Consider the following 121,896-nt stretch of genomic DNA (forward strand, 5'->3'; position numbering starts at 1 on the left):
AGCCATACAGTCCACTAATAAAACACTCATATCGCTCATTCTGCCTCAGTGAACTGATAAACAAGGATAACAAGGTAAATAATCTATAAAACACATGGAAAGGCAGCTCTTTTGCTGAGCCACACAATGTTTCACTGCAGTCAAACGTGTGTGCTAGTGACCTGTGCACTCAAAGTCATGGTGCCCTAACAGAAAGACAAAACACAGATAATAAAAGCCAGCCCACTTCCATAGATCTTAGCAGGGGCCTTGGTAAGAAAGTGAGGGAGGGAAACACATTGCAGGCAGAGAGCAGAGGCTGAGACGCCAAAGAAGAGAGAGAGAGATAGGAAACACTCTCATCTGACCCTGATCTCACTCATCGCACTCAGTCCCCACGTCAACAGGCGTCTCCTCACACGCCGACATAAATTCAGCTCAGTCACGCACTGATGTACCTCGTACAGCGCACACATCCATGTGCAGGTGACAAGCAGGTGCTATCTGTTTGTTTAGACAAAGGATATTCTTCATAATGGAGCCATTCATCAGCTACTTTTAAGTTGGGGCGTTGTCTGGTCAGCCTTTAAAACAAATGCCAGTTGAATCTTGTCAAACAATATTAGCGTATTTGTACATCCTGTAGTTCAAAACAGAAAAATAACCTTGCTATTAATTCAGTTGTCAAATTTTATATTGTGAGAATCTTATAATGTTGAATTTTTTGGCACCATAGTTGCATTACAGTACATGTCTTTAGGAGTAATAAAGAAAACTGCTTCCTCGAAGTAATTCTGATTAGTTTATGATGTTGCTGTTAGAGAATCGCTTTGGGGAAGTCCTTTTTTTTATCTAAAGCTAGCCTCGGTCTGTTTTATGACTGTGTCCTGGTTCCTTCATGCCACCTGCATAGTGACCTACACACACACCTCTTAATCTCCCAATTGTTATCCCGTTATCTGTGTGTGTCATACCTTGGCGGAGACCTGCAGAGATATGGTCTAGTTCGTTTGTTGTTCAAACTGAGTGGGTGTGTGGATTTTCTTTCATTTGGTTATAATGCACTACACTCCATTTTACATATGTTTGTGGTCACAGTTAATGGTCGCAGTGTGCTGGCTTGACAAGACGGGTGTGCAGGTATGTGTGTGTGTGTGTATGTGTGTGCCAATATACTAATAATTATACTTAATAATGACATATTGACCATTGAAAATGTAAATTTCCAGCCTGTGCAGTCACTGCTAGTTCTCATTATACAACAAGAAAGCAACTTTGTTCACAGTGTCTTTTATGCCCAAATGTGGATAAAGCAATGAAGGCCCGACAGTACTTTGTAAGCCACTTTCACACATGCTCGAACGTGCAGCACTTTCTTCTGAAATGTGGTTTTTTTATGGTATTTTGGGGTGTGCTCAAATGTTGCAACATACAATACAGCATTTGACATTTGTTTTGCCATAAATTCATGCTTTTGCTTTGGTTTTGTGGCAAATCGAGACATTTTACTGCTTTCTACACCGTCCATTAAGAGGTTTCCTCTGTGTCCTCATCAGATGCCACAATATGGTGAGGCCTCTCTCAATAATCAATATTTTTAATCAATATTTTGCATTAAGGAAACTCTGCGGTTACAGTAGGAAGATGGACTTCTTAAGGGATCGCTTTCAACTCATATGAGGGACTAATGGGAACCATGAAGTGCTGAGCCAGATAGCAACATATTTTATGACCTCAGGCCTGCCAGTACTTATGGCTCGTGTTGTTTTCTCATTTTTGCATGGAGTCCATGGACAGACTTGGAACTAATGGCCATGATCCAAAGATCACTCCACAGTTGAAAACTGTTTGCTTCTCAATAAATCAACCAAATTGACCTCAACCTGAGTTGTGTCAAAAATTCTCAATAACAAAAGAAAAATAAAGCAATAGTTCTAGAAACCGCATGCAAAGTTATTCAGTGCCCTTTAAAATCCTATACAAATTACACGCTGCTTTGTAACAGTCAATCTCTATGCTTTACAACTACATTAAAACAGTTTTCACAACAGGACACAAAAACACTCCAGAGACCCTCACATCATCTGTCAGGCAGCTGTGAACAGACCTCTGCACCTGGCCAAGACATGCTCAAAAGAGAGGCAGGCCAGGAAAGCCTGCGAGGGGACCCAGAAGGAGGCGGAGGAGTGGGTCGGCTCACACAACCAGGCCAAAATGTGCTGCTCGCTGGGCCTGACACTCAAAGCAGGAATGCTTTCAAACAGTCAAAAGGGATAGAAAGAAAGGAGGGTGGGTGGGAGAAGAGAGAGAGGGAGGGAGGGAGGAAGGAGAAGAGGAGGAATGAGAGCAGAGGGGATATGTGCCTCACTCTGAGAAACTCTTCTGGTTCTAATTTACACATCTATGACTGCAGCCCAGAATGAGCTCACTGTGAGAGGAGAACAACAACAACCAAAAGCAAGAAATTAAAAAAGAAAAACCTATGGAGAAAGTGATTAAAGGCAGAGCACAAAGAAAGAGGACAGATGGTAGCTATTGATCGACATGCTTTACAGTCATGTTGCTAAATATCTGCTGATCAATACAGCGTCAAACTGAAAACTGGGATAAAATGCATAGCCAGGAGGCTAGAAAATTGACAAATGGGGGTGAGGGCAGTAATGCTGGGGTGAGAGAAAACTGGAGGGATGGAGCCAAGAGAGATGCGGCAAGGGTTTCTCTGCAAAGAACAGCAGACGGAGGCGATTAGTGGTGGTTCTGGAATGTGAGGGTCAGAGATCTGGGCTCTGCTGGGACCCGCTCTGTAAACACGACCCCACCTCAACCAGCAGAATACCCCCAACACACATACAGACTCAACACACTCACATGCACATAAAAACCACACTGGGATGCAAACAAACCAAAGCCACAGCCATACAGACCAACATATAACCAAACAAACCAGCAAAAAAACCACCAGCACCTGGAAGGAAAACTAACCAACCAAATAAACCACGGCAGAGCCAAATAATCCTGACGGCACGCATTTAGGCAAACAGCCTGTCGCAGACCTAAGTGAAGTCCTGTGCTGCTGCTGTCGGACAAACAGCTTGTGTATGCTCGTAGATTAGCATGATACTCTGAAGCCTGAAGCTAAGCTAAGCCACAATAATGACAATCTGCTTCATAACGCACATTAATGTTTGCCTGTACGGGCCTCATTCTATGTTTGCCCTTTGACAGAACTGGAGGACAAACAATTAGTGACCTGTCAACACAGGTCCATCTGGCCTGCAGTTCAGGACTGGGCTGGGCCTGGCCTGCAGCCCAGTGTGCTACCGCACCCTTCAGGGGTGGTCCACCCTCGCTGGGCCTCTCACCAGCTTGCATGTGCCAGTGTTTCCCAAGTAAATTTTAAGCTGCTTGTTTACCTTCAAGTCAACCTTGCAAAAAAAATAATAAGCTAGTGAACTGAACTGTCGTAATTTGAATCTTTGCAAGCATGATAATCTCTGGTAACAACATTACTAGAAGCAGTGTGACGGCCTCGCTAACACACTCATAAACAGCAGTGTGCAGTTGGGCTGGGTGGGTTTGTATAATTATTTGTGCAGTAATGACTTTAACTGCACAAAGCTGTCTCCATACGCTAGCCTCGGTCTGTTCTTTCATCTAATCACTATTCAGTTTAAGTGAGGTACTTTCAGGACAAAGCCAAGCCTTTTATGTTTCACCTGATATAAAAAAGGCTTTGTTTGAAGAGGCGGTCCAGGAAGACAGCGTATGCACCATCGCACAGGCTCGGGCACACAAAGGCGCACATACACACACACACACACACACACACACACACACACACACACACACACACAGACTGTTGTAAGGCAAGTAATATTTAAACATAAGGTGAAGTCATTCGCACCAAGGCTGTGATTAAGATTGGCAACCATGAACTGCCACAAACCCAATTAAAGTGCTGTGCGTGTATGTCCGTGTGTGAGACTCCTAGAAGGTGGTTCTTCCTGTTCATCCTTGGTGGCCCAATCCAGGTAGTGGAGAGGTGGGATGAGGCTGAGTGGTGGCCGCCTGGCCTGATACACACCCATTTCTTTTTCCACTATTGGTGGGATTATTCTGAGAGACTGTTCTGTTTTGTCTGCCCTGATGGCAGCACAAAGACAGTAATCAGTGAAGAACAAAGGGCTGAGGAGCCACAACAGTCCTGGAACTTTGTCAAACATCTGCCCCCCCAGGCCCCTTCTTGCCTTTCAACATCCAGGTAAAATCAGAGATTGATTGAGTGACTCAAACAGGGCATACAAAAAGGCCCAGAGAGAATAAAGTGAGACAGCTGAAAGTACCTTGCGAGTCAAAAATGCAAAATACTGAAGCTTTGATGTGCAACATCAGCAAACTCACAAATGAAAGTGTGTGTGATCTGAAATACAATATTTCTTGTGAGCAAGGTGGTTTCAAGTTCCTGCTTTACCTTCCACCAGCACACCAGGGGAGCTCTTGCTTGCCCCCTCCACTGTTACTGTTACCGCTGGCCAGTGGAGACATGCTTCCCACAGCTGCTTCTGTTCTCTCCACACTTCACTGACCTGCTTCCTGGAGCCCGGCTCTGGAGTTCAGGGCATGAGTGGTGAGGTCTGAGGTGGGCTGTCTGTCTGCCTGTCTGATTCAGCAGGAACATAAAGGACCCGCCACTCCGGTATGTACCCTGGAAACTTTAAAGGAGTGCTCTGGTGGTTTTTGCGGTGTGAAGGTAAGGGTGTGCGCAGCGAGGTGAGGGCTTACAGTCTGCAATGTGAGAATGATGTTGGGTTACGGTTGAGACTCCAGAGGAGATATCTGGCACGCTGCAGCCTAATTGTGGTAACGCTGTCTGTGCAGTGTAGCAAGAGTCGAGGGCTGCAGGGCTGTTTTGTCAGAGAGTTTTGGTTTGCAGGGAAAATGCAGTTGGAACAACTTCAGAGGGGAGCTTGAGAGGATGAAGGGGGGAGGGGGGGGGGACTCCAGCAGGTGAGATGCGACACAATGATAAAATGGTCCCAATGATGGGTAACCATGCTATGGCGCCAAGGGGGGCTGTCTAAGTCTCCTTATGGGGGAACAGACAGAAGAGGACGAGTCATTAGTCCTGACAGACGCAAAGGCGGGGCTAAAGGCTGAATTTGGATTCAGGTAGATACTTTGATGGTAAGCCTCTCCAAACCCATTGTAGCTAATGAGCATTGAGGTTTAGAGAACTACACACATCTTTATTCACTCATTACGGCTAATACCTATGGACCACCGTGGGCACTTACGGAACCACCATCGAGGAGAAGATTGCAGCTGCCTCATTAAAAGCACATTTGAAGCTATTTGCTGTCTGAACAGTTCCTATCCTTCTCAGCACTACTTCCTTACTAGGACATGAACAGACAGCTGTGGATAAGATCCCTTAGGCGCCCCTGGGTCTGACCTCTGACCCCTACTGTAGATCCTAAACCCCTTCTCTCTTTCCATGGCCCACTCTCCTCTCCCACCCCAGGGCTCTTCACTCACTCGGGCTCTCACTTGCCCCTCAGCCTTCAGGCAACTGAGACATTTCTAAGACCTGAGCTGGCTCTGTTGTGCTAATGGCTGGAGGAAGATGTATTGACAGCAAAATACATGTGCCCACGGAGACTGTCTGAGGACGAGTGCAACTAATGGATTCCTGAACATCCGCAGTGCTGTCAAATGGGAAGGAGATGCATTAATACACTAACGAGAGAGAGTAAGCAAAATCACTTCTTCCACCAGCTAATGATCTGCCTGAGCCATTTTTAATGGCTCTCCATCTGTCAGCCGCAGAGTGACGCCAGTGTGTTCCATAACTTCGACGTGTGTTTGATCAGGGCCTAAAACATGCAGCAAAACACGACCGGCAAATTTGTCAACAAACAGCACGCACATGGCAGCTGTAGTAGGGTGTCCGCATCAGCAGCCGCGATGACACATACACAAAAACACCCACACCCACACTTTTACTTCTAAGCACGCACACACACATACACACACACACACACACAGAGGAGACAATTTAATATTCCTGGCCCTATACACACAGACATGCTGTGACGTGTCGGCCTCTCGCTGTCTCACTCACTTGGCAGCTTTCTCTGCCAAAAGAACACAACCAGGAATCCTCTGTGATAAACCCGCCACCCGCCCAAGACACACCAGCAAACATACGACACACACACGCTCACACACCTCGCGACATTGCTGGAACACCTTCAGTCCTAAAATAGAGTTTGTCTGAAGAAAGAGGAGGAAAAAAGGGGTCAAAGGCAGAGATAAGCTGGAAAGAGGGAGCCCTTTTAGAATCCAGATCCCTGAGGTAGATACTGGTCCTCTCGTCCCGGCATGCTGCTTCACGTCCAGGACAAAAACGCACACTCACACACAGCAGACTGATTCAAGCTTTCGCTTTTAATAGTGTACAAAACCTAGTTATGTTTGTACCACTGAAATTTATCTAGAATGTGAATCTTTTTTGTTTTGTTTTTTTTGCACTATTCAAACCCAGACTGACATCTTGTGCATTTCAAGCATGGAACTATTGCTCAATTAACCTCTACAAGAAGGTCAAGCCTAGTGATAATCATAATGTCCCTCTAAGCTATATAAGCTAATAGCAGGCTTTCAAGTGTCACTTCCAATCATTTCCCAATTACTCTTAAGAGAGTCAATAACTGTCTTTATTGGGGTGATGACAGAGTAAGGACCACCTGTGCAGAGGGGAAACAGCAGTGCAGGCTGGGAGGCCTGTCCCTGCATGCTCAGCAGATATGACAAACACCCGACGCCTCATGACCTCTGGGTGGCTGGACACCAGATCATAGATGCAGCCACGGGGCGCAGATTCTGGCGGCTTTCTCCAGGTCAGAATCCCCTACCAGCCCCACCAGGAATGCATGCACACACTTAGACACACAAGCAAACACTTGCAGTCTGCAGCTTACATGGAACTTACTGACACTGAGCTGAACCAGAACAATCCATCTCCGTGAAGCATCCCTCATGTGCGTGTTAGAACAGCCCCATTACCAACACTGCCTTGTGTCTGGAGCACAACAATGTTAGACAAGCCCGGTGTTGAGTAAGAGTCTGATCAGGTAACGAGAGTCATAAACCTCGTGTTAATTTCCTCAGTATCCACACATTCCACTGGCAGATTAAAGCTCATTCATAATACCACCTCACACTACCTTTATGTCGCCTCTTTAAATGTGAAGTAAATGCTAAAGCACACGGAGAGGCTGTGAAAACGTCAGGTCATTGTGGAATCCCTCTTCAGCTGATAACATAATTAGGATGGGATGCTTCAGGGTAAAATTCCATAGTTAGAGCAGTGAATGAGCCCCTTTACGGGATGAACAATGCCAGAGGGTCAACTGTCTGAGGGGATCTGATGATGGCATTTTTAAGGGAAAATTGGGTTAGTCAGAGATAAGAGGGTCGAGCTAAAAGAAGGGCCTGATTCATTTTGCCTAAGTTATGGCATTCACTGCCAAATGCCCACAGATGAGTCAAGGCCAGGCCTCCGCTGATAACTGACTTGATAGTTAACAGGGAAGAGACAGGCAGGATGTAGTCAGACAGATGGGAATCTGGAAGTCATCTAATGAGCTCTATCAGTAACAAGAATGGGTGTAGCAATACATTATATTGTATTATATCATTAAATTTTGCTCTTATTTCAGAAAACATTGTGTTGTTGGGGTTATTGATCTACACGTCAGCACGCCTGGTTTTGCACCTAATGGGTCGGGAAGACCACGTTTTTCATGTCAAACTTTAAAACCTTACACTTCTTTAATGTTTAAAAATCATAAATTGAAAACACAATCAGCCCATTAAACCAAATCAGGACTTCTGCGATTGTTCCATCCACAGCGAGAAGGTGAATTTGTTTTACTTACTACAAAAGAGTCACAAGACTAACTGACTCTAAATCCTCTCTGCTGTGTCTAGCTTGAGGCTCAGTGACTCAGTCTCAGTGTTGTAATCTACTCAGAGGGGGATAAGAGGGGTCAGGGCACGCAATTTTGTGAGAAAGCAAGTGGCGTGCTCAGTGTGTGTCTTAGGAGGAGAACTGAGAGAGACCATTTCCTCCCTTGTGCTGACTGATGCTGGGTCACTCGCCACTTCCTAAGCACGAAAACAAAGCTGCTGAGTAGCGTGCAGAATGAGCAGCTAATAGCATACCTGCAGGGGTTAAGAATAACACGGCAATGAAACTAACTGCCTCACACTGTCGTCTTGTCTGCCGGGTCACTTCCGATGCTTTAACTGCCAACGAGACTGAGACCTGTCAATCTGCCTAGACGGGTTCTGCCTCTCGTGTTTGCTGCTGGTCCGAATAATCACTCATGCAGCATCGATGTTCCCGTCCCTATCATAGTCATGTGAGATGACGACATGAAACTTATGACACTATATTTTCTCTCGCTCTTCGCTAAATATCACAGAGTCCAGCAGCAGGTGGCAAACTGAAACTGGCTTTCGGGTGATTTCATACAACTCCCCAGCAGAATGAAGAGAGGTGGAAAGTAATAACATAATTTTACTCATGTCCTGAAAGAGTCCAGTATAGTTCTCAGGTACTGGAATCTCCAAAACACCTGTTTGGAATATTCCACAGGTAAACAGGTTCACTGGTAACAGGTGATAGTGTCACTGGGTTTGAAAGGAGCATCCTCGAAAGGCTCAGTCGTTAACAAGCAAGGATGGAGCAAGGTTCATCACTTTGTGTACACATGATTATATATGTATTTACTCTTTACACAGTGTCCCACCTTTTCTGAAATCGGGAGCTGTACATACCTAAAGGACCGAAAGGAGACTTTTTCTGCCAAGTTTAATCTTACTATTACCATAATTCATGAACTGTGTGGGTGCAGTGAGAGAAACTGTGATCACATAAAGTCTTAACTTATAAAACTGAGCCTGCCTAACGTAATGACACTGATGGTGCTCCATATTGAACCAACTCACAATTTGACCAGATCTTATCATAGAGGTCTCTGATATCATACATATGTTCCCATGATGGATAGCGCTAATTGTGATGAAAGTGACAATTTTCATGATCTACTTTTAAAGTGAAAATACATAATATTTGCAGTCTTGCTTTTCCTCTGTTGTTCTCCTCGCACTCCTCTGTGTTGATGCTGTCTTTCCCCAATTCTACATCATAAACTCACTTTGTTTAGCACTACTGTTATCAGTGCTAACATATGTTGCATAGTTCTCTCAACTGTGCAATAACACAATTTATTATCCATATTGGCACCAGTATTTTTAGTTTAGTTTCAATACAACATATGACATTAGTAGTTTTTCTCATAAGAATATTGGCAACAGTACTTTGTATGGCAGCAGTTTTTATGGCATTTATTTTTAGAATCTGTACATATTGTACATGTACAAAGTTGTTTTTCAATTCTGTATCCTGTGCATTTTTTTATCTTGACCCTTTAGTGCCACTGTTTCTGCTTTTTGTAATACTTGCTGGCTGTAATGACTTAATTTCCCCTGTGTGGGATCAATAAAGTCCTATCTTATCTAGTAACTTTAAAACCTTTTGGGTTTTGATTTCAGCAAAAAGTGTTCTCACTCTGATAGTAAGTAGTCTTTAAAACTGTACAATAAGATGAAAAAACAAAAGACCAGCAGATTACTTCTCCAGACAAACAATCATTCCCTGTTCACTGTCAAATGGAACCTGTTGGTAATTTCTACGTAATTATAGAGAAAGTCTCTTTAACCACTCCTTTATTCTGTCAGAGGCCCCTGAGTTGTTGCCCATGTGTTGTTACTGATGTTTCTCATTGTCCTTGTGAAAACTGCTGGTTAATGTTATTGAATTATAAACCTGTACAACCTTCCAGCTGAGCGCTGTTAATCATCTGGCCGACATTGAGTAACCCTGCAGTGAGCGCGGCTGCAGCGCGCAGTGAACGGGGGTAATGTTCGGCACGAGAACACAGGCGCGGGGCATGTTTTCATCCCCAATTCCCACGTTCTTCTCCCGGGAACTTTGGGGGTTACCATGGGAACAGATGAATTCCCGGGACAACTGTGCTCCTGCCAGCTGAGCCCCCCCGCCACCGCCACCGCCCTCCCTCCTGCTCCCACGTGCACCGAGGGGGAACGGGCTGAAAGTTTTCTGCCTGTTTGAACAGTTTCCATTTGACTTCTGGAAAAATGCTTTGCAGCTTCGTTAACTTTAACAAATCCCCCTCCGATGTGTGTTTTTTTCCAAGCGAAAAGCAGCTTCGTTTAACCTCCTTCTAACCTCTGAAAGGTTTAAGGCTGGTGTTGACATGTGCGTGCCGTCACAGGGCGAGCTGACAGATATGTGTGGGTCCTTTAAAAATATTAAAAGTTATTGTAGATTCAAGGCTCTCAAATAGTGTGTTTACATTGTACTTGCTCAACTGCAGTCCTCCCATAATAACACACAGTAAGTGTTTGTCTAAGGTCAAAACAATAAAATAAAAATAGGCCTATTCTTACCGACACAAAGACATATTACATCCAAACCGACAAGCATCTTCCTCTTGGTGCAAAACGAGCTTTCCTCAGGTTGGGCGAGGAAATGCTTCCCGGCGCCGTTCTCCTTCCCTTCTCCGGCGCCTCCGCTGTCAGCTAGCCGCAGCTGGAGCTCCGCGTCCCGGGGCAGCGTGTTGCTGTTGGTACCGGTGGAATTGAACTTCTGCATGTCTTTAGCTAAACCGGTTAATGGCAACTTGTTTAAAAAGGACTTGCAATGAGTCTGTTTTGTCGTAGCTGGTCGGTGAATGATGGAAATTCCCAAACTTTTCAGTCCATCCGTCGTCTCTGCAACAAATCCATGTCAACCAAAGTTTGACAGCAGCGGACCCCGGTCAACTAACCGCCTGTTGAGGTAGGCTAACGTTAGGCGTTTGTCATCAAAACGCAAAAGAAAGATGGAAGCTAATTGGAAAAGTGAGGGACCACAAACATCCGAGTCAACTTCAAGTCAGTTCAACCTTTCAGCAAACTTCTTGTGAGTGGGAGCGTGTTGTACTCTGCTCTCAAACGTTCCGAGCAGAGCAGCGGTCACATTTATGTAAAAGCAACGTCAATGAAAAACGGAAATGGTAGTTGAAACTTTCAAAATAAAGCTCTCTTTAATGACCGTGAGTCACACCGTCGGTCGAGTAACACCGAGACATTAATTTTGTTTGGGAAAATCGTGTGATTTCCGGTGTTACTCATTTGACTTAACGGAGCTGCAGTTTTAAAAAAAAAAAAAAAAAAAAAAACACGAACAAAATCAATGTGTAAAAGCTGAGGCTGGACATCAAAACATGTTCGATCCACATGTCCTGACAGCTGTATCGTGACTGGTCCTCTTCACTGTGATGTGTCCTGTCCCATTAAACTGTCCCACCCATGTGAGCACACGTCCCACGTCCCTACCCTTCCCCAAAATAATAACGCAGATTCAGTAAGATTGTGTTTACGTTTGCGCCAACTCTGAAGGAACAACAACAACAACAACAACAACAACAACAACAACAACACTTTCCACATCGCTATTTGACTAATAATGAAATAATTCACACAGCCTTCTCAGTTGTGAATTCAGCCTGGCTTAGCTGGACAAAAAATGTGATCAATTATCCTCTAGATAATACAATCATATTTATTGCACCATCTGTGTCCTCAGACATGCAAGACTGCCTGGCAGTTTGATTTTTCCACACTATTGACTGCTGCTGTCTGACTGTCTGCCAATAGAAATTTACACAGGCAGACAAAACTCGATCTATACACGTGATATAATTCTCTCAGGAAGCTTATGAAAAGTTTATGAAATGCATGTTGCCACACAGTTTATTTCTTGATGAATCATTTAGCGGCATATGCCATTTGATTCATCAGCGCTGATCTACTGTGATATTATTAATGCCTTGCTCACTGTGTGTAGAGAGAGTTTTCCTGCCACCTGGTGTAAAGACAGAAGCACAGCTGCTTCATCTCCTCTCAAAGGTTTCTCTGCATTTTCACACTGTTGTGGCTTTGGTTGCTCTTGTTTGTTGCACATGAATATAATTAGGGCTGCAACTAATGAGTAATTTCATTGTTGATTAATTTGACAATTATTTGCTCAATTAATCAATGAATTGCTTGGTTTATGAAATGGCAGAGGATAGGAAAACATGCCCGCTATGATTTCTCAGAACCCAAGGTGACATATTTATAATTTATGTATCATAAGAGACCTAAAACCAGCCAATGGTCTCATTTGAGAAACTGGGACATAATAACTTTGGACGTGTTAACTATTTTTTGCTTTAAAGGTGACTTCAACAATTTAATCCGTTATCAAAATATTGCTGGTTGATTTTCTATTGACTCATCAATTAACGGACTAATCATTTAAGCTCTAAATATAATTTTCCCATGTCGTATATTTGCAGTTACATTTAAACTGCTTTTTGTGCATAGCTTACGGGCATGTACGGTCCTTGATTTCACCTGAAATGGAAAATAGATGATTTCTCTCCCACAATAGGGATGATTGGGCGACTATTAAATGAATGAAATGAAATCAAAAACTGCAAATGACCTGGAAAATATAAAATTGCTTTTTTCCTTCCCCTTAATTTCCTTTTTTCCACTTGTATGCTTCTTTCATTTTTATTTTATGAGCTGTATGTCAATGAGAGGGTGTAGCCCTCCTCCCATAAGGCCAAGCTTTCTTCAAAGCAATAAAGTTCATTGATTGTCAGTCTTAAATTCTTGGATTTACAGTTCATCTAATAAATCTAAGCCTCTCAGCTCACTTGTCCTTTTCCAAAACTGTAAACTCCATTCTTTCCTGGCATAACTCCCACTGCAATTGCTAATGTGCAAGCAAAACACACCACAGCTGGTGTACAGCTGCTAAAATGTGTATCGATGCTTCCGCAAATCCCAAATAAGAAAAACAATGTAACAGAGAAAAGATAAAGGAGGAAGGGGAATTGCTTTTTTTGCTTGTTTTTTTGTTTGTTTGTTTGTTTAAAAAAAGGGAATTTTTTTTTTATGTTTCTTTTGGTCACTAAAGATGAATTTACACTGTCATTTCTAAAAGTGATAAGATGACAGAGGGGTCCAAATATTCATCTGTAATGCAAAATCATCCTTTTTTCATTTTTTCTATCATTATTACTATTATTTTTAGTACTATTATCTCTGTTTTTCATGTATTTATAAGCATCTGTGTGAACATGTGTCTTTACAACAGCAGTATTTTTACCTGTGGCTCATCTTTGGAGAATCCCTCGCTGATGTAATGAAAACTGACAGTGAACGCAACATGTGCTTTAGAATCACATGTGATACGGTTGTTTATTAACTGTAGTCCAAGGGTGACAGAGCATCAAGCATACTGTAATGAGTTTTATAGCATAGCATTTTCTTTTCTTCTTTAATATCAGGTCTTGTGCATTATTGATTTACATCCACTAGATGGCTGTAAATCTTCATTTAGTGGGCAGAAAATCAGAGGGAGTAAACATATTGTGTATCAACAGCAGATGCTGACAAGTGGTTTTAAAATGGCCTGTCTCATATGGTGTGATAACACTTTGAAAATCTCCACTATCTCTGTGTTTTGTTTTGTATTGCGGTTGCTGCCAGTCTATTCATTTACATGTCGGGTGTCATCACCCTCAGACAATTCTGATTTTCCGTCCGTCTTTGATGTTATGTGCCACCGTTTCACAGGTATCCATCCTCACCCACTCCAGTGATATTGGATCAAAGGTATTATGAGTGAGTTATAGCACCAGGCCTCTGACATGAAACTATGATTCACTCAGTGTTATGCTATTGGCCTTCTCTCTCTCTCTTTGTTTTTTTAGGAAAGTATTACATCCCCTGAAAATGTAGAACTAAGCTACAAACATCGCCGCAACGATTTAATTTTCCTCTGTATTTCCATCATGTTTGTCATCACAGGCAAAGAGACATGAGGGATTTCTGACAGTGTTTTAAATATGCACGTAAATGCATACTGCTGACTCTGAAAAACTACACTTCCCCTTTTCAATTCAATTCAAATCATATGTTGTGTTGCCCATTATTTAGCTAAAATAATATCCTGCTGATCTGCAGTCAACCAACAAGTCTTCAGCCACTGCGGATTAAAGTCAGCACACAAGTCTGGGCATGTTGTTTGTTTCTTATGTTTGCTTATGTGTTACTTGACCACTGCCTGTCAGAAAAGTAGCCTACTACAGGTGTTGTCATGTCTTTGAGTCATTTATTCAGGGTGATGACACATACCTGAACCAAAGCCCATCCTGTTTTGCTGCCATGAAACTTTCCCCAGGCAAAGTACAAACGGAGAAAGTGAAACCACATTTAGTGACCTCAACCAGAATTTAGATGCAAGTGGGAATTTTCAAGAAGTGCAAATAGTAAACAACATTTGTAGTTCCACTTCCTCATCTCTGATCAGATGAAGGTAATCATGTTTAAGTGTTGATTGTTTGATTTAATCTAAATGCATTATTAACTGGATATTCTTGATTGAACAGTTGGATTGAGTTGAGTACATGTTTGTACTCTGTGGAATTATGTAACAGTACTGAAACTGATTAGCTTTTACACACTAGGGAAGTAGAATAATTCCTCCTGGCATGTAATGGGTTGTCAAATGTTAATGCTCATGAACGTCACCCTTTTGTATACTGCATACTTTATTCATTTTTCCATATATTTCCTGGTCTTATTAGCCTGCAAAATGCAACATTCCAAGTTAAAACCTTCAGTAATTTAACGATGAATAAATAAATAGATTCTTGTTGAAGTATTCTACTAAATCCGTACTCACACTGTGTACTTTATCCTGCTCCAGACTAGTTTCGTGTTATGTAATTTTATTCTACAATGTTTGATTTAAAGACATAGAAAAAAAGGGGAACTGGGAAAAAAAACAGCAAGACAGCGGTTTTCAGTTTAACAAGGATAACACCTACACCACCACCACCCAAACATTCTTCGTAAAGTCAAAGTTGTTCGCTCCTTTATTGTCTCCCTGATAATGATTTTTGTTCCTCTTTTTTGTGCGAATTGTGGTGAGTAGGAGCAGAGGGCCAGCCCCAAGATGCAGATACAATCTGGGCTTGCTGTGTTTGCCTGTAGTCACATTCAGGGGAAAGTACCCACTGGATTACTCTTTGTTCTATAGATACTCCGGGCACGGCAGAACAGAGACAGACATCAAGACGTCCTCATCACATGCACACACTGAGCTCAGGAAGCGAACGAACGCACTGCTTGGGTGCATAGCAGAGGAAACTCAGGACCTGTACAGTCCTCAGCTCTTAACAACGGTCTTCTTGCGCTCCCCAGGCTCAGGCTGCTCTGAGCACTGCCTCTGGACTAACGATGCCACAGCCTACCCAGCAGTCCCTAATCCATGTCCTCCTGCTGTGGACCACCATTCTTTCCATTATCCAGGCTGTGTTCATCACCCTCTTCTTCACATCTGGACATCGCGGCCTGGTGAGACTTCTTAAAATATCCTCAGATTTACAGATGGCTACGACATCTCAGGTTCATGACTGATGAGTTACAAACTTTACTTTGTAAACTTGTACAACAGTTTTAGTCTTCCCCCATCACATTTGAATGAATAGGATCAATGTCAGTACCGGTACATTATAACACCTATGCAGTGCATCTGGCCTTTCTTGTGGTTTTGGTAGTAGCTGGTGCTCACAGCTGGTGAGAAAGACACCCCTGCCTGTGGTCTACAGCTGGTTACAGAGTCAAGACTCCCAAACAGTGAAAGTTTCTTTAGCAGTTATCTGATGTTCACATAGAAAAGTTTCAATCCATATGCCATCAGTAATACAAAGCAACACAACAAATACAGAGGTGAAGCATCACTGCTATCATAGGAAAAATAAATATAACATTGTAGTTGACTGCTAATGACATGTTTTTACTGTTTAATTAAATATTTTACAGGAGAACGCTTTTGATGGACCATGCGCTCCATCCAAAATATGGATTTATCACCAAATTCAGCAATGCCTTTTAGAGAACTCGAATGGCGTTACTACACCTACACCCTTCATTCACCGGCACTTTTGTTCTTCAAACCCCTCTTGTAAAATTTATTATGAGCATATTTTTTGCTTCTGTTTCTTTCTCCAGTCTCAGAACAGTAGCCCTGAAGCACCAGAGCGCACAATGCAATCCCAAGCAAACAGTACACCTTCGGTAAGATAACCACAGCTTCCAAGTTTGTGCTTCTCCTGTTCTCCTGCTGTGTTGTGTTAAATATTCTCTGAACACGCATGTTCTTGTTAATTAAGATGTCTGGTTATTGTAATCAGGTTTGGCAGTCCCTATATTCCAGACGCTGAAATCTTGCAGACCAGGCAGATCTATTTCAAAGCACTTTTCTTCTGAGTTACTCATGTCATACTGTCTAACCGCTCTCCTCACGCCTTGGAGGAAGCACAGTGACGTCATTGCCACATTCGGGGAAATGCCACTAAACTAAAGCGTTGTCTCTTCATTTTCCTTCAGAAGATAGTGATTGATTTATTCTACTCTCACTTTAAGATGGAGGTGCTAATTTCTCCACCATGTTTAAAAAGCAAACATCTATGTAGCGGGTCTGTGCGTCACTGTGGAAACCATGCAGGCACCGCACTTAATGTTAGATTTCTCTATATTTTGAGATTAATTGATCTCTTCCTCTTTCAGTCTCCCCCCTCTGACGACGGGCTCCTCTTGGGCAAAGGCCAAATGATCACCTATAGGGCTACTGCAGGTAAAGCTGTCCTATTTTAAGTATTTCGTTTCTCAGAATGTATGACAAAGACTGTACCAATGTTTACACGATGAGTCAGGTCAACGCTCACAAGCTGTTGGAAGTACAGATAATGTCCTGCTCACGTAGTTTCAGCACACTGTTAGGTGATGCATGTTTGCACCATGTGAGATTAACACTCAGCACAAATTATTCAGAATACAGCTCTAAGAAACAAAACTCTAATAGCAGCTTTCTCTGTCGCCCACAGTCAATGGTAAATTCAAATGGCAAGCAAGGAATCCAAGTACCGACCTGGTCTCAGAAGACGGAAAGGATCTACAAATAAAGAAAGATGGATATTACTTCCTAAGTCTTCAGGTGACACTGAAGTCATGTAACTGTCCGTGTAATGAAACAGGGGAATTGAAGTGCCTGGTCAGTCTGACATGGAATGGCCACACCGTCCTGCAGGGTAGGATTCACACAAACACATGCAGCACAGGCCTCCTTGGAAAGGCAGAGGTGCTGTCTGGTGGAGGGAAACTGGTGTTCAATGTGACAACCGCTGAAATTAATGAAGATGAACATCTTACCCATCTGGATATCATCTACATGCAAAAGCCTTAGATGAAGGTCTGATACATCACATATCTAAATTTTAAATCTTTGGCACGCTCCAGTGCACTTGTCCAGCTCTGGAACCCCCTCTGCAGCAAACCTGCTCAGATGCATAGATGATAGAGTGTACTTGTTGTTCTCTTCTTACCAAACAGATCTCTTTCTTTGCCTTTGGATCACCAGATCAACAAATCACTTAACTGTCTTCCTACAGTCAAAGTTGACTGAGCCGCAGAGAAAGGATGAAAGGGCTGGACTGAACAGACTGTCTTTTACCCACAGGCTGGGTAAAAACCTCTCCCTGTTACATTCTGGTCTACTTGAAAGGAAAATCCACCCTGAAACAGAATTTGCATGATTCAATTATTTTGGCCAGTAAAGGAAATATACTATATAGCAGCTGAGGATTGGTCTAAGGTTGATGTCATGACTACAGGTCTCTTTCTCTGCAGTGGTGCTTAAGAAAGACTTTTTCCAAACTCAAGATGTGTAATTGTACACGGCTACAATATGAAAAGTTGGATTATTCACATGTTTTTAGTCAGTGAAGCAAGTTTTCACAATGAACCAATCTCACCGGATTGTTTAGATTGTATTTCCTCATTGAGGTTTCTTACATTTAAAATGTGTAGTAGTTGACTGCAAGAATGTATTATTCTGAAGTGCCACATCTATTGGCACAACTGTGTTATTTGCACGGCTCTCCTATTATGCTACTTGATTTATTTCTGGTTTTGAACTGTATGAACTATATATTTATGTTGCATTTATTTATTTCTTGGGCCTAAAATATGTTAAGTATAAAGGTATCTAATGTATTTAACAAAATTCCATGGACAGGTCAGTGAAAAACCAATAAATATATGTCACTGTGTGACAATGAATATCATTTTGTGGCATACATATATATTTTTAGACAGTCACTGGAATGTATTTACAATTTTCTGTATTGATTATTGCAATAATATGTAGCTAGAATTGTACAAAAATGACAATGTAATTTTGTAAGTGTTTAAGAAAAAAGTACAAAAATGTAAATATAACATTTGTTTACACATGGCATTGTACAATTATTAAATCTTTTCACAATCTGTAATAATTTAAATAAGAATCACTCAAAATCACGTGAGTATTCTTTTTCCACAATCTAAATTAAAAATGGAAAGTGAAATGACTTCACAGAACTAACCTCCAAATCTCCTTCACTACTTGGATTACGCATTATGATATGTGAAATCACAACTCAAGGTGGTTTATGCGGAGAGTTTCATGTGTTAAGAGATGTTGAGAGAAATATATGGTTTTGTTGATGATTTTCAGTTGTTTTTAACGCAACGAAGAACACGCCTGATGATTTGCGTACAGAGTCAATATCATAATAATAACTTTATTTGTATAGCACGATTCTAAAAATAATGTTACAAAGTGCTTTACATACAATAAAACCTAAAACAAGAATACAAAAGAGTTAAAAATAAAAGGCAATATTTGAGGTAAACAGACACAACTGAAAATATGTCAATAAAGATACGATAAAGAAATGGTCAAAACTTTACTAACGTGTGTGCCGAAATTTATAACATAGGTGTAAAGAGTAATACAAGAGAAAGACTTGTCAGTGATTCCAAACTCCCCAGCAGCAGTGCAGAGGGAGCGAGTCATAATAAAGTGTGCTTTTAGATGGGAGTAAGAGGATGACACTGATTTTGTTAGCATAATTTCCTCAGGCAGGTTGTTCCAAAGTACAGACACCTTAGGTCTTAGGCCTGGACTGTGGAACAACCAAAAGTGGCCTTCCCTGAGAATCTAAAGCTCTTTTTTGACTCACAGAGAGTTAAAAGGTGGGCATAATCACAGGGGCTAGGCCTTTCTGTGCTTTAAGAGTAATTAGTAAATCTTATAATCAATTCTAAATCTAAGACTGGGGTGATATGGTCTCCATGTTTAGTGTCACTTAACATTGTAGCAGCAGCCTTTCGAAAAAGACATGAGATTGACTTTTGACTGAGGCAGGTATAGAGAGTCGCAATAGTCTAGACAAGATGAAATAAAAGCATCTAATGTATTACCATCTCTAAATCAGCACGAGAAATAAATATCTTGATGTTTGACACATTTCTGAGTTGAGGGAAACTCTCCATACTTGTTCCTCAAAAGTCCGGTCAGGTGTCAAAAATCACTCCTAATTTTCTGGAACATCATTTCTGGATGTAGATGATCTCAAATAGGACTATTTCAGCCTTGCTTTCATTTAACTGGAGTTTTGTGACATCTGGCATTTAATGTCTTTGAGACAGTTTCTGAGAGTATTAAATCAGTTGGGATCATTGTTTCTTAAGTGTAAATAAAATTGTGTGTCATCAGCATAGGTGACATTATGCTTATGACTAGTAGAAGCATGTACAGGGAAAAGAGGATGGGGTCAAGGATTCAGCCCACAAGTAATGTCTGCTGTACAATCAAACCAACTCAGGGCAAAGAAATAGGCCTAAAATTTGTAAGAACAGATGTATCAAGGCTGGACTTTTTATAAGAGGCTGGACGACTGTATGCTTAAAAGTAGAAGGAAAGGTCCCTGTGACCAGAGGAATTTTGTGTCACAAACCTAGCTCTAGGCCATGACGAACGATAGAGAGACAGCGGCAGGCAAGAAGCTGGGCCTTTTATATCCTGCGGAGCACTGAGCCCGGGTGCTCCCAGTAACCACAATCAGGTCCTCCAAGTCACCACTGCAATCAGCTCCCACCTCAGAAACAACACAGTTAGTCACACCACACAGACAAACAGAGGCCGTCACAGATGACAATAGACAGAATGTTCGGACCTGCTGCTTCAAAGACATCTTTGAAAAATTAGCAAGTAGATGACCTTGTCTGAGAGAAAATATCCTTTAAAAACACTAAAGAAATTGGTTGAAAACCATTCAAGCACCATATGGAGCTAAACAGAGTTAATGAAATGATGATGAATTAGCACTGTGAGTCACTTTTGAGACCCTGAAGTGAAAGTGAGAGTTCATAAGTTAACAGTGAGACCCTGCGGATAATGAGTCACTAATAGAAAGATGCAGAGGGGCCCTCCCTGTCATATGCTTTTGAAGAATATTCCCTCTTATAGATTCTGACAAAGCAAGTTAAAAATTGTGCATCTCACACAAACATCCAACATCATATGTACTGACCTAAATCACAATGGAGCTACAACACCCAAAAGGCCACTGGAACATGATTAGTCATTACAGGCAAGACACATATTTTCCAAGGTACTGAGGTTTCATCTGAAAGTTTTTATTTCCAAACCTCAGCCACAGAGTGCAATATCAATCACCACTCATTGTATTAGCTGCTGCCACCACAGCTTTCGATTGCACTGAGGAAAGGTCCGAGATGTTTAATCCAAATGCAGATATACCCAGTTAACACCCACTCTGTCTCATTCATTAGAAGCATCTGCATGGTTTGGCTTGTTCCCTCCCTTGCTTTCCGCTGCCTAATGTCAAGGCAGAGATGTGCATCCACCTTAAGAAATGTGGCAGCTTCTGTGAAAACCCTCATCACCTCTTTCCATTGTTTCCACCCAAATGTCACTGTGACATGTTGTCAACGTTCAATCTTTGAAAAACACACTCTGCTGTTATTTTTCAGAGACTGCCAGTATCTGCCAGTAAATAATCAACACATTATATTGAATGAGTTCCCAGATATGTGACATGATTTTTTCTAAAGAATAACTTTAGAACTGCGGCCAATGGACTTATACCTTGATTAAAAACCACTGTCAAATATGTGCAAGCTTAAGATATGAATTTCCTGGATATTTTCAGGAAACTGCTACTCTACCTCATTTAAGGACCAACACAAGGGGACAGCATTTAGCTGTGGACTATGTGCTGTGTATAGCGAACACCAAAATGTCCCTCCGGGCATCAAACATGTCTTCATTGTTCTTCATGCCGACATTGCTGACAGTATCTTGACACATCGGTATCTGACGACACAGGCCGGCTTTTGCAACGGAAGCTGTTGGTTTCATGTAAGTGTGAATAATTAATTTGAGATTGCAGCCAGTGATAGAGTACTCTCATCCCACTCAGATTCTCTGTAAAAGTCATGTCTAGACAAAAAGTAAAATTGTGAGAGAAAAACCAGCATCATGAATCCCAACCACACAGATGTTACAGCTCCCCCTCCTTCGCTACTATTGTCTCTCACACCTCACAGGTCAGCCAGCGCTGGAAGATAGTGACTCACACATGCATTGAGACACATTCATGAAATTACAAGGAGACTGTATAATCGCCTGAGCCATGGTCACCAATGACTTGACTGACAGTATGTTTACTTATCCATCGAGACTATATATAGCCAAACTCTGAAGTGTTATTAGTTTCAGTTCAGGGTGTTAAACCGTTTTGAACAAAACTCATGAAAGCATGCTTGAGGGAAAATGAATTTGAGTTTCACTTAACCTACACACCCACCTTCACTCACACACATGCACACAAGGACCTGCTACGGTACAGTCTTGCTCTCCAGATCTGGGGTTGGAAAGTGAGTCAGGCAATCTGCTGACACCCCCTCCCTCCCAGCGGCCCCCACTACCACTTCCTCCGTAGTTTACTAATATACAACTCTGTGGGTGTTTTCAAGAGCGGCTTCTTCGAACAGACAGAGCTGAAGGGAAAGCGTAAGAATGACTACATGAGAGATACAAAGGAGGAATAAAAAAAGACTTCATAGCGTGATGAGGCTGAATTTCGGTTTGCACATGCATACTTGTCACCATGGTGACGAAATATAGATGACCTTGTGTAACATTACATATAGAAAACAAGTCAGCTGATTTGAAAACGTAGAATACACAAATTGTCATACAAGTTACACAGCTGTACTGTAAAACTAGTATTACAGCAAAAATAGACTGTAGTTAAAGGTGGTTGTCATGTCAGCTCTTAAAAGTTCTGGGCCGCTGTGGTATTAAAAAAAAACCCGTCTACACTATGTGTCGTGTGGTTGGATTGAGCGGGTGACACATTTGCTGCTGCTGAGACCACTCTGCAAAGGCTCCAGAGCAGCCTCACCAGGAAGTGAACACAGCTGCTCACTTCAGCTGCAAGACGGCCTGTGGGAAAGGCCAGAGAAAACCAACACACAAGACTTTAAATCAATATCTCTTGATTTCATTGTTTATTTACATTGCATAAATACAGTAGAAGTAAAGCAGTTCTATCATTCATTCTACCATGGGAGGAACAAATAAATAGTGTGCATGCAGTGTGTGTCACAGCAAGAATAAAAAGAAATATGTAAGGTTATAGTTTGCGTGCTTTTAATTTTAGCATTAACATGACATATATGTTTAAAGTCTGTTTTTTAAGGTTGTGACGAAACATTTTGTAACATTCAGAAGATTAAGTTGAAAGTAAGTGCATGTAAGAATATAAAAAGTCCCTGATGTGAAAAGGAGTTTTGTCACCACAGTCCTGACCTTTTGCTGTACAAAGAGAATCATTAATCCCCGAAAAGATTCTCTAACATTTTGCATCCGCTTTTATTGACTCTTATCCGAAACTTTCAGTTTCACAGTGAAATATCAATGTGATATTTATATCATATATGCGCCAAAAATGTTCTCAAAGGATTTGTATCGCCTAACTTTTGAGCTATTGCTCACTTTCACAAAAAGGGCATCATCTTTGTGGAGGTGAAACACTCCACCCAGATAGCTGTTGGATCGCATTTTGTTTGATATTTTATCGGAGTATTTTCTGGACATCAGAAGGGGAATACTTTTCCCCACGTACAGTTTAGTTTTCAGTTCAACAGAGTGGTAAAATACGTCGGTGTCCGAGAAGGAAACCTTGGAATAGACATAGTAAAAACCTTCCTTCTGGATTAAAAGACTTCCATTTTTGTAGTCCATCTCATAGAGGAGAGGGTCTGCGTCCATGCTCCACGCCATGATGTGTTTTTCATGAACGACATTTTGTCCATCTGAAAAAGAGCAACAATGTGAAGTCCAATTATTTCAATTGTAAATTATTTTATTTTAGCACAGGGTTTACAAAGAGGAATGTACTACAAAGAAGCATTTTGCTCAAACCACATGATTACCCACCACACACTTTTACTAACAATAGACATGGCTATGTATGTAATTTATGTTCTGCCTTGGTAATTAAGGGACATCAACACTACTCTCACCTGTCAGATGTGCAACTGGTTTGGAAGGAAGAATGATGACACTGGGCCTGGTTGTTGGAGGATTGTCATCTTCACCTGTGTGAGGACCAGATATAAAGTCTCTGATGTGGATTAAGTAATTGAAGATATTCATGAATGGTGTAAAAAGTGCTGACATACCTGCAATGACCTTAGAGGATGATGCTGAGTTGCCCTGCAATGGAAATAAAATGATTTACCTTTCAGTTGTATTTGTATATTTGTGTTGGTGAGAGTGCACGTGTGCAACAACAGATGTGCAACAGATGCAGTCACCATTGGTGGATATGCGACCAAGTTGTGAGAATAAGATGTAAAAAACTACAATCTTGTTACATGAAGTAAATCTTTACGAAATTCTCCACATCAGAAAATCAGAACACTTTTTTGTTTGTTCCTTTGTTTCCGTGATGTTATATCTTTCTGCAGAACAAGTAAGGCTTTCTGGTAATGATCAAAAGGTAGATCACGATCATGCAACAGGAAATAGACCACTTCCTTTTCTACACTGTCCCTTGTTTTGTCTGTACTCTTGTTTGCCAAACAGTGTCATATCAAGAAGCCATGCCCCCCCCCCCCCCCCCCCCCCAAAAAAAAAAAAAAAAAAAAACCCGTGACTGCTGCCCTCACACAAAGCATCAGATGCTGACAGGAAACTGAGTCACATTGATGCAGAGGAAAAAAGTGACCATCCACCATCACGGAACACCAACTCTGCGTGCCCCTGGCCCCCGGGAACGTCAACATAGTTCCCCGTAAATGGGCCGGACTTTAATGTACTTCTCCATCTCTACTCCACTCTCTTCCCCATAAAAATTAAATAATTTTACTGTCAGCAGTTTTTGGAGAGAAAAAAAAATCCTTTGACCAATTGGAGTAAATGTCGGCCTTGTTTCTACTGTGAGAGTCTGATGCCTTGGTTTCACTGTATGACGGCAAAGCAGGCAGAAACCCAAATGTTGCATGAGACTCTGTGAAATGCAATGTATATTTATTTAATAAAACTCACAATGTTGAAATTTTCTAGTTCTTATGTCACTTTCTCAAAATCAGCTCATGAAGCGTGCTGTTTTCATGATGTACCTCCATAGTACAAACACTTGCACATAAAAACATAAACATAAAAGTATAAATATGTATGACTCATTTGTTTAAAGAAAATCAAGATGCTGCTGAGAAAACCAAAATAAATCCCATTATGAATGAAAAAGTTAAAATGAAAATTAACTGGTCTTATGGACAAAAACACAACACGAGAACTTTGGGTTGAGATTGACAGAAAACAAGCTAGAGTAACCTGAAAGTGAGAGAGGAAAAGTGTTAAAACTGAGCGAGCACGCATGACGAAAGTGAGATTCAGCGTGGTTCAAAAGGAAATTTAAGGAAAGAAAAAAGAAGTGCAGTGACTCTCTCTTGACAAGAAATTGTGAAAGGTATTGTAGGTAGTTGCAGACTCAGAGATGGGGTTGATACTCACAGATTCATGTTGGTAGAGACGGTAGATGAAGCAGGCTTCTATGGCCATGCCGCACAATGCCACGCTCACCAGCAGGAAGAGCAGGGTCTGAGCTGCCCCGGCACGCCGTCGCACCTTGCTCAGCCTGGGCGGCACCGGAGGCCAAGGTGTACCGCTGTCCACCGTATACACAGGGGGATATCCACCTTCGGCCATACCTACAGTGCTCTCTCTGTAACTGAAGAAAGATTCAGTGTGGTACTATCCACCAGAAGTTGTCAGAGGTTATTGCCTCAGTGTCACCGAGACAAGAGACAGAGACGTGTGAGATGTGCAGAATGGGTGGGCTCACTCGTGGTTGGTTGGAGTGGAGATGGCTCACGAGTAGTCAGTCAAAGAACAGACTGAGACAGAAATCTTAAGACGTGTCACAGTGCATATTACAAGGGTTTCAGAGATGCACCTGTCTGCGTTCAGTAACTGTAAACATCAAAATGAAAGTGTCATTCACGTGAATGTTTTCAGTGCAGCTGCAGAGCCTGAAGCCTGAAGGTAGAAGACGACATCACTGAGCCGGAGACCAAGCACAGTGCATTTTAATCTCCCCTTCACACCCTCCCACTTCACTGGTATAGCAATGTTGAAATATCTCCATTCACACTTCCTCTCTTGCATACACTGTCTGTGTGGCTTATAGTCTGACAGAAGCATTTCTTGACCCAAGTAGAGCTTTTTATCCAAATCTCAACCATTTATCATTTGTTATCCATAAAAGTGATCCCTGGATTTGTTGTAGCAATGTGCATGGCCTTTGTTCATACTGTTTCTCACATGGACTCCTCTGACATTTATTAGATAAGCAAGTAGCATACCTTTAGTTGACATGAAAAGGTCCAACTTCCAGATTTATATGACGTATTTTAATATTGTGGGACCAGAAAAGAAACAGGAGGACGCAAGTCCAAATAAACTGAATGATAAACGTGACATTAATATAAATGACAGAGCCATTTCACCCCTTAAAAGGTTATGTTATGTCTTGTAAAGCATACCATTACATTTACATGCTAACACGATCCAATGATGAAACGTAATATTCATATTTATGTTTTCATTACTGTATGATCACTTGAAAATAAGGATTGTTGTATTGTTATAAGGTTTATTATTGTTATTATTCAGTTTTTCCAGTCATATACAGTGTGCCATATTTTTAACCTGGATATCAATATTTGTCAGTTGAACTGCAGCAGCCAACTCACTATTCATTTTTTGTGTGTGTCCACACACACACAAATGAATGCACGCGCACACGCACACACACACACACACACACACACACACACACACACACACATAGTCACCTCTGGGGATATTAGATACACTTACATTCATTTCTTGGAGACTTATCTTAACCATAAACATAACCACTACTTGCCTCACCCTAAACTTAACTTAAACCTAACCTAAGTCTAATCTTAACTTAAACTTAACCTTAGTCTAACCATAACCTAATCTTCACCCTAAAATCTAAACACTTACATTGTAGAGATTTGCATTTTGTTCCAATGTGGTCGACCAGTCCCCACAATGTGACCATGAGAAAAGATTTACGTCACCACAACATTAGTAATAAATGACTACACACACACGCATGCACGCACGCACGCACGCACGCACACACACAGTAAGCATTTCCTTCTTTCGATTCAACTTCCCAGCTTCCAGTGTAGTCTCTGAGGTTCCAGATATAAGCCAGTGACAGTGATGTGGGCCTTTCCAGTGATTTATGTTGTGCTAAAAATGCTACATATTTTAATCTCTTACAGTCCCTGTGATGGTGCTGAAGAAATACTTTGAAATAGATATAAACGTGTACACTGTATATTCAATTTCAATGCATTTAACCTGACGAATAGAGTGAATGGTAAAGACATTCATCTTCATATAGATTTTAACACTGATTCAATCACTACTATTTCATCTAACTGACAATGTTGATACCCAGGTAAATGAAATTCTCCCACATAGGGAGTGGGAGTTGGGATTTCTCTGTCTTTTTCAGTCAATAACATACACATTTGTTAAGTTTTAAAAGTTGGTATTGAAATATCCAAGTAAAACAAAATAAAACAAGGTAACACAGAGACAGAGATGATCCTTGGGGTACGCCCACACGGTCTTAAATGATTCAGAAACCAGGAAATTAGTCAGAACTGCTAATGCAATAACATAATTGAATTATAAACAACTTTTCCAACAAAAAATAAGAGATTACATTGAAAAGATAGGGCGCCTCGAACCTATCAGAGGCCTCCTGCACATCAAGTGAGACAGGGGCTGCGTCTGGTTGTTTCTTTTGATTGCGGAAAATATTTAATACCTTTCCTACATCATGAAATCCTTGTCTCCCTCTTATGAATTTATTTCAATATTTTCCAACCAAGCAGGGTGATACAACCTCCAGCCTCTTTGCCAGAATTGTACTTCCGAAGCATCCGTCTCCTCAATCCTAATAAGTCTGTTTAAGCCTGATCAAATTTGCAGCGAGATTGTTTCATTGGGTTCATTCCTTGACAATTTCTTATCTATTATGCCCTTTTTGAAAATCACCTCTGTCAACCTTTTTAATTTTAGACTCAAAAATGTTCATTTTTAGCTGTTCATGCTTACATTTGTACTAATTTGACTTTGAAACCTACTTATATGAAATTTAATAGGTGCATGATCTATATCTAATCTGCACCTGTACAATATGAGAATGTGGTTCTAACACATACAATACCCTAATGAAAGACTATATCATGAATCTCACACTTAAAGAATAAAAACATGTTGCTGTGTACAGTCTCTAGTATTGTTAGTATTTTATTACAGTGTAAACTATCTTATGCTGCCCAACTTCACTGACTGGCACCTGATGTTTTTGGTTTTAGTGCACTTTTCCATTCTGTGTTACACTCCACTTTTTTCAACAACAGTAAAAAACATAATAATGAAATAAAATAAAACGCACGTTCCACTACTAGTGTTTGTAAAAAGACATTTATAAGGACAATTGACCCCTGATTTGTGTGAAGTAACTGTGAGTGATCAATCATGAATTGACAGCATCTCATAATGACTTCTTCATTTCTACATAAGCAACAGGAATCTGTGATCAAGTCTACATCAATTCATTTATTAAATCATGGATTATTTATGCATCAGTTAAGCATGTGTACAGTAGGGTAGTAGGGTACTACTGTACCCTGTTTATGTTCCACTTACCCATATCAGGTTCTTCACATTCATGACATGCAGGCTGTATGGCCTGCTTTTTTCTGCTTTTAACCCATAGCTCCCCCTACAGAATCAAAGAGGACATGACAAGTTCAACATTTGTTAGTCGGAATTAATAATGTAGAAAAGTGAATGTAAAAGTCTGTATAAAGAGTCTAAAATGGGATAATTATCTTTTAAATCTAAATTTACCTTCAGTATCTGTACAGGGCTTCAAACTCCAGGTATCATTAGGCTTCATCAGGTAATACATGATAAGCATAGTGCACCTTGTCACAGGTTTGCATGTGGCTGCAGTCCAGACTGCAGAGCGCTATTGGTCGACACAGACGATGGCTCCACTCGTTCAGCTTTGATCAAGGAACCTTTAACTGTCAGGCAGAGTATGAGAGTAAGCAAGTACAGATATATAGTGGAATTGCTTTATTGTACACGTATGAGAAGGTTGCTCCAAGTTAGTGAAAGTGGACTACATGGACTATAAACTGTGAGCAGAGGATGATGAAAGTGTCTGTAGAGCTGTGTTTGCTGGCATGTTTAAGTCTGACTGTAAGCTTGACTTTGGGTTTGGGGTCAAACCAAAACATAGAATTTACATTTCTATTACCTGCTGGCAGCACAGAGTGTTTTCACCAAACCACTGCAAGGAGCGACAGCATGGAAGTTGAATATCAGGTAAATTGAATTTCCTCTCTACCTTTCTCTCGTGTCTGTCTGTGTCAGACTGGTACAATGACAGTGTAATCTTGTGTTTGCTTTGAATAGCTTCATTAAAGTTTGTGTTAATGTCTAGCTGAAAAACAAGTGAACAGGCTTTGGACTTTGGTCTTGCATGCAGAGAGATAACAAAACCACTAAAGACACCTGAGACAGGCCAAAGAGGGTGAAAAACTCAGAGTAATACCCCTAATAAAAGCCTCTTAAAACACATTGGAAAAACACTTAACATGCATCCTGTACAAACATGACCATGCCTTTATATAATGATGACATTGCAAATAAATCTAAAATATATAGCTAGCATGATTAATTTCAAATGAATGACACACACGAATACATATTTTCACCAGGGTTTTCAAACGTAGCATTAAACACAGCAAGCTTCAAATTCAAAAGCACATTGTTCTCAAGCCTCTTATTCTCTCTCTATCTCTTATTGACGTTATGATTTTATGGCCGTGACCTTTGCATTGCTTCACCTCGTTCCATCACACCACAGTTTTCATGCTACTGCTTGCACCCTCCTGCAGCTGCAGCGAGTGTAAAGTCACAGTCTTGGCTGCCTGCCTGTAACAAACTCTGTGCTTTCTGATCATGGAGTTTTTGTCACTGGAGCTGTTGGCACACAATGTTCCCAGAAACCTGTAGCGTCTCAAATATTCACTTAACAGGCAGTCCCAACTATGCCTACAGTGGCCTTTAAGGTTGAAGGCTGCTTCATATGTGGAACTGTACTGTCTGACTCAACGCTTTGAGATAATTGAAGCCAAAGATCATGCACACATTAACAGACTGTGAGTCATTTGTGTATTTTTCAAAGAATGAGAAATTCTTTAATCAAACCTCTCAGGCTGATGTGATTAAAAAAAAAAAAACCTAACACCTTGAGAAAGTCACTGAATCCCTCTCAGCACTGTTGAAGTGTGTCTGACAATGAGGTCTCCTTTCACTAGAGAGAGGGGACATTAGTGGGTGGTGAAATAGAGGATTTCCCTACACAGATAGCCAAACTGTCCAATTATTATCACTATGGAATATAATGTGAGCTCAGCTGTTGCTCAGTGTACTATCAGGGTTTAATTTGAATTTCAGACAGCCATTGCCCAGATAGTCCAATTAAAGCTTGAGCTGTGAGCTGCAGAGCGAAACAGTGAAGATTAACAGTGGAAATGTGACTGAGTTCTGGGTAACAATGACTTGTAGGTTGTATGTCCTGCATAACTAACCTCAATCCATTTGTTTCTTTTGCAGGTGCTGGCTGGGTCGGGTCTGGATGTCGGCTTTACCCTCATCTCACCCAGCGGGTACAGGCTGGTCTCTGACTTTAGGAGATCTGATGGCATTCACACGTGGGTCACCTAAATGCTCTCCAACAACCACCTTCTGTTTCATGTGATGCTCAGTTCCTGTAGTACTTCTAATGTAAAATCTTGAAATCAGTTAATCATAAGCAAGCATCAGGGCAGGAGTCAGGAGTTAATTCCCCAAAACACATGAAAACCTGCAAAAAAAAAAAAAAAAATCTTGATTTCAGATCAGCTCCTACCCTCCTCCTTTAAAGAGCTACTTTGTCCTGTAAATGCAGTGCAGCAAAAAGTGATCAAACTATTATTTTGCTGTGTCATTCTAGTGAGCAGTTTCAACCATGATAAAATTGAAGGCAAAGTCCACCTGTTTCCAAAAATTGATATCTTGTTGTTTCCTGCAGGGTGGATGCCACAGAGGGTGGAGACTACCGTTTCTGTTTCGATAACAGCTTTAGTAAACTGTCAGAGAAGATGGTGTTCTTTGAGGTGATCATTAATGGTCAGAGCGGCGCAGGTGGGGGCCAAGATGAGTGGGCAGACGTGACTGTGACGGAGAGCATGGTGGAGTACACACTGCAGGACATCAGGGTGAGAGAAGAACAACAAAGACTGCACTTCAATTATCTGATGTCATTTCTTTTTGATGTGTACACATCCCAGCACTGACTCTCCTCTCCTCTTCCTCCTCCAGGCCAAGATGGACTCTGTGCACAGGCATCTGGAGAGGAGCCGCCAGGTCCAGACTGTGCTGCGGGCGTTTGAGGCGAGGGACCGCTACCTTCTGGAGGACAACCTGTGGAGGGTGTCCTTCTGGTCCTGCCTCAACCTGCTTGTCATGCTCACCGTCGCAGTCACTCAAATTTACACACTGCGACGGCTCTTTGACGACACCAAGCGGTTCCGCTCGTAGCCACAGCCAAACTGCTCCATGAAACGCCAGCCCAGAGAGTGCAGCACCGACCTGTATGCTTGAACCAAAAGCCTTAACTGCCATGTGCCTTGTGAGCTGATTTTAAAGGGGTAGTTCACACTTTTGGGAAACTTTTGGGAAAGACTGCACTGGGACCTTTTTTATTGCAGCCGAAAGTGCTGGCTATGATGTTTTGTGAAAATGTGAACTCCACATAACACCTGGAAATCACATTTACAGTACTGTAATACACACACACACACATAGTGTATTAAGTATTCATGAATACACACACATGAAATACTGATATTTTTTAATAATGTCATTGGGGAAGGTAAAAGCCACAACTGTTCTCACTGGAATGTTGTTTTATTGAATTTCAGATACATGTCCCATCAACTTCTATAACCCTAAGCTATGTTTTATCAAACCAGTAGCCAACACAAACCAAGAAAGTATCAGAAACCTCACCTCCTGAGAATGTACTCTAAAAAAACATTTTTTTTAAACTAAGCCTCAAGCTTAGTATACAAAGAACCCCACATCTTGAGTCTTTATTGGGATAAAACGACATGTATTCACGCAGTCTTTAAAGTTATCTCCATGATCAGTTTCTCCTTCTGGAGGTTAAATAGGCACAAAACTGTGAAGTCTTTTGGCTGAAACATTCACTTTTTTTGCCATTAGATGGACTCATTGCAGTCATTTGTTTCATGCAATTTCACTTACAAAAACATACAGCAGGCAAAACCTATTGTGCATTTCAACCGCTACCACAATGTTTTCTCACACTGTGTTGAAATTTTCTGCCACGGCTCAGCTTCCTGAGCCCTCATTAACATTTTCTGTTGTAGATCATATTCCGTGGTCACGCTCCACCGCTTGAAAGGCATTTTTCTTTGTCATCACTGTGCAGACATGCTACAATAATAATAATAATAATAATAATAATAATAATCATAATAAACATTCTCATGCTGAATTGTCTTTATGATGGCACTATATGTGGTAATTCATTCCATAGAGTTCAATTATACTGTCGCTCAAATTATTGTTTTGTTCACATAAATACTTGACAGTCTTCTGGGAGATTGTAGGCGACAGAAAATATCTGCATTCAATTTATGTCTCACGTTAGATTTTACACAACTTGGTTCTGACCATCTGTGGAAATATCAAAATGTGCTGCGTTCAGAAACATTTAATATTAAGAAAACAACTTTAGCTTGATGTCTCAATTACTAATAATAACAGTTTGTATGTTTTGCTTGTATGTAGGCCCGTAACAGTATTGTTGGAGCTTTTCTCTCTTTTTTTTTTAAAGATATATAATTGTTCTGTAGTCCTGCTGTTGTCATGGATTGAAGTCGTTTCATGTCCACCTCAGGCTGGTCAAGGTCACCACTGGTTTCGACGGGGAGGCGGGCGCCTGTTCAGGAAGAATCAGCCAACATTAATCTCTTAACGTGGTGACATGCACTCTGACAGGGGATTCTACAAGATCCAGCTACTGGAACAGCAAGAGCATTAGTAATGAAGTAACCTGTGCTTGTGAGAGGGCTTTAAGAGATCATCCTCCACTCTCATTAGAGGATATGATTTGACACATAAACCTGGATTAATTCATTAATTAATGTTACAGCTCAGAGCACACAACTGTTTTGAAAGCTGCATAGAAAATGGGATCAGGGGATTTCTATACATTCAGGGTAAGTGTTATATATCACGACTACAAAAACATCCCCACCACCCAAAGGGTTAGGTTTTATTCTTACAGCGCTGGATCACTTTGACATTGAAGGATCTCTTCTTCTTGATCAAAACACATTAAATCTGTGATTCAACGCTGTAAGTCGAAACATCAAAACCTAGAAGGCAGCTTACATGTTTAATCAATTCATACACAACAACAAAAGGCTATTACTCTGACAATGCAATGATTTGTTCATCACTTTACATTTAATGAAATGCAAGCGCTTTGAGTAAAGTTCAGTGACCAAAGCAGGCAGCCTGCCAGTGGAGGGCTGCCATAGGAACACCTGTGGCCTTATGTCAGTCAGTATTGGCTGAGATGTAAAAAGGGAGTCTAGTGAAGAGAGGAGAACCAGGAGGGGCGCTACGTTATCTGAGAGAGAAGAGAAAGTGGATCACACAGGACACAAGGAGACACCAACCACCAGAGCCAGTCCCTTTATTGTACACAACACCTCTTTATTAACTCTCCATTCTAAATCAGCTCATGTTGTTTATTCAAATCAATGAATTGCTACAGAGGCACTTGACAAGGGTTTGCAAACAAAAAGAAAAGAGATTTTCACAGGTTGGTTTCCAACCCCTTCCACCAGATTCAGAAAGGGGAGGGAAAGAGGAAGGATGCAGGGTACGTCTATTAGGCAGAAAGGCAGTATTGCCACAGTCTAATGTATTACAGGGCTTTAACAGTCTGGGCTCCTCGAGGGCAGGCTGAGGTGACAGGCACGAGGGAATTTCAAAAAACTTTGGCCAATAAGAAGTTTTATCTTTTGCGTACCAGGGGTCTGTGGGTGATCTAACATAAAGTGTCTTCAAGCTGAAGACTCAGGGCTGTTTCATAAAGTTATTTTACTCCTTCTGGCACTGTCACTGAAAGCCAGACCTGTGGAGAATTACAGGGGGAAGAAAAAGCACACTGTCTCTAGAGTCTGTGGTTTGGAACGGTTCTGAATTCTTTACAGTTTCTTTGTCTTGCCAGGTTGGCTAATCAAGCTTCTATCCTCTGTTCTGAGAACAGAGGATAGTCCAGACAGCTTCTCTAGACAGAGCGTGCTTTGATACACCACAATTCCCACCACCTGCTCACCACCACTACTGATCAAACCAAAAACAGAAAACATCCTGGCTGCCCAGTGTCACTCCCCGCTTGACCAGTTTTCCCCTAAACATGTTCAAGAAAAGTTGGTTTTAAATGGTCAAATACCAAAGAGCAATCAAAAGATATTCATAATCAAATAATCACAGATGTGTCGACAATGTCCAGCCCCAAGTGCCCTCCCAGCACACAGCTAATCCCTGCAGCAGAACCCCAGATCACAGTCCAGGAGAAGCAGGGGAGCAGAGTTGTACAGAGCTGATACAACTGCACCCAAAAACATCAAATGAAAGGACAAATGCCCAGGTTATAAATAATGCATCAGGAGATGACCAATCTCTTTTTCCCTATATGCAAGGCTAATCTAGGAAATGACCGTGTTAGTGCTTCCTTTAATATGACAACTCGAGTTGCATTTTAACACGTTGGGCTTTGATTATAATCAATAGCATGTTTTTGTCATCAACCCTGCGATTAAATGAGATATAAGTGCTAACTCCCAGTATAGGCCAGCTATATACAATATTTTTCATGCATGGAGGCAGAGCTGATAGCAATAATAAATGTCCTGACAACTAAACCCAGAAAGAGATTTGCCAACTCCTAAATGCTTAATACCAACTTCATACTCTAAATCACAGATACACCCTCGTCTATACACCCCACTGCTTCGCCGAGTTTTATCCTCTCTGAGCGGAAACTGTACTGTGTGCTCTGCTTTACATGAATCCAGAATGAACAAAGTCTACCCGAAGGCTGACAGTCTTATTGGGGTTCAACTGAGACGAAAGGGATTCAAATTCAAGGCTTTAACAACTTGGTGGAGAGAAAGCATCCGACAAAGGCAGACAGCCTTCAGTCGGTCTCTCTTCCTCTCCCCGGTTTTTGTGCATAGTGTTCTGGTAACGGGCTACAACATCCGCGCTATGAGTGGCTTGTTGTAAGGCTAGATGGCTAGAAGTGCTCGGATTATAACGGTCAATCTGTCTGACATCTTTTTATCGTGGAAGGACCATTCACAGAGGGAAGGGGGGCGCTGAAGCTACTCTCTCAGTCTCATGCAACCCTGCCCCGTGTCTTTTTATGCTTTGTTTTTTTGTTTTTTTTTCTGCGATTAGGATTTCATTTTTAAAGCTACATTTATGACGTTCATTAAAAAGGACAAAGTCACTCAAATAAAATAACACAAGGAAAAAAAAAGTAATCGACATCACCAAAGTAACGACAGTGATAATAAGCTATTGTTTTTCAGTATGAAATCAGTTAGAAAATGATAACCCAGTAAAACATTAACAACAGGTTAAGTGTGTATATTACAGATCGAGAGGGGGTCTGGGCCAATCTAAAAAGGAGGGGGGGGGGGGGAGAGGAAAGCCAGCCTGTAACAGTTAATAAGTTATTAAATGAGCTTCTGCTGGGAACCTTGTCAGAGGAAAAACACCAGTTATTACAATAAAAAAAAGCTCCTGAACTGAATTTGATACATCATCTCGTGCTGATAAAACTTAAATGAATCCTACAGATCAGCTTGGTTTTATTTCATATTACACAATTGCCACAGCAGTCGAATGTAATATTCAAGTGGTTAAGGGCTTTCTCTCGCTCATGTGCACTGATGAAGACGGTATTAGCAGCTTATTACATTGCTTGAAGAGACATATTAATACGGCTGGATGATGCACATTATGCACCACTATCAGTCGGCCCCTCCCCTCGAGCCCCCGCCCCTGGCCCTTAGTGTGCAGATACACACACCCACACACGAACACACACACTTAGGTGGGCTTGGCCACAGGTCTAGTCTAGCAGGGAGGGCTCAGCAGGGCGGATAATGGTGGGTCGGTGAGAAGGAGCGCCTGGGGGTCTTCGGCTGCAATGAGGAGAGAAAATAGAGAAGGAGTGAAATGTGGGACAGTGGAGAAACCAAAACAACCCGACAGAGAGACAGAGGGAGCGTGAGAGAGAGAAAAAAATAAGAGTGAGAGGAGAATGAATGCCAAGAAAAAATGTTAAACTGGTGGGATGACTGGTGAAAAATGACAAAGGACTCCTGTGACTCTTGAAAACAGAGGATGATGAAATGTTAGTGGCAAAACATTATAATTAAAGTGCAAAAAAAAAATGTGCATAATAGACACACACGGTAAAGGTCATCACATCATTACAGAAAGTTGTACCTGGGTACACCGGGTGGGACACGGGCTGGCCGGGAGGGGACCAGAGGGGCTGCACTGAAGGGATCCAGGTTGCTGTTGTAGGCGTTGATGGGTGGGCCGGGGCGAGAGGGGATTGGTGGTGCACCAAAGGCGGGGGATGGGTTGAGTGGAGCTCCAAAGGCAGGGGTAGGGTTCATGGGTGGTCCTGGTGTTGTGCCCCGAACAGCCGGTGGACGGCTGGGGGGCGGGGCTGCTGCAGGAGGCGGCCTGCGCTGAGGGGTCGGGCTGAGAGGAGGATATGATCAAATTTAACTGGCATTCTAATAACAACACCTGAAGTTAACTTAGTTAAACTGAGCTGTTTGAAGCAATGACTATTATGTGTATCTAGTATTTCATTCAATACCATACGTTGCAGCTGATACAACCAAATGTTAGTTATCCCTGATCACCTGACGTCTGGGATCCAGTTGCTATTTACGGGTGGTGGTACCGGGGTGGAGATGGTATTGGCGCTGATGTCACCAATAATGTGCAGCGCCTCCTTGAGCGCGTGATACATGCGCAACATTTCGTCTCTCCGCTGGGCCTGGTCAGCCGACTCCTCCATAAGGCTGTTCTGGTCCCCAGATGAGTAGAGGTAGGCCAGCAGCTCAGAGTGGATGAAATCCTTTGCCTGAATGGAAGTTAAGATTATTAAAACACAGCTTTGATGGCAAATTTCAGCGATTAACAATGTTTAGACCTGGTGCAGCAGTAGGCAGCAGTGAAATGATTAGAAGGCTCAAGGAGCAAAAGACTAAGTTAGGAAAGGAGGCGACTATTCAACCACAAAACTATTGTCGATTAATTATTTGATCCTTAAAGAAAATAAAATCTTTGTAAAGGAGCTGTACAGTGGTGTAAGTGTTGGTTTTGTGTGTGTGTGTGTAGCTGCTGGCTTGCTGGAAGCCATCAAGTGAGCTCACTAGAATAATAAAACCTAATAAAAAGGAACAGCGAAACAAGTCACAGTGAGCATGCATCATAAATTTTGTTAATGAGTGTCTTCAAGTTTATGACCTCGTACTAACATGAAATACATGACCACTGTCGCTACTAAAATGAACAAGAAAACTGAACACCATTCTGCAGAGCTCTGCAGTGCAAAGATATTTAAACCTCATTAAAGAGCAGTTTATTTGATCTCAGCTCAGATCACAGGTTTATCAGGTGCAAACACTTAAAAAAAATGCAGAATTACTGATTACAATTACATTTGACTATTGTGGCAAAGCACACGCACCTTCTTTTTCTGTAAATTCTCTACAAGTGAGATACAGTGCACAGTGCTGAGGCAGTAGACTCAGACTGTCTGTTCATTTTAAGTCAGTTTCCGAACCTGCAGGCACTCTGTCTGCCTGTGTCTGCTGCTTAAGACTGGTGGACTCACATTGTTGATCATGAGATGCATGATGGTCTTGGGCATGAGGTCTCTGATGGATTTGTTGATGATGCCGATGTACGAATCCACCAGGTTGCGGATGGTTTCCACCTGCCGCTCCAACTGAGGGTCCATGGAGAACGTGTCTGCAGGGGCCGCCTCTTCATTCTCCGTCTAACAACAGCAACAAACACACACGCACAAAAAGATGACGTACACTTATATCATAAACACATCTTCATAGCTGCTCTCTGTAGAAGTAGCTATGATGACACAAATTTATGACTTTTGTAGAAACAGAAAGCACCACCCACCCACCCACCCACCCACATACCCACCCACATACTGTACCTGGTCCTTCTCCGGATAAACTCCTGCCCTGAGGAAGGATGCTTTCCAGCTGTCCACATCCTCTTGAGAATCGCAGGCCAGTTCTATTTGGCGGAGATCCTTGTACACGTTCCTGTACAGATAAACAAAAGCCAAACACATGTGCTTGTGAGTGTGTAGGCTTACTCAGTACACAAGGCCATGCATGCACACCAAAACTCAAAGATAAGGTACATGTGAATTCACAGTCGTTCACTCAACAACCCTGACCTCTGTTCGGTGTTGAAGATTGCGAAGATGTGCTTCGTAGACATAAAGCCTTTCTCAACATCTCTGAGCTTCAGGTTATCGAGTGGCAGCATGTACTTCTTTTCTTTCTCCTAGCACGAGAAAGACAGAAGAAATGTGTATTTCCAACTGAACAGACCTGGAATATACAACGGAAAATAGTTATATCTTCAGAAATTGAGCAATTGTATATATTTGGTAATGGAGAAGAACACAGAGGACAGCAGTGCTGACGCTTCTCCACCAATGAGCAGACATGATGGAATGCATTTCCTCTGCGTGGACCACCACCAGGCTGGCGAGATGAGAAATGCATGATGAGGGAGAGGAGGAGGAGGAGAGGAAGAAAAGGAGGAGCATGAAGGAGCTCTGGGGGGATGGGGTGCCAGCTTTCACTGCTGAGCAGAGACATCTGGAAGCATTTACGTCTGCACTAACACAGAGAGCGGCGCAGGCCCAACAGTTACATCACTCAGAGTTCCACACAATCCCCCGCCCCTGCTACGCACACACATGCACACACGCACACACACACACACACACACACACACACACACACACACACACACAAGGCCACATACTTAACTGCACGTGCAAAGACAAACAAACATACACGAGCGCGAGCGAATTGAACAAACACAAATCATAGGATTTGGGTGTGTGCAAAAACATGCACTCGTACAGATACAACCAACTGCCCAAACGCTAAAAGATACAGGAGGACTAATGGACAAGCGCCTACACACATGCACACTTGTACACACACAATCACACCCCCCCCTCCGGCCCCCGTAACCCAGTACGATTTCCTGCAAATTCCAAAGTCAGATCCCGGCTGGAACATTTCAGCCCGCCTGCCACGTCAGTTTGCCTCCACCATCCTCCCTCTCTCATTCTCTTTCTTTTCATTTCTCTGCGTCTTCGCAAAAGGCGAGCAACGTGAAAATGCACCATTTCCAGCTGGTGTTCGGGCACACTGAGGCCACTGGACTGGAGTTCATCTTTAGCAGTGAAGTGGTATCTGTAAGGGGTCTTTTATTTTGCTGGAAGAATGGATACGACTGAGGCCTCGGGAGGAAGATCAAGCGGTGAGTAAGACGATTAAAATGCACTTAATATCACCGCAGACAAACATTCAATGTACAGGAGTGAAACCAGTTTTTTGAATTAAGTCTAAAATCAAATCATCTTTAAAAAAAAGATGATTTGATTTTAGATCATGCAAACTTTATACTCAGTATAGTGACTTGTCCCTTGTACTGAATATTACTCTTCAGGTCCTTGAATACAACCTTCGAACGGGTCTACAATATAAATAAACTGTAGAGCAGCAACTGTTGAGTGTCCGCATACTGTGGTTATTTAGCCAAGAGGGAATGCATGTTCCACCGGGTATAGATTTATTTACTGAAATCGGTTAATAAGATAAAAAGTATTGAGGCGTTTCGTCAGTATGGGTCATGATATATCTGGCTTTTCCATGTACGTGGCTTTTTCATTTGTGCAATTGTTTCACTGAGGTAATGTTTACTCTGTGTCCTCTGTCCTAGGTTAGCGACCTGCAGCCGCAATGACCTCAGGGTCCTTCCTCCGATCAGAGTCCTCCTCACCCCCCCGCCTGCCCAGTGTTCAGACTACCTGTTCATCAGGCTACAGCTGAACAGTAGTCTGCACATTGGTTAGGCTGGGCTGGGACGCACACACCTCCAGCCACCGTGGGTGATGACACCAAATCTCCACTTGGGATAGTTTATCCCAACAGCGCCAAATTCAGCATCTTCATCTTTATGCATTCCTGTGGTGCTGTGTCATCTTATCTTAGCTAGCCATAACCCTGTGTGTCCAGGGAAAAACAGAATTGGAACAGAAACCCCTCTCACCTCCTCATCTTTGTACCAGGACAGGGACTCGGCGGTCAGGACAAACCAGTACTCCTTGGAGCCTCCCTTCATGATGCTGATGTTGATGGTTAGCCAGCCTTTCCTGATCACCTGCACAGTAAAGATGTGGGAGAGAGAAAAGGGTGGTAGGGAGAGAGGGGTACCAGGAGGATGGAGGAAAACAGCTTTGTCAATCAGGCTTATGGTACTGGTGACATGAGGGTCCTGTAAGTGTTGCACCATTAATACTGGTATGTGACTGACATTCATAATAAAATCTTACCTGCTTACCTGCTAGGTCCCTGTACATTTGGTTGTCTTTATTTTTTTTATCTTGATATTCAACATTTTTGTGTCTGTGAGTTTAATAATACTTCACAATAGAAGCACAGATTAAATGTGAAACTTACTGAGTAAACAGCATCAAGTGAGCAAAGGACAGTAATGCGTAGTGTGTGTATCATGGCTGAATGTATCCAAAAGCATCAAAAGGTTGAAAATACTGAAAATGGATGTAGTGCTTGTTCTTTTTCACTCAACAGAAAAGAAATCTTTAAACCAACAAACAGGACCAGATGGTGTCCAGACCATGCTAGCCCTGACACACAGTCAAAGACCAAAGGTCGACGGCGGTATGTTAGTGTCAGCAGGTCAGTAGAAGCTAGACTATGTACTTGTAGTTAAAGAAAAGCAGGGTTAGTGGGGTTAACTGGACTAGGATATATGGGGGGTATGGGGAGAAGTGAGTGCAAGAGATGGGTAAAGGAGGAGAATATAAGGGCAATGAACAAAAAAAAAACGAAGTCTAGTGCTGATTTAGCAAAGTTCATTGAGCAACAGACGTCTAAACAGCAAAAAATCTGAAGTGGAGAGATGGAGAGGGAGGAAATGCATCACACTGAGAGGCTGAGTCGAGTGGATCACTGAGGAAAATAAGCCATGCATTTTGAAGACGCTTTCTTTCCATCTTTTTCAAATGGACTCCCATGCAATTCAAGTACAATGTGGGAAAGTGCAAAAAGTGCGCTCTTGTGCTAAGGAAAGCTAAGTGGAAATGTCTATTCCAAAGTCTGGTTTGGACCTCTCTCCTGCACTCCCTCTCCATCCAGCAGAGGACTGGAGTGAGTTATGGAAAAAAAAAAAAGGTTCATTAGTTCCAAAGCGCCAACATAAACACTGGAGAGGAGGCAATTACATAGGAGCTAAACTGGTAGTTTGCCTTGGCGAGGAATTAAAAAGTAAAAACTCTGAAACAAGGAAATCCCCTGTATTAAAGTCAGTTGGAAACGTTATAACGTTTTAAGTTGATATTAAGAAAGTGGAAGGATGAGATGTGAAGGTGTCACAGATGAGATGCAAGAAATGTTCAATCCATTCTTGCAAATGTAAGTGACACATGATTTTTTTGTTAACGATTAGGATGAAACATGCTGATTTCAATTTGTAACAACATGATGTAATAAAAGTAAAGAGATGTCAAAAAAAGGAATTTTGATTTAATTTCTGAAATACATCCCAAAGCCACACCCAGTCACCATATTAAACAACAGACCATTTGGACCAGCCCTGAATACAGAAATAACTGAAGACTTGGAGACAGGTGGGTTTTTTGTAGTAAAGTCAATTTGAACTTCCAGTTGGAAAGTATTTTAACATGCACTGAAAAGAAGAAGTCACTAGAAATGAATGCAAAGAAAATGTCAAAGAATCAAAAAGTTAACTGTATTCTGTGTCGCTGATTCGATCACTCCCCGCTCCCTCCCCGTTTTGTTCCCAGTGACGTTTAGGATGATTCTCACAAGGCAAACTTTTGAGTCGCCCTGCATGAGGCAGCAGCAGAGGTATAAACCTGAAGACGTGAGAACTGACGCCGTCCACGGTCAGAGGTGGAAGGTCTGCCCGTTCTTTCTCCGTGTGCCACAATCGTTTGTGGGGGTAAAAGAGTTCATATCTCGTAAAATATGTTTGGTGCACAAAGGGTAAAATGTTAGTAGCAACCCAGATGTGTACAATTAAAAAGACAATTACTGTCTTGTTAAGATGAAACCAAGAATTAAGAGAGCAAACCTGCCCTGTATTACTGTAAAGACAGTTCCAAATTACTGGTAACTGCGTGCTACTCTTAGAAGTGTAACTGATATCAGTTTGATCAGTCTTAAGACTCTACCTTCTCCTCGTGGACCTCTCCCAGTCCGCCAAGCTGCAGAGGGGTAGAACAACCCATTATGGTGAAATGTATGGACTCCTGTATTTGCAGGAAACTGTTATCTCACAGCGTTTGTCTTTTCCACCCTAACCATATTGGCTGACCTGTGTGTGATGGCCTCAGTTCTTCTGCATGGCCTACCCCTGCTGCCCCTGACAGGGTGTGGTTTAAATCTGTGGGGTACTTACCAGAATCTCACCCTGCAGTAACAGGAAGGGGAGGGGAAATTAAAGCAAAGGTGGGGCAGTATAAAATCATAGCAAAAAGTATGAGAAAGCAAGCAAGCAAAGATGAGGGAAAGATAAAAGATGGCAAGTGGACAGTTGGAAGGAGAGAGGGGGAATCAAGGAGTGAGAGAGAAGGAATGAAAATGTTCAAGAAAAGGTTGAAAAGAAGAGGGCGAAATGGAGGGAGGACAGGAGGGAAGGGAGCAAAAAGAGGAGGAAACAGAAAGGAAGAATCCACGAGACAACCACAGGCACATGAAGAGAGGCAGGAAAGAGAGAGAGTGGAGAGAGAGAGAGGGAGGGAGAGAGAGAGACAGAGCAAGAGAGTTACATGCAATTAGAATTACTTCAAGTATACCACAATTTGGTTATGTCATATTTGTTGCTCAGTCGACAGGGGCGGGCTCCATGCACAGTCTGAATTTCAATACAAAAGATGCTTGTGAGTTAATGGGAAGGCAACAAAACAACCAACGTAATTCTGTGATTAACTGATGCTTTGCAGTAGAACAACATGCCTGGGTCACATGCAAACAGCAATTAATAGTAGCCGTGGAAACAAATGCTTGTTTCGGAAAAGCAGGGAAGCAGGGTCTTCTTTACGTTCGCTAAGGCCACTTTCCCCTCACTCAAACTGCAATCTCTAAAGCTGATTAGCACGGTTATAGTCGCGTTTCGGGATCTTACAAACACACATTGAAATTCAACAAACTCTGTGAAATATCAGTCTGAATAGAACAGAAAAGGAAAAGCACCAGTTTTACAACATCGTGGACAAAGACCAGCTTCAATATGAGGATTAAGAAAGACTGGGACTGGGTACAGTCAGTAGTTAAAATGATGTACAGTACAGCGGAGGCATCTTTGCTAGTTAGATGGGTCAGGACAGATTAAGGGGCTCTGGGCTAAGTCATTGCTGGGGTGAGGCATAAAATGGCTGATTAATCAACTGGTAATAGGAGGCATCATTCAAGGGAGACTGAATCTGGGATTAGTGGAAAGGCCGGAGCTGCATGATGAAACGTACCTGGTTGGGTATGGCCCTCTTCTTGTTTGCAGCTGTGTTCCTCTGCTGGGCGCTGTCATTGCACAAAGACGAGCAGAAGAGATCATAAATATTGATGGCAGGCAACACATCAAACACAGCCTGGTTGAAATATAAACACTTAAGAGGCAAGTCCTGCTCATTTCCAATATTAATAGTCATACGTTTTATCGGCTTTAGTCTTTTATGTGAATCAGCTGCCTGGTTTTGGTGTTATTGTTGCTATCATCATACTACTACGCACATACATGAAGGTGAAAGTGGGTTTTGGAGGAATTTGGAGAAAATGGAGGGTCAAACTGTCTCTCACACACATACTGCTCACACAATCCTACATCCTTTCTGTTCGCCCACCTGTTGTTGCCGTACCCTGGGGTGCTACCATCATCCAGCCTTCTGTAGTCAAGACTGAAAGTGATGTCATGAGAACCGTTAAACAGCCCTAGCTGACCTCTGACACATTACAGCAATCCACTTGCCATGCAGAGGCTGGACATAAACCCTCACACACGGGGGGGGGGGGGGCAGGGGGAGCTTGCTTTGTTACTCGGTCAATGGCAGAACCCACACAGAGGAGGAGAGCACCACTCAACTGCATGCTACTGGAACTGCTGCACAGGGGACTACATGTATTTAACCATGAGCTCTGAGCCACTTAGAGATATACATCACCCACAAAAAAAAAAAAAAAAAACACTGAACGCTTTGCAGTGTGCAAATGAGTTTCCAGTGCACAACAGCAGCTACAAGTGAAAGCAGTAACACAGTAACAGTGCTCTCTACAGTAAGCATCCTTTCTCATGAGTCAAACAGCCTGCGGCGGACTGCCTGTCTGTCAGCCAATCAAGCATGCTTGACTGACTTTGTCTGAAGGGGGAGTAGCATTGATGCATGCAGGGGGGGTGAGCAACTAATGCGGCCTTGATCATCGCCTCCCCCACAGGGAGACACATGCTCTGATGTGGCAGGTTCACTAATTGGCATGCTACATCACACTGATGCACCGCAGCAACCAACATGTGGCTAATTATAAGCAACACTTTGATTCAGTAGAAGTGCAGTGGTGGTGATTCTGTTAGCTTCCTGAAACAGCAGCTAGGTTCCACGTGTACTGATGGCTGAGAGATACAGGGTTACACCTCGTTTCCTTTATAAATCTACGGAATCACAAGTGCACCGCAGAAAAACAGGCAGCGTGTAGTTAATTGGGGTCACAACGCCTGTGCTGAAACAAGGGTCACCGGCAACAAGCTGTAAGTTGGACTAGACGAGGTGGGGAGGGGCGAGGGTACATACTTAGCAAAGCCAATGAAGTCCTCATGGTTGGTGTTGATGTAGGACAGCTCAATGTCAATCAGCAGCAGAACCTTAATTAAAGGCAGAAAATCATGATTAGATTGGAGAGGTCTCAACTGAACACCACTTGCCTTCTGATATTTCACACCTGTGAACTGAACAAACCCGACAGACATTACATCTGAAGCTAAATTTATACATAGCTGTACCAATATAATGATGTATACCAATGTCAAGGGGACATTACGCATTTATTTTGTAAATTGCACATGTGGTGGACTTGAGAATATGATTTCACTGCTACCAAACTTAGTCTCATTAGTCTTGGTTTGTTATGGAGTTCATGTCGTTTGAAAGGCTTCTTTACCCTGAAAACACTGAATTTCTGAAAACAGCGCTTAAACTCAAGACAAAATGGTGTTTATCTAATGTTTTATTCACATCTTTGGAAGGAAGAAATACTATTGCTCAAGATTAAATGAGACAGAAGTCACAGAGGTTCCATTTATGCCTTTCCTCCTAATGTCTTGGCATCGTTGAGTGAAAACTGAATAAATTATACAATAACCACTTTTCTACCATGATTCAGAATGGCACTTAGCTGTGATATAATTATGAGAATGGTTAAATAAAAGAACAGGTTAGAAAATACGCTTGTCACATTGACGGGAGATTGAGCACTTCTTCTACAATAGGCAGATATGAATCAGACCAAAACAACTTGGTTTCATTTTAACTGATTTGATCAAACCATTGCTTGCAAAATGACCTGCAGAACTGAGCCCTAACTTGATGCTATCAAATACATATAGATGTCTTATTCGGTTTTCTCAAGTTTGCAAAGCTTATCAGAAAAAGTTAATCAAATATTCTATTTAACAGTTGATAATGCACAACTGGTGCTTGATTTAGCATACAGATAGCATAAAGAAAACATTTTAGAATTTGGTGATGCTGTGCTGGCAAGCTATTTTGGCACATTATGCCCAAAAGAGGGAAAACCAATAGAACAAGAGACATGCTACTTTTACAATATCTCAAAATAAATATGTTTTTAAAAGATCTACATACCTTAACATTACAAAATAAACAAATAAAATAATGTCTGTGACTGTGTTGAATTAAGTTTCAGCTTGACCTACATTTCATTTTGTATTCCCTGACAAACCCAAGAATCTCCGCTCACATATTATCTGATTATTGACCCAATTTTCCCATATTTTCTGTCCAAGTGACTAATGGAGACAACAAGTTTTTTCAGTATTGAACAAGAGCACTGCAGCCAGCAGCCATGAAACCGGCTGCAATGTAATCCCTCTGGGCATTTGTGCACCATCAGTGTATATCCACCGTTTTTTCCCCACTGACACTGAAACAGACTCCATTCACAGAAACAGTAATTCTATTAACGTAAAACACGTCACTGAAAAGTGACAAAAAAAATACAAATAAATGCAAGAAAACCTTTTTGGTTCAACTTTCCACTGTTTCAACAATGACCATCAACTCTTGGAAAGGCCTGATGTGTTTTTACTGATCTGCTGCCTGAACGGGTCACACACAGCATGTTTTTCTGTCCTTATGTCGCAGCTGGAGGACCAGCAGATGCAGAGACAGACAATGCCAGATGACACACTATTACAGCTAACAGTAGGTGTTCATGGATCAGTGGCCAACTTCACCTTATGTTACATCTTTCCCATTTCCCATACCCCATTTATGGAATAATTTGGCAGATCTTGACATCTCAATATAATACTGGATCATGGTCCATTTAATTAACAACCTAGCAGCTCACCTGGTCCTTGGTTTTCCCTTCTCTTTCTCTGACATGGGTGGTGACAATCCTCTCAGTCTCCTCTCTCAGTCTGGGGTACGAACTGAGCTGAAAGGCAACACAAAACACAACTGCAGCACTGAACGGAGATACACACACACATACACACACACACACACACACACACACACACACACATACACACACTTACATGTGAGCTTGAGCTTAGTAAGACTTACCAATATGTATCAGAGAGAAACACGAGTGAGAAGTGAGAATAAGTGTAGAACAAAGAAAAGGGAAAGAGGTAGTCAAGTGACATTTCAGTGTCACACATATCCAAACAACCACAAACCAACAGACTCTAAATACACAGTGACTGTCTGTTCTGCAAGGTGACAAAGCCTGTACCATCAGCCAGGGAGGACTTCATCCATGAATAATCAATGTGGTAATGTTGTGAGTTAAGCAGGCATTTTTTAGAATATCAACAGATGAAAGCAATTTGAAGACATGTCAACAGATTGAAAATAGTCCTCTCTAGCTGAAGGTAGAGTTTCAACAGTTATTAATGTTAATGAAGACTGGATGAGAAGGGAAAGTGACAGAATGGGGTGAGACAGAGGGGAAGGATGGCTGGGCTACTGTGAGCTATGTCGAGTCATGTCATGGTGTGCAGTGCCTTCCGCTGCCCACAAGATGGCAGAGGAGCACCGTTGCTATGGAAACACTACCAGTCAAGCTGCCACTGCACCCGTGGGCTATTAGTATCATCTCGCCCCTGACATCACTCGCTTTCCGTCCGGTTCAGCGGAGAGCAGAGCGTCAGTCTGCCATGTGGGTCAGTGAGGCAGCATCGCCAGGCTCTGCCCTGCCCTGACTGACGGGCTGTGTCTTGAGCAGGGAGAGAGGGAGGACGCGATGTGGAGGTGGGGAAAAAAATGCTTTGATGAACTGATGCTGAGGTCAAACAGCATGTGGGAGCTGACTTGTGGAAGCTGTGCTTAAAATTTCAGACGTGGTTTGGAAGTCAATGCTCAGACTGAATGATATAGAGACTTTGGGAGGGAAGTAGGGATGGGACAATACATACATCTGAAGCAGTGGGCATGGATGGTGTAGAAGCAAGGGTGGGGGTGGGGCTGATTTCACTGGGGTGACCATTACACTGGGATGACAGAGATAGATAAGAATCCCTTCTCTTTTCATGCCATCACCCCAGCAGGCATGTCCCTGGTTACCTTAGCGGCACACTTCATGACGAGCGCGGTGAGCTCGGACACCACAAGGTCCACGCATTTGAGGCTGGGCTCTTTGAGTTTGAGGATCTGCTTTTTGACAATTGCCTCGAAAGCCAGGTCAGGGGTGAAGAGCCCCGTTCTGAGAGGTCATGGGGTCAGATTGCGTTTTGTCGCGGTGGTAGAGAGAGAGAGGGATAGGAAGAAATTAAGGAAAAAGAAAAAGAGGACAGCCAGGAAAAAGAAAGAGAAGAAATAAAAAGAGAAAAGGCGTTTGTTTAGTTAGTCATTTCTGGTTGTTGACAGACAAATCAACCAGTGGAGAAGGACAAGCCACAGGTTTTTCACATCCTCTTTCCTGACAAGCCAGTTCTTCTAAAACTATGTCAATACAGCAGAGCGGGAGACATGTCACCTCCAACTCACGGCCAAATTTCAACTCAAGACCACTTCATGTTTTCCTGGCTATGTGCACTGAGCTGTGAAACCTGCAGCTTATCCAGGAGAGACCAGAGATGCTCAGACAGAGACCCTCAAACATCTCATATCCACGATGACACATCACCCGTCACAACACTCCACAACACGACAGCGCTGCCTGCACACGGGGCTAACCGGGCTGGGCTGGGCTGAGGGCAAACCGCACACAGTGTATACTTTTTGAAATACAACAACCAAACTGGTCAGCAGAGGCTTTTCTAGAAATTGTCGTAAGCTGCTGGCTAATGTTCTGCGCCAGCGGACCCTCTGCCACACCCATGGCTGCCCCTGCCCCGTGTCTCGGCTGGGTCGGGAGATGCTGGACACCTGCAGTACCTTGTTGGTGCACTGCCTGACTGTGTTGATGAGCTCCTGAATGACCAGATCGATACATTTGAGACAGGGTGTTTTCAGCTTAACGATCTGCTTTTTCACGATGGCCTCAAACGCCAGGTCTGGAGTGAACAGCCCCGTTCTGAGGATGCACAAAGAGACAGAGGCACAGCGACAGACAGATGGGACAGTTAACAGACATGAAGGCCCAAAAAAAAAAAAAAAAAAAAAAACCACAGATGATTAGGTACACACAAAGACAAACATGTGACTGAAGAGCTCTGACGTCATGGACAAAGAGAACGAAACAGAAAACTAAGATACTGTCAGCCCCAACCGAGGGAGCAAAGATAAAGCTCCCAAGGCCAGGTGTGAATGTAATTCAGCACACAACGACAAATGAGACGTGGAGCATATCAGTGAAGAACACACAACAACATCAGCGCAGTGAACACAGATGCATGGAACTCAAAACCTCATGATAATTGAACGCTTCAGCAGACGGAGACAGAAAAGGAGTGTGTGGCGTTGCAGTGATGAGATAAGAGGACTGGAAGAACAGTGAGGGGAAAACTGAACAGAGGAAATACATTTCACACACAACAGGAAACACTTTTCTGAATTGGTGCCTTTGGTCTCTGATGGCAAGGCTCGATTATAAAAATTTGGATTATAGCGTAATGACAGCTTTGACGAAAGGAGAAAAGCAAAGCAGTGGGTGTTTACATAGAAACAGAACACAGGTGTGTATTGAGCTCTGTGGGACGCTACTTTGCCAGGCGTGTAGGTTTTTTGTCTCAGCTCCACTTGCCTGACTCCGTGGACGTTCTTGATGGCGTGACTGATTTCCCGCCTCAGCTCCTTCTCGTCAAACACAATCTGGGGGACAGGGGAGAGGAGGAGCAGACACCTTCAAAAACCTAAATGTACTTCAATCATTGTGAAAACTCCTACAGCCAAAACATACTACCAATAATACCCAACGTGTCGCCCCTCTTCACGGCACACTAACCTTGACCAGTTCAAATGGGAAGCGTTCATGGAAGATGCGGTTGATCTTGGCGCCGCCCGACAACTCATTGGTGTCTACCTGGTCCCCGGAGCCCTCAATGCACTTCTCAAAGTCCACACCAAACTGCTGCACCATCCTGATAAGAGTCAAGCACAAAGGATGTCAACGACAGCAAGAGCCTTCCTGGAGAGTCACTGCTAAAAATACTGTTCCTTAATAAAATTTCATCTGTATAGTGACGCTACAGCTTAAAAATCAAGTTCAAATAACGTTTATTTGAGGTCACTGTGTTACATTAACCCACCTCATCTCGGCAGGCCTGCCCTTTACTATAAAACAGTGAATGTGAGATGCTTCAGCACAGTTAACCTCAATACAATAAATTGTTTTCTTAGCTTAATTAGAATGCTATTAATATCACAACCTCTAGGTACAAAATTAATACCATCGTGTTAAAGAAAGTGCTGGATAAATGACCATATGCTACAAAAACAACATACATTTTACCAGCATTGTTCTATACTGTTGAGACCACTGAGTCATAATATCTGATATATCTGCCCTCAGATGGACTTGCCATGTGTAGTGTGCATTCAATATGGCTGCCACAAGTCACACCACCTCTAAGCTGTCTACTGTAAATGCTTATATACTCCATTGCTATGAAGAGCAATATTCAGATGCACTCACTGCAGCAAAGCCTTGGTCTTGCGCGTTGGGTCATCTGGACGGAAGTTCTTGTATTCCTCCACCTCCTTCTCCAGGGAGAGGAGCTGACTCTGCAGCTTACTGCGCAGACCAGGCAGGGTGTCCCTGATGTGGTTGGTCAATTGCTAAAGACAGACAGAGGTAGTGCAGTTATTACAGAGAATCAATGGCATAGCGGAGAGGAAATGATATTTTACGGGTTAAAAACAAACAGTTGATGGCAGACCTGGTTGAGTGCCTTTTGTAGATGTGGTGTGCCCATACGCTCCGCCATGTGTCTGTAGGCAGGGTGGGAGAGGAAGAACTTCCTCTCTGCACCCAGAGCAGCGCGAATGTCCTTCTTCCCATCGATGTCTTTCTGGCTGCGGTTCACCACACCGATGTAGCCTGCGCACAACAACACAAGAAGTCACTCTACAGTCAAAAATAAAGCCTGTGAATGTTGACTTGAGTGACTGTGTGTGAATATGTCACCTCTACGCAGTGGCAGCAGTTTATTTTCGAGGATGTCCTTCGCATCCGTCCCTTCATCCATCAGGTCCAGTTTTGTTATAACGCCAATGGTGCGCATACCTGCACAAAATTAGAAAGTGTAACTACATCGATTCAAACAGATTTATTTCCTCTGACCGTCTGGTTTTCTACAACAGGTCTACAGTATAACAGAGTAAAATGACTGATACACAGAACATTTATGGAAGTATTTTTGATCTTTTCTGAGCAGATGCCTGCAGCTAAACAGATTAGGCAGAGACCGAACAACTGACCAGATAGCCGTGGCAGATTAAATGAGGGGTAATGGCTATCATAAGACTCTGTCTAATGTGATTTTTATGTTTCAAGGGGTAGCATAAGAAAATACAGAGTGTTACATTGTGTTCGTAGGCCTGCTCTTTTAGTATTTTTCCACTGGCACATTTGGCCACGCCAAATAAAACCATGGCACATTGGTTTGCATTTCCACTACCAGTTTAAATATGCCGGGTTGTGCCAAGTTGCACTCGAGATGGACCATCTCCAGAGTCGGACCAAAGCGTGCCAGACAAAGCAGACACTTCATCAGTTTCAATCATCCAGTCTCTGTTTTTCAAGCCAGTGGTACATGCCAAACAACTTAAGTTTCTTATTTAGTAATGAATCATGTTTCTCCCTCCAGAGAAGGCAGCATTCAATTGCCTTTAATTTAGTGGATTACGGTGATCTTCTATTTGTGACTGCACGTGACCACTGCCTAAAGAAGCTGGATACTGTATACCTTTGTGCTTTATGTTTTAGTACTGGTGGTGGAAATCTTGTACACCACTGTACTCTGTATGCTACTACTTAATGACCATGTGTGTATGATCGCAGACTTTCACACTGGTTGACTCGCTAAAAAAGCGGCACGCTGCTCTCTTGGCCAGGACACTCTTGAAAAAGAGATTTTAATCTTTACCTGGTTAAATACAGGATATCTAAAATCAGCCTGAAAATCCATGATGAGAGGTAGCTGGCTACCAACAGCCCCTGGACAGTGCAATGGTAAACAGCACTGAAGAGGGTGCTGCTTTTAAACATCATCGACAAAAGAGTTAATGACGCCTTTGAGCAGGTGAGCACAAGATGCAAATTTCGTCTGTGCTGGTGTGACGCAGACAGAGTCAAGCCCAGTCAGCGCATGTGTGTGGAAAGGGGCTGTTAGACTTCTAAACTACTAAAAAGCAACATGCTTACCCTGTGGGTCCACCTCCTTGGCAATCTTCAGAGCATCCGAGTTGGCCAGGTCAGTGTTGGCCGGGGTGACGGCCAGGATCAGACAGCTCTCCTTGGTGATGAACTGCAGCAGCATGTCCCTGATCTGGTGCTCGATGTCTATGGGCTGGTCTCCAACTGCAACCTTCGTCATTCCCGGAAGGTCGATCAGGGTCAGGTTCAGCACTGAGGCATGTGGACAGAAGTCATAATGATGAGAAATGCAAATACTCAGTATAACTGAGTGCAGAATGCAGCTATACAGCAAAACAAGCCGACATATTTATTATAATAAAATAAAGAGCACAGTCAAGACCTGCTCGATATGAAAAGTGCAGAGAGGTAACTTCTGTTATGACTTGGTGCTATATAAATTAACCTGACATATCTCACCAATGTATCACTCATTTATTGAAGTAATGTGTTTGCACAACATTCATATTTCTTAACAAAGCAGGGTATCTAGACATCACTGATTTGATAGAGCATTTGAATGGAAACCCAGGCCGTGATAGCGTGAGACTCATTAATGTTTGTTTCTCAATGACGGGAAACGGCGTATTTAGTGTTGTTACTATGTTCTTTTAAATGGTAAGCAAAGGATAATTACAGTCCTGTGTTTTTTTTATGCATGTGTCAACTTTATTTTCCACCCGTTTCATTAAAACACCAACAGACAAGTACACGATCCGTCTCAGTTGAACCTGTAAAAAGGTGTTTGTGGTGGTGGGGGAAGGTGTCAGCTTGAGTCACTTGACAAGGCAGACTCATGCTGTTGTAGATGAAGGTCTAATTTATTTTTTAAATTTTTTCATTACTTAACAAGTGTTAAAGTTCCTGACAGAAATAAAAACGAAAATGTCAAATTTGACATTTGTGAATTCCCTGCGACATCGCCCCCAACGAGATGAATCGATGTATGTGACAGCCGTTCAGTGATGGAGTAAAAACACATTAGAACATTCAAAAAGCGTCTTAGCTTTTCAGTGTTTTATTGCAAAGCACAACAGGGGCAGATGTCAGCAGCAAAGAAAAACCTTGACATGCTCTCTTTGCATTCAGGGTGTACGATATGAATAAAATATTTCAAGACGGTATCAATAATATTATGACAGATATGGTGTTATCTATGGATCTAAGCAAATGTGATGTGAATTAAACATATGACCTTAACATACTGATTTGGTACAATATTATTATTCTAATCTAACACAACTGGAAGTATTCAAATGATAGATACCACAGTATAAACAGCAGGGGGAAAATTTCTGATGGTTGACACATTCATATTGTCTCATTTTATATCTCGTCGTATAATGTGCAAATTTACTTTACATTGGCCAAATAGCACAGTGTGTTATGTATGTGTGCTTTACCGTGTGGGGAGTAAACTCTCAGGTTAATCGGGATGGGAGAGATGCCTTTGTTGGAGCCTGTTATCCTGTCGGTCTCTGCCTCGATTTCTGACCGCACTTCATCGAAATCCACAAACTTCTTCCCTTTGCAGTGCAGGAATTCAGCATACTCTACACATGGGGTCAAAGGGACGCACATGAGGGGAGGGTGGAGGGAGAGAAAAGGATAAAGAAAAAGAAGGAGCAGGGGAGACAGATAAGGAGAGAATATTAAATTAAAGAGATGAAGGTAGCAAACCGCAGACAGTGAGCTTAGCTCCAGGCACTGTGACAGAGAGGCCATATGCATAGCGGTGATAAAAGGAGACGGGGATGTGGCTATGCACAGGAGCAGTACACTCACCTGCTTTATTGTTGACCAGCTGCAAAATGAGAGGTCTTCGGGTAACAATGCCTGATCCACGTGGAAGAAAGTCCCTGAGTGAGAGAGATAGAGAAAAATAAATACCACAATTGCAGGCTGAAAAAAAGGACGAAAATGAAGGAAATCAAAACGGGGGGGGGAATCAGGAATTATTCATTATACTCAATGTCCATTTCCTCACAGCGTGACATTTGATAAATTGATGGGCACGTGGAAATTTCACACCTCCAACTTGTCTCACAACAAATCGAGTCTGACAGTCATCTTCTGTCGTTATTAGAGCTTCACAGATCAGGTCACGCACACCCACTTTTGCTGTTGCTCTTGCTGTAATGGGGAAAACCAACCTATATTCTACACTTCAGCTCACTTTTAATTCGGGATTTTGAACAACTCTCTCCTTGCGCTGAACTGAAAAGACTGCAATGATAATCTAATTTACAGACAAATCCTGGAGCCGCTGCACTAGAATATGAATACAGTACAGTTCTTGATTCACAGCTGTAAGACCTATATTCAAGTGATGCTCATGTTGATGCAATATCTCAAACAAAATCTGCAGGACCACAGACTCAGAGTAAGTCCACAGGCAGTTAAAGTGGCTGTCCTCCTAAATCATTTTCACTTTTGGCTGCTTAACCGTCTCTGTATCAACGGGCCACCAACAAAACATGCCACTCCATGTCATTAGCATCTTGAAGAGCTGATTTCCAACTTGAGGAGAAAGTTATGTTTGGAAAAACTGACTTTACATTGGAAAAGCTCAATGGAAATTCCGATTGATGATGTCACTGAACAATCAAACTGCTCCATCTACAGCCTATTTAAAGGACAGGGAAGTCCCACGCTTTCAGCTTGCTACTGTTAGCTTTGTGTGAGCTCTGACTGTGTCAATAAGAGAGATATTCCCCATGATAACGCCTTACCCACACCAGCCTGCGCCTTGACTTTGTGCTGTGTGGACATTACAAACTTTATCATGACAATTGTACAATGCAATGCATTACATGAAGTATGAGATGGTAGTGAACAACCCACAGCAAGTGCTGCTGGTGTATTATCAAGACACCAGCCTATAGGAAGCATTGAGAACTTTCTTACAGTTGGCTGTTTGTTCTTCTTAAAGTGACAGGGCACCTGAGGAATTTCTAACCACATAGCCAAAGTTGCTTAGTCAGCCCTCAGACTAGGCTCCTCCACCCAGTCTTCTGCACTCCCCTCCCAATTCTGAAGGCCCCTCTGCTGCTCTGCAAACATACTACATCTGGTGGCAATCACCAGCCTCAGTCCTGGAACAATCATAGCAGAACTGAGCATGTCACTAGCCCACATTCTCCTTTTCCTCCCTATTGCCAGACATACAGGCCTGAGGGGACTATGGAGGTGCTCAGGCTGCCTGCTGACTTCATACTGGAAGCAATGTGTCAGCCACAGAACAGGAGAAAAGAGAGGAGCTGCCACACTACATACTGCCCGCTCTTCCTAGACTGTAGTCCTGTGGTGAAACAGTGGGGAATGTTCTGGATGTTCCTTACATCAGCAAAAACCCACAGGTCTGTGGTTCAGCACTGGTGCTGTGTCATGCACATAATGTGGAGCATGCAGTCATTTGTGCACACGGCGGACAGTATAGAAAGCCCTGGATGAGGAACAGGAGCAAGGGAGGGAGGGAGTTCGAGTTAAAGAACAATGTGACCGTAGGCTGAGGGAAAGGATAAACTAAACAGACTGGACACAGAAAATGGCAGCAAGATGCCACTGAGCTGAGAGGTCACAATAAGTGTGAATGTACGCAACTCTCACTTTTCAGCAGTCAAACACTGCCTCATTGAGTCAACAAGTGGCCACTGGTCAAAGATTTGCACCAAACACAATGAAGCAGCAATCGAGTTTAAAAGACACACAAAGAAAGTGTTTGATCAAAAATGCTCTTGTGAAAAGACAAAATGCGAGTTCAGAATTTCAGAATTAAACCAGTCAGTCTTCATAGACAGAATGGAATAAATAGCGGTGGCATATTGAAAAGAAGCAAGAGGCCAGAATTACATTATTGATGCGCTGTAAATGATAGACGAAGCTGAGCAGATTGTGTATCATGTCATGCATTATGGATGGCCAAGCAAAGAGCATCAGTCTGTGAGCCTCCCTCCCTCTATCAAAAGAGAAAGCAAAAGAGAGAGTAGGGCAGGGGGAGGATGGGAGAGCCAACTCCCCTCCCCCTGCCTGCCTGCCTGCCTGCCTGCCCCAACAGCCTCTGCCTCTTACAAACTGGCAGAGCAACAGCCACAGCTGATCCTGGTCTTCCTCAAGTCTACAGAGGCCTGGCAGAGCTCGTTTTCAAACATGGAAACCAGTGTGTGAAACTCTGAGGTCATTGTGCGCTCTCACGGGAGGGTGCAGTACACAAAAATGTGTTCGTGGTTCGGTGGGACTTATCCTGTAGGTCTCTGGTGTGGCAAGGAACATATAATTATGGCTACCCGCATTCCCGCACCACAGTCTGTCACTGTGGGTACCCAGAGGCATCACTAGGCAGCAAAGCCTTTTCAAGCACTACCGAAATCCAACTGCTTAGTGGAAAATCCCTTCGCTCTCTGTCACTTGGCTGTCTTTGCTTCTTTCTCACAAGGATGTCCACTGTGTCATACACAAGCATCCAGACTGCTGGACGTTTCTGCTGAGAGTTCTTTACATATATATATCCATGCCACCATCCTGGAGTAAATTTCCTGCTACAATTACAAACGGTCGCAATGCATTTACCACCAACACTCACAAATAGGTTTCAATGATGCTGAAATGGTCATATTTTGGTAAAGGTGGCAGGTTTTTTAATCAGTTTTTAATCTAGTGTAGCTCTAAAGTTTGGACAACTGCTCCACACTTTAAAAACTTGTTTCTCCGTCATCTACTTGCCACAGATCTGATAACAGCCTCCACCCAGGCCAGCTTGCAGTGCTAGATATGACGTCTTTAGTCTCCACTGGGACAATCACATCACAACACAGCCAAAACAGGAGACACAGGCCTGATCACCATCTCGCAACTCAGATATAATTATGATCCAATAAGGCACGCACAAAATTGTTGACAGGCCAATAAAATAACTCAAATGAATGGAGAGAGAGGACATATGCTGGCTTTTCTCACAACATAACCATCCTGGACTAATTTCACAGTGGACATTTGGACTTACAATAGAACTAGCACACTAATAGCACTGATAATGGTTCCTTGATGAGTAAACCATGCAAGTGAAGCAGCATGTGCAGTACCAAGGCCATGGCCTCACTGGAATGCCGCTATTTTGATTGTTATCACTTACACCTGCATTTCTAATGAGAAAGGTCTATGAAGTCTCAAACACTGAATATTTGTTACCATTAATGTGCAGCAGATGCAAAGATAACAGCACACAGACATACACTAAGGTTGGGCAATATGATGGTATATACTGTGCAATGGTAGAAATGTGTACACTGGTAGAGATTTGGCAATGCCCTTTCCATTGCAGGAGCTATCCTTTCTATCCTGTCTGCTATATATTTAGAGGAAGATCAAAAATCAGGGCTCTCAGGATCAGGATTCTCGCATGTTCTCACATGATCTTGCAGAACCAGCTGCCTCACAAGGTAACGTAATTTGGGCGGCATGACTGCTTACCACATTCTCACGGGGCGTGAGAGCAACACTTGGTGGCGGTAATGCATCTCTAAGCTGGTTTGCCAACTGCCACAGAAGAAGAGGGTGACGAGAAAACATGGAGGAGAAGAGCAAAATTATAAATACAGAGAGGGAGGCTTCCCCGTGAAGCCAAAATGAAGAACAACTTGTTAGTAAAAGGGTGCAACTTCTGTTATGTGGATGTGGATTTTGGTTCTTGACTGAATTTACAGGACAATTACTGTAGATTACCTGATAGATACTGTTACCATGATACAAAATTACATGTAGTGTGATAGAAAGTTTTGGCCATGTCGCCCACCCCTAACACACACGCCTCTACCAAAAAAACAGAAACATTCACAAACACATGAGGTTGTTGAGCCAGAGTGATTCGATTAGCTTCTGTCCAGCAAAGAATGCAGACCAGCCACCCAATGTGTTCTGGTCTCTAGTAACAAACTTAGAGCGAACAGAGGGCAAAATCACATCAACAAGATGTGTCAACACAGCACAGTGAGAAATCTCAAACCCATCTGACCTGCCGGGGTTGAAAATCAGGACAGTGACAACTAAGAGACAGTAGCTACACAGCAATTATGGTCTAACTTCCCTTACTCTATCGGAGACAGAAAATGTAAAGCAGAAACTGAGCAAGGACAGACTTGCATGTTATGATAGCTTAACCTTTACCAGCTACAGAGCGTGAAGGAGTAAGTTAAGTCAATCGATTATGACATCAGCATGGAGTTCAGGCGGGAGACAGAAAAGGAGGAGCACCTATGCTCTGTGTCTAAAACACACAGTCTATGATTTGAAAATTGTCTCCTCTCAGCACTAAGTGACTCTATTTCTATTGTCTTTGGCACAAGAGAAAGGAAAAGAGGAATTATTTTCATGCCTGGGGGCTCAGGGATGAAGCCAGGCTTTCACACACAACACGCCAAGGAAAAAGACCTCAGCCACTGGTGAAACCATAGAGCAACTACTACTGACAGCAACAGCACCTCTGCACAGGGCTCAAGTCAGCTGCAACCACAGATAATTTACATATACATTATTCTACAGCATTTGTAATTATGAATATGAATATAATGAATATGAATTGAAATTTTGGTATTGGGGTTGCATATTGGCTGCTCCTGAGCTCAAACAAGTCCTTAGATCAACAATGAGTCACTTCAACATAAGCACGCCTGTTTCTATAGTGATATGCAGCACCTCCCCAGGTGCTTTGAGACCGAAGTACGACTCGACCTTGTAACTGGGAGTTTCACTTCTACTGTTCCACCTTATCGGTCCTCAGGTTCATCTGCACAGCAGCAACAGGCATAGAAAGCAGTTGCTGGTCACCATGAAATGTCTCATGTTAATTACAGCTGATATGTGGCAAGTGCTCTCACAGTGTAAAGTCCCACTCATCTGAATTAATGTGCACTGAGTGGTAGTCTAATCTGCATGTGCATTCTTGCCTGAGAGCAGTTACGACATGCTCTCGCCAGTGTGTTTATAACCAAAGGCCCGACTGCATGCCATCTTCATAGCCAATGTACTTCCTCCTCTCTGGCTGGCCAGCCTGCATGTGTACGTGTGATTGTGCTATCTCTGTGTGGGTTGGGTTACACACACAGTGTGTCTCTCAATGGGGTGGAAACCTGCTAAACAAGCTGCTATAGAACGAGGTTGTTTTGTTTCTTTATCTGCCGGGTGATCTCACTCACAGCTGATGTGGGAGAGGACAACAGGACCAGCCTGTCCAGGCGCACCGTAGTTTGACCTTCACACCGTGGAGAATGGAGAAACAGCAAGCCTATTTCCTTTATTTTCAAGTTTTGTCAGAAACAATTACAAAAGAGGAAGATAGGAAGGGAAGTTGTGTCTGCTACAGACATGCGCTTGATGAAAGACCACTTTGAGGTCAAAAATGACGCATTATATAAGACGCACTGCAAAAATCCACATCTCTCAAGAAAAGAGGTGGCTAGATTGATCTGCCTCTACTGCTTTATTCTACTGGGATTCCCAATAACATGTACCCCCTCATATGAACGGATGATCGTACTGATTTCACAGCAAACTCTTATGAGACAAAATGTAACTCCAATCAACAGCTGAGAGCCACAGACCAAATAACAATTACGAGTGAATGCAAACCCTTTAGGACATTCTGGGTGTGGCACAGAAATGTTTACATACAGGTCTTTGTGATGCTCAAAATATCCGGGCATAAAGAAAGAACCAGATACAAAATAGACTTACTGGCAGCTTTAGAAAGCATAAATATTGTGCAAAGTATTGGAAATGATTGAAAATATTGGAAACATCGGAGTAAAGAACATAAACTATCTGACTTTTGTATAAATCGTCGTTCGAAGTTTGCCTTATTCAAAGTGAGAAAGCCTACTCTAGAGCTCTGAGTGCACAAAACTTCGTAAAAACATTTTTAAAACAACTAGTTTGCCAGGTACAAGGCGTATCTACAGGAACTTGCTTAACCTGCAGCCACTTTAAGGCAGGTTGACGAGTGCGTAACTCAAGTGCGTAACCGTCCCCGACTTGAGTTACGCACTCGTACACCTGACTTCACAGTGCGTTACGCCGTAACTCCATATTGACGTTACGTACAGGTTTGAGTAACGAGCGTATCTTACCTACTGGACAATCAGAAACACAGTTTGAGAATGTTAGACCATGCAAGAATCAATGTAAACTGTGAGATAATCACAATGCGTAACTTAATTAATCACAATCACTCACCTGCCAACAAAATTTTCCAAGACTGAGCTTTTTCCAGCGCTCTGTCCGCCGACCACAGCAATCTGAGGAAGGTCTAAATTGCAACTCTGGCCGATGGAGCTGAAAGCGTCTTGAAGCTTGTTGATGAGGGGAATCAGGTCTTCCATGCCCCGGTTCCCCATGGCTTCGTTAGCTCTGAGAGCTCCTTCAACACAACGCAGACCAGAGGCGAATGCTAGCGGCGCTAACTGTATAGATAACGTTAGCTTAGCAGCAAGGTGCTCTCGGGTTACTCTGAAGTGTTGACTTCCGCCGCTTCAAACAGCTCAGGCTTGTATTCACTCTTTGAACACTTGAGCGGTGACCGGCAATGCTACTCACACTAATATCATTTCGTGTTCTTTCAAGCGCATTAACTAAATACTCAATCAGTCGAAACGGACGGAAAACTCGCAAAACAAAACTTCCTCTACACAAACACCATCCGGTCAGGGTAGACGACATCCGATCGAAACCGGTGAGTTTAGACCCGCCTCTTGTCTGTAAAACTACGTGGTTTATTGGCTAATTTTGCTATCCCTCCGCCAAGCCGGCATTCTGATTGGATATGTAAAAGGCGTGTTCGTCGCTCTACACAAAGTTCTTATTCCTGATTGGTCAACGCGTTTGACAATTTCAACCGTTTCATGTCACATGTTCAATGCAACATGGCCGCTATCATAGAGTATGGAGCTGATACAAACACGTTAGAAAACAAGCCAAACAACATGACCTTAAAGAAAACGTTATCTGCAGCGCCTCCCCTCATTCTGCGAATTGTTGCTGAATGTCCGGTGACAAAAGCAAGAGCTTGTGATCTTATATTGCCACACTGCGCCGTCAGCACCCCGGTTTTCATGCCTGTCGGTACCCAGGGAACTCTGAAGGGAATCACTGTGGATCAGCTGGAAGGTCTTGGGTGTCAGATTTGTCTTGGAAACACGTACCACCTGGGCATGAGACCGGTACGCAATCTCAGGATTCATTTGAACTTAATAGTGGCTAACTAACTTCTCTTTTGTAAATGTATTTTTCCCACTTCAACTTTACTGCCTACAGGGTCCTGATTTGATCGAGAAAGCCAATGGTTTGCATGGGTTCATGAACTGGAAGAGAAATCTTTTAACTGTGAGTTAAGCTTTCCGAATTGAATCAATCATTGATGATGAAAGAGGTGAACGAAGGGGGTTATGTTTTATATTTCCATCAGTGCAAGGGGTGGGTAGATCTTTTAGCTGAAGTCTTGTGTCTCACCTTCTTCTGCTTACAGGACAGCGGGGGGTTTCAGATGGTGTCTCTTGTTGAACTCTCAGAGGTCACTGAGGAAGGGGTAAAGTTCAAGTCCCCCTATGACGGCAAAGAGATCCTCCTAAGTCCTGAAAAATCCATCAGCATACAGAACAGTCTGGGTACGTGAGGAGTAAAATAATTTGAATCAGTATAACATAACAAAGACTTTGAAATTCCCCTCAATTTCACAGTGGCTGTAAAACCATCTTCCTGTTCCTCTGTCTGCTTCCAGGGTCAGACATCATGATGCAGCTGGATGATGTGGTCAGCAGTACTGTGACAGGACCACGGGTGGAGGAGGCAATGCACAGGTCCATTCGCTGGCTGGACCGCTGCATAGCAGCCAATAAAAATCCAGACAAACAGAACCTTTTTGCCATCATCCAGGGAGGGTTGAATGCAGAGCTGCGTAAGACCTGTCTAGATGGTAAAAGATCCTGCCTGCCCTATGGCACTTTTTATCACTATATAGTTGGTATGGACAAGCATGCTGGAGGACTGATCATATTTGGATAGAGCCTAAGAACATGTTTAAACACTTTGAAAATCCAATGGCTTAAATTAAAGGATGGGTGAGTCATTCTGGAGAAAGAGTGTTGAGGTTTGTGCACACGGCTCTGGCTCTGTAAATGGGAAATGAACAAAGTGGCTTGGATCGAGTCACACAACACTATTCCAGCAACAGGTGGCGTTCATGCTCGTGCAGAGACAGAGAAGGGAAGTGGAGATTGGGGGAACGATAAATCTGGCACGCTAGCGTGTAACAGCATTGTGAAGAAGGAAACATGACATTATCAACAGTCTTTCTCCAGAGTGACTCAATCCACGTTTAACTAGAAAGCTTACACGTCATGTTTTTCCACTCCATGTATCCATGAATTTGCTTTTACGTACCGATCCGATGAGGAGGCATACGTGAACCAAACAGATGCTTGGATGTAATAATCTTGTTCAGAGTGTCAGGATGTGAAGAGGAATACAGCAATACAAGATATTTCCCATCAAAGTTAAAGATCATGAATATTGTGCTAAGATTTTGGCAGCCATCTGTATGTTGGCGAGGGAAGCAGACATGCACCTTAATGTTGAGTTCTAGTTGTAAACCAGCCAGTTTGACAGTGAGACACTGATGATAAGGGTTCAAACTTGTGTTTATTTTTTTTATACCCTTCTGTTAGCAATGACTCAACGTGATGTTCCCGGTTTTGCCATCGGCGGCCTGAGTGGAGGAGAGGAGAAGGACGACTTCTGGCGGATGGTCACGCTGAGCACTGACCACTTGCCTCGAGAAAAGCCTCGATATCTCATGGGTGTGGGGTACGTTTGCCTGTGTGCTGAAAATATCTCCTGAGAGCTGTGCCGTTAGATGCTTTATGGTTTTCTAAGTTGACATAAGAGCATGTGTGACCCTCATGTGCTGCAGGTATGCTGTGGATCTGGTGGTGTGTGTAGCTCTGGGATGTGATATGTTTGACTGCGTGTTCCCCACCCGCACTGCAGTAAGCTCTCTTCACCTCACACACTAATAATCACTTTTAAATGGTCATTTAGCAGCTACACGTATTTCCATATCAAAAACTGATTTTAGCTGTATTTCTGACAGTTGTGTTTCTTTTACTGCAGAGGTTTGGCTCTGCCTTGGTGCCTTGGGGATCTCTCCAAGTAAAACAAAAGCAGTATGCCAAGGACTTCCAGCCCATAGACCCAGACTGCCAATGTCCCACCTGCAAGAGGTAAGTCAAGAACGAGCAAAAGATCATTGCACAAGCCTGGAGGTTTGGCTCACATGATGATTCTTGTTGTTTTATTTTTGGGTTTTTCAAAGCATTTATCCTCATCAGGACAAATATTGGCATGTATAAAGGACTGTTCTACCCAAGAAGACCACATGTGGACTTGTTTGCCCACTTCTTTTTGGTCCAACGGAGGGACATGTTGGCGATGCAAAACTAGCGCAATCTGTGATTTTTGTTTTGTTTTATGTATTCGGGTGATGTGATTTCTCTATAATAAAACACCAAAGTAGACTTACAGCTACTTTAAATGGTTTTCAGCAGACAATGCAGTTAGGGTGTGTTGTGAGAGGAGGATACTTAAACTGTATGGATCGCCACATTTCTATCAATGCTACAGTTCCGTGCCGGTGGATGGCGCCCTGGTGTTTAGACATTTTGTACCACATCTATATTATAAAACTGGACATTACTGTAAAGGAGATGCAAACAATATGCCTGTTGTCTGTTTCAGACATAGTCGGGCTTACCTCCATGCTCTGTTCAAGAGTGACACTGCAGCCATGCATCACATCACCATCCATAACATTGCCTACCAGGTCAGTATTGGAAATGTCTCTTAACACTCAACCTCATATCACAACTCAAGATTAAATCAAGACTAAATAACAACAAAAAACATTTAAACTCTCAACAAAACACATTATCTCAGAGAAAATGGAAGTGATTGGACCAAAATAGCAAGTTTTAAAAGTTTTTTGTTGAACTCATTTTAACTTCTGTCGTCACTGCTGTCATATTCCAGTCAATTAAAAAGAGAGAGAGACAGAGAATGAATGTCAATCAAAATGCTGCTAAACGTGCTGTTTCAGTCAAATTCAGACAGTAATATTGTCTGAGGATGAAATGAATGAACAATAGATATGACCTGCTCAATAATATGTTTTTATTAATATTCCTTAAAAAAGAAAAGTGAACATAATTAAAAGTCTATTTCCATTAGCATAAAAATATATTTACTTTTCAATCCAGCAGCTTTAAATCACTACAGTTTTATGATCATTTATTTTTCTCTGATTTCCATATTTGACACTTACTGCATGTATTGAGTGTCTTTTATCAGTTCATTAGAGTCTGTATCTGCAATCCTGTCATGGAGGGATATCAACCCAAGCCACACATTTACATAATGTGTCTCAAAGTCTTAATTGCTCCGACAGAAATCTGACAAAAGATGTTGAACTTAGCAAATGCATGTGACGTGAATCAGACGATGTCCTCGCCTCAGTCACAATCGTTTAATGCGTCAGCACTCGCTGTGCCTCAAAGTGGCACAAACTTGCCTTGATGCTGCCATTATCAAAACAGTGGAGAGTCTCCTTCTGACAGATCTGTCCCAAAACATAATGTTCGCCTTAAAAAAGCATAACTGATGATGTCTGATTATGCAACATATTAATTTCTTTGGGTTTTTTTTTCCCCCATTTTCCCATTGAAGCTGCACTAGCAGGGTGGCTCTGGGATGTCTGTGTCAGTAGTTCCTGTTGGGCTGTCACTCTACCACTTTGATCCAGACTGAAATGTCATGACGAATATTTAATTGCTGTGAAACATTCACTTTACCCTAAAATGTTGCCGTGTTAAATAGCAGCAAGTAGACATTGGTACTGGACACAGTGACGATGCTGACCTGCAGCTGACCCGCCGTCTAAAATACAGAGAAGATGACTTCCCTCTGGAGATCAATAATCACGTTATTTTTCTACAATTCATCAAACATTTCTCTTTGCAGCTCACCCTGATGCGCTCTGTGCGGCAGAGCATTGTGGAAGGTCGATTCCCTGAGTTTATACAGACGTTCATGAAGCGAATGTTTCCCTCTCGTGACCTGTACCCCGGCTGGGCTGTGGACGCTCTCGCCTCCGTCAACGTTACGCTGGAGTAGAACCTGGAAGGCAGCTGTTGTGCTCTAAATGGGGGTCTAAATGTCAAACGGTGACAGGAGGATTTTATATCTTTTAAATGACTCTTTTTACAGGAGATTGCTTTCCACTCTTTGTTTATATTTGTACATGCATTGTTGGCGATGAGGAAAGTGGCTTTTGATCTGAAGGGATAAAGCCTGATCAACAACCTGCTTTACTAAGCCTCTGCAAATTGTCCTCAGCGTGCACATTATGATAATGTGAGACTGAATGGGGTTTAAATGAGGTTTGAAACACATGAACTATCTCCTCTGATATGCTCAGACACTTTTTTGTTGTTACCATGGCTACACAGCTCGGCCCACCCACTTGAAATGAAATGTTTTGCCTTCCTGTCAACCTTTTTTTTTTGTTATTCCTGGTGCCTGAGTGCATTACAGAGACATTTAATTTTTGCCAAAGGCACAGTATTAATAAATATATTCTGGTGTTAGTTGTCGGCTAAGTGTTTGAACAGATAAATGAAACTAGCTCGCTACAGATTGTGTGCTTGTGTCCTGATGACCACCAGAGGGCAAGATAGACAAAAAACAGAGCCAGACTAACTGTAAAGCAGAACGATATGCTGTAGAAGTTTCCTAGTAGAGTAAATATCAATTCAGCTGATTTCAGTAAGATCGGGCACATGAGCAAAAATGTAGGAGGGCACAAAACACTGATAACAGAATGATTCACAAAGCAAAGTCAGCATCCATCTAAGTGGTATCAAATCACTCTTATCCATTGTTATTCTTGGTTTTCTCATCAATTCAATCGGCATTAATCCTTTCTGACCCTCTGAGGGACGGCTTTGTTTGGAGCTTACAGAGGTGCTCGTTTACAAAAGGCTCCATTGTGGGTGATTAATATTAATCATTGGAAGTTAATTTGAATAACACCTGTTGTCTGTGGCTTTGAGTCAACAGTCCTCTTGAGCACCACATTTGAATTTCATTACAGCTTCTGTTATGACCACAGGCTCTACTAGATTAAACCTGTGAGGTGGTGAGTGGCAGGAAAACAGATCGCTTGAACGGCAGTGTAGTCACAATACAAATGGTGGGTCCTGTGCATAATAAGAGTAGTTTACAAGTGCTTATGCTCTTAATTATAAGTGTTTGTTAATGAGTTACAGTAAGAGCTAACTAAATATTTATAGAAGGATTCATGCTTTGACAACATTATGGTGATCTTTTGTATTCGTAAGTATAATAGCTCACATTTAGAGGAAGCGCTTTTGAATGTGCTGATATTATTGTTTTTAAATGCATTACAGGATTATGGTTGTTTGTCACGCGAGAGATGTTTTTTGAGGATATTTCCTGCTGAGCTCAGTTGACAAGGTGTCACGTCATAAATGTGCTCTCATGTACTATATTTCAGCAAGACTGTTCCAAACATGCCACACGTGCCTCCTTAGACTGATGCATAAGATTTACAACCCCATAATGTTCCTAGAAGCCCGCTTAACATGATAAAAAAAAAGCTGTGGCGCTCCATGCAGAAATAATAAATGTACGTAAATGTTGTTTAGACTCACGAATAAATTACGCGCAGATCTCCACAGAAGTCTGACAGATCACGTGTAGCCTATATGTGTGACAGTTTTATTATTTTACTATCATTTGTGTTATTGTTGCTTTTTCTTTCTTTCTTTCTTTCTTTCTTTCTTTCTTTCTTTTTTTTTTTTTTTTTTTTTTTTGGTTATACCTGAAATGAAAAGTCGTCGCAATGGTCGATCTACGGTGTAACGGTTGGCTACTCATTTGCAGCCAGTGTGTCCATGCGTAGCTCAGGCAGGGAGGATGCTGGTGTTGAGAGAGACAACCAGTTGCTCTCCAGCTGTCACAGTAAGTGCAGCCTCCTCGACGCACCGACGGATGAACATCCCCGACCTGTTGCCGCGGCGGGAAGAAAAGTAGAGCTGCATTGTGACGGGTGCTCAAACGAAACAAGCTGATTTTTCTGTTTAGGAGGGAAGTGGAAGACGATGCCATGAGGCGTATCAATGTGTTCGTTATTAATCTCCGTTTTGAATAGCAGAAAGAAGAGGAACGGAGTTGATCTTGGGGGGTCCACCTCCTCGGTCTGGAGGTGCGGTTTGCTGTGATATCTGTCTCTGGGCTCTGTGGAGGAGGACCATGGTCGAACTGGAGAAGGAGGTGCTCCCTCTGCCCCCTCGGTACCGGTTCCGAGACCTGTTGCTCGGGGACTGGCAGACCGACGACAGGTAAGGATGCCGCTTGCATCGTTTACGCACGGCGCACTGAATCCGTTGCGCATCTGTGCGCCATGAGAGCATCATATCATCTTGTCTAAAAAGTATTCATTTGTTTTGCGTTTGCATTCCCTGCCTGTGATCTCGTTGACTCAGGTGTATGGATGTGTTGGAGTATTCCACTGCCTTCTGTGCAGCTGTTGTTAGGGATGCTGCAACAGGTTTACCAGTTGCCCTGTGAGCGCAGAGGCTGCTGCTGCTGCTAAAACTGCTAATACAATGTTATCCCACAAAAGCAGTCTATTAATTAAACCGTATGAAAAAAATGCTCAAAAGAAAACAGGAGACTAAATATTTACTCAGGAATATTCAATTTATTTTCACGTCATGCAAGTAACATATCTTACATGTATATATTTTGAACACCAAAAAATCCTTTGGTGTCATAAAGCAGGAAGGAAATGAAGAGCGAGGACGAAAGGCAAACCTACAGTAGCCTCTTTATGTTACTCCTCATGCCATGAAGCCCGAGATTTACAATGAAGCGTCTGCCACCTGGACAGGCGATTCAAGTGGGTGCTCTCAGTAAATGGCAATTAACCTTTGCTTACACTCCATTTACAGGGCAGTAGATTTCACCTGCTGTATGATATGCATTGCTTAATTTGGATATTTCATTATGCTGCCTAATGGAAAACCTTAACCTCCATTTCACGCATGGTCTCTCTTGTTGCTGGGTGGAAATTAGGATCAAAACACTTTTGGACCTGAGTGGACGTCTCACATCGGATAATAGGGAGGTCTTGTTTTTGAAAGCATGGATGAGATCAATCCAAGTCCAGCCACTGGCCGGCTTCATTATAGAGACACTGCCACATGCTGCTATAGAAGCCTGTCAATAATGCTTATCATATCAGTGAAGTGATCTATCCAAAAGCATCCAGCATTGTCCATTTTTAGTGATAAATCCTAATATTAGACTATGTATCTGAATGAAGCCTAAGCAGGCCTGCTTACTCATGGCGTGCTCTTATGGCTTTCTGTAATTTGTCAGCTATTGCCCAAGGACTAATGTTTCCAAACCAGAGTGCAGTGTGACCTCAGTCACCTGATTGCAGACGTTCAGTGACAGCTGCCTGTTTCTTGGAAGAAACAAAAGGGCTCTAATGTAATCCAGGCTCCTCATACTATAAAAGAGCCAGGAAAAAAGAAAACATTTAACAAGGACTTGGATAATTTCACCAAATGAATGTAACAGAAACAGAACAGGTGTATAGTGACAGTGTGGTTGTGACTGATGTTGTTGCTTTAGAGGCTGCTGAGACAGTTTGAGAGGACTGTGTGCCACAGATGCTGTAATACCCTCTTAACACATGACGTGGATGAGTGCTTTCAGGGATGGTGTCGATCACTTTAAGGGCTCTAGAAGTTACCGAGGTTCAAATTAAACTTGTGTGGGCTGAGCATGTTACATTTGTTTTGTCACAGTGTGGAGCTGTGATGTCCAGTGCACACACGCTGTTTCACATAGTGGGAAGATCTTAATTATGAGCATTTGTATCTTACAAAGTAGAAATTTAGTCCTTTGTATCTCTGATGTGTGTAACTGTGTTTGCCTCTCTCTCCCCAAGTGAGTGTGTGTGTGTGTGAGCATCCGAATGCTTTCATCTACAAAGGACATTTGCAAGAGAGAAAGAGAGACTGACAGGGGTCAAGATGTTGATCTTGGCACCCCGGCAGTATTAGCCACTATAAAACAGACTGATTAGAAGGAAAGCATGAGCTGTGATTGATAGCGACAGGAAGCTTAATTATGGTGGAATCATGCAGAGTTTGTCTGCCATGGTGCATTAATCTAGGAGTAGCCTTTAATTAACAGCCCCGAAGAGCCAAACAGTCCCATTGGCCCAGGTGCACTGATAGCTCCATACAGTATCGCCGCGTCCCAGCACAAAAATACACTCACTAATCAAAATGTCAACATGTGTATGCATAACTTATCTTCCTGACACATATGGTTCCACTCTGCTTTGGGAAAACCTACATTACTGAGCCCTATAATCCCCCTTCTGTCGCTCTCTGTGGGACTTCTCCCCGTGCTCCTCTCAGCTTGCATCCCTCTGTGCGTGATTGTGTGTGTCCATACATCGCCCTCTTTTAACATTCACACCCCCTCCATCTCCCTCCTCTGCGTCTTAGGTCTGATTGAAGTGCCATGCTTTTACCCCTTTTTCAAGAGCTCTCCTGTAACCCAGTGGAATACATTTTGCTGTACCCTTTGCAATGCTCTCAGGTGAAGCAATGCGCAACACAGACATTTTAAAGATGGCAAATGATTTGATAATTTATTTCACATACAGGGATCTCCTGTCCCCCTTATTGTACTGTTACTGATATCTATAGAGCCTCCCTTTTCTCCCTCTGCCAGTAGCCTTTGACAACCCAGCATTGGTTGTATCTATTTTTTGTCAGATTAGAACAAACAGAAATTGAATTTGGCTCAGTTTTCTCAGTACAGACTGAAACAAGTCGTCTCTCCAGGGAATTTGAATAGAGGTTCGTCGCTAATAGTTAACTACCAATTAACAGTCTAGTTTCCATACTCCACAACTTAATCAAGGTTGTGTCTGATAATTGATCTGTAAGTGAATGTATGTCCTGCTGTTACAGAAATGTACCAAGGACAGAGACGTAGGAATATTTTAATGACACTGGTCTGATTACACTGATGCCATTTATGTTTTCTGGCAGTGAGTCAGAGGCTTCTGTTTTGAGGAAATGCCAGATGACTAAACAATTAAATACAGGTCTTTAGCAGGCTGATGACAAGGATTTTACCAGTCAAAGGAGCTGTCTGTTTTTTGCCTAAGATGATATGAAGACCTAAAATGGATGAGTACTTTTTGGCTGGTTCTTGATATTCAGCAGTCTTTGACTTTGTGTAAATCTTAGAACAGTCCTGTTAAATTTGGAGGAAGTATGTAAGATAGCTTTCTGTCTGTGTCTGTGCTCAGCACTTTTTATTATGAAACAAACTTTTAACATTGTTCAAATTCTCAAAAGAGTGAATTCTGGCTTAATGTACAGCAATTACTGTCATAAAAGCCCATAAATGCACACGAGTCCCAGCACAACTCCACTTGTATGTATAATTTGTCAGACGTAATATGAAATACAACCGTCTCCACTGCTCTACAATAGAAAGTCTCAGCGGGAGCTTTCCTCGGAGTCCAGGATTATCATACAAATGACAGCCGTTTGTTCTCCCTTTGGCTGTCACTTCTTCCACATCTTCCACATCGCTCTGTCTACTCCTGGCCAACCCTCCTCCCCATGCTTCTATTCCTCTTGCCTCCCTCTTAATTCTTCCAGTCAAGACTTAATCTTGTAAGGCCAGTGGAGAGCATGATCCATCAATATTGTCAATGAACATACCAGTTTAATGCTTTGGCTTCACAATGAGGTGGACACTGGTGTCCTTTAATGAGCTTTTCAGAGCTGGTGTAAGTTTCTGTCATATTATTTATGAGACAGTTTAGAAAGCTGATAGCTATCTCTGTCAAGAATTGTAGAATCAGAGATGTATTATGTATCATGACAGCAGAGCCAGAGCTGGCATAAAGGGAAGTTATTAGCAATACAAATGGCTGGTATGATGAGAAGAGTCACCCTGTGAAAAGGTGATTTTATCAGATTTGAGGCTGGACAAAAGAGAAAGGGTGATGGGAGCATGCAGACCTCATAACTTCTTTCATGACTCATGTGCATGTCCTCACAGCCACGTGGTTCTGCCAGTAAACAGCTGGAGTGAAGCTAACTTAAAAACACCCAATTGCTAATGGAAATTAATTGGAGGGCTCTGCATGGTCGATGGGAAGCTGAGGGCCTAGAGTGAGGTCGGCTAATAAAACCAAAGCATTTGGCCTGACGAAGATCCCTTTCTATTAATTAGTAAAAGCTTATAAAAACAACATCCTAATTAATGTTGGCAAAGAGGAAAGGTTGCCAGTAGGCCTGAGCAGTAAGGACAGGTCCATTTGAGAACAAACAAGAGGGCATGGTGGAAGGAAGGAGGACTCATATGCAGTCTGAGCATGAACCTGCTACAAAGAATATTGTGTACATGATGCCCGGTGAGCATGAGCCGCCGCTCTCTTTGTGAAAAGGTTGTGTGAGAAGATATTACCTGAAGGTAAAGCGAGAAGCTTAGTTTAGTTTAGTCACAGTTTATTACGTTTAATTATTTGTTCTTTGAACTCTAGCAACCCCTGTATCCTATTGGAAGAAGTAGGTCATAAAAATAGTCATACTACAAGATACAAACACATATTAAATATATGGTAAAGCCTTTTCATTGGTATTACCAACGAGCAATCGCCCAAGGATAAAGAGAGAACAGAGTCCGTGCAGGGTGTGTCCCTGGTGGTCATTTGGTCTGATGGCTCTTTTATTTTTAGAGCTTTTTTGCAACCACTGGACTTTAATAAGCTTGGTATTGAATTCCCTAACCAGCCTTTCGGTTAGAAAAGCACTGTCAACGCTTAAGAGCCTTCCTGCTGTGGATACTAACACAGCCATGGGGCTGACTAGCATGTGTCTGAGCACTTCTGTGTTCTGTTGCTGGAAGACCCCGTGGCATCAGAGTGGGGGCAGGGAGCTGCTGTGCCACACTGTTGCGGGGGATCACAAACACACTTGTCCGCTGATCGAAGCTCCCCAATTCCCAAAATGTGTTAGCTTAATACACCGCAGGACTTCCAAGCAGCGCCAGAGACACCAGGGACAGGCAATAGAGATGTTTATTCTCACATTTCACTCCTTTTGTGTCGTCCTCAAAGCAGTGATTTGAAAATGACGTTGGAACAGATTGATATCTCACGTTGATTTAATCAAATGTTAAATGTCTGTGCACATCTGAGGCTAATGTAATCCTAAGAGACAGGGAGATAGAATGTCATTGGATGGCTTTTAATAGTGTTGTGCATCAGTTTAAGCCATATTTTGTTTCATGATAAAGGGATGAAAGGTATGTTTTTCCATGAATTCAACAGTTAAGAGCAATTTAAGACATCGTTGTGTTCTGCAGGTAAACGAAGGAGACCACGTGATTGTGTCAGTGTATCCCCCTCTAAGCAATAAATAGTGAATTATTATTTCAGGAAAGAATGAGGCAAGGCTGGTTTACGTCAGGGAGCGGGGGGGTGGCTGAGCATTTCCACTGATGATGTATGGAAAGTTTGAATCCATGAGAACCCAGGCGTTGTTCAGGAAATGACTCTGAGCAACTGCTACAGTGCACGCTTACTTACTGTCAATATACTGTGGGATACATCACACATTTCTTGTAAATGATTGCTGCTGTTTTTTTTTCCAGGCTCATGTGGGAGAGAGAGAGCGATTGTTGGAGGATAGACATACAAATGTATGTAGGCACAGTAGACAAAATAGTAGATAAATCGGTCACGACACAGACTGGTTGAATTTTTGTTATACACGTTTAAAAAGACCAGGAGAGAAAGGGGCTTTTTAAAGGTCTCAGTCATCATTAAGTTATTATGAAAGTACTTGCTTGTTCCATTAAAGTGTTAAAATCAATTTCGTTGAGTGTTTTGTTTTGTTTTGTTTTTTTTTAGTTTGACATTCTTTTCATCTGCCTCTCCAGTCAGCATGAACTGGTATATTGTCAGTGTTAGAAGAAAAATGTTCTTTTTACCACAAGATAACGGATCTTTCCTTGACGGAGATCTGCTCGTTTTTCATTTCTCATGTGCGTGATGGTTGTGTTTCTGGGTCAGGGACAAGCTGTCCTGTCAGCCATTGGTTGGATGAAGTAGAGAACACCTTGCCTCTGTTAAGCTGTTAGTGCGGCCCCGTGGTGATGTGCAATTTATTTCCCTCTTGTCGTCCCTTTGAGTTTCTCCTGCCCTCATTTGTAGCCTGTATATATTATTATTGTTTGTCACACAAGGATCCCCTATTCACCCATTCATCTTAAGGAGTCGAGTATGTTGAATAATAGACTTCAGACTGATTCATGATTACCAACATGTCCCTATAAAAATGTCCTCCCGAAGCTACATGTTTATTCTAATCAATAGAAACAACAAAAAATAACATTTCCACTGGTGTGCTGATGTCAGTCTCCTTTTTCCTGTTCCTATTTAGTGGTCCACATTTCACAAGTAGATGTGGCAGAGAGCCTGTACCTGAATTTGTATTCATGTTCATGTTGGATGTTTCTCTTTTAACTGTGCATTCAGATCCAGCCGTTCTCTGTCCTCACAGCATGTTTTAATATTTATTATGGATTCATTTTTTTTCCAAAGGTTTGCTCCAAATATGAATTTCCCTTTTTGCTTTCTTTCCAGTAATTAAACTGAATAAACTTTGATGTCATTGATCTTAGCGTGAGGTTTACCGGGTATCATTTTTCAGTCAGTTACCTTATTTCTGCCTTTTTCTCTCTTTCACTGGTATGAATACTCTTCCTGAGTTGTGTGTGTGGAGGTTGTGATGAGCCAATACTGTGCTGCTGTGCACACATATATTTGGGTTTCTTTAGTCTCCTCAGCTGTGTCATTAGATGGCCAGTGCTGTGTCATTATGGAGCATAGGCATGGGTGGAAGCAGCAGGAAAACAAGGTTCAGCACTCTCTCAAAGATCCTCCTCCGCATGTCCCCCTCTGTCTTTCTGTCCGTCTGTCTGTGTCTGTTTATCTGTCTGTATATTTGTCTGCTCTGTGTCTCTCTCTCTTTCTCTTTTTCACACTTCAGCTCTCAGAGTGTACATGCAAATGCAGAAATGCAAATTGTCTCCCCAGACTCAGGTTTGAAATGCTTTGCCATGCCCCCTTTCTTCATGTTCTCTTGGTTCCAGCTGTTAAAGCTGCTGTTTTCGCTTATTAAAGCCCATGAGATGATCTTACATGTTTGACTCGACATAATTAGTTTGATCAACGTGTATTTTTAATGAGGAGCAGAGTAGACAGAAAGACAGGGGGACCTCTTTGGGGTTATTCTCTCATGGTGAATCTTATACAATATAATAAAATGGCGGTTTCTTAATCCAGCGACGTGTTTTTTTTTATTTATTCCCAAATGTTCCAAAGCAGTTTTTCTCAACAGTTACCCCATCATTTATATTCCCTGTGCTTTTTTGGAGGTGGCCTGTGGGGGCTGGTGTGTGACTATTGCCCAGAGGTGCCATTGTGTTGTGCTTGTGGGTCTTTTGTTTTGACATAATGCCCTTTATGAGTTTTTAATGTGTTTTTCTCCCCCATCTTCCCCTTAGATTAAAGATCCCGACTTTCAATCTATCTCACACCTCAACTCTTTATTGGGCTATATTTCCACTTTATCTTTCGCCCTCTGTTGTACACTGAAGTGGAAAAGCTCTCGCTTAGAGAAACACATCAAGGGCAAAATGACCTCTGAAATTATCCTCTTCTCCTGAGTAGATATCACAGCTCCTTCTCACAGAGGTTAAAGAGGCTTTTAGGACTTTGATGAATGAAGAGATGCATGGATTGCTGGATTTAGGAACGCTTGTCAGTTTAAGTAAGACAATAACAAACACTCAATAAGATATTGGAGATTTCACAAAGCATAGAACAACACTGTCGTGGTCACACATGGATGTTCAGTGCCTAATGGATTCGGTTGTAAAAGAGAACATTAGCTTGAGCGAAAGCGAACATTAAAGCTTTTACCATTTTGGTTTGTTATGAGGATGATAACCTGAAACTTGCCACAGTGGAGCTTTTTAGAAGACATGAGCAATGATCTCATTAGAACCAGAAGCACTTAGCTGTGGGAAATGTACATGATAAGCATTTAAGTTGTTGTTGAATTTCCAACCGCATGTTTTCTTATCTAAAGGGAAAACATTATCCCCATCACTTCTGTCTGCCTTCATGTTTTAGCTGCCCACAACTTTTCCAGATCTTTGTTGAAAGGATGCAAAAATATCATCCAGCATGGAGGTCCGATTGTCTTTGAACATCATTCAAATGCAATCACTTAAATTTTGATTAGGACCCAGAAAGAAAATTGTAGTGAATTAGCACTTACATTAATTTAGCGTGCTAAATGCTTCCGTTGCTTGAATTCTGTTACTTTCCAACTCTGCTTTTTTATATGGATGAGTAATATTTACTTAAGGAACAGATGATAATGATTCTCTGCGCTTCCACCGTGGTATTGACTGTTTGATCGCTCTGTGCATGAAAGAACTCGTGCAGTCATATGGTCAATTAGCTCTGGACAACTGACACGCGCGCACCTGCAGACATATACACACAAAATCTTTCCTTACTTTCCCCACTGTCTGTGACTGCAAATACTGCAGGGCGTCCCATCTCTCCAGCAGTTTGTACAAAGTCGTTTTCTAATCAAAAGGTGCAATTACACACCCCTGGGCTTTCGCGAGCCTGCAGAGTTTTGCGTATCTGCGTGTTCCCCTGTTTGCCATCATGTGTGCAGTAGCCTTATTGTTAGCAGGCTGCTCAGGGCAAAGGGAGGCGTCAACAAGTTGCAGCGGGCTATCGGCTTTGATGGCTGAACACACTTCACAAGTACGTGTTTGCTCACATCTGCTCATGTGAGAGGGAGGGAAAAGACAACGAATCCCTTGTTGCCATAGCAACAAAGAGGAAAGTTACCCCCACCCCCAAATGTTGATGGGAAAGTGTAGCGTTGGTTCTGGTCTGTGTGTGTCTGAACATTTGGAGTGCTGCTATAGCGTCACTTTGGAACCCTGGGAAGACCCCAACCCCCCAGCCCCCCAACCCCAGCATCTCTTCCTCTTCCCGCAGACAGGAGAATAGATTGCAGTTGTTCTGCTTCCCTTTCATCTGTCTGTGTGTTGTGAGGAGACCACCAGCGAGCCGAACCTGGCATTTTTCATTCTCTACCTGAGTCATCCACTCTTCCCTCCATAGGATGAAAGGATTCTCCCCTGAGGTGGTCAGACAGGAAATACAGTCACCTTCAGTCCCGCTGGTTATGCGTCTGTCCACATGTAAGAGCTGTCTGAAGAATGTCTCTTTGTCATTTTCACCATGTCCCCCCATGAGCGTCCGTGTCAGATGTGAATGGTCTAATGATCCTAATGATCCTGTTGCAGGTGTGTATTTTAGGCCTGTGTGTGTACAGTAGGTGTGTGTTTGCGGTTCTGTCCCTCTAACAGGAGGGTGCCAGAATGGAAAGGGAGAAAGAGCAGTAATTATGGCCTCCCATGTTCAGCAGAAACATCAGAGGGAAGTAATTTGTTGCTTTATATTTAATCAGTGGAGATAACGAGACTGACTGCAGCTGTCTGGGCCTATGGGCAGGCGGACAAGCAGGAACACCATTTCCTCCAAAACCCATTAGTCCTTAATGCTGCCAGACACGGTGTCTTATTTCCATACTTTTCAGTGTTCAAATAATCATTATCACCCTTTTTATCTCCAGTTTGCTCAATTCATCCACCTTCATTCTTTTCCCTTTTATCTCCCAGCCCACCACTTCTTTCCTCTCTTCTGTCTCTTGACTTAACCCCACAAAAGAAGTATTTCTTCTCTTCAATCACCTAGTGCATCTCCTGCGTACTCTTCCTCTTTTTTTCTTGCACCCTCCTCATCTCTATATCTCTCTCTGTCTCTGCCCACCTCTCCATCCTTCTCTTAGGGTGCAGGTAGAGTTCTATGTGAATGAGAACACTTTCAAGGAGCGCCTCAAGCTGTTCTTCATCAAAAACCAAAGATCCAGTGAGTTGCCTTTGTTTGGGATCATGCTTTCTCTGTCTGTAATCATTTAGGTGAATTTTTCTGTTTTCTTACCACTTGAGTTGTTCTTGTTTTTTGAGTGAAGAGATGTGTTTCATTTTAGTGTGTGGTGTGGTTCCTTTCTTGCTTTTGCATTTCATCACCAGCTGTTCAATTTGTCCACTCTTTGTGACTGCTTTATATGTTGTGTAATAATTTTGATGATCTGTGGATTCATTTATAGAAATTTTAAACCCTTTATACTTATTTTCTCTTGCATGCATAGTCATAGTCTTGCTTGCAAGTCATGAAATACATATATTCATAAAACCTTAACTTAAGATAGATATTGGTCTATTTTATGCTTAATAAGAGGTCTGCACGTCTTTGATACAAATGCAATGTTTAAGTTTGCACTCATGCCATATATTTTAAAAACATCTGGTACAATCAACTCCAACAACAAACAAATGATTATAACAGTCAAGTCACCTCTGAAGTCTAATAGTAATCCACCGATGAGTAACATAGAAAGATGTTTTATCATCTCAAATTAGCCGTCAACGTGCTAATCTTCCATGTTTTCTCTGTTATAACTCCAGAAAGAGTTATAAGGAAACATGTGTCTAATATTCATTTTGTGTGGTATTGTTATATATTTATTACTGAACCTGGACAAGCCAATTGTTGTCAGCGAACCATTGCTGCACATAGACTGTTGAACTGTTTGGTAGTAGTGTTAAATGGCTCATAGGATGCTATTAGCTATTCTGTTTTTTGGTTTGTTTTTGTGTGTTTTCTAAAACCTTTGTGTTAAGTGCATAGAGCATTACACTACTTCAAAGAATCCTACAGAACTTGTTTCATTTATTTATATTTTAACATATGCATGAGGAATATTAAAAGCATTTTAACCATATTGAAAGTTAAATAAAATGTGTCTTTATAAATTCAGCTCCTGATATTTATACTTGACTGCCTTCTTTTTGCATTGCAGGTCTGCGAGTGCGAATGTTTAACTTTGCTCTGAAAGTGCTAAGCTGCCTCCTCTACATTGTCAGAGTTCTACTGGACAACCCGCAAGAGGGACGACAGGACTGGTGAGAGAAATAGGGATAACAGGTGCCTAATGACGTGAAACAGAGTGCGGGTGCCTGATAACAGGAGCAAGTGCATCAGATCAATAGATAAGAGTGTGTGTATAGAGTATGGATGGTGGGGGAAGAGAGGGGGTGGAGATGCATTCAGGGTAGTAATTTGGACTGAGCTGAGTTCAGTTTTGGTAACAGAAGCTTGACAAGAGGTTACTTTCGTTGCTGATTTTTTTTTTTTTTTTTTTTTTAATTGCCCTGTAGCGTGAGCGGAGTGAACTGCACCAAACAAAACACATCGTCCCGCCCTTTGAGTGAGTTTGATTGGTAAGTGTCTAATGAGGAGCGCAGGCAAGGACTATGAAACCACACACCCTGGAGGACTGGCATCCCCAACTCCGGCCCGCTGGTCGGAAATATTGTATAACGCAATCAATGCAACTTCACGTAACTGATGCAATTCACAATGCTGATATTGAGCATTACACATCCACATTCATTTGTCACAATCCAACTGAATGGATTACCTGTCAACATAATATGTATGTAGTGCCTGTGTAGCCTAATCAATGGCGATCTAGTGGAGATAAAGCATGTAATCTACAATAGCAGAGAGAGAGTGTACATGGACCTGAGGCTAAGCCATGTCTCCTGCTCAGGGACCGATTGATCTAATTGGTGGCTGGTGACACTGGCTAAGCTCTGGCTCCACATGAATAAGGAGCCTGACAGAGTGAGCTCAGGAAAGGGATGGGCCGCCTCCTGCTCCAGGCAGCAGACTCGTAGGAGCAAATCAGAGCGCAGGCAGGCAAACAGCCATGATAAGCCCCAGGGTGTCTTTGGCAAAAATAAAAAAAATAAATAAATAAAGACGAGCCTTTCTCTCACAATAAAGCTGTAAATTTCCATTTGACTGTGTGAATATTACTTTTCTCCTACAGTATGAGCACACTGGCAGCTGTGCACTGCACTGTTGTTTACTTGTAAAGAGAATAATTCAGTTTTGACATGAGCTGTGTTCGTGGTCCCTGTTGAGCATCATTGTGTTCAGCAGATAAGATTTGTGGATTTTGTCCATATTTAGTGGTCTCTGTAATTCTTATCCCTTTTTGACACGTCTCTCTGCTCTATTCTTTCCTTTTCTTCCACACTGTAGGAAACTGATCATCTGGGTGGATAGACCTCTACCGCTGTGGGCACTGCAGGTCAGATAGATCAGTACACTCCTGTGTAAACAAGGCCTCAGTCTGTTTACACACATATCTGCACATTAGGTTTATCAGCATTTCACTCGCACCACATGATTTCAGGGCTTAGATACAGGAAATCACAACAATTTACCTGACATGAGTATTTACACTTACAGCATGATTAAACATATATATACACAATCAGACACCAGACCGTCCCTTGCTTCACTTAAACCTGTTGCCTCTGAAGCTCAATCATCAGCACGCCTACTGATTCCACCCACGCTCTTCTCTTCCATCTCTGCGATTCCTAATTTCTCTCTGCCACGGTCTCTCTCTGACTATCTTCACTCCTCTCTGTGTCTGCATCTCTCAATTTCTCTATAACTCTCTCTCTCTTTGCAGGTGCTTGTGGCTTTCATCAGCTTTTCAGAAAGTATGTTGCTTGTGTATCTCAGCTACAAGGTGAGTTACTCGTGGCCCCCAATGGCCACTCAGAAGCCTTTTGTGATGTCTGTGGCAATGATGTTTACATGTGTGCCGTGCGTGTGTGGGCGTGCATTCATGCAATATGCTTGAGGGTAGTGTTTGTCCACTTTGCACTCCGCTGTGTATTCACCTTACTAAACTGAAGTTTCCCTTTCTCCCCTGATGCCGCTCCTTTGCTCTTGCATTTGGAAAGCACCTCAGCAGGCCTTGAAGCTTCCTCAGCACTGTCCAGTTATTGACGCATCACAAAGACTTTAGGGGAGGCCCCTGTGTTGCTGTCGTGGGGGGCTAAACCATCAACGGGTTGCTCTGCCTTTCATGTACTTGACACTATAAGCCTATAAAGGGCTCCCTCTGCAGATTACTCTGGATGCTAGAGGCCTTAGCATTTAGAGCTGACTGATTCCTGTGGACATACCCTGTGCCTGTCCACCTACACTAGTCAGATTCAGGTCAGCCATATGTAGGTGGCAAGACACATAAAAACAGCCATGGCTGACATCTTAATTGAATGGCAAGTGATGCTGCTTTATCTCTCAGAGGGAACAAGGCAGTTTTATAACCCTTACACATCCAGATCTATTCTATGGTGCACAAGCCAGTCGATTTGTCGCCTTCCACTCTCTGCAATCAGGCCTGTTATGTGGTAATCCCTTAAGGGCACAGTGACAATGGAGATTCCTGACCCCTGTGTGTGGTTTCTGTTTCCAGGGTAACGTTTGGGAACAAGTATTACGTGTTCCCTTCATTTTGGAGATGATCAGCGCTGTTCCCTTCATGATCACTGTGAGTGGAAGGATATGCATTACTGAGCCGTCACAGCACTCAATCACCACAGTCCCATCTCTTGAACACGTCACATGTTTAATATAGTAGTAGAGAAAGGATATTACAACACGCTCATGCCCACGCGACGACCTTTCCTTGCGAGAACGTGTCACAAAAAGTACCGTGACAGACTGTCAAGCTGACCAAAGCTTTCTCTCCTTGACAGGTGATTTTGCCCTCCTTCAGAAACCTCTTCATCCCTGTATTTCTCAATTGCTGGCTGGCCAAACACGCTTTGGAGAACATGATAGTGAGTGAAGGACTATCTCACCATCTACTTTTTCCATTACTTTCATCTCAACATCTCTGTTATCTTGCTGGCATGCACTTTAAACTTCCACCCTGGGCTTGTTATTGGAGCTTTTCACATTCCCTGCCTTCATCTGTCCTTTGACATCCAGTTAACAAAGCTTGCTTCACATTTTTAATAAACTGTCTCCCACTCTGCTCCATATATTCTAGCACTTTGCCATTTTCATCTCCTTTTTTAGTGCATTTCTATATTTCATTCATTTTTTTAAATTGTCTTTTTCCTACTCCACATGTTACACTTTAACAATACAGCACAGGGCCATGGTCCTTTCCATACATACAGTCATACCTGTGTCCATCTCTCTGCAGAATGATCTTCATAGGGCGATCCAGCGGACGCATTCAGCCATGTTTAACCAGGTGGTGATTCTCATCAGCACGCTGGTCTGTCTCATGTTTACTTGGTGGGTACCCTCGCTGCTGACACTGAACTGAGAGGGGGGCAACGATGAAAAAAAAAAAGATTGAAAAGAGAGGTATTAAATGGAGGTTGGAGAGGAAGTGGAAGGTGTCACAGTCATGGACAGGGTAAGGAAAGGAGCAGAAAGAGGCTGAGATGGACAAGAGACATATAGCAATAGTGTGATACATGCAGAAGGAAATGAGATGGGAGAGTAAAAAGTGCAGCTCCCAGATCTAAGAGAGAGGAAAGACAGACAGCAGAAGGTAATTGTTAACTGTGAGAGGGAGATGGTGCTCTGAAATGACAACTGCCGATTGCTTCAGAGCGGTGGAGGATGTGTCAGCTCCCTGCATATCTGCTGTGAAAGCCTGGGCTAACCCAGAAGATCCTACACACAATTTTAGGGATTACATTTACCTGTTGAACACAACAATAGGTGCAACATGCACCTATTTGCACTGTATCTATATGTATGCAAAGGAGTGAAAGACAGCTCTCTGTGTAAAGTGGCCCCCATAGGCACCAAAACTTCACCCAGCATATGAAGCCTCTGAGGGATGCTCACTTACTTTCTCCATCTTTCCCACCGTTCCGACCTCCATCAGTATCTGCGGTATCCAGCACCTCGAACGAGCGGGCAACAACCTGACCCTGTTCGACTCGCTCTACTTCTGCGTGGTCACCTTCTCCACGGTGGGATTTGGAGATGTCACCCCCCAAATCTGGCCCTCGCAGCTGCTGGTGGTCATCATGATCTTTGTGGCGCTCATTGTGCTTCCCATCCAGGTGAGAAACAACAGTGAAAACCTCTAATGCACTCACAGACACTAGATTAAACAAGAAATGTGATTAGTAATAAAGTCTGAATGTAACAAACAACCAAAATACCACCATGTAACAGAAAGCTTTAAGAGCGAGTTTTGAGAAGTGATCCAAAAACCTTCATTGATTTGATGGAGTCTGGGAGCTCTGAAGGCAAAAACCCATCTCTCCTGTGTCATATTTTATTTTCAATTTAGCTTTTGGAGCCGCCAACAGGGCTCTGCCAGACTGTCTTCCACTTTATATAGAGGTAGAAAAATCTCAGATATACGTAGCACAGACGTGCTTTTAAAGTGATGAGACGAATCTTAAAATCATTCCCAGAATTGATTCATGGGGTAGCTTTGCAATCTGCAAAAGCAATTTTGTTTTCTTTGTTAAGCTCATTTACAGTTAAGTTGTATCTCCCAAGATTAATAATTCTTGTATCCCCCCTCCTGCACAATAATGTGATGAATGACTCATTGCATCCTACGTACATTTACAACACTATTTTTATTCAGAGAACATCGAGAGTGTCTTCTTTACTCACTCAATTCCCCAAATCCCTCTCCTGTCATTTAACCGCTCTACAGAGGGAACTTCAAGAACCATTTACACACACACACACACACACACAAACACACACACACACACACACACTGTTTGCACAAGGACTAATAAAAACACCCTGACAAAGCATCAGTTGCATTGGACCCTCATGGTTGTTCCTCATTTTCGTGGAAACCTTTTATTCCTGAGGTAGCTTGCATTCTTATGTGTCTCCCAAAAGATAAGTGCCGACAGGAGGAATTTCCTCTGTGTGTGTGCTGAAGATGCTGTAAGAGGAGCGCCTCACACAATACTGCTAAACAATTCACAAATGATTTGGTTTATTGACGTTCTTTTTTTTGTTGTAAACTGGATTTCTTTTTGTGATGCTGCTGCTCATCTTTGGGACCTTTTCTGGTTTTTAATCACATCACATAAGCCGTAGGTGTAAGGCTACATCCTACACACGTCTGATCAACTGGCTCCCACTGTTTTGTTTTTGTGGCCGGGTGGTAGCAAATATCTTCATGAAAACAAAAGACACGAGCACGAAGATGCTTTCGCTGATCTTACACGAGCCGACTCATGAAGAAATGATCTGTGCATCACCAACATGGGTGCCATGTCATCCTGCGCGCTCCCTCTCCCCATCTTTCATCCATAAATACCCCTTGACATTTAGAAACTGGCCTCCCTTTGCCCCAACCCCCACCCTGTGTGTGTGTATGAGTGAGTGAGTGTGTCCGTCTGTCTGACTCTGAGTCCTGCCATGACCAGGCTCCATAAGGGGCCACAGAGAGCATCAGGATTCAGCTCCTGTCTCTGTCTTATTGCTGCTTCTATTGGTTTTCCTGTACCTGTCCACAACACACCACAGGACCTCTTGACAAGTCATTTTGTGTAATTTTGAGCCATAAAAGGATATTGATTTGAAAATAAATTTTAAAAAGACAACAATTTAGGTAATTTCTCTTGTCTGCAATTCAGTTTCACCAGTTTGGAGACTTGAAACAAATCACAATATTAAAATAGAGGCTTTCTTGTTACATCACAAATCTACCACAATCGGTGCCATCCAGAACTGGCTGTACACAAATGATGGCTGAGTAAAACATGATTGTCGCGTGGATGTGTGTGGCCTGATGATGTTCTCCAACATTAACGAGCTGATATTATCTCCACTCGATTAAATTTATCTGGGGAAAGATGATTACAGAGAAAAGCAGTAACACAAGTGAATTTGTCAACGTGGTTGTTGTTGAGAAACATTTTCAGCCATTCATTAGAACTGTTTTCCTTCTTACACAGGGTGAGAATAAAAGAGAAAAAAGAGCATAAAGAAAACGTATATATATTCTACACTGAGCGTTAATGACATTGACAGGTGTACGGAGGGCTTGCACAGAGTGAATGGTAAGTAGCCTCTGCCACTAACTGAAGCTGTAACTATAGCTACAGGAGAGTCGACAAAGACTGGAAGGGGGGGAAATCGGTGGCCTGGCTCTGTCCAAAGGTCCAATCCAAAAAGTGGGGCACTGTAACTCAAATAAAAACAGATTGCAATCATTGGCAAGTAAATTATCACCTTCAGTTTTTTTGCAGTGATGCAACTTTTGTGGAATTGGCTTTGTAAAATTGTTGCTTTTACACCTCAGTTTTTGCTGAAATTAATCAAAATATATGTGATGTGCCAATGAATTAGCCTTATTGGTGCCAGCCAGTGGACAGATTCTTTTTTCTTTTTTCTTTTTTTTTTTAGTTTATTTTTTGGACAGAACCAGGCTAGCTAGCTGTTTCCCTGTCTCCATTATTTGGTCTAAGAGAAGCTAACTGGATATAGCTTCATACCTACTATACAGACATGAGAGTCCATATCTGCCTTTTGGCACTGAAACATTTTCTGAGCTCTCTCTGTCGCAGGAGGACGTCGCAGTCTAGCTCAGGCCTACTGTTATTTCCGTAACCTACCTCCCCCTATTAATCTCTGCTATCATGTTCCATTCAACCATCACCCCGTACCAACTCTCCGCTTTCCTTGATTCCCCCAAACACTCTCTCTAATCAAACAGAAACACTGTACAGTACAAGGCATTGCTTTCATATACCACCTGGCACCTCCCTCTATTCCAGCTAACTAAATCCACTTTCCATCTGTTGAGTGTGATCTGTGTTGTCCTGAATGCAGTTTGAGCAGCTGGCCTTTCTGTGGATGGAGCGGCAGAAGTCCGGGGGGAACTACAGTCGCTACAGGGCGCAGACGGAGAAACACGTGGTGCTGTGTGTCAGCTGTCTCAAGATTGACCTCCTCATGGACTTCCTCAATGAGTTCTTTGCTCACCCCCGACTACAGGTCTCTCCAAGTGGTTTTAAGTAGGACAACAGAGTGTTGGGGAAGGGGTCTTGTTCTGTTTGCGTGTTCTCTGTAACCCTCTTGAGGAGCCAGAGCAGCTGAGCTTAAAGATACGGATTAATTAGTATGGATCAAGCTGCTGTCTTATTCATGTGTGTTTGCATCCATATGTTTACAGTATATCCCAATGATGAAGCCTTTCAGATGAGTGGTGCAACCTCTTCAGTGTTACACCAAACATTTAGGACCCTTTGACTTAAATATTATGTTGCTGATATTAAATTCTTTGTTAATGTGGTCTCTAAATGCTCTGTCATGTGGTCCTGGTCTTGTAAAAGAGTGTCACATGGACTCAGAAAGCTTGTTTACGAGACAGAGTTTCATGTTAGAGATTTTCTCACGTTAAAAATCAAGTCCACATGGTGCCCCAAACCCAAAGTTAGGATTACGGATTGAATGTAATCAGTGAAATATTTCATATATGCTCCTCTGCTGATAAACACATGATTGGCATGACCCCTCTTCAGCCACAATACCAATTGTTTGTGTCTGTTTTTGTGTACAGGACTACTATGTGGTGATCCTTTGCCCAGCAGAGATGGACGTCCAGGTTAGGAGGGTTCTTCATGTCCCTCTGTGGGCCCAGCGAGTCATCTACCTGCAGGGCTCTGCCCTCAAAGACCAAGACCTAATGAGAGCCAAGTGAGTCACTGTGGTCAGAAACATCAACAAAACAGGAGTCGACAACGACCTGATTTCATGGATGTATTTCGTTACATATGTACAGTACGTCTATCATCTGCCTCTACAAATCCATCAGAAAATAATTCTGCAAAAATCAAGGCCTGAATAAACCCAGAACAGAGCTGAGACACATTGAAATGAAACGCATGCATAAGCTGGAGCTCATAATTAATACCTAAATCACCTACAGCCTTGAAGTATCTGCTGTAATTACGGCTTGACTCATATTGCTTATTGTTTACCCCCTGGCTTCTGATATTACAGCCACGGCACCTTAGGCTGGCTTTGTCACAGGGAAAGAAAAGGACCAAAAGCCTGTATGTTTAATCTCCCTGTCTCCTCGCCTCCTACTATCTCATCCATAAACGGCGTGGGCTTGAAAGACACATTGGTTTGTTTGTTGTTCTATTGTCCTGCTTTTTTCTCTTTTGTCCTCTCCCTCAATAACATGACAACACCCTCTTTCCCGTGTCTCCTCTCCTCAATGCTTTGTCTCTCTCTCTCTCTCTCTCTCTCTCTCTCTCTCTCTCTCTCTCTCTCTCTCTCTCTCTCTCTCTCTCTCTCTCCTTTGGCCACTTGCTGTACTAACTGCCTGCAGGATGGACGATGCTGAGGCCTGCTTCATCCTCAGTAACCGGTTTGAAGTGGACCGCATTGCTGCCGTATGTTCCTCACTGCATCCCTGCATCGGAATGACTGCTGAGCATCCATATATAAGACTTAGTTGCCTGATAATATGTCTTTCAATTTTGTTTTTATGAAACCAACACAGGCACAAACACAGAGGCCCACATGCGTAAAACAAAAGAAATCAATGAACCGTATCGGTGTCATAGAGCAGTGCATACCATCAATAATCAGAATAATTGGGCAGCACAGACCTTCCTGTATTTGTCATGTTGTCACAGTTTACCTGTAATTTTGTGACTAAACTTAAAGCTGCTTGTTAGCCATGCTAACACGGTATGCTTCTACAGATGGCGATGTCAGTCAGTCCACCACTTTGATCCAGACTTCAGTGTCTCAACAGCTATAAGATGGACCACCATGAAGTTTAACACAGACATTCATAATCCACCTCTGTCTTTTGTTGATCCTCTGTTTCATCCAGCACCACCACAATTGTGTTTCGACAGCTATTGAATGGATTGCCATGAAATTTGGTACACGCATTCATCCCCCTTTCAGGATACACTGTAATCACATTGGTGATCCCTTAATTTTTCCTCTAGTGCCATCATCCACTCATAGTTTATTGCAAACTAGTAACATTCAGCTGTACTTAGCAAATGTTGGTATGTAAACACACTAAATTAAAATGGTAATTATGGTCAACATCATTGTATTAGCACTGTGGCCTCACAGAGCCTGGCTGTAAAGTCTTGTTTTTCCTTTGACTGTCTCAGGGCCAGTTTTACTCAGTTCAACCTTCATGTGTTTTATACGGTCTTGAATACTTTTCTGTAGAAGAATGTCAGAATTGCATTACTCTGAAATGTTGCAACGGCCCCTCAATTGCTCTGTGCAGTCAGAGGTTTAGGAGGATTATTTGAGAGGAGCTGCAATCTGATGTAGCTAATGATGGGCTTCTACTGCACTTTCTCTCTCTGTCGCATTTTCCCTCTCTCTCTATCTTGTTTTCACTCCATCCATCTCACTCCTCTCCGTCTCCAATTTCCTCAGGATCATCAGACCATCCTCCGAGCCTGGGCAGTGAAAGACTTCGCTCCAAATTGCCCCCTCTACGTCCAGATTCTCAAGCCAGAGAACAAGTTCCACGTCAAATTTGCAGGTGGGCAGGGAGTGTGAAATCAAATACACTGGCTGTGACTTTAGGTGTCAGCTAAAGGTGTGTGTCTCTGTTTTGTTTGGATGCAGCTACTGTTGTTTGATCACATCAGGATGCAGGAAATAATGGGAAGGCAGATCTAAAAAAAAATGCATTTCCCAGGCCCAATTTGGCAGGTGATTTGCTCAGTTTGTGACTGGAATTGTTTTGTCACCAGTCAGGATACATAGAAATGTAAAAGATGGCTTTTTAGGAAAGCATTTTTATTTGCTACTTCAGGGTTGCATTGCAGTGCCACAGGAAAATGAGCTTTCCTGTCTACACTTCATTTCCTGTGCAGTTCATCAGCTGTCGAGTCTCATTTTCTACCTGAGATTGTCTGCTTGATTTGTGAGCCTGAAAACTATCAGCGTGCCTGTGCAGCAGCTCTCCATCCTCCCAGCTCTGAAGAAGTGCTGGACAGATTGGCTTGGCTTGGCTGTAAGCCCTTTGAGGGTTTCTGTGAGTTTTTGCATTGCCTTTTGGAGAGCGTCCCTTCTTCTCCTGCTTAACAGAAGATGCCAGTCAATCATCTGTGAGTGAAAGAAGTAGGAACCAAACTCTCTCTCACCCTTTCCTCTCTCTCACACATCTCTCTGCCTACAGCTCTGGAGAACGTCAAACTCATTTCTAGCTTGCCGCCCTCATCCCAGCTGTCTCTATCAATGATTAATGTTTTGCTTTGCTACCTTCGCAAAGAAAATCCCCTCCTTTTGATGAGTTTTGCTGTTGTGCTAACTTGGCAGGCGTGCTCTCCTGCAGGCAATCCTCCTTTGCCCCTGCAGCGCTGTTTAAACACCTTTAAACACAGCCAGACAGAGGCCTTTGTTATTAGTGGGGAAGGAATTGTCAGGTAGAAAGAAAAATTCATGTTCATCCAAGATAACAACTGTGTTATCAGTGAGCTCTGTGGAGTCTGTGCTGGGAGTCGGAAGCTGTAACATGCACGTGAATTGCTTTGATGTGTTACCTTACACTGACATAGTGTTGGACATGTTCAAATATCTTCCTCGCTCATTTTAAAATGTGATGTTGTGTCTTTGAAATAGCCAATAGCCATGCCCATGTTGATGCAACAGCCGTTCAGTGTGGAATAAGAAATTGCCTGCTGGCCTATAGTGAAAAGTAAAATTCCCCTTTAAACACTCAAAACGCAAGTTTGAACAAAGCGAAGTTCATAATCAGATGACTATAATGTCCTGAAGTCACCATAGGTGGACTCAGAGAGCGAATAACTGCAGTCACATAGGCATTACTGTAAAGTACAGACGCCATGTTTTGACACCACTTGGAAAACACTCACTAAGTGCTAGTGTGGGAGGCATTAATGAGCAAGAGATACAAGATTTAATTTGATCCACAGGAATAGCTTAATAACAGCCTGGCGTATATTAGGAAGGATCTGTCGGCATGGTGCTGCAGCAGGGCAGGAAACCCTGAGGCGTTTGAATAACAAAACAGAATTGGGTGCAGAGTGTCGATTGATTATCTCCCTAGTTTATGCTTTGAACAATAATAGCCGGTCGCCCCCCTGAGCTCGGCTCATTGTAGCCGCACGGTGTTGATAGCAGCTGACTCATTCAAACAATAACGGCGTACTGATTTAATTAGCTCCACCGGTAGACCTGTGGTCAGGTTGTAATTGCACTCTTGCAATGGGTGCAAATAACCACATCTGCACGCACACACATATCTGCACACACAGGATTACTCCTTTAATGCCAGTCTGTGAGAGAAAACAACACGCAGTCTGGGTACATGGGAGATGGTACAAAAATCCAGATCGTCAGTGACAGAACGAGAAAAGAGAGTTAGCGTGTGTGTGTGCTCAGTGTGTCAAGGCTGGTAATTGGTTTCTCTCCTGGTCTGGGTCCAGGGACCTGAAGGATACAGAGCAGGATGGAGGGCTGTGGTGAACGGTAAGCAAAGAAGACGATGTGAAGTGAAGGGATCATAGTGCTGAAGAGAGGATTAAGAAGGACATTGGAAATTGTATATTGGATTAAAAGACACCAGTTTGGTGTGTGATGACTGTCTGTGCTTTGACAGTTAGGACTGTAAGAGACAGACAGCGAGAGGAATATGTGTGTAACAGGAGCTAATACTGTTGCTCCACAGATTCACCATCAGCGTGTTCGTCTTTTCCTGCGCAGGCTTTAGATGCCCATCGCTCAGTAAAAGCTTCCGCTTCAAAAGAAGTTCACAGGCTGAATAGCAAGAGGCTGCGTGTTTGTGTGTGAGCTGCATTATGATGCACTGTTCTCAGCCAAAAGAACATTGGTACTTCAGCAGAAGATCCACCATTGACAGTTTTAATTGTCATGTCTCACACCTGCTCAGCTTCAGGCACACACACAGACATGACTAATTTATTAAAGACTGCGCTTACATCTCAGCTGGCCTCCTGCTACCCGGACTGGCAGCTGATTGAGTCTGATAATTCATGTCAGGCTCTGATGTGTGTCACTTATTATTTCCTAATACAGAGCACATTGTGCTTTAAGGACCAAGCTCAACATTGTTGGTAAACAAGACAGCCCTAATATGCCTACGTGCTCATCACTGAAGATAATGCAGTCGAGAATTACACAGCGGGGGGGAAAGGACGCTCTCTGAGTCTGAATCATTGATTGATTTACTACAAACATTAATCACTCTATTGTTTTTTCCTTTCAAAGAGGAGGATGTGTGGCCACAGGTAGACGAGAGGACTGTGGATTAATAAGGCTGTCACTGTATCACTGGCTTATTGCTGGGTCTTCCCATCATCCCCAAAGACTGAGTGGTGGGCCACAGCGATGACATAAAATTGATCCCATGGGAGTAGACAAGGAATGTGTTGAAGCAGGGGAAAGAGGATGGTGGAGGATCTGTGACACTGCTGTCTGTTTGACTCATTTGTGTTAGACAAACATCACACCACAAGACATTTTCCTACAGAAAATAGACATTTTTGATAGTGTGTTTTTCTTGTGTCTTTTGGTGCTACGCAGCAGCCATTAAGAGCGAAATGTATAATGCATTGCGAGTGTTTGCCGGAGCCACAGAGAGTACAACAACTGTTTTTATTGAGAATATTTGTCAGTAGAAAGTAGTTCCATGAAAAACATTTTGGATCATACTGAGTAACCGGGATTTAGTTTCCAGAAAGATGTGTTGCTGCTTAGTTTTTTTAGACGTTGTTTTTCAGTTTTTTGAGATTGTGATGGCACATTTAGTCCATTAACTGATCGTCGATTAGCAGAAAATTAACCAACAACAGTTTTCGTAGTTGTATACAAAGGAAAAAAGCCAAACACTAGCTGGTTGTGGCTTCTCGCCTGTTTTATATCAGTATAGATTTAAATATTTTGGGGTTCTGGTATGTTTGGTTGAACAAAAGCAATTTGCAGACGATTGGAAATGTGATTGCATTTTTTTGCGTTTCACACTTTGTAAACCAAATCATTAATCACAAAATGACACATCAGTCTTTTTAGCGCCACAGATGAGATTTTATCCACAAGCATTAAAATTCAGAGAGTTATATCTCCAAACCTCAGCAGGTACAACTGCAAACAGCATGACTAAATATTGCTCGTGGTAAAGTGAGATAATTTGTGATTTTTATTTGATCTAGTTGAGCATACCCTTTAAAGGATTTAATTAAATTTGAACCCTGACCTCTTATGTCACTTACACCTGGATTAATGGGATGTAACATCAACCTTCTCTGCTCCTCACCCACACACACACACACACACACACACACACACACACACACACACACACACACACACACACACACACACAGACTCTGACCGAGGCCAGGGGAGTCTTTTCCAACAGCACATTTGTATTCACTGCAGTGTTCTTTGGTTCAGAGTTGAACGCTTTAGCACAACTGGAGTGTTTGTGCTTTGCCAAGGCATGTGTGCGCCTCAGTCACTTTGTAGCTCTTATTTCCTGCGTCTGCAGATCATGTGGTGTGTGAAGAAGAGTTTAAGTATGCCATGCTGGCTTTAAACTGCGTGTGCCCCGGTACCTCGACACTCATCACTCTTTTGATCCACTCCTCCAGAGGACAGTGAGTTCACTTGCTTTCTTTCTACCTGTCCCGCTTTCCATTTTATTTTTTAAATCTAAAACATTGAATATATTGTCTTTGTCTGTTTTTAATTGAGTATATGTCAAAGCAAATTATCACATAGTTTTATTTATGTTTTACACAGCGAGTTCTACAGTAGATGCAATGAATAAGTGGGCTGCTTCATGTCTTGTCACTGTCACTCACTCTTTGGGTTTTTTTTTTTTTTTCTCAGAACGGCACCCCAAGAGCCCTTCAAGCAACGTGTGGGAGCTTTTCAAGCCCTCAACAGGTAGGATGCATCAGATCTGTATTCACACCCAGGAATTCTGTGGCACATTTGTGCTCAGCGTTCACCCAAATCATCTGTCAGCGTCCTTACTTTGCATGCTGTGCTGTGAGTCTGTGTGGAGGTTTTGTAAAAGAATAAAAAAAAATAGCTTGCTATTTAGAAATTGTGCTTACAACATTCATTTATGATGATCATTATAGCTAACTTGCGATGCTGAAAATGGCAGTATGTTTTATGGGTTTGAAGTATCTGAATTCAAATACCCACAACAATACACAAATCTATACAAGAGAGGCAAAACCTTAAACATGAATGAGTCCTAGTTTTCTTTGGTGGTTCATTCACAACTTTATATTTTGTATTATGTTCAGAGGTTTTCAGTTTGTCACTCAACGAAGGAGTGAGCAGAACCAGAACGTTATCTGGGCAAATTGTTCAGTGCACAAGATTGCAGTTACTTAATTGCTTCTTTTCATCATTGTGATTAAATGTAAATAAAATTGTGCTGCTTTAATTATGATTTTTTGTTGTGGTGGTTAAAGAGTTGACAGTAGATGTCCTCCAAAAATAGTACTTTTTTTCCCCTACAATAGGGTATCAACACAAAAAACAAACCTGCTGTCAGTGCTAAAACAATAAGTCAATGTCAAATCAAAGACAAGAACAAGATTTATTTCATTAATGTTTGTATATAACAGACCAATTTTTCAATAACGGATAGGCAAGTGTGTGAAAATACAAAGAAGTGTGACTCAAATACTCTGTGACTTGTGTCTGATGTGTTCAATGTTCATGTGTTTCATAAGTATGCTCGTATATCTGGTGCCATTTGGATCATTGCCTGTGACAATGCTACTTGCACTTAGTTCCTGTAAACTGCAAATTTGCCATAACACTTGTTTATATAATGCAGTCTTTGTCGCAGGCCACCCACACTCACGCTGCCCCCACAACCTTGCTTTCTTTTATCACCTCTTTAGCCTTCGCGGTTGAAGCCATATCCCCCTGAGAAGAATGTTGTCCACTTAGCTGTGTGAATGTGTACATCTGGGACCTTGTTCAGACAGACTGGTTGTCCTTGTGTACGTCTGTGTGCTGATTGAAGTATTGATCAGCAGCTCTGACAGAGATGTAAGATGTCACCTCTGCAACCTTGAGTGGAAATCATCTGATGAAGCCCTGGTGCTGAGCTGGGTGCTTTGTGGCATGTGTTTTAAAGGTCAGTCTTTCCCCACATGGCCAATCAATCCTCTTCTCTGTCTCAGGGAGGGCGGTGCATGTTCAGCGGACCAATGGCACCGAACCTACCGGCGCTGCTCTGCCAATGAGGTGCATCACATCCGCCTGGAGGAAAGTAAATTCTTCGGGGAATACCAGGGCAAGAGTTTCACCTTTGCCTCCTTTCATGCTCACAAAAAGTAAGTCATAATGTGAAAAAGCCAAGAAATGAGAGCATGCGTCAACCTGCACAGTTCAGAGCTGACCTCGTCCCTGCGGCTGCAGGTATGGAGTATGTCTGATCGGAGTGCGCAGATTGGACACCACCAACATCCTGCTGAACCCTGGTCCCTGCCACATCATGGGGGCCTCTGACACATGCTTTTACATCAACATCTCCAAAGAGGAGAACTCAGCTTTTGTCAGGGGCCAGAGGGAGCCATCATGGGGCGGCACAGGAGGAAATGCCAGGGGAGTGCACCAAACCATATACCATGGACTCACCCGCCTGCCAGTCCACAGTATCATCGCTAGCATGGGTCAGTCAGATGGGCACGGCACAGAGACTTTGTAACATTTACACACTGACCTTCTGTTCGCAGTTTCTATGGTCAAACATGCAAACCTGTCATTAAACTGTCTTAGACAGCAGCACAGTCACAGCAGTCAGCATTATGCACTGCTCACATTTGAAACCTATCTGGGTGATTAAAAATATTCATAGCTTTTCCAGTTGTCATGTATCTGATTACAAGTCACACTTGATAAGAGCAACTGCCAAATGAACTGAAATGTCAGATATTGTGATTTTACAAACGCACCATCTGGTGGACAACAATGAAACTGTCCAGCTTCCAAAACTCACTGCAGTGTGCGCTATCAGGAATCTCTGCAAACACATGACATGTAGAGTTTGAACAATTTGATCTCTGCTTTGATAATCACTGTGGCTGCATGGGTATGTTTCAGGCACAGTGGCCATCGACCTGCAAGACTCCAGCGACAGCAGCCCAGAAGGCCAGGAGCAGGGGAGCGCTGGGCTGGGTAGCGGAAGAGGAAGCAGGAGCAGCTCCAGGACGGAGATGGGTGGCGCCAACACTTTGGCCCTGCCTGCCATGGGAGACTCAGCCGAGGAGAGGCGGCACAGCATCGCTCCCGTTCTGGAGCTGGTGGATGGTGTCAACAATCCCACCTTTGACCTGCTGGGAGACCAGTCAGAGGACGAGGGAGGGGAAGAGGGCAAGGAGGACAGTGACAAAGATGAGAGCGCCCATTGGTGGGGCCGACACTGCGAGTAAGCGATGGAAGATGCTGTTTGAATTTCCTTCATGGGTATGTTGAAGTGTGAACTGCTTCAGAGGTAATTGTTGGCTTGTGCTGCAGGTGGGTGAAGGGATATCCGCTGAACTCACCATACATTGGCAGCTCGCCCACGCTGTGTCACCTTCTTCAAGAAAAGATGCCTTTCTGCTGCCTGCGCATGGACAAGGTAAGGGATTTAAATGGCTTGCTATCTTTTATTTTTTACAAGTTCAAATTGCGTGTCACGCTCCATGGCCACTCTGCTTCTCTCCTAGGCTTGTCACCACACCCTTTTTGAGGATGCACGCTCGTATGGCTTCAAAAACAAATTGATCATCGTGTCTGCAGAGAGTGCTGGGAACGGTCTGTATAACTTCATTGTGCCTCTACGGGCCTACTACCGACCCAGGAAGGAGCTCAACCCCATCGTGCTGCTGCTGGAGAGCATGTAAGGACATATCTATGTCATTTGGTATAACACGGTGGCCATGCTTGTGAACACAGCTTCAAACTGAAATAGGTTACATGTTAGTGTTGCTGCGAAATTGTTGCTGTGAACAGCTAACCGACAAATCTAGGTTGCACATGGTGGTAAAATGGGTTCCTCCTTAAATAACCAGCAGAGGAGAAAAACGGAGCTATTTAAGGTCACCGTAAACATGATTTGTGAAATGCTGAATGCTTTCAGGACAGTGCGCTCCACAATCCTGTGTCATGTTCTGTGGCTGGTACACAAACGCAGTCAGGCCAAATGAGAGTGGAATCCAATAAAAAGGCAATAAATGTTGAGTCACTCCAGTGTAGTGTTGTTATTTTCAGCTTTCTCTGCAGGCAGTCTGGCTGTGTTGTATTTCTAAGGCTGAGTGAGGGGGTTCTATCTCTGTGGGGACGTTAGCTCTTCATCATGGTACGTACAAGTCTCTGCTGGTGGAAATCTTAAAGTCTTTGTGTTTTGATTGGTTCAGACCTGAAGCAGACTTCCTGGAGGCAATCTGTTGGTTCCCCATGGTGTTCTATACTGTGGGCTCCATTGACAAGTAAGACAGACCGAAGCCCCCGGCTGATTTCATTTTTTATTGTCCTCTTTCTCATCTTTCACTATTCCCTTAATCTCTGTTCATTTATGTGCTTTTGTGCCTCTCAAATGGCTTAGTTTACTTTTTGATGTATTCTTGCTGCTCATCTCTCCACAGTTTGGACAGTTTGCTGCGATGTGGAGTGACTTTCGCCAACACCATGGTGGTGGTTGACAAGGAGAGCTCCATGATTGCAGAGGAGGATTACATGGCTGATGCAAAGACCATCGTCAATGTCCAGACCCTCTTTAGGTCTGCTTTGCTCAAACTTGCTCTGCAGTCTCACACTACATTAAACCAGCTCTCAAAAACAAGAAAAAAAAAAAAAAAGCAATAAAATCGGGGGAAAATGTTACTTAAAATAAGCAAAATTAGCTTTATAGTTCTGGAAATTCTAGTTTTGAGCATTAAGTTACTCATTACCAGTAATATAATCTCATTAAGAACTTACAACATTTTATTAAAGTAATTAGGGACAAAAAGGCTTGAAACAAGTGAAATGTTTGAACATGAAAACTGCAGGTAAGAAGATATAAGATAAGACTTGATCCCACGCCGGGAAAATGCACTTGTTATAGCATCAAGAATAAAAAGAGGTAGAAAAAAGAACAAGTAGAACAAATGGACAATAAAAGCATTCAAAATAAAATCAACTATAGAGGCTTTGTACATTATATTAAAAAAGAATAAAAATATTGCATTGTGAAGCAGTATTCACAGAGGATTTTGAATTACACATGAGGAAAAATATGAATAATAAAATACAATGTCAAATTTGGGTTATTGCCTGGTAAAAATATATAACCACAGTATATATATGTAATATTGATAAGTTGCATAGATGTAATGGATATTAGCTTGTGTTGACATAAATACGCTACGTTAAATGATGCTGCAGTTAAACAGTCTGACAGCTGTTGGAATGAACGACCTGTGGTAGCATTCCCTCTCACACAGTGGAGGCAGCAGTCTGTAGCTGAAGGAGCTGCTTAAGCCCCCCACTGTCTCATCAAGGGGTTGAGAGGGGTTGTCCACGATTGATGTCAGCCTGGCTAACATCCATCTCTCATCCACCTCCCTGGTGCTGTCCAGAGGGCAGTTCAGGACAGAGCCAGCCCTCATGACCAGCTTGTTCAGTCTTTTTCTGCCCCTGTCAGAGCTCCCACAGCCCCAGCAGACCACTGCGTAGAAGACTGCAGATGCCACCACAGTGTCTTAAGAGCTGCTTTAACTAGCTGCCACTCTTGCAGTGCCATCTTGATATATCATGTCAGATAAAAAAAAAAACAGCATACATTACCTCGATATAAGATACTAGTTTGATTTTATTAACCTTTAATTCGCTCTCTGTCTGTGTGCTTCTCCTCCCCAGACTGTTCCCAGCGCTTAGTATCATCACAGAGCTCACCCACCCAGCCAACATGCGCTTTATGCAGTTCAAAGTCAAAGACCACTACTCTCTGGCCCTGTCCAAACTGGAAAAGGTGAAAACTCCATACCCTCACAGCCCACATTGGTTCTCTTTCATTTCCCTCAACCCAGACTTCAGAGGTCACAATGAAAAAACAATGAGAACAAAGACAGCAGATTGTTCAGTTTTATGAAAGACATCCTTTAGTCTTCTCTGTGGTTTCAGAAGCGCATTCACTGAATCACTGCTAATGTTGCTTTGTCTTGATGGAAACCTGGAAGCCGAAAACTGACACAACCGCTGTGAAGTTTTGCTGTGAACATTATAGCCTTGTGGTTTTTGTTCTTTTCGCCCCATTGCTGCTTTCCTTTTTTAATTGCTGCTGTTGTTAGTGTTGCTCTCCCTGTGTCTTAATGAATTCCCCCTTTGGGCATCAATAACATTTATCAACAAATTTGTAAAAAGATTAACATTAGTGTGAGATAGCTGTTTTTGAAATTTCTAGCAGTATTGTCTCACAGCAGGAAGGATCTGTGGTGGATTTCCAGCCTTTTCTGTGTTTGGGCGATGCATGTTTGCGTGTGTTTCCTTGAGATTTCCTGGTTTAATCCTACCTTACACATGCACTGGGAACTGCAAATTGGCTGTGAGAATTAATGTTAGTTTGAGCAGTTTAGCCCTGAATACGCTTCCCTCAGCCCAGTGTAAGATGGACTGTATGCTTGACTAAATAAATGAGATTCTATATTCTATATTCTAAATATGCATGTTTTATAGGTACAGGTCTGGTGATGCTCGCAAAGTGTCTGGATTTGAGAAATGTGCATCACATCAATTCATCTCTACAAAGACCAGTGTAATCAGGAAAGTGTGTGTGTGTGTGCGCGCGCATGTGTGTCTTTGTTTGTTTGTTTGTGTGTTTGTGTGTGTGTTTGTTTGATCGTTTGATCTGCAGAAGGAAAGGGAGAAGGGGTCCAATCTGGTGTTCATGTTCCGGCTGCCCTTCGCTGCAGGGAAGGTGTTTAGTGTCAGCATGCTGGACACTCTCCTCTACCAGGTATCTCAAACACAGACTCTGAACAACAAAAATGTGGCAGAATGCCCAATCTGATCTATTCCTGTTGACTTGTTTGCTGTGTTCTGCCAGTCATTTGTGAAGGACTACATGATCTCCATCACCAGACTGCTGCTGGGTTTAGACTCCATGCCTGGCTCAGGTTTCCTCTGTGCTGTAAGTAGTTAAACAGTAGCTGAAATCAGCCTGTTTAGACTGTGATGTGCTTCTGAGGCTGATTGTGGTGTTGTTTGTTTTCTAGATGAAAATCACAGAGGATGACCTGTGGATCCGCACCTACGGCAGGCTCTATCAGAAGCTGTGCTCCTCCAATGGAGACATTCCCATCGGCATCTACCGGACAGAGGCACATAAGCTTCCAGTCTCTGAGGTCAGCTGCTGCTGCTAGTGGTTTTGTGGTCAAAGCGACTGGTTAAAGTCACTGGACTGGCTGAAAAATTGAGCAAGCTATACTCTAAAGCCTTGCTAACACCCCCCAGAGGCCACAATGTTCATTACATCCCACAATACAAAGAGTTCAAGGAACAACCGATGATTTGGGTATTTTTAAATCCTGCATGTAGCAGAGCTAAAAAAAAAAAAAAAATGAAGAGAGGAAAGTATTCATTCAATCCGCCAAGAATTACATTTCCTGGATTATTATACATAAAGAGGGCTTTTTAAAAATCTAGATACTTTCTAAAAAAAATGATGATATTAAAACTCTCACTGTCTTGCTTTCAGTTACTACAGTGTCACTTTTTCTGTCATGTGAAGTGTTTCACTTAACAGGTCATTTGATTAGAGGCATCTCTCCAAATGCAAAATCAGTGTGGTCATGTTTTAAGACTTATAAAGATACAGCCGGATCTTAGTGACGTGTGTATTCATCATGTGAGACAGATTTGCACAGTCAGAAAGATACATATTAGACATATGGACAAAATGTCTAACATATTAGACATGATGCTGTGACAATTTTCCAAATGTGGAACTGATATTAAGAAAAACTAAGGCCATGATGATTATGTTGTTTGGACAAAAGATATTTCATGTGTTGGACTATTCATCATATGCAACAGTGGATCTTCATCATTCATTTCTAGTATGATAAGAAAGTATTAATTCCTCTTCGTTTTGAGAAATCAGAGACTGGTGAAGAGCTGATTTAATAAAAATCAGTGTGATATCAGCATGACAACGCTGCATAAGGAAATTAAAAGTTTGTGTACGTGAGTGTGTGAATATGCGGTTGTGTTTGTGCTTCACAGTCCCAGGTATCCATCACGGTGGAAGACTACGAGGACACCAGAGAGCCCAGGGAGCCCCTGTTGTCCCGGACCAGTGCTCATCGTAACTCCACCTCCTCGGAGCCCGTCTCCACCTCTTCCCACTCCTCAGACCACCCCCTGCTCAGGAGGAAGAGCATGCAGTGGGCCCGACGGCTGAGCAGGAAGGGGGGTCGGGGCTCCAATGCGGCCAAGGGGGGTCCGGGCAGCGCGGCAGAGAGGATCAGCCAGCAGAGACTGACGCTGTTCCGGCGCTCGGAGAGGCAAGAACTCAACGCCCTGGTGCGAACGAGGATGAAACACTTGGGTCTTTCTCCTACTGGATTCAGTAAGTCTGTCTCAGCTCGTGTACGAAAGTGCTCTGCTCCTGATGTCAGGTGTAGGTTTACAAGTGGTTGAATGTAACTGAGTACATTTACTCAAGTACTGCCCATAAGTACAGTTTGGAGGCAGATGTACTTTACCATCATTTTACTTAAGCATTTTAAGCTACTTTACACTTCTTACTACTACTACTGCTATACTATTATACTACTAAATATTGTACTTTTTAACTCCACTACATTTATTAGACGGCTACAGTTACTTCACAAATTAAGATTTACATAAATAAACACATGATAAGCTTTTAAATACTGTGGTTTGTTAAAGGGTAAACCAGTGGTGTCAAGGGCTGCAACTAATTATATCCTAAACTAAAAATGTTCATCAGTGTTTCCTAAAGTCAAAGATGACATCCTCAAATGTCTTGTTTTGTCCACAACCCAAAGATATTCGGTTTACTGTCATAGAGGGAGAAAATATTCATAATTGAGAAGCTGGAATCAGATAATTTTGACTTTTTCTCTTTAAAAAATTACTTAAAACAATTAATTCATTATTAAAATAGTTGCTGGTCACATTTCAGATGTCTATGAGGTAAAATTATTCCATATTTAACAGAATATTTGGAGAAACTCAAAAAATAAAAACTTTAGTAGGAGAACGTTGTTTTTTTTCTTCTTTCATACCCCAGTAATCATCACATGACCCCTCAAATTTATCTTGGGACCCTTTGGAGGGGCTTGACCCCAGTTTGGGAACTGCTGGACTGAACATCCTAACTGCATATAAAAGCAGATATAGCTAGAAGGCATATATGATGTGCAAACCTCCAAGCACAAACCTCTATATGTGTGTATTGTGTGTGTTATGTTTCCATTGCCACACAGCAGGCATCGCTTTGTCACTACTGAACTTTACTACCATCTACTGGATTTCTACTAGATTTTAAGATATATGGCATTTAATCCACCGTAGCTAAACTCCCAGTCTCACAACAAGAATGAAAAATGATGTGTGTATCCACTCCAAAATTGAGTGGATCCTTCGTTGGCCTGTGGTTCTCCTTCCCACCAAGTTTCATGAAAGCCAGTTAGTTTTTCCATTTCTACATTTTTCTGCATTATGACGACTTTTATGTTAGATACTTTAAGTACTGTATTTTGATTTAATTAGGACTTGAATGCAGGACCTTCACCCTCAATAAAGTATTTTTACATTACTGTAATCTTACTTCAGTACTTCTTCCACCCCTGTTGTTTACATTCTGTTTGTGTGTATTCCGCTTGTGTCCATTTTTATCTAAGTTTGTCTTCCTGTTTTGTGACTCATGGTAGCGTAGCCTCTGTTCTGTTTGCACGGATGTTGCACAGCCTGCTGTATATCCTGTGCATGTTTTATTTCCTGCCTCACTCACCTCTTTTCTTCCTGTGTCAGATGGGATGACAGACCAAGGGAACAGATTGTCCTATATCCTCATCAATCCTTCTCCAGACACCAGACTGGAGCTACACGATGTTGTGTGAGTGCATACCGCTGAATATAATTAATAGCATTATGAAGTGAACACAGCGTGAACACTCCAAATGTTACAGAATTGGATTTGTCTGTGGCCCATCTGCAGGTACCTTATCAGACCAGACCCCCTCTCTCTGGTACCCAATCAGGGCAGCAACAGGAAGTGCAGCGCCGGGCTCTCAGAAAGCCACAGGTTCGATATGCAGGACAGCACCCATCTGTGAGAGACAGAAAAGACAAATATACTGTCAAAACACTGCCAGAGAGAGGAGACGCAACACACCCGCGAGAGAAAAGCAGGAATCAAGAAATGGTGAGATAGAAAGGAATGCAGCCAGATGGCACACGGCCGTCGTATTTTCTCCACATTTGGTCTCGGTGAACTCAGAGGTGCCGCACATGCATGGACCTTTTCTATCACGATGGGAATGTTTTATTTATGCACCTTCCTATTTTCAAAGCGGAGAACTGTGGACACAAGTGCATTTAATGAAAAACTGTATGTATTTCTATCTGTGTATGTGCATGTTATGTACTGCATCGTGTATGTGCGGCGTGTATGTTGTGTGTACTGTATGTATGTGTGTGAATGAATGTGTGTGTGTGCTTACGGATCAAGAGCAAGACACTGCCAATTTCATCTGGACAGCCAAAGGAAATTTGCTGCCAAATGAAAGTTAAGGGATGTTTTTTTTTTTTTTGTGTGTGTGTGTGTGTGTGTGTGTGTGTGTGTGTGTGTGTGTGTGTGTCCTTCTCTGTGTTGGCGGTGTGTTTTCTCACACTAAATGTTTGAAGTATTTGAAAGTGACACTACAGTGCACACACCAGTGACGTTTCCTTTTTATTTTTTGTCTTCATAAAGCCTTTTTGGAAACTTTACACCTGTTGCTTACACAGTCAAATGCACACACATTCGTTTTATGCTCACCAGCAGCGGAGGAATCCAAAGAGCTGTCTCAATAATGGGCATACTATAGGTAGGCAGCCAGCATGCATCATCAGTGCAGGGCATTCGTTCACGTTGGCGTCTGAAATATCTTCAGTTATATGAGTTCTCTTAGAATAAACCGGAAAGTCCCACTCTCTCTCTCTCTCTCTGCTTCTGTCAGTCAGTGTGAGCCGTCCTGCCACCAGCTTGCTTTTGCTGATGTGCATGTTAGAGATGCAGGGGATGGACAAAATAACAGGAACAGATACTACAATATAATGCCATCCAGTGTAAAAGCCCTGCAATAAATACGGCCGTTGTGAAGCTTATAATGTAACATTTTTGAGACAGTGTCAGAGAGGTGTTCGCTCAGCTCTCAGCTGTGAAGCCAATTTATGAGCTTTACAGTTACATATTTGCTGTATTTATTGCACACTGCAATAAATATCCACTTTTCAAGCCACTTGTTTGCTCATTAAGAATTAAACTCTATAATATAATTAGCTTGCCAGCCAGGAGAAATCTCATTACCCTGAAAACAAATGAAAAATGTGCCAGTGGCATGGGATCATTCTGCTTGTTTTTCAGCCTAGTCCACTTTATTTCACTGATTTTCGGTTGTTTAAGGAAACTTGAGATTTGAATCTGTTATATTGAAGTAAATTACTTGTTAGGTCGGACATGTATGCTGTTTGTTTACCAAGGATTTGCAAGCCTCTGTAAATTCTGAATGTGCCGTTTCACATAGAAATGGTGCAGCCATGTTGCGGGAATGCTACCCAGCATCCCTGCCAACACCACTCCTGTAGCTTTAGTGCCAATATAACAGATGAAAAATATGTACATATTAAAGTCAGTCATTATAGCTTGTCAGTGCTTCATTGCTGTTTTGGTGTCAGTTTGTGCCGCTGCAACCAGAATCTCATTTCTCTCATTAATAATTTTAGTCATATGTTCAAACACTTTTATTTCTAATGAATGACTCAGTTGTTGGACACATTGTGTGGTTTGTTTAGTTTACCAAGCGCACATTCCTGAGCTTGTTTTTGCTTCAGTATATCAACACTGTATATGACTCACACTACATGGCTCTAATTCAACTGCTGTAATGTTCCAAAGCTCACAAAGACCACAAAGTACTGCAGCATGTTGTGCATTAGTTAGTTTATGCGTCCGTATGACTCTTCATGTTCACGCTGTTGGGTAAGTTTGTGTGGACAAAATTGAAAGTGTGTTTTTAAGTAGAGCTCTGGTCACTGGACTTTTCCATTACATACATCACCAGGAAGTCCTTCACTGTGTGTGTTTGCTTTGCTTTTTGAGCCTTCCAAAGCCAACATGATCGACACTCCTCTTAATCTGGTGTATATAAACATTATGACATCTTCATCATTCATTTAAGGCCTACACGTGCTTTACTTGTCTTAGCAACTTGCTCAGATTTTGAGGAAGCGGAAGCTGGACAATATACACTGCTACATGAGAACATGGGTGTGGCCAAGCTAAAGACCAAACACCCAACAAAGGCTTAATATAAGAGCCCAGACGGAGAACTGTGCAAACTGAGGCAGATGAAATGGCAGCGCAACCAGTCAACGTGCTTATCACTGGAGCCAACAGAGGCTTAGGCCTGGAAATGGTTAAGCAAATGATGGAGGCCCACCATCCAGTGAAAAAGCTGTTTGCCTGTTGCAGAGACCCAGATGGACCAAAGGCTGAGGTGAGTCTTTATCTCCTCTGTGCCTAATTGTATTTTTACTCCCTAAATTCTGGACTGAAAAAAAGATTTGCAAAGTCGCAGTGATTGATAGGACTCAGAGGAAGCATGAATGCTGCGTTGATAAAAGTGAATCCAAGTGATCGACAGCGTGTGGGATTCTTTGCTTCCTCTGGATTCAAACTTTTCTTCTTTGTGTATTGACAGGCCTTGCGAACGCTGGCGGAGAAGCATCCTAACGTCATCGACATCATCCGTCTGGGTATGAGCTCTCCGTTCCTCTGTTATAGTCTATTAACCTCCCTGTCCTGCTGCCATGTCCACACCGGCCTTGACCCTATGAATAGCACCGTGTTGTGATCTTTATCTGACTGTCTGACTATTGACTGCCACTGGTGCTCCACTGTCTTTCTCCCTCTGTCAGATGCCACTGACCTTAGTAACATAAAGCAGTGCGGCCAGCAGGTGGGCTCTGTGGTGGGGACAGAGGGTCTCAACCTGCTGATTAACAACGCAGGGTTCCTGGACAAAAGCATCCTGCAGGAGGCCACTCCCGAGGGCATGCAGAATTCTTTCAACACCAACGTCATGGGCCCTATGTTCATCATTAAAGTAAGGAAATGGGAAAGTGTCATGTTTGAAAGCTTCAATACTGCATATTTTTCAGTTAAAAGGAAGGAAATCGGGTGATGCCACCTGCACATTGAAAGTTTTTTCCTCTTGCTGACTTTCTGGCATGTGGTCATCATCAGGAGTTCCTGCCTCACCTTCGTGCAGCAGCGAAGGCCAGTAAGACGCCAGGGATGTCCAGCAGGAAAGCAGCAGTCGTCTGTATCTCCTCATCACTGGGTTCAGTGGACTCTGTCAAAGCGTCATACTCCTACTTCCCTGCCATCTCCTACCGCATCAGCAAGGTAAGCAACAACCTGCTAACAGGGTGACCTGCGACTCAAAGGCTTCATCTCACATTTGTCAAGCGACACTGTTCACCCATCGCCTCACCAATCGCCCTGTCCCCTCATTTTCCTCCCTCCTTTCTCCTCTCAGGCCGGTCTGAACATGCTGGCAGCGTGTGCTGCAGAGGAGCTGAGGACGGATGAGATCCTGTTTTCTTTGCTGCACCCTGGCTGGGTGCGCACCGACATGGGTGGAGAGGAGGTGAGTCAGCAGTTTTCACTGACCTCACAGGTCCAGTCATAAAGGAGACAATAAAACAATTGCAGAGGAACCACAGTCCGCTCTGAATGATGAGTTTACATTATTAAATGAGAAGCACAATGTTAACATCATGTACGATTTCACGCAGTCGTTTTGAGATCACATTGCAGGTTTTCAGGTCACAGGTTTTGCTCAGAGCTGATTTTTAGGTTGAAGTCTTCACATTCCTAATACGCATCTGATACCACTTTGAGCAAGTAATCCACCTGTAGTAATCCAGATACTCAGAGCAATGCCAAAGCAGGATTATCAAGTTTAGACAGGTACCTGTTACAAAATACATCATGAAACTCATTTTTGCAAATCATCATTATACAGCACAGAAACACGTTCAGAAAGTTTTCTTTTACAGATTCAAAACCAGTTCACCAGGATGTAGCACAACTACTCCCACAGCTACACACATCGGCCTTACTTGCTCATTCTGCTTTGTGAAGTAACCGTTGGGGGATGCTTACGCAGAAGTCTAAACAGCAAAGTTTGGCCACTTTGATTAAATTTGCTGCAGCCTGCTGGTGTCATCACACAGCTTCAGCGTTTCATTGGCGGGATAACTGCTTTAGAATATTGATCCTTGTAAAATGGAGAGCACTGCCTTGTTTTATTCAAGCATTTAACTTCTTTAAGTTAGTTTCGAGCCTTTAAAGTTCGCAATTTCTTTTATTTACCAGGACCCTGAACAGCCATCTCGTCTCATATATTCTTGTATTGATGCATCATTTTAAATAAGTTTGCAGCACGATTGCAGGCGTGCTCCATGCTTCCACTCCCAAACACAGAGTGATCATTTGCGATGAGACTGTTCAGACTGAGGCCACAAATCAGATGTGGCTCACATATGAAGGTGATGCAGGTCAGGCCTGATAATCACAGAAGCTGAAAAGGTTGTGCTTGCAATTATGAAGTCATGATTTAATTATTCCATTATCTCCAGATAGCAAAGCTCAGTTTCTCACGATCAAGGGTTAATTTATCTTGTTATCTCAAACACACAAAAGGCCATACCTCCTGTTCTTACTCATAAAGGTCATTAGAGATCAGGAGTGCCATGCCAGCATGCATAGACAGTAACACATCTGCTTTAAAATGACCACAGTATGTAAGCCATAATGTAAATACCCTCATATCAAATCACTATCTTCTATCTATCGTCACTCTCATCTATCTTATGAAGCGGTTTTCTTGAGATAAGATAATCTCAATATCTCGAGAAGTTGGCCTTCTCCACATAAGGGGATAAACTAACCTGTTACCACATGACAATGAGCTTTATTATCTCGTGATCATTCAATAATTGTGATAATTATTTGTCCTTATCATTCATTACTGATAACAGCATTGAATAAATAATTGCAAGCACAACTGCTCTTGGCTTTCGTAGGAAAGCGCAGATTGAGTGTTGTTTTTATTGTTTTATAGTGACACTGAAAAACAGTTTTAGGTCACATTTGAGGGGGAAAAAGGCAGATCTGAACCACTTACATCACTGTGAGTGTGACTGAAGCTGTAGAGTCTATAACAGGTTTGTTGGTGGATTGGATTGGCTGTCTTTTTCTGAACTCAGTGAGGAGAACTGATCCTTCCTGTTAACTCTGTGTTATTTCCGGCCACCAGGGGGAGATTGACGCTCCGGAGAGTGTGCAGGGGATGCTTGACGTGATGGCTTCCCTGACGGAGAAGCAGAGTGGAACCTTCCTGGATTATAAAGGCAAAAACATCCCCTGGTAGCTTCAAACACTCACGCTCTGCTTCTTAAACTGCAGTCAATCACTGAATGAACCCACGTGAAATAAACCAATACCTGTCAAATACTTTGCTTGCATCGTGCGCTTTTTACACACGTACATGCACTGACACCACCTGCGTAAATAACTGAATCACAATGGGTGACTTCTTACATTTGAAAGACGCTTATACGTCCTCTGTGAGGTCAAATCACCACGAGGCACTGTTCCACACAGCCACCTTGGCGGGGCAGATCTTAAGCGGGTTGGGGTTGTTGCCGTTGATGTTGGCTCCAGGGCAGAAGAAGGGGTACATCTTCTCAGTGAAGAAGTCGGTGAAGGTGTAGATGGGCGTCATGCTGACAGGATTGGAGAAGGCCACCTCTCCAGAGTCGTAGTCCAGCTGCACCCTGACTCGGGTCAGCTCTCCCTCCAGGTGCAGCGGGGTGCTGGGTCTCGTCATGGCCGAGTACTCGCCTTCGTAGTGCGAGATCATCCAAAAGCCGCCCTCGGGACAGCCCGAGATGCGGCCTTTCCTGTCGATGGACTCCTTGACCACGCCGAGCATCCAGTCCGCTTTGTCGCCCACCTCCACCTCCCAGGCGTGGCGGCCCGAAGTGAAGCCCTCTGAGCCCAGCACGAACACAAAGTGGCCGAAACGTTCGGGATTGGCCGGGAGCTGCTGGAGGGATCCCCTGTTGGTGACGCTGGTCAGGTCTGGGGAGAGGGACAACCACGAGTAGGCAGTGTTGGGGTCCAGGGTGATGGGTGCTGACAGGGAAAGAGAAAAACCAGATGGTGATTTAGTAATGTACACAAAAGTTAATTCCTGTCAAAACTCAAGGCACACCGCTTCGTTTCAGTCCAAACATTTCAGAGCAACCACCACTGATGCCTCCATATTGACCACATCTGGTCTTCCTCAGGGTCAAAACAATTGACTGAATAACAGTGATAGTGAGCGCTTACTGTACTGAACCAGGTCCACCATCTTCTCCCACACATGGTATTTGAGGGAACTGATGTGCTTGGCCACATCTATGAGAGCACCTGACACTTTTCCCGGATCCCTCTGTGGGATCTGTGCTCTGTGAGAAGAAAACCACACACAGGAATCAACATACACTGAACAACCAATGAGCTGAATGTGGTAGAAACAGAAGCAGAAGATTAAAAAAGTTACCTTTTCTTTGTGTTTGCATAATTCTGAAATCGAAAGACAGAGCATTACGAACTGTGTGCACGATGGGATGAATTCAGAGAGAAATGAATAAAAGACTCTCTTACCTTAAGGAAGAGAGCATCACTGGAAGCAATCTCGTTCTCTATGGCAATGACAGCGTGAGAGAAGGTGAGGATACCGCTGGTGATGCTCTCCGACTTCTTCCTCACCAGCTCTTTCTTCTCCTCATCCTCCTGCTGCAGGTCAGCCAGTCGAGCCGCCTCTTCCTTCTGCAGAAACTCCCGCAGCTCCTCAAACTCCTCTTTGATCTGCTTCTCTGTGGCCTGAGTCTGGTTCTAGCACACGTGGACATAAGTGGAATAAGGATTCAGCGAGTGCAAAATAATGTGTCTGATAGTGAGTTGTCGTCTTATCAGCCTCTGTTTAGTTGCATCTCCTCCTCTGGGACTCCCACAATTCAATAAGGGATCATTACCTCTAAGACTTATCTGTATGTTTTAGGTTAATTATCCCATCAAAACACTGGCTCAGAACAGGAGCTGGTGCAGTGCACAGCGGCGTCAGATGGATTAAATGCAGAGAAGTTACAATGTACTGTGTATGACTGTGTTTGTGACTTTGAAGCTGAAACCAAGAGCTTTTCTAACACCTTGGCTGACATGTTTACACACCAACAGCTTCAGTCATGTCAGCGGTCATGCTGGTCCTGTAGTGTCTCAGGGATCTACGTGTTTATTGATACCTTGATGTGCACAGTTGTGTCATCACACTCCTGCTTGGCTTCATACAGGCAGCGCAGGTTCTTCTTGAGAGGAATCAGCTCTGCCTTCAGCTCTGCCTAAAGGGTGAGTGTGGCACAAGTATCAGACAGCATGTATCCTGCAACGATGGCTGAAAAAGATCCTCAGATTGCTCTGACGGTGGGCCTAAAATGTGAAATAGTTCTGATGTGTCTGACTTTGCACAGCTGCTTTAGTGTAGCTCCACTAATTATTAAAACGTTGTTAAAAACCGCAATAAAATGTAGTTAAACAAGAGCACATTACCCTGAGGTCCTGGGCTCCCTCTTCCAAGGGACACACTCGGTGTCCCTGATGTTTCTTGGAGGTGTGACACACACAGCAGAGGACTTCCAAGTCATCCAGACAGAAGAGCTTGAGAACTTCCCCATGCGTGATGCACTTCACCTCCACCATCACTGCTTGCTCCTCTGCCCCGCCGGCCCCTGCTCCGGCTGCGCCCGTCCTGCCCTCCTGCTCCCTCAGGAAGGTGTCGGCCACGTTCTTCAGCGCCAGGCTCACTGTGGGCTCCGTCAGGGAGCACTTCCTCCTGCAGATGGGACACTCGCGCCTGGCCTTCTTCTTGTTCCAGAACTGCTGCAGACAGGCTCGGCAGAAGCTGTGGCTGCACTTGAGCACCACGGGGTCCTTGAAGATCTCACAGCAGACAGCACAAGACAGCTCCTCTTCCAGCATGGAGCCCGACCGCGAGGAAGCGGCCCGCGGTCGAAGGGCTGAGGCTACCTTGGGACTCTGGAAGAAGGAAAGTTTTCCAGGCTGAGAGGAAGCACGTGGGCGCAGCGCCATGGCAGGTTCCTGTTGGCGGGAGACTGCTTTTATGTGGGGCTGTTTGCTGCAGAAAGCGCACCGTCAGAAAGAATTGCTCCTCTCTGAAAGCAGTGAGTCCACCGAACAATCTGGACACAGCTTATGAGTGAGCACGCTTATAGGTCAACAGGGACCTGAAGAACAGGTTTACCTCACTTCTAGTAAATAAAGGACATGTCACCACCCCTCATCTGCACGCCACACCAGGCTTCTGCGAAACAGGGCGGACTCCCGCTGAGTCAAAAGGCAGGTTTTTATTCTTCACAGAAAACAAGCAGAAAGCGCTCGGGCAGCCTCTGCTCTGAAAAGAAAAGCACATGCAGGAGCAACTGCAGCAGGACGCAGGTGATGATACAGTAAACAGCTCTCAGAACAGCTGCAAAGATATAAAGCGTAGAACATGAGGCCTGTCGGTGACCCCGCTTAGCTTGACCAGCACTATCAAGTTCACCACAGTGTGTCTTATTACAGCACCTCTGACGGCCTGCTGACACCCAAAGTGATTTCACTGTCTGCTTAAATGTCGTGTATATTTCAGGAGGACACAGGAGCGAGAAGAAACACAAACACACAAGTACCCAGGGCTGGAAAACACTCAGCAGGTCACAGCATTGCCTTGTTTTTAACCCCAGAAAGCAGCTGAGAGTGAGACGACCTGATCTCAAGAAACGCCCCAAACCAGTGTGATGTCTGAATGTAATCCCATCTCCAAACTGCAGAGCACTGTGTTGCATTCAGGAAAGACCAAACAGAAGGGAAACGGCCATGTCAATGTTATTATTGCATTATAATTGGACATTGACAACAGTGTAATACAAAGCCATCAAAATAACGTGTTCTTCTCAGTGTTACAGTGTTCTAGCATCAGTTTCATGACATAACCCATTTAGATATTCATTAACTCTGAAGAGTGAAACAAAACTACAAAATAGCTTCATACATTTGGATATACTGAAAAGGTTAACACCGAAAAGTTTTTCTTTTTTTAAGACATGTGTTTACCGACGCTGAGTAGTTGGTGCAGCATTGCCTGTTTTTTCACTCTCACAACACAAGTCACAGCGACGCGTGATGGAAGTCGTTTGGTATCGTTCTGCTGCAATGACTGGATTCTTCATTTTTCAGCACCGTGCACCCCAATGCATACTTCTAACAAAAAAAGTACAAAATAAATTGCATGAAATGAGAAGAAATGAAGGCATTTTGTTCTTCACAGATTCCGTTCTTTTTTTTTTTTTTACACAACTACTCCGTTTCATGACCTCTTCTTCTGTAATACTGCCCTCTGTAATGCTGCAAAGCAGTGAAGTAGTTCAAAGTCTTCATGTTCCACAAACCTTGCTTCAAAATAGACATCACATCACTTTATATGAAAACACTAGCTATAAAAAAATAAGTCAACACCATCCACAAACCTGGAAACCAATCTGCTTCTCATTCTCCTATAATGACCAGGGCTGCAACAAATGGTTATTTTCACTATCGATTAACTATTTTGTCTATAAAATGTCCAGAAAAAAATTGTGAAAATTGCTAATTAAAATTTCCCAGAGCCCAAAGCGACGTCTTCAAATTGATTCTGTTGTCCAACCAACAGTCCAAAACCCAAAGGCTCTTCTATCAACTATCATGAAAGGAAAAAAAAAAAACAGCATATCTTTACATTTAAGAAGCTGGAACCAGCAAATATTTGACATTTTTGCTTGAGAAATGACTAAAACGATTAATCGATCATCAAAATAGTTGCCAATTAATTGTCTTTCGATCAACTAATCGACCAATCGTTGCAGCTCTATGACCTCTAATAAAAAGGAAATGAACACTGATTTTCTGTAACCCTGTCAAGTGTGTGAAAGTAACACTGGAATGAGCTGCAGTGCGTCGACAGCGAACAAACACTGCTGATCGTTAAGTCAGCGAGCTACACTTTACTTTGACCCTTTTGCATCAACGTTTCTTCCTTTTAAAATAAAAGATGATAAAACCAGCAGAATCCATTATGAAGGTAAAAATAGAACAGCACATGCTTGTAAAACTGATCCATGTCAGTAACATCGAGTGGTTCAGGGAGGCCGACGCCTTGGACTGTGCAATAACTGTGCTGCCTACCAGGTGAGGTACAGTGCAATCTGTTCACTTGTTGTTGGTTCACAGCGTAGTGCAACACAGTGCAATGTGGGGGGGGGGGGGTAAGTATCAAATATCTACTCTGTGTTAGCCGTTGCCTTCCACTTCTCCCACATTACAGACTTGTGCTGTACTTGCTGCACTGCCAGCAACTACAACAATGACATGCAGGGTCACGTGACATGGTCAGAGGGAATGCTCGTCGACGTGCTTGTAGTTTCTGGAAAAAGCCGGAAGACAAATAAAAGCACTTGGGAAGGCATCACAAGTCTTCTTCTCCCATTAACTGGCATCACGCTCTTTGTCTAGGCAGAGTCTCCCAACAGGGTACACTCGAAATGAAAAATAGTAGGAGGACACGCTGGAATAAAAACAAACTCATGATGGTAGTGTTGTGTTTCCTAGTAGTGCTGAATGTCGTCGGTGTGACACACACACACAAGCTGTTCTGCTCCTTTAGTGTCTGTGGTTACACCCGTCCAACCTTAGCATCGCCGATGGCGCCCCAGACGTCAAAGACAAATTCATCGGGGAAGGCGAAGTCTCCCAGGGTTTCATCTAAAGCCTCGGCAAACTCATCAGGGTTCTTTTTGTCCTTTCCCAGCTCCACCATTGTTGCCGCTGCAGAGACGGAGAGAGGTCAGAGGACACTTAATGAGCAGCAGGTGACACGAACTGATTCTGACAGCTGCAGAGGAAGCGCACATACCCAGCTCGCTGTCTCTGATGCCCATGTAGCTCTCAAGCAGGTCATCCACCTTCTCAATGGCCTTTTCCTCGAACGCAGAGGGCTGCAGTGAAGGAAACCCCACACACAGACTCAGGCTTGTGTAGAATTATATTAGGACCTGTTAACTGTCCTCGGGTGGAAACACACTCACCAGTTCTTCCACAGTGGCCGGGCCTTTAGAGCGCAGCCGCAGAGTTCCTCTGCCGGTCCCCAGCTGAACCCCTGATGCCGACCTGGACCCTCCAGACCGCTGGCTGATCATATCTGCACACAGTGATTATACAGAGATCCCTAAGCTCTTTGCACAGACCTAAAAATCTGATTTCCTCCCGTTTTTCTCCAGCTTTTACACTTCTTACCCCACAACACCGCCTTTTCAGGCAAGCTCATCTTGCTCTCACAGCACATTTCTGATTAGTAGTGCTTCAGCTGTGAGTCAGTACAGTTTGTTTGGATCTGTAGGATCCTTTTCAGGCTGACTAAAGAAAATAAACCCAAAGGGCACCTACATGGTTCAAGATGCCACAATATGCTTAACATGTGCAGCAAGGCCGCTTATTTCATAAAGTCAGGCTTGTGTCTATGAGTTTTATGAATAAGATTTTAGATTATCATTTATAACACAGTGAGCTGCACTGAGAAACAAAATATGGAGTACGGCAACCTCCACTAACCTCCCCATACTTACCGAAGGCCTTCAGAGGCTCCACCAGCTTGATGGTGAACTCCTTCCCTTTGGGCAGCTCCTTCAGCATCTTGGCCACCTCATAGTGTCGGCATCCGATCAGGCGATGGCCGTTGATCGACTCGATCATATCACCCACGTTGATGACCTGGATCTGGTGGATGACGCTCCCCTCGCGGATTCTCTGAAACCAGCAGAAACCAAATATTTAATCTGATACACCACCCAACTCGTCGCTCACTCCTGACTACATGTAACCTATTCAGTGTTCTGTCCAGGGTCATCTTCTCACCTTGATGAAAGCGTAGCCAGCTCCATTATCAGTGATGGTCAACCCTAGCGCATCCTCTCCTTTGTACACCTCTATTTCCTTTCGCTGTCCTTTTATGTGGGCAAAAATAAAGTCCTCTAGCCCAATCTGACCTCCCAACAGTTTATCCATGTCCACCTTATGAGTGTTCAGTGTGCAAAACATTACCTGTGGAGGGACACAACAAATAAAATTTAGCATAATGCTCCCTCCCTGCGGTGAACTGAAGCAAACCCAATTATCCTCACTCCCATCACAATCAGCAGAGCAGCTCACCTCAGACGGAGGTATCCCAAAGGCCTCACCAATCTTGGCATAGAGCTCCCGCACATTACTGAAGCCCTCGATGCGGCCTGTGGGGCTGCCGTGAGCGAGCTGAGTGTGGAAGATGAGGCGAGGTCGCATGCTGCTTGGTGGAGGCGGCAGGCCTTCAGAGGTGGCACCTTCTCCCAGGCCGACAACGCCTCCATCTAGGTCATCCATACCTGCCACACTGAGACCTGAGCGGATAGGCTCCGCTTCCTCATTCTCGACTAACGGGGACGCCTTCTTCCTTCTTCCCAAACCCAGAGGCATGGTAGTTGTGCAGGAAGAGCAGAGGTAGGGGAGGGGAGGAGGATGCTCTGGGAGTTATGCTATGATCCAGGCCAGCATACACCTGTTCAGCCAAAACAGCTGCAGGTGTGTCGGATGTTAATGTCACAGAAACAGGATGGTCCTGCAGACCAGCTTGACAGCTGTCTTAACCAGGTGCTGTACGGATGTAGAAATCCACACATCAGAGCAGCTTACATATCTCGATGTGTCAAGTTCATCCGTCTGCAGTGGGTGGCCATCAACTGTAAAACAGAGACAGAAACTCCTCAATTTCCATTACTTTACCAAAGCCTGGACATCTCGACTATACCAGCAGCTTTAATGCGCATCTCCTCAAAGTATGTAATGCTGGTAACATTAATGTCATGTTTTCATTCGCACTGCCAGCTCCTCTTTCACGTTTTCTATTAGCTTAGACAGACAAGACATCAAACAGAGCTAACGTTAGCTGCTAGCTGTGAGCCACATTTTCTACAGATCTTTCTCTTCTGGCGACACAAACGCTGTCAACTCTCAGGTGGCTAGCGACTTAGCATGTAGCTGCTGGAAACGGACGTTACTCAAATCAGTGACTGTTAATTCCTCACGGCGTTAAGTCACAGCGTGAGTGTTTTGAAGTGGTCTAAACAGCCGAGGTTAGTTAGCTAGTTGAACCATGAAGGCAAAATGCGAGCAGAAGGGAGTAAACATGGCAGGCCAGTCATTCTTACCGGAGCAAGAGTTTTAGCCAACTGTCGTTAGCTCTTCCTGCTAGCTTAGCCTGCTAACGGTGCTGCTGTGAGTTAAGACAAACAAACAAACAAAAAAAAAAACTACACTTGCAGAGAAAGTCCAATATGTCTTGCTCCTCTGCTCCTGACAGGTTGACTTGGGCTGGGCAGATTGTGAGATGAGTACAGTATCTGTGTGTCGGTATGCTGCTGTGGATTTAGCTTTCTGCCAGCCCAGCAGGGGTGTAACTATGACGCCTTCAGGTTTCCTCGTAAAACACAGCTCCCGGTGGAACTGTTCTAAAGTCTGCGCTTAGTACTTCAGCAAAAGAATGGAGACAGGAAAATATGAGTCATGGCTGTGCTGTTTTACGTAATTTTTTTTTTTTTTTTATTAGAGGCCCACACAGCCCATGTTTTGTTTCACAATCACAAGTATCATCGTTACATCAGAGGCAAAAACTGGGCAATAAAATTAATGATGCCTGTCCTGACCGTATTTTTAGTTTTATTTTTATTTTTAAACTTGTCTGTAAAGTGTTAGCATGCAGCTATGCCTGCATTAAAGGTTGATAGAGTTTAAGTTTACCATATAAGCGTTGACTGTCGTAACTATACAATGCCATCAGGAAGTCTCTATGCATAACTACGCCTCTGTCGACTGTAATAGTTTTATTTTGAAGGTTACAACGGAAGTCGTCGTATGCTATGATGTCGGACTTGACGTTACCAACGTGAGGCCAAGAAAATAGTGATTTTTTTGCTGTAAATTCGTTGTTGACATCTCAAGGTGCTTACACTGTAAAGCTCGTACTGTAAGAAGGTAATCTGTGGGAAAATGCTCATCATAACTGTCCTTTAAAGCTACTTCCTTCATCAAATACATTTTTATTTAGTTTTGACATAGTGTATAGTTACTATCACGAGTTCTCCTGCCCTCTAGCGGCCACAGTGTGTTATTACAATAGCACCAGTATCAAACCAAACACAATCGCATAGCAATGCTTCCAGTTACAGCCTTCAAAAGAAATACAATAATTAAACAGATGTAGTTACGGACCGTGACCACCAGAGGACAGTGTATAAACACAACCATTACTGAAGCTCATTTGTGTTTGAAAAGGATACCAACAGTAGCTGTGTGTGGTCACCTGACTTTTTTTTTTTTTTTTTTTTTTTTTATCTATGAGACGTTATCAAGTTATATCTTTTCCAGGAGAATGGATGCTTAGCCCTACGACTCAAATGTAAACACACTCGAGGCGCAAACTGGACTTATCTTTAGAGTCTAAGTAAAGTCAGCCAAGCTAGCTACAAGGCAAGTTAATAGGGACCATTTCCTCAGTAGAAAGTAGCTCCTGTGAAAACTGCTCTGTGGATGTGTACCGCACAGAATAACGAAGGCAGAGTTTAAAATTTGTAATACTGCTTCACAAACTAACTTTCAAAGTGAGATATTTTAAATGGAGTCAAATTTAACCCCAATTTAACTCGTTTTTATATTGATGTTAGCCAGACTACGTGTAGCGCCGCAGTACCTCATTGAGACCACCGGAGGGCAGTGAACGCTCGTGTTTTAAAATACACTTAACTTTTTTATCAAGACAGACGCCACAATACCACACTTACACTTCCGGTAAGAGTTTTCAAAATATACTAATATAAGCTGAGTTTGGCATATTTTGTCCACGACCAAACGGAGGTGAGCATGTTTGCTCCAACAAGGGAATAATCACTTCAGATGAAGGGCCTTTGTTTCAGATAAGGAGTGTATTGCATAAGGTTGGCTGTGTAACGAAAATGATAAATACAGTGAATGCTCCTTCAATAATTCAGACATTTGAAGAAGTTTGGGGACAATTCCTTAATTGCTAAGATGTCCTAAAAAACTAAAACATGTAGGCCATAATTGATCAGACATTTGCCAGTTTTATTTGCCAGTCTCTTTAATGTGGAAATGGAAATCATCACAGCATAGGAAATGTCTATTAAAAAATTTCCTTCACATTATTAATTCATAAAAGCTTTGTTGTTAAAAATGAAAATATCTTGAATCCAAACCTGAGGAATTTCAACACAATATAAATGGGAGCAAAACCAAAATAATGCTTACGCCTTTTTCCTTGAAACCAACAACTTTTTTTTAAACAAAAAAATAGACATTACAGAGATTACACATCTCTACGTTCATGTTAAACCACATGTTTGTGTCAATAAGAAACATAAAACTCCAGCAGGAGCAGGATTAAATCATATCAACACCAAAAATACTTAAAATGTGAAACTAAACCAGCTGATTTACTACCTTTCGTCATCACTACAGTCAAAGGTGCACAGAGCTGAATATGGCTCAGAGTTCAATGGTTGTTTTAAGATTCCCACTGAAGTGTGAAACAACATATTTCCAGATATTGTACATCTTGGAGTCAGTGCCGTCAGGTATGAGCGATACGTGAAGACAGCATAAGCAAACAAAAATATGTTCTGCAGGACTTTAAGTCAGAAACTTATCTCAAGCTCTGCAATGTTTAGCCTGGTGGCACACAGACGCACCAGGTTTACACCACGCTGGGTAACAAGGCCAGAAATGAACTCTTCAAGTCAGACAGACAGAGTAACGTCAGAAGAGGAGGAACTGAAACACAAACTGAAGCTGTGCAAACTCAATGAGCACGAATGAAGTAAACATCTTAAGATTTTGGTAGTTAGTCAGTCACACATGACAGGACACACATGCTGTCGACATACTCGAACACACACACATTTTATAATTACAGAGGGACAACTGTTTGGCACAAGAAGTCTTCCCACAAGTATTTTACACAAGTAATACGCTGTGTACTCGCAGATAAACAAGACACTGTCAAAGTAAACATTATGTGCCAGAGATAGACAAATCGGATTTATTTATCTCCTGATACCTAAACTCAATTACCAGAGTACAGTCAGTACTCTCTCTCTACTCTCTCTCCTCAATATAAAATCCATGTAATGCTGCCTCGCACTGGAATCCTTCTTATATACGGTTACATGACGGTAACTTCCTTACATTAACATTGTTTTTACTATTTATTATTTATTTTTAGGAGTTTATGAGGCTTTGGCCCTAAAAACTGGCAGCCTGCTGTGATTATGAGCGCAGAAACACTGAGCTGACGTCGACAAAGAACGTGTATTTAATGCTGATTGGTCACATCTGGTTGATCTGCTTCATGAAGTCAGGACTGGTGCTGAAACCAGTGGATCAGATCAGAGCATCCTCACTTCACACTGTGTTTAAGCCTCAACCAAAATGACGTCCTGCTGCGTCGTGTAGTTATAGCTATGTTCAAGCATGCGTCACTGCACCTGAGGTATCGTTAATTAGCTGACTGCTACCTTAAACCTGCTGCTCTGAAACCAAACTTACTACATTATATTTTCAAGTGCTGCAATTTGACTAACTTTAACACTTCAGTTTCTCCTTCCTGCAGCCAAACCAAAACCTAAATTATCACTTGACACCTTTCAGGATTATCTATATACACACTACATACTTTCTATTATTTACTCTTCCTCCTTGAATCGGACCTTGTGGCACACGCTTACTTAACACTGTTACTCAACCTCAGCTGAAAGCACAAACAAAACGTAAAGTCAGCTGTTCTGTCGATTTCCAAGTCTTGAGACACTCATCAAACTGACAAGATAAGAAGCTGGAGCCAAATCAGCCCTGAGCCTCAATCGAGAGTGTCACTGGAAGCTTGCTAGATGTCTCTGAGCTAACGTTTAGCGTTTCACGTCACGGTGGAAGGACCTGCTTGAGTGCGTCTCGAGTGCTTTGGCCCAGTTTGTCGGGAAATTTGACAGTGAAGTCTAAGATCATGTCGCCCCTCTTCTCGGGGCACTTGGACAGAGGAAGCCCTTCTCCAACGATGCGCTTCTTCATTCCAGGTTTGACAACGTCTCTGGAGGTCACAGTGATGGTCCGGCCGTCCAGAGTCGGGGCGTTGACTGTGCATCCACACAGCGCCTGCAGAGAGACAATGGAAAACAAGGTTTGAATATCTGCATGAGCGTTTATTTCCCTGAGCATCAAACGTAAAATTTTCTGACTTCAGCTTTCACTTACGTCTCTGAGGGATATCTTTGCAGGGTAAATTATATCTGAGCCCTCTCTTCTGAACACCGGGTGGGGTTTATCTTTAACTACAAACACCACATCTGCAGGAATGTTGCTGGGGGTTTCATCTCCCTCCTTAGGAAAGGTGATTTTGGTCCCCTCCTTCCAGCCCCGCTTGATGTCGACTGTTAAAATCTTGTCTTCGTTGCGCATGGTGCAGCCGTCCGGGTTCAGCCTCTTGCGGGAAATCTTCATCTTTTTGGTGCAGCCTGAGAAGACCTCCTCGAGGCTCACCTTCAGCTCGTGCACCACGGGCGGGTCCTTCTTTTTCTCGTGCGCTCTGCGAGGACCACTGGGATGGGATTTGAAGGACCGGTGAAACCCACCCATGCCACCCATTCTACCCATGTTAAATGCTCCAAAGGGGTCAATGTCCATATCGTCCTCCCCATTCTGGGAGAAGAAATGATCGAAAGGGCTGCGGCCGCCGAAGAATTCTGCAAACATTGCATGAGGGTCTCCGTGGAAGGTGTAGTTGTAACTTGGACCGCTGTGTCCTCCACCTCCACCACCGGCCGAACCCTTTAGTCCTGAAGCAGAAGAAGACAAGGCAAACATCAGCACAAAGCAGGAAACACTGCACACAAGCATGGCCGCCATTATCAGCCAGCTGTAGGTTATGACATATCAGTGTCTGCGTTTACTTTTTATCTCTAGTAACCAAATTTCCGAACCAGTATCTGCTTCAAAAATCCAGAATCGGTGCAAATGAAGCAATGAAACTGAACTCTGCAAGTACACATATTTAAATAACAGGTTGACAGCAGAGAAAAATGAACAGATCATCATTTTCAATCCGTTTATGTCATCAGTCAAGTGCAAATACCAAAAAGTAGCCGGGTTCATGTTAGAAATTAATTAACAAATACTAATATTACTGTGTTCATCTATATTTAACTTCACCAGTAAATGATTGATACAAAAAAACTGCAATGAATCGGCTGATTATGGAAATATTCATTAGATGCAGGACCAGTAATAACCATGCTGCTCATCCATGTATAGACATGTTTTCTCTTCTTAAGGCCTGAACCACGTGTGTGAACAGCAACATTAAAGCCTGAAGGCACAAATCTGAGCTTTCTTCAGCTGTTTAAGCCAGAATTATCATTCCAGTGACTGACAGGACGGGACACGCAAGACCCCGCTGTTTCCAGCAAGTTCTCCAGCCAAACCTATTGTGCGCGCGCGCACACACACACACCCCCACACACATGCACACACTTCTTCATTGTGTGGTCGCTGCTGTAGAAAGAAGCATCACTGTATGAATTATAATCTAACAGGATCACAAAGTGCACATCTGCTGCAGACTAAAGCATCATAAGTTATATGAAAGTGGTACAAACTATGAAACCACACGCAGCTTGTGCCCAGAGGAGTTCAGGTACCTTCTTCTCCAAAGCGGTCATAAATGTCACGTTTCTTGGCATCGCTAAGGACATCGTAAGCTTCAGCGATCTCCTTGAATTTATCTTCTGCCCCAGCAGACTTGTTTTTGTCAGGGTGGAAGCGCAGGGCCTGCTTTCTGTACGCCTTTTTTATCTCATCTTCGGAGGCACCTTTGGCTATTCCCAGCACTTTGTAGTAATCTTTACCCATTACAATAACCGGTCAGTCCTTCTTCCACTTCATAAACACATCGTCAGCGCTGACGGTTCAGTTTGTCTTCGGTGTCAACAACACGTCCGGTGCGTCCAGCGCGTGGGCCAGTTCACGGGCGCCGCCGCTGCAGTTAATGTCCCACCGCTGCGGTCAATAGCTGTGCTAGCTAACTGTCAAGGTTAGCTTCCCTCACTTGTCACCGTCCGTCACAACTTTCTACTCTTCACCGACACGAGGAGTAATGACGCCGTTTGACCACCCGACATAAAACACTGTATTCACACAGGAGTGGCCGTGAGTTGCCGCCGAGCTGTGACCCAAGCGAAGAAACTTCTGGAAGAGGCTGGTGCTGCTGATGTGTGTCATCACTGCCGAGCCGAGAGGATTCACTCCATTCAACTTCCGGTTTGGTTTGAACGGCAGTAGACGTCAAGAAGTGGCCGGATCTGTCCCACTTAGCTGCAGCTCCTCTGAATGAAATTTGTCTTGCTTGGATTTCTCAAGTAAATTTTATTGCACTTTTTAGCAATGTTTTAATTTCAGTAGACGCGTTGGCTCGTGCTGCTTTTGCTGCTCATATAGACAGGGGCTTCACTTTATTGCTGCCTTCACTTAATTTGACTCTTGTTTCCTGTAGCTCACATTAAATTGACAGCGACAAGAACAAGTATAATGGAAGAAATACAGACTTTGGACAACAAAACTAAACAAAAGTGAGCACAAATAAATATACAGCTTATGGACAAGCAAGTAGGTATGGAAATAGATATATGCAACGATAATGGACAACAGCCAATCAGTATGTACTGTATTCTGAAGACTGTGAACTTAATACACAGGGCTGTGGTATTGTTGGTACTGCAGTCCTTGATTTAGCTGTTCATTGGTTGTACTGTTTGTAAAGTGCTCTGCAGCGCCCACCAGAGGAGACAAGGTGAAATTAGTTATGTCCAGAGCCAGAGTGTGAGGATTCTGCAATGGTTTATCCAGCCTGTCTCCAGACTCA

The 121,896-nt window shown here is 42.9% G+C and overlaps 9 protein-coding genes across 19 annotated transcripts in view; 3 read left to right on the plus strand and 6 right to left on the minus strand.

Moving 5' to 3' along the window:
- The window catches only part of ppap2d (phosphatidic acid phosphatase type 2D), a 16,453-nt gene extending 5,388 nt beyond the window's left edge, over nucleotides 1–11,065 (minus strand). The window contains exon 1 of the mRNA XM_076753070.1: nucleotides 10,519–11,065. Within this exon, the coding sequence (XP_076609185.1) occupies nucleotides 10,519–10,723 (205 nt within the window). The 5' untranslated portion in view covers nucleotides 10,724–11,065. The remainder of the gene's footprint in view (nucleotides 1–10,518) is intronic.
- Nucleotides 11,066–22,669: 11,604 nt separating this feature from the next.
- tnfsf14 (TNF superfamily member 14) lies at nucleotides 22,670–25,329 on the minus strand. The gene is made up of 4 exons (XM_076753326.1): nucleotides 25,109–25,329; nucleotides 23,773–23,806; nucleotides 23,614–23,688; nucleotides 22,670–23,403 (listed from the first exon to the last, which is right to left on the minus strand). The coding sequence occupies exons 1-4, from the start codon at nucleotides 25,301–25,303 to the stop codon at nucleotides 23,015–23,017; spliced, it is 693 nt and encodes a 230-aa protein (XP_076609441.1). The 5' UTR covers nucleotides 25,304–25,329; the 3' UTR covers nucleotides 22,670–23,014.
- Nucleotides 25,330–28,654: 3,325 nt separating this feature from the next.
- Nucleotides 28,655–31,306, plus strand: LOC143333848 (transmembrane emp24 domain-containing protein 1-like). The gene is made up of 5 exons (XM_076752213.1): nucleotides 28,655–28,768; nucleotides 28,835–29,044; nucleotides 30,341–30,438; nucleotides 30,798–30,984; nucleotides 31,088–31,306. The coding sequence occupies exons 1-5, from the start codon at nucleotides 28,655–28,657 to the stop codon at nucleotides 31,304–31,306; spliced, it is 828 nt and encodes a 275-aa protein (XP_076608328.1).
- A 362-nt stretch (nucleotides 31,307–31,668) lies between these two features.
- Nucleotides 31,669–60,955, minus strand: dnm2a (dynamin 2a). 9 transcript variants are annotated; one of them, XM_076752162.1, is made up of 22 exons: nucleotides 60,484–60,955; nucleotides 54,043–54,116; nucleotides 53,661–53,810; nucleotides 52,267–52,470; nucleotides 51,028–51,126; nucleotides 50,780–50,940; nucleotides 50,536–50,678; nucleotides 49,846–49,981; nucleotides 49,645–49,712; nucleotides 48,837–48,975; nucleotides 46,804–46,890; nucleotides 45,006–45,076; nucleotides 44,064–44,117; nucleotides 43,692–43,743; nucleotides 42,626–42,637; nucleotides 40,232–40,342; nucleotides 38,334–38,443; nucleotides 38,085–38,196; nucleotides 37,743–37,907; nucleotides 36,763–36,986; nucleotides 36,332–36,595; nucleotides 31,669–32,735 (listed from the first exon to the last, which is right to left on the minus strand). In XM_076752162.1, exons 1-22 carry the CDS (start codon nucleotides 60,642–60,644, stop codon nucleotides 32,705–32,707), a joined length of 2,628 nt encoding a protein of 875 aa, XP_076608277.1. In that variant the 5' UTR covers nucleotides 60,645–60,955; the 3' UTR covers nucleotides 31,669–32,704. The 9 variants fall into 9 exon arrangements, with proteins under 9 accessions (XP_076608277.1, XP_076608275.1, XP_076608274.1 ...); XM_076752160.1 differs by lacking the exons at nucleotides 31,669–32,735; nucleotides 48,837–48,975 and adding exons at nucleotides 33,482–36,024; nucleotides 48,024–48,162; XM_076752159.1 differs by lacking the exon at nucleotides 31,669–32,735 and adding an exon at nucleotides 33,482–36,024.
- A 177-nt stretch (nucleotides 60,956–61,132) lies between these two features.
- Nucleotides 61,133–103,510, plus strand: kcnt2b (potassium sodium-activated channel subfamily T member 2b). Of its 3 annotated transcripts, XM_076752156.1 has the most exons (31): nucleotides 64,108–64,123; nucleotides 67,529–67,718; nucleotides 77,376–77,455; nucleotides 78,450–78,552; nucleotides 78,808–78,870; nucleotides 79,700–79,748; nucleotides 80,139–80,198; nucleotides 80,934–81,008; nucleotides 81,217–81,300; nucleotides 81,672–81,766; nucleotides 82,371–82,551; nucleotides 85,304–85,468; nucleotides 86,034–86,170; nucleotides 86,811–86,874; nucleotides 87,896–88,004; nucleotides 91,998–92,106; nucleotides 92,342–92,398; nucleotides 93,664–93,816; nucleotides 93,902–94,155; nucleotides 94,586–94,910; nucleotides 95,000–95,105; nucleotides 95,194–95,366; nucleotides 95,884–95,955; nucleotides 96,112–96,246; nucleotides 97,367–97,478; nucleotides 98,361–98,462; nucleotides 98,553–98,636; nucleotides 98,722–98,850; nucleotides 99,731–100,076; nucleotides 101,507–101,591; nucleotides 101,694–103,510. In XM_076752156.1, the coding sequence occupies exons 2-31, from the start codon at nucleotides 67,630–67,632 to the stop codon at nucleotides 101,809–101,811; spliced, it is 3,714 nt and encodes a 1,237-aa protein (XP_076608271.1). In that variant the 5' UTR covers nucleotides 64,108–64,123; nucleotides 67,529–67,629; the 3' UTR covers nucleotides 101,812–103,510. The 3 variants fall into 3 exon arrangements, with proteins under 3 accessions (XP_076608273.1, XP_076608271.1, XP_076608272.1); XM_076752157.1 differs by lacking the exon at nucleotides 64,108–64,123 and having other exon boundaries at nucleotides 65,478–67,718; nucleotides 98,364–98,462; XM_076752158.1 differs by lacking the exons at nucleotides 67,529–67,718; nucleotides 77,376–77,455; nucleotides 78,450–78,552; ... (25 more) ...; nucleotides 101,507–101,591; nucleotides 101,694–103,510 and adding exons at nucleotides 61,133–61,466; nucleotides 61,561–61,629; nucleotides 61,772–61,910; ... (3 more) ...; nucleotides 63,415–63,524; nucleotides 65,317–66,860 and having other exon boundaries at nucleotides 64,039–64,123.
- A 151-nt stretch (nucleotides 103,511–103,661) lies between these two features.
- LOC143333817 (C-signal-like) lies at nucleotides 103,662–107,191 on the plus strand. The gene is made up of 6 exons (XM_076752171.1): nucleotides 103,662–104,235; nucleotides 104,440–104,494; nucleotides 104,657–104,844; nucleotides 104,985–105,146; nucleotides 105,280–105,390; nucleotides 107,065–107,191. Exons 1-6 carry the CDS (start codon nucleotides 104,092–104,094, stop codon nucleotides 107,176–107,178), a joined length of 774 nt encoding a protein of 257 aa, XP_076608286.1. The 5' UTR covers nucleotides 103,662–104,091; the 3' UTR covers nucleotides 107,179–107,191.
- Nucleotides 107,192–107,225: 34 nt separating this feature from the next.
- Nucleotides 107,226–110,031, minus strand: LOC143333815 (E3 ubiquitin-protein ligase TRIM35-like). Its single transcript, XM_076752169.1, has 6 exons — nucleotides 109,404–110,031; nucleotides 109,100–109,195; nucleotides 108,462–108,692; nucleotides 108,358–108,380; nucleotides 108,144–108,262; nucleotides 107,226–107,945 (listed from the first exon to the last, which is right to left on the minus strand). Exons 1-6 carry the CDS (start codon nucleotides 109,941–109,943, stop codon nucleotides 107,386–107,388), a joined length of 1,569 nt encoding a protein of 522 aa, XP_076608284.1. The 5' UTR covers nucleotides 109,944–110,031; the 3' UTR covers nucleotides 107,226–107,385.
- A 695-nt stretch (nucleotides 110,032–110,726) lies between these two features.
- gipc1 (GIPC PDZ domain containing family, member 1) lies at nucleotides 110,727–115,411 on the minus strand. Its single transcript, XM_076753108.1, has 7 exons — nucleotides 115,124–115,411; nucleotides 114,093–114,655; nucleotides 113,799–113,984; nucleotides 113,510–113,690; nucleotides 112,973–113,085; nucleotides 112,801–112,882; nucleotides 110,727–112,712 (listed from the first exon to the last, which is right to left on the minus strand). The coding sequence occupies exons 2-7, from the start codon at nucleotides 114,390–114,392 to the stop codon at nucleotides 112,561–112,563; spliced, it is 1,014 nt and encodes a 337-aa protein (XP_076609223.1). The 5' UTR covers nucleotides 114,393–114,655; nucleotides 115,124–115,411; the 3' UTR covers nucleotides 110,727–112,560.
- A 1,640-nt stretch (nucleotides 115,412–117,051) lies between these two features.
- Nucleotides 117,052–121,277, minus strand: dnajb1a (DnaJ heat shock protein family (Hsp40) member B1a). The gene is made up of 3 exons (XM_076752170.1): nucleotides 120,677–121,277; nucleotides 119,235–119,815; nucleotides 117,052–119,135 (listed from the first exon to the last, which is right to left on the minus strand). Exons 1-3 carry the CDS (start codon nucleotides 120,885–120,887, stop codon nucleotides 118,905–118,907), a joined length of 1,023 nt encoding a protein of 340 aa, XP_076608285.1. The 5' UTR covers nucleotides 120,888–121,277; the 3' UTR covers nucleotides 117,052–118,904.
- Nucleotides 121,278–121,896: the final 619 nt, after the last annotated feature.

This window comes from Chaetodon auriga, chromosome 16, assembly GCF_051107435.1.
Source record: "Chaetodon auriga isolate fChaAug3 chromosome 16, fChaAug3.hap1, whole genome shotgun sequence".
Lineage (NCBI taxonomy): Eukaryota > Metazoa > Chordata > Actinopteri > Chaetodontiformes > Chaetodontidae > Chaetodon > Chaetodon auriga.

Bases quoted from the DNA above. Each gene is read 5' to 3' on its own strand.
- dnajb1a (XM_076752170.1), bottom strand. From the start codon at position 120,887: ATGGGTAAAGATTACTACAAAGTGCTGGGAATAGCCAAAGGTGCCTCC. The intron at 119,816-120,676 runs GTACCTGAACTC...CTTCTGCTTCAG, and splicing joins TGACCGCTTTGGAGAAGAAG to GACTAAAGGGTTCGGCCGGT. The intron at 119,136-119,234 runs GTAAGTGAAAGC...GTCTCTCTGCAG, and splicing joins CAAAGATATCCCTCAGAGAC to GCGCTGTGTGGATGCACAGT.
- LOC143333815 (XM_076752169.1), bottom strand. From the start codon at position 109,943: ATGGCGCTGCGCCCACGTGCTTCCTCTCAGCCTGGAAAACTTTCCTTC. The intron at 109,196-109,403 runs GTAATGTGCTCT...CTCACCCTTTAG, and splicing joins AGGGAGCCCAGGACCTCAGG to GCAGAGCTGAAGGCAGAGCT. The intron at 108,381-108,461 runs GTAAGAGAGTCT...TTTCGATTTCAG, and splicing joins GTGATGCTCTCTTCCTTAAG to AATTATGCAAACACAAAGAA.
- tnfsf14 (XM_076753326.1), bottom strand. From the start codon at position 25,303: ATGGCCGAAGGTGGATATCCCCCTGTGTATACGGTGGACAGCGGTACA. The intron at 23,807-25,108 runs GTGAGTATCAAC...TTTCCATTGCAG, and splicing joins GTCTCTACCAACATGAATCT to GGCAACTCAGCATCATCCTC. The intron at 23,404-23,613 runs GTGAGAGTAGTG...GCTCTTTTTCAG, and splicing joins ACCAGTTGCACATCTGACAG to ATGGACAAAATGTCGTTCAT.
- kcnt2b (XM_076752156.1), top strand. From the start codon at position 67,630: ATGGTCGAACTGGAGAAGGAGGTGCTCCCTCTGCCCCCTCGGTACCGG. The intron at 67,719-77,375 runs GTAAGGATGCCG...TCCTTCTCTTAG, and splicing joins GACTGGCAGACCGACGACAG to GGTGCAGGTAGAGTTCTATG. The intron at 78,553-78,807 runs GTGAGAGAAATA...ATTGCCCTGTAG, and splicing joins CAAGAGGGACGACAGGACTG to CGTGAGCGGAGTGAACTGCA.
- LOC143333817 (XM_076752171.1), top strand. From the start codon at position 104,092: ATGGCAGCGCAACCAGTCAACGTGCTTATCACTGGAGCCAACAGAGGC. The intron at 104,845-104,984 runs GTAAGGAAATGG...GGTCATCATCAG, and splicing joins GCCCTATGTTCATCATTAAA to GAGTTCCTGCCTCACCTTCG. The intron at 105,391-107,064 runs GTGAGTCAGCAG...TCCGGCCACCAG, and splicing joins CCGACATGGGTGGAGAGGAG to GGGGAGATTGACGCTCCGGA.
- dnm2a (XM_076752160.1), bottom strand. From the start codon at position 60,644: ATGGGGAACCGGGGCATGGAAGACCTGATTCCCCTCATCAACAAGCTT. The intron at 48,163-49,644 runs GCAAGTGGAGCT...ATGACCTCTCAG, and splicing joins AAGAACGTCCACGGAGTCAG to AACGGGGCTCTTCACCCCTG. The intron at 46,891-48,023 runs GTAACCAGGGAC...GTTGCCTTTCAG, and splicing joins TCATGAAGTGTGCCGCTAAG to CTCAGTTCGTACCCCAGACT.
- gipc1 (XM_076753108.1), bottom strand. From the start codon at position 114,392: ATGCCTCTGGGTTTGGGAAGAAGGAAGAAGGCGTCCCCGTTAGTCGAG. The intron at 113,691-113,798 runs GTGAGAAGATGA...TGCTGGTTTCAG, and splicing joins CTGGCTACGCTTTCATCAAG to AGAATCCGCGAGGGGAGCGT. The intron at 112,883-112,972 runs GTGAGTGTGTTT...CCTTCACTGCAG, and splicing joins CGGCCACTGTGGAAGAACTG to CCCTCTGCGTTCGAGGAAAA.
- LOC143333848 (XM_076752213.1), top strand. From the start codon at position 28,655: ATGTGGCTGCAGTCCAGACTGCAGAGCGCTATTGGTCGACACAGACGA. The intron at 28,769-28,834 runs GTACAGATATAT...AGTTAGTGAAAG, and splicing joins CAGAGTATGAGAGTAAGCAA to TGGACTACATGGACTATAAA. The intron at 30,985-31,087 runs GTGAGAGAAGAA...TTCCTCCTCCAG, and splicing joins ACACACTGCAGGACATCAGG to GCCAAGATGGACTCTGTGCA.